Consider the following 143,869-nt stretch of genomic DNA (forward strand, 5'->3'; position numbering starts at 1 on the left):
CAGGTTCAACACCCCACCACCATAAGCCAGAGCTGAGCAGTGCTCTGGTAAAAAACAAAAACAAAAACAAAAACAAACAGTGGTGGTATATCTGTGCTATGGAATACTACTCAGTGGCAAAGGAACAAAATACTGAAATGTAATACCATGGAAAAATCTTAAAAGCGTATGTGAGGTTTCTCTCTCTGTGTGTGTGTGTGTGTGTCTCTTTCTCTACATCTCTCTAAAAATAAATAAATAAATAAATAAATAATTTTTTTTTTAAAAAGCATATGTGAGCAAACTAAGATAGACATATAAAAAATATGTTGGGGGGGGAGTCGGGCGGTAGGGCAGCGGGTTAAGCACCTGTGGCGCAAAGCTCAAGGACCGTCATAAGGATCCTGGTTCGAGCCCCGGGCTCCCCACCTTTAGGGGAGTCGATTCACAGGTGGTGAAGCAGGTCTGCAGGTGTCTGTCTTTCTCTCCCCCTCTCTGTCTTCCCCTTCTCTCTCCATTTCTCTCTGTCCTATCCAACAACGACGACAACAATAAAACAACAAGGGCAACAAAAGGGAATAAATAAATAAATATTTTTTAAAATCTATTCATAAGAAAAGAAGAAATATGTGGGGGCTGGGAAGTGGCATACCTGGTTGAGTATACATGTATTATAGTGCACAAGGATGTGTATTCAGACTCCCTGACCTCACCTGCAGTGTGTGGGGAGGGGGGCTTTATGAGCAGTCAAACAGTGCTACAGGTATATTTACTTCTTTGTCTCTCTACTTCTCCTTACCTGTCAATTTTCCTCTGTCTCTATCCAAAATAAATAAGTAAAAATAATCATAAAAAAATGTTCTTTTGTTCTTTTTCTCCCTTGTAGGCTATGAGAGCCTGAGGGCTTTTAAACTATAAGTAGGCTTTTTAGCTTAATCACTGACTCCTGACCAAGAGATAAAGCAGGGTGGGACAGAGATAATCCAGTGGTTATGCAAAGAGACTTTCACAGCCCCACCTCTTGGCCACATAGCTGTAGAACTTCTCCTGAGTTTCCTCTATCCCTTGGTGTCAGTACATCGCCCCGCCAGATATTCGTCGGGATGTGGCATCATCTAAGTTCATTTCCCACGTCTACGCTCGACCGGACCTGCCAATATACGCGGATATCTTCACCCACCCTGTCCAACGCTTGACGACTTGTCACCCGATCTGGTCCCCTATGCCTACACTGAACTTCTCTGTTCCAGACTCTTGGAAACAGAGTTGGCAGTCAGCTGAGGTAAAGAACAAACACCTCATCACAGACCCCTGCAAGCATCAACCCGGCTTTGACCTAGCACGTTATGATTGGGCCCTCCTCAATGGCTATCGAACAGGCCATGGCCGGCGCACCGCTATGTTCCATCGCTGGGGAGCCAGAGACAACCCGAACTGCCCCTGCAGCTACAGACAGACTATGACCCACATAGTCAACGACTGCCACCTCTCCAGATTCAAAGGTCTCAAAACTTTACATCAGGCTCAACCTGACGCTGTTGACTGGCTACGGAAGAAGGGCAAACGCTAGAAGAAGAAGTACAGGGCCTCTCTGCCTCCGGTGCTCCAGGTTCTGAGGGCAGTAGCAATGGAGACTCACAGTTGCACTTGGTGAGTCTTAGGGGAGTCCTCTCCTCCCTTCCCCTGTCTTTTTGTTGGTGAAACAGACTGGAGGTGGTGTCTCAACTGGTAAACTTAAGACTGTTACCAGCCACCCAGTTTCTCCCCAGGCTCCTCTCTGTCCACGAGCCACACATGTTTGCACTCACCGGTGATTTGGTGGGTTCCTGAAGTCATTCTAGTCCTGTCTTGCTGCGGTCACAGGTGGTTTCCTTTGGTAATCCTAGTTGACCCGGGAGAGGAGAGGAGAGAAACACAGTAGCTGTTGCTCCGTAGGCCTGTCTCAAACTTTTTGAAGCACAGACTGAATCTTTTTAATAAATAGGCTGAGTCTTTGATATGTTGACTCTCTTAAAAGCTTAGACCAGGAGAACAAAAGCAACCGGTGGCACAGATATATACAAATAATGTCAAAAGACATAAATTATGGTGATGTTGGGTATTATACAGCAAATCCTAACAAAGGGATATTTCAAAGTTAACTCAATTGCCAAATAATGTGATTATAGCAATAACTATATATTGTCTCCTTAAACCCTAAGACAGCAGGAACCTCCTACTTCCTCTATAGAGCCTCTATTTCCCCAGTCCTGGAACCTCTGGGGTGGGGTTCACTTTTCTGCATGCTTCTCTCAATTCATACCAAATGATATTGCATCTGCCGATCCCAACCTAATCAACGCAACAAGTACCACCTCAGCATGCTTCACTTCAGACTGTGTCCAGAGATGTCAGGCATGGAATGTCAACTCTTCAGCCTCATTACTTGGGTGAAACCTTTCCTTTCATAGTATTCTCTAATTCAATTCCAGGAGGTTCACTTCCTAACAAAGTGTTGGTATGCATGAGACCCTTTCTGTTTCATTTGGTTTAAATCCCCCCTGCTTAACACTATTCTATTTACATAACCACTTCATTCTATTTACTGTTAACAAGTTCCACCCTCCCTCCAGGGCATTTGTGGTTCAGTGATAGGATTCTCGCCTAATCTGCCCCCTCCTTGTCACACTCTGATTTTTACCAGTCACTTTTCTCTCCACCCTCTCTATGTCACATCCTGTTTCCACCCTACTTGGCAAGTATATATAAAGACAGCATTGTGAGTTTTAATATACTTTAGTTTAGCTTAGCTCGGCTTAGATTGTGCTGCGCCCTGCATGAATAAAGAGATACTGCCTACAGCTCAACTATGAGTCCCTGGTCGTCTGTTACCCGCCCGTGCCCGTGAAGCCAGCCCGGCGAAAACAACATAACCCATCGAAAACGACAACAAAGTCCCAAAACCTAGATATAGACCAGGTCCCATGAGATAGGGCATATGTTCACATGTATCCATAAATTAGGGCAGAATATAAACCTGAAAGCAAAAATACACAATAGTCTATAGTGAGTCAGCATAAAGTTCATGATGAAATAGTGTCTACTTAGACTTAGATACCCTCCTCACCTACTTCCTACTACAATTCTCTCAGTCACTCCAAAGCTAACCTTAACAAAGCAAGGACTGCAAAAGCTGAATAACCTTATCAAAGCAAGAGACTGGCATACTTTAATGATGACATTTTTTTTTAATTTTCCCTTTTTGTTAACCTTGTTGTTTTATTGTTGTTGTAGTTATTGATGCAAAGAACTATCATTGTTAGATAGGACAGAGAGAAATGGAGAGAGGAGGGGAAGACAGAAAGGGGGAGAGAAAGATAGACACCTGTAGACCTGCTTCACCACTTGTGAAGGGACTCCCCTGCAGGTGGGGAGCCAGGGTCTCAAATCGGGATCCTTACACTGGCTATTGCGCTTCGTGCCATGTGCGCTTAACCTGCTGTGCTACCGCCTAACTCCCACAATGACTCTTTAGTCACTATCAGGCCACCCCATCAGCTGGGTCCCTAATCAGGGAGTCCTGAGATTCCCAAACAGACATGATGGGCCTAGACCTCAATAAATCCCTCTCTCCATTGTTACCAGTCATTTCTATCAGGAACAACACAATAGATCCCTTTGTGGGCCCCCATAGGACCTTGCCCTCAACTTGGATCAACAATGGTAGAGAATGTTCCATTGTCTGAAGGGAGGATGGACAACATACTCTATGCTACACCTGAGGAAGATGGGCCAAAATTGAGGCAGCTTGGAATGTTCCTACTCATGACCACAGAATGTGAGGTCAGATCTACAGGGATGCAGAGGTCACATAGGCTCCTAAGCTGAATATGGGCCTCAGATCACATCAAATCAATGGGGTTTACAGTCAACAATATTTATACCCCTTTCCCATATTTGGGAGCTACTCTCTTCCCTGATCCAGCTTTCTGGTCCTTTTTCCAGCCATGACATCATCTCCCCAGACAATAACTTGGATCCACCTGCACATCAGATTTCAGGCTCAGGGGAAAAAAAAGAAAAAAGAAAAAAAAAAACTAGTATAGCCACAGGCCCTTTGGAATATAACTAAAATATGCCTACTAGCTATCTACAAAATGGAGGACCACCCTCCAACTCTTCATCTGCACTATTCCAGCCTTTAGGTCCATGATTATTCAACAATTTGTATGGCTTTGTATATTCATTCTCTCTTCAACCACCAGTTTCCAGATGCTAGCATGATGCTGTCCAGACTTCCCTGGACAGACAACTCCACTAATGTGTCCTGGAGCTCTGCTTTCCCAGAGCCCTTCCCCACTAGGGAAAGAGAGAGACAGGCTGGGAGTATGGATCGACTTGTCAACACCCATGTTCAGTGGGAAAGCAATTACAGAAGCATCCCACAATGACCTTGGGTCCATACTCCCAGAGGGTTAAAGAATAAGAAAGCTATCGGGGAGGGGATGGGATACAGAGTCCTGGTGGTGGGAATTATGTGGAGTTGTACTCTTATCCTATGGCTTAGTCAACGTTTCCTTTTTATAAATAAAAAAATTTAGAAATGAAAGAGAAGAGTAGCCCCTTGATGCACTCTTCATCTAAGGCCAGATAGAAGTTGGGGTATATAGGGTTAGTTGGTTGCTCACCTTGTTGCAAAGTTCAATCTCCCAGTTCCCACCTGCAGGGAGAAGCTTCACAAGTGGTGAAACAGCACCACATGTGTCTCTCTTTCTCCCTCTCTACCTCCCCCTTCCCTCTCAATTTCTCTCTGTCTTGATCCAATAAACAAATAAGAATAAAATAAAATTTAAAAGAGGGTTGGAAAAAGAGCACAATGGTTATGCAAAAGACTTTCATGCCTGAGGCTCCAAGGTCCCAGGTCCATTCCCAGAACCACCATATGCTAGAGCTGAGCTGTGCTCTGGTGTCTCTCTGCATCTCTCTCATCAAAAAAAAAAAAATTATTGCACCAAAGTAAAGGACTCTGGGGTGAGTGGGTGGGGCTCAGGTCCTGGAACATGATGGCAAAGGACCTAATAGAGGTTGCATTGTTATGTGGAAAACTGGGAAATATATGTATGTACAAACTATTGCATTTACTTTTGACTATAAAACATTAATCCCCTAATAAAGAAAATTAAAAAAAAAATTTGGTGGCAGAGGAGGATGTAGTGGGGGTTGAATTATTATGTGGAAAACCGGGAAATGTCAAAAATGTACAAACTATTTTATTTTACTGTCAACTGTAAATCATTAATCCCCCAATAAAGTAATTTTTTGCCTCTAGGGTTATTGCTGGGGCTCAGTGCCTGCACCATGAATCCACTACTCCTGGAGGCCACCTTTTCCCCCTTTTGTTGCCCTTGTTGTTGTAGCCTTGTTGTGGTTATTTCCCCTTTTGTTGCCCTTGTTGTTGTAGCCTTATTGTTATTGTTGATGTCATTCATTATTGGATAGGACAGAAAGAAATGGAGAGAGAAGAGGGAGAGAGAAAGACAGACACCTGCAAACCTGCCTCACCACCTGCAGGTGGGGAGCCAGGGGCTTGAACCGGAATTCTTATGCCAGTCCTTGCGCTCTGCACCATGTGTGCTTAACCAGCTATGCTGCTACCCAACCCCTAAAGTAATTTTAAAAAGAAAAGTTGGGGTATAGATGTCCCAGCTCCCTCAACTCTCATTTGCTTAGCTCTGAAGGAGGTATTGTGTACTGTCTGAAGAGTTCACTTCCTCAGCAGGATTGAACTTCAGGGGCCCACATTGTGACTTACTTTCTTAACTGTACCATCTTCCCTTTGCTGTCTCATTCACCCACTTTCCTAGCAGTGTTTTCTATATGCCCTATACAAACTATTTTCTTTCTTCTTAAAAAATATTTATCTTAATTTTATTTGATAGAACAGAGAGAGAGATTGAGAGGAGAGAGGGAAAGAGAGCGAGAGATACCTGTAGCACTGCTTCACCACTCATGAAACTTCCCCACACACGTGAGGACCAAGGGCTTGGACATGGTAATGTGTGTCTCAATACGGTGCCCCACAATCTATCTCCACCTTAATCTATGTCTAGGGTTTTTTCTTTGGGGGGGTGGGAATTCAAATTAAAACCAGTGGGTGCCACCAAAGGTTGATGAAGACATGGATAGTTGGTGGGAAACGAATGGAAGTGACATCCTGCAAGCTTCTTGGCAAAGCAAGTCTATAAAATCCTCACACAGGGGACATGATGGGAGAGAGTAATGTGGTATCTTCTGTGGCACTGTTTTTGGTAGTATGGAGTTGTATGCCTAGTGCTCATAACTATGGGAAAATAAACTGCAAAGGAGATAGACAGTGACTACGCAATGGCTGTATTCAGCAATGTGACTGAATATTAATATAGTGTGGACCAACAAAATGTACAAAACTGAAGTGCCATTCAAGTCAACTAAACACCTAATAAAAACACCACTTTTCAGTACACGCATATATTTAAGCACATATACCAAACATATAAGAGTAGGTTTATCATCTTTCCCATGTATGATTCTGTCCCTTCTTCAGGGCAATTAGTCATGTCTGGAGATAAGGAGGGTTGTTACAGCTGGGGAAGGAGTTGTAACAGACAATCTGGTGGGTAAAATCCAGGGAGGCAGCTAAAAATCCTGTCCTAACATGCACAGCACAATTCCCCACAACAAAGATCTACTGACCCAAAAGCCAGAACCCAGCACTGTGTTACTAAATCAATGAATCAACGGCCAGGGTGGTGGCACACCTGGTTAAGTGCAGTATTACCATGCACAGGGACCCAGGTTCAAGCCCCCCGGTCCCCACCTGCAGAGGGGTCACTTCACAAGTGGTGAAGCAGGTCTGCAGGTGTCTATCTTTCTCTCTCTCAGTTTCTCCCTGTCCTATCCAATAAGAAAAAAGAAAGAAAAAAAAAAGCCGCAGAAGCAGTGGATTTGTAGTGCAGATACCAAGCCCCAGGGATAACTCTGGAGGCAAAAAAAAAAAAAAAAAAAAAAACAGGGTTAAGTGCACGTGGCGCAAAGCACAAGAACCCGTGTAAGGATCCCGGTTCTAGCCCCCGCCTCCCCAACTGTAGGGGAGTCGCTTCACAGGTGGTAAAGCTGGTCTGCAGGTGTCTTTCTTTCCCCCTCTCTGTCTTCCCCTCCTCTCTCCATTTCTCTCTGTCCTATCTAACAGCAACAATAATGAAAAACAACAAGGGCAACAAAAGGGAAAAATAAGTAAATAAATCATATATATAAAGAATCAGGGGGTTGGGTGGTAGCGCAGCGGGTTAAGCGCATATGGTACAAAGCACAAGGACGGGCGAAAGGGAGCCCCTGGCTCCCCACCTGCAGGGAGTCGCTTCACAAGTGGTAAAGCAGATCTGCAGGTGTCTTTTTCTCCCCTTTCTATCTTTCCTTCCTCTCTGGATTTCTCTCTGTCCTATCCAACAACAACGACAGCAATAACAACAACAATAGTAACAACAACTTGATAAACAACAAGGGCAACAAAAAGGGAAAAAATGTCCTCCAGGAGCAGTGGATTAGTAGTGCAGGCACCGAGTCCCAGCGATAACCCTGGAGGCAAAAAAAAAAAAAAAAAAGAGAGAGAGAGAGAGAGAGAGAATCAAAGAGATGGTGGACCTGAACTGACTGGTAGCTATAGAGTACTTGTACATTTTGGAGGTTGTATTCAGCAAACTTCAGTGTGCTAGCCCCCTCTCAGCTGGCCCTGGGTATATCTAAGTAGTCGCCTGGAGCACCCAGCAGAGAATTTTCCTTGCTCTCAATCTATTAAATTTCTAAACTGTCCGGAGGTCGACCAGGAATAAGCCTGGGTAGTGCCTGCGGGTAAACGAAGCATTTTGCGTAGGGGTTGGACAGTGGGGGGCCTGTGCCCTGGAAACCTCTGACCATAGAAGGGACTGGAAGGACTGGGCCAGCGGGCTGAAGGAAAGGTCCGTGCTTGAAGGAGGGGATTGGCAAGATTAGGGGTGGTGGGACAGTGGTTAGAATCCTCCTGTGTAAAGAAAAAAAAAAAAAAAAAGAATCCTCCTGTGTGCGGTTGGGACCCACTGATAGGTGGAATTAGAACCCTTGTGGGAGAGGGTTAGGGTTGGGAATCTTTGGACAGACTAGAATTCTGAAGGGCGAATTAAAGTTTCTCAGGAGCCGGTTGAGTTCACCCAGGACTGATGGGTTCTTGGGAGAGCGAGTTAGAATCCTGGGGGAGGGGGCGGCAATTATAATCTTGGGGGGCTCTTTAGGGCATTGCGAAGCGAGATTAAACTACATTAGGGGAGCAGACTGGAGGCTAAAAGGAGTCAAAATCCTTTGGGGGCAGGTTAAACTTCTTAGGGGCAGGATCTTTTTTATTGTAGAGTGGGAGGGGAGCAGGGCTTGAAGCCTCCGGAGGATATATAGTTTTAAAACTTGAGTTTGGGGAAGTGACCGGGAAGGGAGATGAAGATCCCAGAGGTGGGACTAGAATCTGCGGGGCGGGGCTAGACACCTCGAGGCGGGGTTAGTGTCTCCTGTCTCGGTTGTAGTGCTTGGTCAGCCTCTGGGCAACCCCGGGTCCTCGATTTGGCACTTGGGGTAGAAGTAGAGGCGAGGGGGAGGGACCCGAGTGAGTCGCTAAGAGCTGAGCCTGGGAGGCCCCTCGGAGCGCTGCCCCAGCCTCTTCTCAAGAGTCACTCAGTCTTCCTTGGGGCACCGGCGCCCCAGAACCCTGGGGGCTGCAGAGCTGGGAGGGCGCTCGAGTTGCGAGGATCCGGGCTGCCCGCGAGAGGAGGAGCGGGCACCCAGGTGAGTGCGGCAGGTCCGGGACGCGGGATACTGGCTGGGAGCCCGGCCGGGGGTCTGCAGCGCGCGGGGAGCGCGGGGTAGTGAGTGGGACTGGCAGCGGCACAGCCTGGCGGGAAGTGGGGGCAACTGTTGGTGGTGAGGTGTGGGGAGGAGGCTCACCCGCCAGGTGGGCTGGAGGATTGACCCGGAGGGAGGGTGCTCAGATGAGGGGCGGAAAGGCCTCTGGGAGGGGAAGCTCAGGCTTAAGTTGGTGAACTTAATATGCTGGAGCAGCTGCTTCTCTGAGATATCTAGGTTCCCTTTCCTTCTGTAAAAGGAATGGGGGGGGGGTTGTTGAGAAGAATGGGACGGGACTTCCCAGAGCTCAGCAAGGAAGTCCTTTACGATTGATGGTGCAGGTGGGCGCCGGGTCATGGAAGGTTGGCGGCCGCTAGGGGCGTGACAATACCAGCTGCACCCAGGCGGGACTGCAGCTGGGGCTGCTGACTACGCGCCTCCTCACCCCCTCCCACCCCCTGATTCAGAACCTCAGCAGCTCTAGGGCAAACCCCCAAACCTCCAGAACAGACAGCAGGATGTCTGAAGCCCTTCACTTTCCTCCTTGTGATGGCTTGGGGAAAGTCACTCTTCATCTCTGAATTCCAACTTCCTCATCTGTCAGATGGAGCTATTTCTTCCCAGCCTGTAGTGAGCTAGAGTATGTGAGAGCGGCTGTGGGTGAGACACGATTTAGTGTAGTAGTTAAGGAAGGGACTTTCTGGGGGTGTTGAACCTTGGGCAGGGAATTTGGCTTTTCTTTGCCTTGGTTTCCCTAACTGTACAATGGGAGTAGTAGTAATAATTGCCTGATGGGTTTGTTTTGCAAATTAGATTGAGTTACTGAAGGGAAGCAGTTAGAATGTACATACCTAATATCTATTAACTGCTGTCATAGGTGGTATGGTCTAGCCTTAGTGGTTCTCAAACTTTAGTGATACACCAGAATAACCTGGAAGGTTTGTTAAAACACCTTTCTGGGCTGTAACCCTAGAGTTTCTGATTTAGTAGGTCTGACATGGGACCCCAAGAATTTGCATTCTCATCTGATGATGTGACTGGCAGAGGCACTTCACTTTGAGAACCACTATTGTAAACTATTGGTCAGTACAGAGAAAGGCCTCAATAACTACCAGTTCCCCTTTCCTATTTTCTCTTACTGGTTTTTTTTTTTTTGGGGGGGGAGGGAGAATACAGAAAAGTGAACAGGATAATATACTAACTCTCCCAGGAACTCGTCACTCATAATTAACAAATGTTAATATTTTATTATGTGTATGTCCTATTTTAAAATACATAAGAAGGAACAAGGAGATAGCACAATAGTTGTGCAAGATTTCCATGCTCAAGGCTCCAGTGTCCCAGGTTCAATCTCCAGCTCCACCAAAAGCCAAAGCAAGCAGTGCTCCAGTTTAAAATATACACATATCTATAACATATACAGTTATAAACAAGATTACTAAAATGGGGGAAATTGAAGCCTTCTCCAGTCTGTGACTTTATGACTGTATCACACACACACACACACACACACATTTTTGTGTTTTAAATATTACATAGATGCTAGCTGTGAGATTATTCTCTGATTTTCTTTTGTTCCCTCTTCTTATCATTAAGTTGTCAGGGTCTGACCAGGATGAGAGAAAGAGATCTATGCCATTCTTTCTAACTGAAGTCAGACTACATGTCTTATTTCTTTCTTTCCTTCTTTTTTTCTTTATGGGGGGGGGGGATTAATGGCTTACAGTCAACAGTAAAATGCAGTAGTTTGTACATGTGTAACATTTCTCAGTTTTCCAAATTAACAACAGTTCAACCCCATCTAGGTCCTCCTCTGCCATCATGTTCCAGGACCTGAACCCTCCTCCCCACCCCAGAGTCTTTTACTTGGTGCAATACACCAAACCCAGTCCAAGTTCTGCTTTGTGTTTTCTTATTTTTTAACTTCTGTTTTCTTATTATTAGTGATTTAATAATGATTGACAAGACTGTGGGATTGGAAGGGCACAATTCATACAATTCCTACCACCAGAGCACCATATCCTATCCCCTCCATTGGAAGCTTCCCTAGTCTTTATCCCTGTGGGAGTATGAACCAAAGATTTTTATGGGGTACAGAAGGTGGGAGGGCTAATTTCTATAATTGCTTCTCTGCTGGACATGGGTGTTGACAGGTTGATCCATAGTCCTAACCTGTCTGTACCTTTCCCTAGTGAAGTAGGGTTCTGGGGAGGTGGGGGTCCAGGACATACTGGTGAGGTCATCTGCCCAGGGAAGTCAGGTTGGCATCATGGTAGTATTGTTCTACTCCTGTCTATTAGTGAGATCATCTCATATTCGTCCTTCTCTTTCTGACTTATCTCACTTAACATGATTCCTTCAAGCTCCATCCAAGATGAGTTGAAAAAAGCGACTATATTTAATAGCTGAGTAGTATTCCATTATGTATATATATCACAACATTCTCAGATGTCTTATTTCTCATTCCTCTGTTGATGAGCATTCAGATTGTTGTACACAAAAGGCAATGACGCTGGGACTTGCTAGAAGTATGACCATGAATAGGTGTTTCTTGGGGGAAAAATGCCAAGAGACTGGGTAGTGAGAGGACACTTCTGTTCTTCTCATTTTGTGTAAAGAGAGGGTTGAGTGCTGGAAGGGTCACCCAAGGAGTCTGGTTCAGACAACTGAGAGGGATTTGAATTTTTTAAAGTATTTATTTATTTGTTATTGGATAGAGACAGAGATAAATTGAGAGAGAAGGGGGAGATAGAGAGGAAGAGAGACACCTGCAGACCTGCTTCACCGCCTGTGAAGGGACTACCCTGCAGGTGGGGAACCAGGGCTCAAACCGGGATCCTTAAGCCGGTCCTTGCTTTGTGCCATGTGCCCTTAACCCGCTGCGCTACCGCCCAACTTCCGAGGGATTTGATTTTGCTGACCTTTGTATCTATTGATGCATGGCTCCTGTCACAAGTCTCATTTTTTTAGAAATTTTTATTTACCCTTTTGTTGCCCTTGTTGTTTTTCATTGTTGGTGTAGTTATTGTTGTTGTTTTGTATTGTTGTCTTCACCGGGCTGGCTTCAGGGGCAGGTAACAGACGACCCGGGACTCATGGCTGGATTGTACACAGTATCTCTTTATTCATGCAGGACGCAGCGCAATCTATACCAAGCTAAGCTAAACTACAAACTACAAACAATCTTGTCCTTATAAATATACTAGCCCAGTAGGGTGGGAACAGGATGCGACGCAGAGAGGGTGGAGAGAAAAGTGACTGGTGAAAATCAGGGTGTGACAAGGAGAGGGGGCGGAGCAGGCAAGAAATCTACCACTGAACCACCAATGCCCTGGAGGGAGGGTGGTGCTTATTAACAGCGGTTATGTAAATAGAATACAGTGTTATGTAAATAGAATGCAGGGGGGATTAAACCAAATGAAACAGAAGGGGTTTTTAAAAGCAGAATTAGAAGCATACCAACATTGGATAGGACAGAGAGAAATGGAGAGAGGAAGGGAAGACAGAGATGGGGAGAGATAGACACCTGCAGACGTGCCTCACCGCCTGTGAAGCGACTCCCCTGCAGGTGGGGAGCCAGGGGCTCAGATAGGGATCCTTGAGTCAGTCCTTGCACTTTGCGCCACATGCGCTTAACCTGCTGTGCTACCACCCGACTCCCCCAAGTCTCATCTTCTTTGCAGCAAGATGGCAAAGATCTTCACCCACATTGCTTACTTTACTGTGCCTGGTACTTAGTAGATACTCACACAAGGGAAACATGAATCTTTTTTTAATTTAGATAAAAACTACGTTGATATTTTAGGCTTCTTTTCTGAGTTTTTTTTTTTTATGATTAGTATAGCACTTTATATACAAGTTTGATCCTACTTATTCACATTGAATTACATTGTGGCCATTTTCCCATGTCATCACAATTTCCTTGAGTTTTTAATAGTCATGTAATGTTCTATTGTTTAGATGCACTATAATTTAGTGTTTAACCATTCTAGCAAAGAACATTATGTAGTTTGCAATTTTTATTTATTTTAAAGATTTAAAAAATATTTATTTATTCCCTTTTGTTTCCCTTGTTGTCTTATTGTTGTAGTTATTATTGTTGTTGTTATTGATGTCGTCATTTTTGGATAGGACAGAGAGAAATGGGTAGAGGAGGGGAAGACAGAGAGGGGGAGAGAAAGATAAGACACCTGCAGACCTGCTTCACCGCTTGTGAAGTGACTCACCTGCAGGTGGGGAGCCGGGGTCTAGAACCAGGATCCTTGAGCCAGTCCTTGCACTTTGCGCCACCTGTGCTTAACCCGATGTGCTACCACCCGGCTCCCTCATTTATTTATTTATTTTTACCACAGTACTGCTCAGCTCTGGCTTATGGTGATGCTTGAGGATTGAATTTGGGATTTTGGTGCTTCAGGCATGAAAATCTTTTTCCATAACCATAATGCTGTCTTCCCAGCCCTAGTTTGCAATTTTTAAAGGTATTTTTGAAGTGAAATTCACCTAATGTTAACAAATTACACATTTTAAAATGAACAGTCTTGTGACATTTACTGTGTTGTACAGCCATCATATATCCCTGTAGTTCTAAAACATTTTCACTAGCCCTAAAGTAAACCACAACCATTAAGCAGTTATCTACAGAATACTTTCCTCCCAGTCATTGGAAGATGTCAATTTTCTATCTGTAGGTTTAATTTATTCTGACTGCTTAGTACACTATGTGACCTTTTGTATCTGGCTTCCTTCACTTTGCAATTCTCTTTCTTTCTCCTCTAGGGCTATCGATTTATTCCCATTTTGTTGTCCCTGTTGTTACCCTTGTTGTTATTATTGCCACTGCTGTTGTTGTTGGATAGGACAGAGAGAAATCGAGAGAGGAGGGGAAGACAGAGATGGGGAGAGAAAGACAGACACCTGCAGACCTGCTTCACCACCTGTGAAGTGACCCCCATACAGGTAGGGGGCCAGGGGTTTGAACTGGAATTCTTTTTTATTTTTTCCCTTTTGCTGCCCTTGTTGTTTTTTATTGTTGTTGTAGTGATTATTGTTGTTGTTATTGATGTTGTTATTGTTAGAAAGGACAGAGAGAAAGAGAGATAGGAGGGGAAGACAGAGAGGGGGAGAGAAAGATAGACACCTGCAGACCTGCTTCACCGCCTGTGAAGTGACTCCTCTATAGGTGGGGAGCCAGGGGCTCGAACCGGAATCCTTACGCCAATCCTTGTGCTTTGCACCACCTGCGCTTAACCCACTACCTGCGCTACCGCCGGACTCCCTGAACTGATTCTTAAGCCGGTTCTTGTGCTTCACGCCATGTGTGCTTAACCTGATGCGCTACCTCCAGGCCCTATGCACAATTTTTAAAAAAAATATTTATTCCCTTTTGTTGCCCTTGTTTTATTGTTGTAGTTATTATTGTCGTCGTCGTTGTTGGATAGGACAGAGAGAAATGGAGAGAGGAGGGAAGACAGAGAGAGGGAGAGAATGATAGATACCTCCAGACCTGCTTAATTGCCTGTGAAGCGACTCCCCTGCAGGTGGGGAGCTGGGGGCTCAAACCGGGATCCCTACGCCGGTCCTTGAGCTTTGCACCACCTGCGCTTAACCTGCTGTGCTACCGCTCCACTCCCTTTTGTCACAGTTTTTAAGGTCCACCTGTGATATAGCATATAGCAGAACTTCATTATTTTTATGACTGCATGATACTTTTATTGTGTATACAGATATACCACATTTTTTATCCATTTACAGATGAAAATCTGGGTTATTTCCACCTTTTGACTATTGTGACTAGTGCTACTATGAACATACATGTGTGCTCATTTGTTTGAACACCTGTTTCCAGTTACCTTGGGTACATGCCTAGAAGTGGAATTGCTGTGTCATGTGGTAATTCCATGTGGAATTTCCTGAGCAATTGCCACAATGCTTTCCACCATTTTGCATACCAATAAGTCATGTATGAGGGTTCCAATTTTTTCACTTCCTCACAATAACTTGCCGTTTTCTTCTTAAAATTATAGCCATACTAGAGGGTATGAGAAGTGTGACTTTTTTTTTTTTTGAGAGAGAGAGAGACAGTTAAGAGACCGGATTAAGCACACATAGTACGAAAAGCAAGGACCCACAAGGATCCTAGTTCGAGCCCCCAGCTCCCCATCTGCAGAGGTGTTACTTCACAAGTGGTGAAGCAGGTCTGCAGGTGTCTATCTTTCTGTTTTCCCCTCCTCTCTCAAATGTTCTGTCTTATCCAAAAAATTGAAAAAAATGGCCATAGGAGCAGTGGATTCATAGTGCAGGTACCAAGCCCCAGTAATAACCCTGGAGGCAAAAAAGAGGGGGGGGGGAGAAAGAAAGGGAGAGAGAGAGAGAGAGAAAGAAACAACAGCACAAATGCTTCCTTCACTGCAGTGGGGGCCAGGCTCAAACCTGAGATGTCTCATGGCAAAGCAGTACACTAACCGAGTGAGTTGTTTTCCAATCTTGAAGCATGATTTTTTTTTTCTTTTTATCAATTTAGAAGCATGAGTTTTTAAAAATATTTATTTATTTATTCCCTTTTGTTGCCCTTGTTTTATTGTTGTAGTTATTATAGTTGTTATTGATGTTATTGTTGTTGGATAGGACAGAGAGAAATGGAGAGAGGAGGGGAAGACAGAGAGGAGAAGAGAAAGACAGACAGCTGCAGACCTGCTTCACCGCCTGTGAAGTGACTCCCCTGGAGGAGGGGAGGTAGGGACTCGAACTAGGATCCTTATGCCGGCCCTTGCACTTTGTGCCAGGTGCGCTTAACCCGCTGCGCTACTGCTCGACTCCCGAAGCATGAGTTTTAATCTCACCCCAACCAGACTGTTTCCTGGAGGTGAGGATAAGAATGTCTGCATTTAGGGGAATGCCCAGTGCTTGTATTTTAAACTCTTCTGGAAAGTAATTTCCATGAAGGCACAGATATATCTTTCTTCTAAACCATTGTGTTTCTGACACCCAACATAAGAGTAAGATCTCAGACATTGAATGTATGAATGATAAACAATTCCTTTCCCCTTACCTTGCTTGAGATATTTCATCTCATAGGTATATATCTAAGTTGGCCTCACTTCGTGTTTTTTTTCCCAATTAGTGTCTGTTTTTGTTTTGTTTTGATTTTAATATTATATATATATATATATATATATATATATATATATATATATAAAATCAGGCTTAAAGAACATAACTCCCCCCCTACCAAAACACACACATAGCAAGTTAGTGGTTCAGTCTCTCTTAGCATGCATCTTTATTTATTATTATTTTTATTTGCCACCATGGCTATAACTGAGGCTTGGTGCTGCACAATGAATCCACTGTTCCCAGTGGCCAATTTACCTCTTTTTTTTTTTTTTTGACAAGACAGAGAGAAACAGAGAGGGGAGGGAGGTAGAGAGGGAGAAGATAGACAACTGCAGACCTGCTTCACCACTGGTGAAGTGTCTCCCTGTAGGTGGGGAGAAGGAGCTTGAACCTGGGTCCTTGCACATAGTGCTATGTGTGCATAACTGGGTGTGCCATTGCCCAGCCCCCGCCTGCATCTTTCTTAATAAACCCTCACAACACTTTGCTCCCCCCCCTCATTTCTTCAGTTCCTCCCTGTCCCCACAAGTTCCCATAATGACACTGAAGTCCGTTGACCCAGGATACTTAAGGGCAGTCAAGAGACTAGGCAAGCCCCTCTCACCACTGCTAGAAGAATGAAGAACAATAGAGTAACTTGAGTGCTGACACTATCAGACAAATTGTGATATATTGGGCAAATCCTTCACCTTCTGAGTCTCATCAGCCCCATCTGAAAAACAGGATTAAGCAGGATATTACTTCACAGTTCACACAGTACAATTCCAGTAATGTTAATGCACACAAAAGAATACTACATACTTTCTTTTTAAAAGATATTTTCCGTTTACTTATATTTATTTATTTATTTTTAGACTTTATTTATTTATTAATGAGAAAGATAGGAGAGAGAAAGAACCAGATATCACTCTGACACATGTGCTGCCAGGAATCAAACTCGGGACCTCATGCTTGAGAGTCCAAAGCTTTATCACTGTGCCACCTTCCGGACCACTATTTATTATTTATTTATTTATTTAACCAGAGCACTGCTCAGCTCTTGCTTATGGTGGTGCAAGGGATTGAACCTGGGACTTTGGAACCTCAGGCATGAGAATCTGTTTGCATAACCATTATGCTATCTACCCCTGCCATACTATATATTGCCTCCCGGCCTGATTTTGAGCCATAGAAGACAAGAAGCATGTGCATTCAGAGTCTTTAAACCTTTCAGGGTCTGGGTGGTAGTGCACCAGGTTAAGCGCACATAGTACGAAGTGCAAGGACTGATGCAAGGATACCAGTTTGAGCCTCTGGCACCCCACCTGCAGGGAGGTTGCTTCACAAGCATTGAAGCAGGTCTGCAGGTGTCTCTCTTTCTTTCCCCCTCTTTATCTTCCCCTCCTCTCTCAATTTCTCTCTGTCCTATTAAAAAAAAAAAAAGAAAGGCCTCTAGGAGCACTAGATTTGTAGTGCTGGTGCCAATTCCCAGTGATAACCTTAGAGGGAAAAAAAAGCCTTTCACATTCCCATCACACAGGACCTCAGGTTAAGCCTGAGAAGCAAGTGCCTTCTCCACTATAGGGAATAAATTAGAGCTAGGGAAATGACTTACCCAAAGTCATGTGGCCATTCATCAGTGGTGGACCCAGACTGTGAAGCCAAATATTCTGACCCCAAGTTTGGCTCACATCCTCCTGCACTGGTAGGTCTTAAACTTCAGCATGTATAAGAATTTCCTGAAAGGCAGGGGAAATAACATAATGGTTGTGCAAAATGACTTCCATGCTTGAGGCATCAAAGATCCCATGTTCAATCCCTAGCACCACCAGAAGCCAAAGCTAAGCAGTACTCTGGTGGAAACACATACACACACAGTGGTCTGGGAGGTGGTGCAGTGGATAAAACATTGGACCCTCAAGCATGAGGTCCAGAGTTCAATCCCCAGCAGCACATGTCCCAGAATAATTCTCTAGTTCTCTTTCTCTCCTATCTCTCTCACTAATAAATAAATAAATAAATAAAATTAAAAAGAAAAACATACATAACCTCCTGAAGAATTATTATATGTGCAGAGTTGTATAGTCCAGGTTCCCCAGCCTGAGATTCTGGTTCATAGTGTGTCCTATACAGGAATCAGTGAGGCAGTCTGGCAGGTGGGTAGTGGTAGATCTGGACTTCAATGCCCTTGGCATTGCATATTCCAGAGTGACTTTCCGGTTCTCTCTATAAATAAATCTTAAAAAAAAAAAAAAAAGAGGAGGAGACGGAGGAGGAGAAGAAAAAGAGAGAAGACTATCGTTGACAATAGAACAGGAGCCTGGGGAGGCTAGAGAAAATGTACTTTGAATCCAGGAACAGATTATTATCAATGTCCAGAAAGAATTGAGGGACACAGACAACAGTAAGTGGCAGTGCAGTCTTATTGCAAGGGGGAGGTAAAAGTAAACACTCAGAGGGGAGTGCAGATGGATTCTAGAGTTTCAAGCTGTCAGATTATATGGGATCTGTCTGGGGTAGGTTTGGTATTCTTGGGAAAGGTAGGCTATTGTTCATCATAGGACTGGGATACGTAGGTTTCTTAGAAGCTGTGAAGTTTTCCTGGAATTCAGGGGCCTTTTTTTAACTGACCATAATTGTCTATTTCAGAAATTTTATAGTGTCAGGTACAAGGCAGGTCCCTGGCTAAGTGGAATAGAGACTTTATTGTAATGCTGGTATAATGAAGCTGGGGTCATGTAGTGAACATTTCAGACACCATCTTGATTCCAGTTGGTTTCTTCCAGTTCTTGTTTACCACTTGGACCATAAGGAAGTGGTCAATGTCTTATTTGAAGAGTTCCTCTGGTTTTGCATTTGATTTGGCTGTGAAAATGGATGTCCCCTTCTCATTAGTATAGTCTTCGTTAGAGTCAAGTGTCACCTAGTGACATTTCAGTCAACAATGGACCACAATATGCAGTGGTTGTTCTTATAGGCTATACCAAACTGGGATATATATATATAGTCTATATGCAACATGTATGCTATATAGCCTAGGTGTGTAGCAGGCTATACCATCCAGTCTTGTGTAACTACACACTCTGATTTCCACATAATGACAAAATAACTTAAGAATGCATTTCTCAGAATGCATCCCTGTTGTTAGGTAACACCTGACTACCTGGGTACAAGTAGTAGAAAATTAACTTAAACTGACTGGAGGCAAAATTGAGAATTTCTTTACCCATGAACTGGAAACATCCTAGGGTTGGAAGAAGGTAGTCATAGCTAGCCTCAGATGTTCAATAATGTCTTCAGGAATCACTTTATCTCCATTTCTTGGCTCTGCTGAGCTCTGTGATAGCTTCTCTCTAAGACAGTCCCTCCCTTCCTGATATCACGATGGCTCCTAAGACCTCCAGGTTCCTACATCAACAACCCTATGGAGAGAGAGCTTTTTCTCTCTTAAAATTTTTTTATTATCTTTATTTATTGGATAGAGACAGCCAGAAATTAAGAGGGAAAGGGGTGATAGAGTGGGAGAGAGACACCTGCAACACTGCAACAGTCATGAAGCTTTTTCCTACAGGTGGAGACTGAGGTATCTAACCTGGGTCTTTGTACATTGTAACATGTACACTCAACCAGGTGCACCACAATGTGCCTTTTCTCTAATTTTTTCAGGTTATATATATTTCTTTTTTTAATATATATTTATTCTTTTTTGTTGCCTTTGATGTTCTATTGTTGTAGTTATTGTTGTTGTTGTTGTTACTGATGTCATCATTGTTGTATAGGACAGTAGAAATGGAGAGAGGAAGGGAAGACAGAGAGGGGGAGAGAAAGACAGACACTTGCAGACCTGCTTCACTGCTTGTGAAGCAACTCCCCTGCAGGTGGGGAGCCGGGGTCTTGAACCAGGATCCTTAGGCAGGTCCTTGCGCTTTGCACCAAGTGCGCTTAACCCGCTGTGCTACTGCCCAACTCCCAGGTTATATATTTTTTAATCCTGGCTATTAGGATGCTTAAAGGTAAATCTAATGATGTCAGCCAGGAAACACACACACACACACACACACACAGTTAACACAAACACAATTGGTTGTTCAGGGAAATGGAATTCCCTGATTGGCCAGACCTGTATTAAGTTTTCAGACACTGAAGGAAAGAACTGTTGTAGCCCCCATAAAACCTGATAGACTGAGTGGGAGAGCCTGACCACATTTTCTCAGAGGTGACAAGCCTTTCAGACAGCCTTCTCTAAGAACCCTGTGGTCATCTCAAATATGTAAACTGCAATGAAAATGGCACTTCATTGGTGCATGGAGAGAATTTCCTCACCTCACACAGTATACTATTTCCTCACCTTCACAGGACACTCTTACCAAAATCCATGAGATATAATTTTCCACCATGCATAACCACACAATATGCTTTTTTTTATGTCCTGGAAATGTTAAACATATCTATCTCAAATCACAGAAAGGTTGGTGTCTGTATTGAATGCATGGAAGGACATTATAAGGCAGTGACTGATTGCAGTAATTTTTCAAATTAATGAGCTGGCGCACCAGGAGCTTGAGTCAATTCTTTACTTACAAAAGGCAAATGAAGCAGAAGCTGCTTAAAGCCTTGAGTTGGTACGTTACTCCCCATTCTCACCAAAAATATCTTTGTAAACAAAAACAATCTTAAAAAAAAAAACCTGTAAGACTAGGAATTTTGGATTTCTTCTCTTAAACCACAATATTTGTGCTTACTTTAATAAGATACGTATAATTGAACTCTAACTGCTTTAGAAGCAAATGGCAATTGTGCAAAGATGAAGGAAATCACTCCATTATGTGGCTGCTCACAGCGTCCCTTCTGAGTAATCATGGGGGGGGGGGGCAATTTGGGAAAAAAATGAAATATCTCTGTAGCTTTTACAATCCAGATTTGACCCTGATCAGGTAAGTAGGTATTCTTTGTTTTTGAATGTATCTAATCCATGAGCAACTAGGTTGTCACTGTATCTCTAGAATGTCCCATGTCTGAATTTGTTCACTTTTTACTGTCTCATAGTAGCCACCCAGGAGTCAGGCCACCATCAGCTCATGTCTGCACAACTCCAAAGCATGGGGTTCCTTCCCTACATCCCACTGGGTGTATATTTATATAAAATACAATTTTTTGTGAGCTGGTTTCACTGCTCCTAGGCTGCTTTTTCTTTTTCCAGATGGAGAGAGATACAGAGGAAGAGAGAGATAGCACAGCACAGGAGCTGTCCCTGGTACATGGTACTCCCACGTAGTGCCAGGGCTCAAACTTGTACCTTGCACATGGCAAGACACACGCCCAACCCAGGGCTCCTATGTAGGATTATTTAATTGAAATGTGTTCATTGAATCCTGTCATTCCCTCACCTAAGGTTTCCCATGAGCTTCCCCCAACCTTAGAAAAATCAGATCCAGAATCCTCACTAGCTGTACAAAATGTGGCAGCCTCATCACATCCTATTCGTACTGCTGCCTGAAATGGACAATCACATAATTGCCTTGCAGTGCCTCACTCTCTTTAAACACATTCCAATCTCAGGACCTTTGCACTTGCCCTCCCCTCTGTCTGGAACACTGTTCCCTCAGAGTGTGACATGACTGGCTTCTTTGTGTCATTCTGGCTTTAGGTCAATATCACTTCCTCAGAGAGGTTTCCCCAAGAGCTCTATCTAAAGGGGCTCCCCACTTGCTTCTGTATATCACATCCTCATTCACTGACCTCACAGTTTTCACTCATATTTGTTAAAGATTATTTATCAGGAGGGTCGGGCGGTAGCGCAGCGGGTTAAGCGCACATGGCACAAAGTGCAAGGATCGGCATAACGATCCTGGTTTGGGCCCCCGGCTCCCCACCTGCAGGGGAGTCGCTTCACAGGCGGTGAAGCAGGTCTGCAGGTGTCTATCTTTCTCTCCCCCTCTCTGTCTTCCCTTCCTCTCTCCATTTCTCTCTGTCCTATCCAACAACAATGACAACAATAACAACAACAATAATAACTACAACAATAAAACAACAAGGGCAACAAAAGGGAATAAAATATTTTTTAAAAAAGATTATTTATCAGCATGAGAGACAGAGAAGGAGGGGCGAGGAGAGAAGAGAGAGAACACCAGAGCATCTCTCTGGCATGTGATTCCAGGTATTGAATTTGGTTACCTTATGCTTTTTAGCCCAAAGCTCTATGCCACCCTCCAAACTGCTCTTTTTTTAAGATTATTTATTTATTTATTAATGATAAAGAGGAGGAGAGAGAAAGAACCAGACATCACTCTGGTACATATGCTGCCAGGGGTTGAACTTGAGACCTCATGCTTGAAAGTCCAGTGCTTTTTCCACTGCACGACCTCCCAGATCACAACCAAACTGCTTGTCACTAGATTTGTCTTATTTTTTAAAACTTTTATTTATTTATTTATTTATTTATTTACCCTTTTGTTACCCTTGTTGGTTTTTTGTTGTTGTAGTTATTATTGTTGTTGTTATTGATGTCATTGTTGTTGGATAGGGTAGAGAGAAATGGAGAGAGGAGGGGAAGAAAGAGAGGGGGAGAGAAAGATAGACACCTGCAACCTGCTTCACCACCTGTGAAACGACTCCCCTGCAGATGGGCAGTTGGGGGCTCGAACCAGGATCCTTACCGGTCCTTGCACTTCATGCCAACTGTGCTTAACCCGCTGCGCTACAGCCCGACTCCCATCTTATTTTTTTAATATTTATATATTCCCTTTTGTTGCCCTTGTTGTTTTTTTATTGTAGCTATTATTGGTGTTGTCGTTGCTGGATAGGACAGAGAAAAATGAAGATAGGAGGGAAGACAGAGAGGGAGAGAGAAAGATAGACACCTGCAGACCTACTTCACTGCCTGTGAAGTGACTCCACTGCAGGTGTGGAGTCGGGGGCTCGAACCGGGGGCTCGAACCGGGATCCTTATACTGGTCCTTGCACTTTGTGCCACATGCGCTTAACCCGCTGAGCTATCGCTCCACTCCCTGTTTTTTTTTTTTTTTTTTTTTTTTTTTTGCCTACATCTTCCATTGATCTCCAGTGTCATTCTATAATGGAGAAATTTTTTAAAAATATTTATTTATTTTCCCTTTTGTTGCCCTTGCTGGATTTTTTATTGTTGTTGTTGTTATTGTTGTTATTGATGTCGTCATTGTTAGGACAGAGAGAAATGGAAAGAGGAGGATAAGACAGAGAGGGGAAGAGAAAGATAGACACTTGCAGACCTGCTTCACCACCTGTGAAATGACTCTCCTGCAGGTGGGGAGCTGCGGGCTAGAACTAGGATCCTTATGCTGGTCCTTGTGCTTTGTGCCATGTGCACTTAGCCCGCTGCACTATGTCCGACTCCCATAATTTTTTTTTAAGACTTGCTTAATTATTGAGAAACAAAGGGAAGGAGAGAGAATCTGGCATATGAAATGCCATGGACAGAACTCAGTACCTTATTTTAGAAGGTCCAGCACTTTATTCACTGCACCATTTCATGGGCAGCAAAGACTTTATTTTCTTACTGTTTAGGAAAGTGCTCAAGGGGCCAGGTGGTGGCAGACCTGGTTGAGCTCACTTTTTACAGTATGCAAAGACCTGGGTTTGACTCCCCCCTACAGGTGAAAAGCTTTGCAAGTGGTGAAACAGTGTTGCAGGCGTCTCTCTTTTTCTCCTTCTCTAGCACCTCCTTCCCTCTTGATTTCTGCCTGTCTCTATCCAATAAATAAAGATAATAAAAAAAATTTAAACTGCTCAATAAATGTTTGCTGAGTAAGTGAATGACCAAATAAATCCATGAGAAAAAGAAGAGAAGGACAAAATAGAAAGGAGAAAAAAGGAGAAAGAGGCTGCTATAAGACAATTATAAAGTGATACAAGGAATATGGTGCCTTGACTATAATATAAACAGTTTGAGCCACATTTTGTGTTCTCATCTTTGTCATTTACTATGAATAACAATGTACTATAAATAATAGTATGGTTTTTACTTTAGTGTTTGCTCTGAGACTGACATTGTGCTGAGTATTCCTGGTTTACATCTTTCCAGCACCCTGAGAGTAGCTTTTAGCCCCATTTTGCTGATGAGGAGGTGAACCTGGGGGTGGTGGGGGAGGTGATGAGAGGGGTTCTCAGGTTGGGGGGGCCAAGTTGTTATCTCAGGCTTTCTGACACAGAGCCTAGACATCTACTGCCTACACTGGTCTGTAGCTCTCCCTGTTGAATTCTGATGATTGTGATTCATTGGAGGTGGTGAGGGTCAACTGAACTCCTTATGGAGAGGGTGGGTGAATGGGGCTGGCAGGGAAGGCGATGAGAGCCAGCCAGGGGGGCAGGAGATCTGGCCCCTGTCTTGTGGCCTCTACTGTGTGGGGTTCCAAGCAGGTTTACCTCCCCAATCTCTGCTGCAGGATGGGATGCATCAAGTCCAAGTTCCTCCGGAATGAAGACAAAATCTCAAAAACAGATTCCAGCACTAACCCGAGCAGCCCCCTTTATGTGCCGGATCCCACATCCTCAGGCAAGCGGGTGAGTGGGAGAGGAAGAAGAATTGGGGGTTGTGGGGCTAGAAGCTGCCCTAAATTGCCCTAATCTTTTATTTGCCCAAGGATGAGGGTATGTTTAGGTGAAACAGAGCTGCCCAGCCACAGGCAGAGCCCTAACTCTCCAGGATACATCTGCCCATGCACCTATGGCAGTGACCAGGGTTTCCAGCCAAGAACCCTGTACTGTACCCTGAGTCACTTCCCCAGCTGCAGACTGGAATTGTTGATCCCTCTCCATCCTGCTTGCCCTGCTCCAGGCATGATGCCTAGAACAGGGCTTATTCTGGAAATAGGAGAACAGTGGCAATATCACCTGCCTCCCTCTGACTCTTGACCTTTATTAATACAGCCTGAGATTACAAAAGCTTCTCACACTCATGACATCCTGAGGTGACGTGTAAATCCTAAAACACTCCCAGGTCTGCCCCTCCTTTCTGTGGCTAGGTCTCCATGTTCTCAGGTTCTGCGAGACCTTCTAGCTTGTCACCAGTGGGAGGCAGAGGTTTTCTCCCATGAATTTCTGTTTGTCCACCTTGAGCATCAAATTGAAGGGAGGACATTACCAGCCATTCATTGTTCCCCTCCTAGAGGACATTAGTCTGCAGCAAATAAGTAAGGACTCTAAGGTCAAATTAGTTTGAAAAACATTGCATGAAGCAGACTCATTCCCTGTAAGACTTTTCAGTCCTTATGAGTCTCTGTAATAGGCCTTGTGATTCTCCCCCCAAAAATACATACTTTATTTTTTTTAATTTTTTTATTGACACCAAGCTTATTGTTGGGACTCAGTGTTGGCACTACAAATCCACAGTAGCCATTATTTTCCTTTTTTTTTTCTTACCCTCTTTCTTTTTTCTTTTCTTTCTCCCTTTCTTTCTCTGTCTTTTTATTTTACTTGATAGGACAGACAGAAATCAAGAAGGGAGGAGGAGATAGAAGAGAGAGAGGGAGAGAGAAAGATAGACACCTGCAGGATGGGGGAGACAGCATAGTGGTTATGGAAACAGACTCTTATGTCTGAGGCTCCAGTGTTCCAGGTCAATCCTTTGCATGCACCACCATCAGCCAGAGCTGAAAAGTGCTCTGGTTGAAAAAAAAAAAAAAAAATAGACACCTGCAGACCTGCTTCGCCTGCATCTCCCCTGCAGGTGGAGAGTGAGTGCTCAACCAAGTGCACCACTATCTGGCCCCCTAAAAGATGTATGTCTATTTCCCAAACCTGTTTCTATTTTATTATTTTTTATTTATTATTGGATAGGGACAGAGAGAAATTGAAAGGGGAGGGGAGACAGAAAGGGAGAGAGACAGAGAGATACCTACAGACCTGCTTCACTGCTTGTGGGGAGCTGGGGTTTTGAACTGGGATCTTTGTGCGAATCCTTGCACTTCATACTATGTGCACTTAGCCCAGTGCGCCACCACCCAGCCCCTATTTCACACTTTCTTTCTCTCTGCCTCTCTACCTCTAAATAATAATAGAATGAATTAAAATATTTATCCTTCTAAAGAAATAGCCTTACTCAATAGTGTACTTTTTTTTTTTTAATATTTTATTTATTTTATTTTTGAGAGAGATACAGACAGAGAGAGACACAGAGAGAAATACCAGAGCACTGCTCAGCTCTGGTTTATGGTGGTATGGGGGATTGAACCTGGGACTTTGGAGCCTCAGGCATGAGAGTCTGTTTGCATAACCATTATGCTATTTCCCCCACCCAATAGTGTACTTTTGAGCTCTGGTATTGGAGGTGAGCGTCTTTTCCTTCTTGTCAGAGCTGCTTGGAGTGTCAGAGTGTAAGTACTGATTCCCTTTTGGATTTTGTTTGTCATATGAAAGAGAGGGAGACAACCATGCTGCACCATCCATGGAGAGCCATTTTTCTTGTGTTCCTGTGGTACCAGGGATCAAACCCAGGGCTTCATGTATATAAGGCACATGGTTTGCTACTGAGCCACTCCCTTGACCCTCCCCTTTATTGTAATCTTTTTGTTTATTTTTTTATGCTTGGGGGTGGGTTTTGTGCTAGAGCACAGCTCTGCTATTTATGATGGTGCATTTGTTTTTCCTTTTTCTTGTTTTTATGTGGTGCTGGGAACTGAACCAAAGGCCTCATGCATGCAAGGCATGTACCCTCTTCCATTGAGTCACTCCCTACAACCCCTTTGGCAGTTTCACATACATAATGGAGCCTTTTGTCATGGACATGTTGGTAGACTCAGAGCTTTTTCAGACATATCTTAGAAAATCCTAATCTGGGCCAATCCCCTCACTGTATGATGAGGGGAAGGTACAAGTCACTGTCCCTGTGTATATCCAAGACTGAGGGTAGAGCCCATAGCTCTAGACCTGGATCCTGTGCTGTCTATGTCCTACATGGGCTTTGGGCCTATCCTCAGCTCTCTCTAGGCCTTATTCTATGACAGGATGAAACACCGGCATGAAATGCTTTTGGATTTTTTTTTCCCCAACCAGAGTACTTCTCAGCTCTGGCACATGGTACTGCTGGAGGTTAAGCCCGGTCCTCTCACATGCAAGTCCTGTGCAATACTGCTGTGATAACTCCCCAACTCCGCACTAGAATATTCTTTCTTTTTTTGCCTCCAGGGTTATCACTAGGGCTTGGTGTCAGCACTACGAATACACTGCTCCTGGAGGCTACTTTTCGCATTTTGTTACCCTTGTTCTGGTTGTTATTTGTTGTTAGTTGTTGTTGTTGAATAGGACAGAGAGGAATCAAGAGGGGAGAGGAAGACAGAGAGGAGGAGAGAAAGACAGATACCTATAGACCTACTTTACTTGCAAACAACCCCCCTGCAGGTGGAGAGCTTGGAGCTTGAACTGGGATCTTTACGCCAGTCCTTGCATTTTGCGCCATGTGCACTTAACTGCTGTGATACCACTCAACCCCCTAGAATATTCTTTCAACACAGACCTTCTATAACTTCCACACATGGTTAGTTTCACCCTTTTCTTCCCTTTCTTTTTCATAGGGGCCTAACAGTAGCAATGGAAATCCACCAGGGTCCATAGAGGGTAAGTACCTGGCAAAAGTGTGCAGTGGAATCTATGGTGGCAGAAAATTAGATTAGATTCTTACAGCTTGGGGTAAAAATCATGCTTCCAAGTCTGAGGTCCTAAGTTCGATTCTTGGAACCACATACACCAGAGAGTTTCCCTGGTACCCCTCCCTCCCTCCCTTCCTATTTCATGAAATAAAATACTTTTTTATTTTTTAAGATTGTATTTGTTTATCAATGAGAGAGAGAGAGAGAGAGAGAAAGAGAACACACCAAAGCATCACTCTGGCATATGTCCTGCTAGGGACAGAACTTGAAACTTCATGTTTGAGAGTTGAATGATTTATCCACTGCACTACCTCCTGGACCGCAACAAAATAGTTTTTTTAAATTCCCTAAATTGCACTCATGTATTTTATATAGGTTATTGTATTTATTTCTTTTTTTTTCAGTTGTTAATGCTTTATTAGATTTTTTTAATGAACAAGAAAACCAGATTTGGGGGTGATCCATTTGTCACACCATAAAGAATCATCCATGTTGAAGTTATAAAACTTTAAAATTGTTCTTTTTTGGTTAGTGATTTAATAATGATTGCCAAGATTGGACAACAGGAGGGATACAATTCCATACAATTTTCATGACATTGATATGCCATCCCTTTAATTGGAAGCTCCTCTATTCTTTAGCCCCCTGGGAGTATGGATCAAAGATCTTTATAGGGTGAAGAAGGTGGAAGCTTCTATAATTACTTCTTTGCTGGACATGGGTGTGGACAGGTTGAGCCATACCCCCAGCCTGTTTCTATCTTACTCTAGTGGGTCAGGGCTCTAAAAGGTGAGGTTCCAGGACACACTGGTGAGGTTGTCTGCCCAGGAAAGTCAGGTTGGCCTCATGGTAGCATCTGCAACTTGGTGGATCAATAAGAATTCAAACAAACAGGTACCATGTGGGAGTCCAGTGGTAGCGCAGCAGGTTAAGCGCATGTGGTACAAAGCAGAAGGACCAGCATAAGGATCCCAGTTTGAGCCCCTGACTCCCCACCTGCAGGGGAGTCGCTTCACAAGTGCTGAAGCTGGTATTCCTAGTTGACCCCGGGTTATTGTATTTCTTTTATTTATTTTTTTAATATTTATTCATTTTCCCTTTTTGTTGCCCTTGTTGTTTTATTGTTGTAGTTATTATTATCGTTATTATTGATATTGTCGTTGTTGGATAGGACGGAGAGAAATGGAGAGAGGAGGGGGAGACAGGGAGGGGAAGAGAAAGATAAACACCTGCAGACCTGCTTCTACTCCTCTGCAGGTGGGGAGCCGGGGGTTTGAACCAGGATCCTTATGCCGCTCCTTGTGCTTTGTGCCTCCTGCGCTTAATCCGCTGCGCTACCACCCTAACTCCCAGGTTATTGTATTTCTATTAACATTCTTTAGTAGCACAAACAAAACAATACTAGCTCTAAAATCATACCCAGCATGGCACGGTGCTTACTTATACCACAAGACAGACACATCAGGGGATCCTAGGCTGAGTGCCCGGCGCCAGGATGGGAAATACCCAGGGCTGTGGGAAGATGTAGATAAAGCCCCTACATCCAGGCCTCTCTCTTCACCCAGGCCCTGAGGACATTGTTATTGCCTTGTATGATTATGAGGCCATTCACCATGAAGACCTCAGTTTCCAGAAGGGGGACCAGATGGCTGTGCTGGAGGAGTAAGTCCCTATCCCAACCCCAACCCCCACCCCCAAGATTTATCTAGCCCTCCAGTGCTCAATTAAACTCTTGTTTACTGCTTCAGTAAAGAAATTGATACCTTATGCTTCGGTATAAATGGCTGATAAGAATTTGATCCTAATAGGGGAGGGAAGATGAGCCGATAATTGGGATGGGAGCCAAGGCAAAGGTGCATGTACATGCTAACAGTGCACATCCAGACAAGGAGGCATAGCGAACAGTCTTTTCTTGGGAAACTACCTCAGGCTCCTGTGATTAAGCTACAGGCTTACTGACAGACCCTCCAGAGGTGACTTTGCATCCCAGGGTCTTTGCAGTTCTGAATGTGTGATCCCCAGTCTTCACCATCATACCTGTAGTATCCTGCATGTGCTGGGGCCTAGGAATGAAGGTGGTGGGGCTAGAGAGCTAGTTCACTGGGTAGGGTGCTAGCACCACATGTGCTAGGTACCAGAAGAAGTTCTAGTGCTATGGTTTCTCTCCTTTTCTGTCTCTCTGAAAGAATTTAAAAAAAAGGAAGTGACTATGCTTGGTCAGACTTGAGCCCATTCCCTTTGTCTTTTGGCCCTGACAGAACCACACAGAGCCCCACTGTGGGGATAGTTAAATGAGGTCAAAGCTATGAGTTCAGGGAGAAAAAATGAGGCCAAAGATCTACAGCTGTGAGTGCAGGGACAGAACTTGATTCCAGAACCTCTGAAGCTCAGCAGAGGTCGACATGACGTCTACCCTATTAATGGGGTGATTCAGGGAGCTGGGCCAAGCATGACTCTCACCCTCACTCTACCACCTTTCTGGGTTGGGGGTATGTGAGACCAAGGCTAGGAGACATGAGAGGACCAGGGTGAGTCCTATATCCTGATTCCTTTGCTCCCTTTGTCCCTCAGGTCTGGGGAGTGGTGGAAGGCTCGATCCCTGATCAACCGGAAAGAGGGCTACATCCCCAGCAACTACGTCGCCCGCGTTAATTCTCTAGAGACAGAAGAGTAAGTATTCCACTTTCCTACCTTCTAAAAGAAAAGATGAGCAAAGCATGAGCAAATCCAATCTTGTTCTACCTCAGGACCTTTGTACTCACTGTCTTCTCAGCCAGACATGCTCTTCCTAAGGCTCTTGTCTTGACTCGCAATGGGTCCCCTTTGAGGCTCTTTTACTCAGGGAATTTGATATGTTCCCATGTGCCTTTTTTTGGTTGGTTGGTTTTTTGTTTTACATATTGTCTTTCTCCCCACTTAGAATGGGAGCACACAAAGGGAGGGACCTTGTGTGTCCATTGCTGTGTTCTTCATTTTATCTTATTTTATTTTATTCTCCAACCATTTTTAAAATTTGTGATTAATAGTGGGTTACAGGATTGTAAGATTACAAGTATAGTTCCACACTACAACCACCACCAAAGTTTTGTGTCTCCACCCTCTTAAAAACAGTTTGCTTCTAATTTGTTTTTTTCATTGTTGTGTCTTGACACAAGCTGGCCTACAGGAGGTGCTCAATGAATATTTGTTGAATCAAGTATATGGTGATACCAACCAGTGTCTTCTGAACCCACACCTGCTAATCACCCTTCATTTGATTCATTGGACAAACATGTATCTTCACCTCACTAATCCCTGTATCAAACAGGGGCTGCATGAACAAACATGGCCATGCCCCAGCTCCTCAAGGACCTTCCTGTAATTCACTATTGGCTGCAGCCTCTTCTTTGTGTCTAGTCTGACTCTGAAATATATAGTTATACTTCATCTATCCATCCATCTATTCAAACACCAGCACATGCTTGCCAAGCACCCACCATCCCCCACACATTCCTGGAATAGAGGTGTTAACAATGTGGTGACCAGTAGAAAGATGACTACACTGTAGGTGGTAATAGGGATGGCAAAATAGCTCAGTTAGATAGTGTACTTCATTGCCATGTGCAAAAATCCAGGTTCCAACCTGGCCCCCACTGTGCTGTGGTCTCTCTTTCTTCTCTCTGCCTCTTTGTCTCTGTCTGTCTCTATATGAAAATATTAGCCCAGAGTGTGAACTCCCAGGTGATGACAAAAAAAAATTAATTAAATGTAGGTGGTAACAGATCCACTTCAGAACTAGCCAGTCAGAGCTGAGAATGTAGTTCAGCAGTAGAGTACAGCTGAGACCCTGGGTTCAATCCATGGCATCATATGAAAGGTGGGATAGACAGAAGATTGCTCCGTATATTAGAGTACGGGATCTATATGCCTGAGATCCCAGAGGTTGCAGGTTCAATCCCTGGCACCACTGCAAACCAAACGTAAACATGGTTCTATTGCTCATAAAAATAAATGTCTTAAAAAAAAAAATTCTTCCCAGAAACCTGGGGTCCACACACTACTTCCACCCCTTCCCACCAGGTGGTTCTTCAAGGGCATCAGTCGGAAGGATGCAGAGCGCCAACTCCTTGCCCCTGGCAACATTCTGGGCTCCTTCATGATCCGTGACAGTGAGACCACCAAAGGTAACACTAGACCTCCCATGATGACTGGCCATCACCTTTGTCAAATTTAAGATGACAGAGGCCGTATCTCTTTAAACTTATTATTGTTTATATTTTTTAACTTTACTTATTTAATTTCATAGGACAGAGAGAAATTGATGAGGACACCTGCAGCACTGCTTCACCCCTTGTGAAGCTTTCCCCCTACAGACGGGGAGACCATATTATAAGATCTACACCTTATGGGGCTATTCATTCATTACAACTAATAATTGATTAGCATTTACTTGATTAATAATTAACTATGTAGTTCTAGCCAGGAAGATTACTCAGTAGTAGAGTACAGAGCTTGCATGCTTGAGATCCCAGACTTGATTCTCAGCACAACATATGCTAGAGTTGAGTGGTTTCTATTATCTCTCTTTCTTTTACTTATTTATTTATTTATTTATTTATTTATTTATTTATTCTCTTTCTCATGAAAAAAAATAAATAATGGTAAAGAAAACTAAGAAGGGGGAGCCAGGTGGTGGCGCAGCAGGTTAAGCACACATGGTGTGAAGCGCAAGGACCAACGTAGCAATCCCCTGGCTCCCCACCTGCAGGGGGTTCGTTTCACAGGTGGTGAAGCAGGTCTGCAGGTGTCTATCTTTCTCTCCCCTTCTCTGTCTTCCCCTCCTCTCTCCATTTCTCTCTGTCCTACTCAACAACAACGACAGCAATAACAACAACAACAATAATAACAACAACAACAATAAATAACAAAGTCAACAAAAGGGGGAAAAATTAAGTTTCTAAGAAACCTAAGAAGGGGCTGGGGAGACAGCATAATGGTTATGCAAAAGACTTTAATACCTGAGGCTCCAAGCTCCCAGGTTCAGTTCCAAGCACCAACATAAGCCAGAGCTGAGCTGTGCTCTGGTCTTTCTGTATCTTTCTCATTAAATTATAAAAAATAAAATATTTTTTAAATTGAGGCTTGAAAATTAGAAAAATGAGCAGTGGAAAGGCTACAAATTGGGATCGGGTTGTGGCATACCGGGTTAAGCACACATAGTACAAAGAACAAGGACCCATGCAAGGATCCTAGTTCAAGTCCCTGGCTCCCCACCTGCAGGGGGGATCACTTCACAAGTTGTGAAGCAGGTCTGCAGGTGTCTACCTTTCTGTCTCCATCTCTATCTCCCCCTCCCTTCTCAATTTCTATCTATCCTACCCAATAAAAAATGGGGAAAAATGGCCACAGGATAAGTGGATCTGTAGTGCTGGCACCGAGCCCCAGTGATAATCCTGGAGGCAAAAAAAGAAATAAAAAAAGAAAGAAAAGAAAGAAAGAAAGAAAGAAAGAAAGAAAGAAAGAAAGAAAGGAAAGAAAGGCTACAAATTTACCCAGGGGCCAGGCAGTGGTGCATGCAGTAGAGTATATTCGTTACCATTTCAAAGACCTGGGTTCAAGTTCCCAGTCCCCACCTGCAGGGAAGTCACTTCACAAGTGGTGAGGCAGGTCTGCAGGTGTTTGTCTTTCTCTCTCCCTCTCTGTCTTCCCCTCCTCTCTCCATTTCTCTCTGTCCTATCCAACAACGAACGACATCAACAACAACAATAATAACCACAACAAGGCTACAACAACTAGGGCACCAAAAGGGTGAAAAAATAGCCTCTGGGAGCAGTGGATTTGTGGCGCAGGCACTGAGGCCCAGCAATAGCCCTGGAGGCAAAAAATAAATTAATAAAAATAAAAATAAAAAGAATCTGGGTCAAGCCCCCAACTCCCCACCTGTAGGGGGGTCGCTCCGCAGACAGTGAAAAATGGCTGCTGGTGTCTATCTTTCCTCCTGTCTTCTTTTTTTTTTTTTTTTTTGCCTCCAGGGTTATCACTGGGGCTTGGTGCCTTGACTATGAATCCACTGCTCCTGGAGGCTATTTTTCACATTTTGTTGCCTTTGTTGTTGCCCTTGTTGTAGTTGTTATTATTCTCATAACTGCTGTTGTTGGATAGGACAGAGAGAAATCGAGAGAGGAGGGGAAGACAGAGAGGAGAGAAAGATAGAAACCTGCAGACCTGCTTTACCACTTGTGAAATGACCCCCTCAGGTGGGGAGCTGGGGGCTTGAACCAGGATCCTTACTGGCCCTTACGCTTTGTGCCATATGTGTTAACCCGCTGCGCTACCGCCCAGCCCCTCCTCTCTGTCTTCTTGTCCTCTCTCGATTTCTCTCTGTCCTATCCAACAACAACAACAATGGCAACAATAACAATAAAAACAACAACAAGGGCAACAATGGGGAAAATGGCCTCCAGAAGCAGTGTATTCATAGTGCAGGCACCAAGCTCCAGCACAAACCCTGGATAGGCAATATATACTTTCCTTGCCACTTTCAATTTCTAGAGACCATCAGCATTCCTTGGCTTGTGAGCCTTTCTCATACATCTACAACCGCCTGTATCCATCTTCACATATTCTACCACCAGTGGCCAAGATGGTGCCACTGGGAACCTTCAGTCATACTACTATGCTGGCGCAAAGTGGCAGGCAGGCTCGTACGGTTCCATTCCTTAGTGACTTCTCTCTGGTCAATTTAGGGAGCTACTCTTTGTCTGTGCGAGACTATGACCCCCAGCACAAGGACGCAGTGAAGCATTATAAGATCCGAACCCTGGACAGCGGAGGTTTCTACATCTCCCCACGGAGCACCTTCAGCACCCTGCAGGAGCTGGTGGCCCACTACAAGAGTGAGTTCTGCCCAGGGTTACATCCCAGTCAGGTTCGGCGTGAATCCCAGGTGCACTGTCACTTCTGAGCGTGCTGGACTCTCCCTGACCCTCCCCAAACATTAGGAGCTCTGGGTTCTCCTGATGTCCCAGGCCTATAAAATCACAGGATGGAAGTGACATCCCAGAATGCTCAACTCTCTTGCAAATGTCCCTGATGGTGGCAGCCCCATGGGACATTGGCCGGATCAGTGAACCAAACAGGAAAGACTTGAAGGGAAAGCCTTTAGCCATCTGGTATCCGGCTGCCCCAAACTGACCAGGGATTCTGTTTCAGAGGGAAGTGATGGGCTCTGCCAGAAGCTGACGATGCCCTGCTTATCCTCCAAGCCCCAGAAGCCATGGGAAAAAGATGCCTGGGAGATCCCACGGGAATCCCTCAAGCTGGAGAAGAAACTTGGAGCTGGGCAGTTTGGGGAAGTCTGGATGGGTAAGGACCAGAAGGAAGGGAGGAGGAGAGGTGGGGAAAGAAAGGTTGGTGCTTTTAAGAACAGCCCAAGACAAAGTAGGACTCCCCAGGGCATAAAGACAATACAGGAGCAATTTCTCTGACAGCAAGTCAAATTGTTCTACCATACAAACAAAAGTTCTGGAAGAGGAGTCCTCACCCTTTATGGAGCTGGGATACTCTACCAGTTGGAGATTGAAATAGCCAGAGGCTTCTTAGAAGGATGAATATTAAGGGCAGGGGAAATGCAGCTTGGCAATTTAGGTGAATTCATTGTTGACAGCTGATAAAGGAGCCATTCCAGGCTCCAGCTGTATATGCAGCAACGTACTAGGGCATTGTGGTACAGTACCCAAAAGCATATTCCATCTCTGTTATCCTGCCCCCTAACAGCCTGAGAAGAGTGTTATGTGTGGGTCTGTATGGAGGGGAGTGTATAAATCTTCCTGAACCCTTCTAGGTCCATATGGATGGAAAATAATTTAACTGACACAGAACAGATTTAATGAGAGGAGCAAATTTTAGTTATGTGCACACACAACCCTATGGAACCATGGAGCCTATAATCTGGTTATTCCAGTGAAGTTGTATCATCTTTAGAAAGAGAATTATTAGTGGCCTGGGAGGTAGCACAGTGAATAAACTATTAGCTTCTCAAGCATGTGGTCCTCAGTTTGATCCTTGGCATTGCATGTCCCAGTGTAGTACTCTGCTTCTTTATCACTCTCTCTCTCTCCACTTCCCTTACTTAAAAATAAATCTTAAAACTTATTATTTTTTTTAGAAAATAAAGAGAATACTAAAAAACAAAGAGCTTTGCAAATCTGTAAAAGAAATTTTATATGTTTACCTGCACATGCATCAAAAATTGACCTAGCAAGCCTGAGTGTGGGTGAAAAGTCCATCTCTGGTGTCCAGGACCACCAGTGAAAAGGCTTATTTCCTGGGTTCCTTTTTTTTTGTGTGTGTATGTGTGTGTTTTTAAGTAGATAGATAATTGAGCAAAATATCATTTTTTAATCTGCTGTTCTCTAATTGCCATCAATTCAAAATAATCAGCATGCTACTTTGGCATATCCTGGATGTTTGAATCCAACAATAGCAATGCCCACTTTGCAGAGTTGTGGCAGAGACAGTGCCTGGCTCAGTGCCCAGTGCACTCCATTGTGTTCATACTCTTTCCAAATAGAAGTGAAGAGAGATGACAGGGAAACAAAATTGGTCACAGAAGATAAGCTTTAAACCTGTGTATTTCAACTACATTTATCAAGAGCTTGCTATTTACCATCCACTGAGTAAAAGACTGGCAGAGGAAGTATGGAGAGGAAGGTAAGACAGAGCTGGATGATGAGGTTGGAAAACAAAAGACTTATCTGACTCTGACTACAGGAAGACCACAAATGTGGTTTGGAGCTTCCTGGCAGCCAAGGCATATGGAGATACAAACAATTATAAGTTCTACAAGATTGGCATGATGAAACTGCAGTGAGGTGGAATAAAGGAATAGCATGTACAAAGTTACTGTGACAGGAGGGAGAACTTGGTGCTTGAAGGACCAAGCGACATCTGGCTGATTATTGCACAAATGGCAAGGGAGAGTTCAGTGGATGGTGAGGTTGGCAAGGAAGGCAAGACCAGATCACATAGGGTCATATAAACCATGACAAGACTGGTATTTGAGAGCTGTGCTAAGATTAAGGCATTTTAAGCAAAATGGCATGTTGATATAAACCAAGTGGCATTTGAGATTTTTCTTTATAATCTCTACACTATCACTTTCAGACAAGATCAGATATGTTCAGTGTGGTACGGTCTGCAACAACCTTCAAAAACAGTGTTGATTATTTCCACTGTGCAAATGAGGAAACTACAGCACAGAGGTTTTCAGTGACTTGCCCAAGGACACACAACTAGAATATGGTGACATCTGTCTGAAGCCAATGTCTGCATTTCCCCTTCTCTCTTCAAGGGCAGAGATGGGTCTTTCTGAAGAGGCAGGTCTTCTGCTGGGATTCTTAGGGTTGTGAAAGGAGACGAGTGGGTTCTGACCACTTTACTGTTCCCTGTCCCTCTCCAGCCACTTACAACAAGCACACCAAGGTGGCTGTGAAGACCATGAAGCCAGGGAGCATGTCAGTGGAGGCCTTCCTGGCAGAGGCCAACCTAATGAAAACCCTGCAGCACGACAAGCTGGTGAAGCTGCACGCGGTGGTCACACAGGAGCCCATCTACATCATCACTGAGTTTATGGCCAAAGGTACAGCTTGCTGGGGGGTGGGGCTCATGCTGTTAGTCAAAGGTGACACCAATGTGGTTCTTGTCCCTGGTCAAGCCAGGAGCTTTTCTAATAATCCTCACTGAGTTCATCTGTAACTGCCAGCCCTTCTGATTAATGGGGTAAAATCATATTACGGGGATGTTAGAGGAAGGGGAGCACCTGGGGAGAGTTAGAAGAGGAAAGTGGGGCTAGAATTCCTTTGGGTGATGAGAGAAGAGACTATGGATTTGCTTAACAGATGCCAGGGACCTGTTAATCCTCAGAGGCCAGGGACCATCACCACTCCACCCCACAACTTTCTTTCCTGTTGGGGAACAGTGCTCTGAGGAAAGAGAGTATGAGCAAAACATTCTGTCCAGACAGCCCCCACCCTGCCTCACCAAAATTCAGGGTGTTTTGCTGTAGTTCTTGTTGGTTGGTGTAGTTTTTGTTTGGCTACCATTTCCCAGGCATGCTTAATCCATGCCTTTTTTTTTGAAAGACAGAAATACCTCATACCCCTCATGTTTATTTAATGTGATTTGAAATCTCAAACTTTTTGCATTTTCTACAGGAAGTCTTATAAAACCATGAGCCAATCCCAGTTAGCCACTCTCAGAAAGCTGTCTCAAAGCACCAGTCTAGGAACCCTCAATATCACTTTGTGGGGGAGGAGTAAAGGGGCAACTCAAATTCTATTTTTCAAGCACCAAGAGTAGTGGCAAGCTAAGAGCTTTACTGAACTCTATTACTACAAGAAAAGTTGACCCTACACTTATGTAAGGTAAGCCATGTTGCTTCCCCATCCCCCCACAGGAAGCCTGCTGGACTTCCTGAAAAGTGATGAAGGCAGCAAGCAGCCCCTGCCCAAACTCATTGACTTCTCAGCTCAGGTGAGAGGGTAATGGGGAGGTTGGGAAGCAGGACAGGATCCAAGTATTTATTCAGCAGGTATTTGTTCACCACATCACTGTACAAACGACAGCAAACATTTATTGAGTTCTCGGTATAAACATACACTTTATTTTTTTTTTGCAGGGTTTAAGTCTCATGCATGCACTACTTTATGGCTCTTGGGCTGACATTTTCATTCAGAGAGAGGGAAAAACACAGCAGTACCAGGTTTCCCCTGGTGCCATGGGACTCCCACGTCATACTTAGTTTCAAATGTAAGACATGTACATTGCAAGACAGGTACTCTACCCAGTGTACTGTCTTTCTGACCCCCAAAATACACTCTTTTCATGTGCTTTATGGACTCATTTAATGTTCACACCAAACTTCTAGAGTGGGAGTTTTGTTATTCTTATGTAACAAACCACTGCACAGCATAATAAGTTGAATCAACAATTTATTGTTTCTCATGATACTGTAAACTGATTAAGGTTGACATTTTCCCCCCAGAGCACTGCTTAGCTCTGGTTTATGGTGGTGCGGGGACTGAACCTGGGATTTTGGAGCCTCAGGCAAGAGTGTCTTTTTGTATAACCATTATGCTGTCTTCCCTGCTAAAGCATTGACTTTTTCTCTGTTAGTGCCAAGGACTAAACCTAGGGCCTCCCAATATACAAAGCATGCACTCTGCCACTGGGCTTTGTCCCTGACCCTAGCTAGCTGGGTGTGCCTTCAGCCCATTCATGGTGAATCTTAGGTCACTCATGTGGATGCACTATGCTAAGAACTTGTCTAGGACTAGAATGTTCCAGTGGTGGTTCAACCTCTGGGGTTTCTCTCCATGTGACAGCTCATCACTCAGTAGCCTAACTAGATGTGCTGAGACACTGACACATGTGTCAGTGGAGAGAACACATGCCTTACCATGCATGAGGCATGAGGCACTGGGCTCCATCCCTGGTACCACATAGGAGCATCATGGACAGCACCAAAGGGAACTCCGTGTATAGTGGGGTGGTGCTTTGGTGTCTCTTCCTCTCCTTCCACTCTTTCTCTTCTAGATATAGAAAATGAAGAGATTGGACCAGGAAAAACTGCTTGCCAGTACTGCAAATCCACAAGATACTAGGTTCATTCCTCCACTTTGCTTGAAAAAAAAAAAAAAGTACAACCAGAGCTACTTCCATGACTGGAGGAGATAGCATAATAGTTATGCAAAAGACTCTCATACTTGAGGCTTTAGGTCCCATGTTCAATCCCCAGTACCACCATAAGAAAGAGTTGAGCAGTGTGCTGGTAAAAATAAATAAAAATAAAATAACATTATAGATAGATAGATAAGTGCTCATTCCAATAGCACTGTGACACAATTACAAGAGGAGTGTTCCATAGCGCCAGGCCCTATTGTGCAAGTATTTGTAAAGTGTCTGTACCATGCTTGTTAATGTCCCACTGGTATAGGCAAGTCAGGCAACTCAGCCTGGAGTCACAGTGGGGGAGACTACGCAAGTGCATGCATCCCAGGAGGTAGGTTGGGGGCTGTAGGTAAACAATTGGCAGGCCATCCATTTTATAGAATACGAATCTGAGGCATTGAGAAGATGAGAAAAGGAGAGTTGGGTGGTGGTGTGCCTGGTTAAGCACACACGCTACCATACACAAGGACCCGGGTTCGAGGAACCCCTACTCCCCAACTGCAGAGGGGAAAAGCTTCACAAGTGGTAAAGCAAGTACTACTGGAGTCTCTGTCTCTCTCTCCCTCTCTATCTCCCCCTCCCCTTTCAGTATCTCTCTGTCCTATCAAATAAAGGAAAAAAGAGAAAAAAAAAGTGAACAGGAAGAAGATGAAGAAAGGAAGCCCTGTAAAGTTAAGAAGTTTTCTGCAACTGTGTTTCTATTGGAGGATATAGCAGTGAGCATTGCTGTCATCCAAGAGTTTAGCTCAGACAGGACGACGGATCTTAAACAGCTGAATTTCTTATGGAGCCATGACCCACATGGTCTTAGCTCAGCCTCAATCACAACACCTCCTAATTCCCACTTTCATTCTCATCTTCCCTCCCCTCTTTATAGCAATTCTGACTCCCATTCCGAGTGTTTTTTTTTTTTAACTTTAATCTTCTTCCATTCTCTCTATGAGAAATTGATGGTGGTTGTGGTGGTGGTGGTGGTGGTGAGGGTGTTGGGGGTAAGGTGCCTTGGGAATACAAGACTGGATCATTGAACCTAGTTCAAATCAGAAAAGATTTCCCAACAATAACAGCCTCTAGGCTGAGCCCTGAAGGATGAGTAGAAATTGGGCAAATATGGAAAGGAGAGGACTCCAGGGAGATAGCTCAGCAGTTGAACACAAAATGTGCATTCTTCAGGCCCTAGGTTTGAACTGAGTAGTACTCTGATCTCACTCTCATAAAAATACATAAATTTTGGGGGCTGGGCAGTAGCACTGGGATAAGCACACATGGTGCAAAGCTAAAGAACTGGTATAAGGATCCCGGTTCGAGCCCCTAGTTCCCCACCTACAGGGGGATTGCTTCACAAGCAGTGAAGCAGGTCTGCAGGTGTCTATCTTTCTCTCCCCCTCTCTGTCTTCCTCTCCTCTCTCCATTTCTCTCTGTCCTATCCAACAACAGCTATAATAACAATAACAACAACAAGGGCAACAAAATGGGGAAAATGGCCTACAGGAGCAGGGGATTCGTAGTGCAGGCACCAAGTCCCAGTGTAGGCAATGAGCAATAACCCTAGAGGCAAAAAAAAGGGGGGGCAAGTGGTGATGCACCTGGCTGAACACACGTTATAATGGGCAAGAACCCTGATTTGAACCCCTAGTGCCCACCTGCAGGGGGGAAAATTTTGCAAGTGGTGAAGCATGTCTGCAGATCTCTCTCTCCCTCTCCCTCCCCCTCTCCTTCTCTCTCTCTGTCTCCCTCTCCTTATCTCCCTCTCCCCTCTTGAATTCTGGCTGTCTCTACCCAATAAATAAATGAAGATAATATTTTATTTTAAAAAAAAGATAAAAATAGGGAAGGGTGTTTAAAGCCAAAGAAATAATTTGTGCCAAAGTCCCAGGAGAAAAACAAGAGTTGGGTCTGGAGGATGTGGTTTGCTGCTGTTATTAAGGGAGATTATTAAGGGAGGCCTGGCCCCAGGCCTGGGGCTGTACTTTCTGGATGTGCCAAAGGCAGAGCTCATTTGAGTATATGCAAATCTTGCAGGGTAGTGACTGTGGTATAATGAAAGGCTTTACATTTCTGGTCCTGAAATGCCTAAGGCATAGGGAAATCAATGGCTCCAGCGCCTGGGGAAACAACAGTCTGGCCTGTTGCTAAATTATAAGCAATAGAATAGTAGTCATCTTCCTGGACCCAGAGTCACAAACTGGAGCAATAGCCATTCTCTTCATCATACTGAGGGGAAAACAGAAACCATGGGAGAGGAGAACTCAGACCCTATGAATCCAGTAGTAGAGGGAGGCTTACAACCCAGGGACAGGAACAGCCAGGTAAGTTGGTGTGTTGGGAAGCTGTTCCAGCCCTGCCAACTGTGGCTCCAAAACACTCCCAATAACACTGGACCACATCTGTGGTTTTCATATTTGAAAATTTTTTTTTTTTTTAATCCAGGGAATGGAACCAGAGCCTTGGTCATAAATAAAGAATACCACTGAGCAGTTGCCCTGGCCCAGTTTTTTATTTTTTTATTTGTATGTATTTAGAGAAGGAGGGAGCAGGAAGAAACAAAAAGACACTCAAGTAAAACTACATCATCCATGGAGTTGCCTTTGTTGTTGCCCATGGTGCTTCCACGTGGTGCCAGAGAGCAAACCCAGGGTCTTAACCTTGGTAAGGAATGTGTTCTACCCACTAAAGTATTTCACAGCCCCTTAAGTTGGAGAAAATTGTGTTAGTCAAAGAGAGAGAAATGTATTAGCCATAACCCTCTCAGTCAAATTAATCTTTTTTTTTCAAAGAAAGACTTTTTTTTAACTTTATTTATTTTCCCTTTTGTTGCCCTTGTTTTTTTACTGTTGTCGTAGTTATTATTGTAGTTACTGATGTTGTCGCTGTTGGATAGGACAGAGAGTAATGGAGAGAGGAGGGAAAGACAGAGGGGGGGGGGAGAAAGATAAGACACCTGCTGATCTGCTTCACCCCCTGTGAAGCGACCCCACCTGCAGGTGGGGAAGGGGGGGGGACTCGAACCAGGATCCTTACTCCAGTCCTTGAGCTTTGCACCACCTGCGCTTAACCCGCTGTGCTACCGCCCGACTCCCAAATTAATCTTTTATAATAGTTGAATATTCTAAAATAGGTCAAAACAGCTGTTCTAACTGAAGGGAGGACCATATGGCCTTTCTTTTACATCCCCATCCCTGCCCCAAGACTACATTGGATTCAGTTTGAAGAACCTTGAACTAGAATATCCCTATAGACCCTTGCAGCTCTGAATCTATCATTCCCTGATAATCCGAAGTGAATCCCAGTTCCAAGGTCTGATATAATGACAAACCACCTCATGAACACCTAATCTTAGACCAACCCTGAACTCATTAAATCTATACATTATTCCTTCAGTTGAAAAACCTCAGAAAAGCAACAGTCTCTAAGCATGTGTGCTTCAGAGTCACTTATAGTTTTGGTTTTAACCCTAGCTCTGCCTATGTTGCTTTGAGCAAATTTCTTAACCTCTCTGAGTACCACTTTCCTCTGCAGAATATTTATACGCACCCTTGAAGTGAATACTTACTATGCGGCTGAAACTGTTAAAAGTTTTTGATGCAGGCTTAGAGAATTAATCTTCACATAACCCCTTGGGAGCAAGCTATTATTTTTCCCCTCTCCTCTTACTCTCCTCCTCTCTCTCCCCACATCCCTTCCCAATCCAGCTCACTGCTTAATACTGACTTAAGGTGGTGCCAGGGACTAAACCTGGGACCTCAGAGCCTCAGGCATGAGAGTGTTTTACCTAACCATTAAGCTATCATCCTAGCCTCTGGAGGCAGGTTCTGTTTTCTACATTTTACAGGCAGAAACATGAGACATAGAGGAATGAAATAACTTGTCATCAAAGAACTGTGGATCTCTAACTGAGCCAGTCTAACTCCACAGAGTCACTTAGCCTTTATCCTCTGTCTCCTTAGTGAGGTGAGTCCCATTGCACCATGAATCTAAATTGATAATAGCTTATATGCAAATCAATAACATGTGAGTGTCTGCCACTCTGTGCTAAATACAAGGCCAGAAACTCAAGTAGAGTAATGAGCAGGGTTATCAGAGTTCCAATTCTGATCTCCACGTGGACCAGTTCTTTTTTTCTTTTTTTTTTTTTCCCTCCCCTGGACCAGTAATTTCTCTAGGATTCTAACCGTGAAACAGGGATGGTAATTGTTGCACCTCCCTTGAAGCACAGACTAAATACTATTTAAATTTAAATACCATCTCATAGCAAACACATAAACTACAATGTCTGCTATTAATGTAGTAACCACTTCTTCTAGCATTTGCCCTTCTTCCGTAGCCAGTCAACAGCGTCAGGTTGAGCCTGATGTAAAGTTTCGAGACCTCCTTTGAATCTGGAGAGGTGGCAGTCGTTGACTATGTGGGTCATAGTCTGTCTGTAGCCACAGGGGCAGTTCGGGTCGTCTCTGGCTCCCCAGCGATGGAACATAGCGGCGCACCGGCCATGGCCTGTTCGATAGCGATTGAGGAGTAACCACTGTTAACTAAGAACTCATTTCCCATACTTCCCGGGCCTAGACCCTTTGTCTCACCCCAGAGATGGCTGGACACCACAAACAAAATCATTAACACGCCAGCTTTGGTTGGAGAGTCTGGAGCCTGCTCAGATCTCAATTCCAACAACATGAGTATCTCCTGCTGGCCATTTCCTGCAAGTGCTCTACCTCCTTCATTCACACTTTTCAAGTCTGCTGGTGCCTTAGTTGTGGTCTGCCTAGCCAGACCCCCATCTCCTCAAATAATCTCACCAGATTGCACCCACTTGCAATCCTCTATAACACTAGAGGTAGAGGTAACGAGAGGCAGTATGGATTAGAAATCCATGTGGTTTGAATCTAACATTCAGAATTTCTCAGGCAGTGTGGTCTGGAATAAGTAGCCCTCCTCCCTGAAACAGACTGTAGGAGTGAAGAGATAGTTCACTCAGTATAGAGTGCATGCCCTTCTATGCATGAAGCCCCAGCACCACACAGGAACGTTGTAAATGGTATCACCAAAGCTCTATTGATAGTGGGACAGTATTATAATGTCTCTCCTGTCTCCCTCTCCCTCTGAAAAGTAAAAGAATAGAAAATTGAGCCAGGGAGATTGTATGCATACCACCCTGGATTCATTCCATTGAACATGCTACTATGCATGAGGACCCATGTTCAAGTCCCTGGTCCCCACTTGCAAGGAGGAAGCCTCATGAGCTGTGGAGCAAGGCTATAGGTGTCTCTCCTCTCTCTCTCTCTCTCTCTCTCTCTCTCCTTCTCTCTGTGTCTTTCACTTTCTATTAAAAAAAATGGCCACTGGGAACAATGGAGTTGTGTAAGCACTAAGCCCATCAATAACCCCAGTGGCAAAAAATGATAATATAAAATATAAACATACAGGGCCAGGCAGTGGCATACCTGGTTAAGTACACACATTACAGTGCGCAAGGTCCCAAGCTCCTGGCCCCTACCTTCAGGGGGAAAGCTTCAGAAGTGGTGAAGCAGGGCTGCAGGTATCTGTCTTTTCCCCTTTCTCTCTCCCTCCTCTCAATTTTCTCTGTCTCTAACCAATAATAACTAAATATAAAATATTAAAATATAAAATAAGACCTAGAGGCTGTGCACTGGTTCTGAATTCAGTCCTCAGCACTGCATATGCCAGAATGATGCTCTAGTTCTCTCTCCCCATTTTTCCTTCTCATTAATAAGTAAATCTTAAAGAATTAAATAGTAAACAAGTAAGTTAATAAATAAAAGGGATAGTGACACTTGCTGTAAGAATCTCCAAGATCAGCTTGTAAACAATAATCTCTGTTTTCTGGGTGTTTAAAGTTTCATTTTAAGGGGCCAGGTGGTGGTGCACCTAGTTGAGCGCACATGTTACAGTGTGTGAAGTCCCAAGTTTGAGCCCCTGGTCCCCACCTGCAGGGGAAAGTTTCATAAGTGGTGAAGCAGGGCTGCAGGTGTCTCTCTGTCTCTCTTCCTCTCTATCTCCCCCTTCCCTCTAGATTTCTGACAGTCTCTATTTAATAAATAAGTAAAGATAACAAAAAATTAAGAATAAATATTTCAAAAAATAAAATTAAGTTTTATCTTATTCTGGTTTCCCTTCAAAACATATAAATCTTTTGCCTTTTCAAAGGTTAATCTTAAAGCTCTCTTGAATAAACCCTTATAAGTTTAAAAAAATAATGTCTGTGGAAACCCACATCTTCCCATCAGAAGTTGCCAGGGCTCCACTGTGAATAAAAATCCTACACACATTTTATCATTCACTTAGAATTCATGGTGACTATATATATATATATATATCTCCAGACCACATCACATTCCACATTCCTGCTTAAAGCCTTCTAGTATTAAAATAGTGTAAAATAGGGGGTTGAGCGATAGCACAGCAGGTTATGCACACGTGGCACAAAGCGCAAGGACTGGCTTAAGGATCCCGGTTCGAGCCCCTGGCTCCCCACCTGCAGGGAAGTCGGTGAAGTAGCTCTGCAGGTGTCTATCTTTCTCTTCCCCTCTCTGTCGTCCCCATCTCTCTCCATTTCTTTCTGTCCTATCCAACAATGATTACATCAACAACAATAACAACTATAACAACAAGAAAACAGGGCAACAAAAGGGGGGGAAGCAAATTAAAAAAATGTTTAAATATAAAAATAAAATAGTGTAAAATCATCCTTCTCTGCCCACTGCCACAGAGAAATCAGAACTCTACTCTCCAGCTACTTTTCTCCTTTTGTCTGAAGGAGAAAAGTCTCTGTAGTACTGCACAATGTGGGAATGGGGGTGGGGGTTACCTCCCTCAAAGTATTCTGCTCCCTTCCCCCTGTGGCTGCTTTTATTTTAGGGGTGTGGTGGGCAGAAGTTGGAACCCTGAGACCCTCCTCTTACCAATTAAGACTACTTTTCTCCTCCCCCCTTTTCTACCAGAGAAATGTAACTTCTCCCTCCTTGTGAGGAGGAGCAGAGGGTAAAGGGATGGCTTCCTGAAGCTGTCCTGTGCTGAATGGCTCAGCTAGCAGTGTCACTCTCTTCCTATTATGCTCAGAGTGCAACTTCCTCAACTAGCCTGCAAGTTTCTTCATGATCAGCCACCTCCCTTCCCTGACCAGCCAGCTCCCCACACTCCCACTGTACTAACTTCAGCCACCCTGGTCTCTGTGCTGTCCCAGGACACCCAAGTTCATTCCTGTTCCAAAGCCTTTATGCCTGGTGTTCTCTTCTGCCAGGAATCTTCTTATTTAACACATGTATTATCATCACTGTGAGCTCTGCTAAAATTTGACCTCCTCAAAGCACTTGATCCAAGAAAGTCCTGTCACAGAAAGTCTTGCTTTATCCTTTCCCTATGGTACTTACTATCGAAGGTAAGGACTTTGTTTGACTAAATACTTGTTCAAATAACTGGTTTGGAGCTCAGAAGATACTCATTAGATACTTGTTGAATGATCATATTAATTTTCCCTACCCAGGCTTATGGATGAAGAAAGTACAAGAGATATAACAGAGTTTGACATGAACCAAGATAGTTTTTCCAAAGAGGGTTAGGAATGGAAGTTCTCCATGGTAGCCTGGTGTGCATGTGTGTAGGTCTAGAGAAACAGTACCATTGCTTTTTCTTCAAAATATGTTCTAGAAGTCTTGGAACTTTAAGGACCAAAACTGACTCAGGACCTGAGGATTCCCCCACCCCCACCCAAATACACATACTTGGATGGGTAGACTGAGTATTGGCAACCTGAGTCTATGGCCCTCCTAGCCAAAAAGGAGGAGGCTGGAGGATCTGATAGTGGTACACCCAGTACAATGAACACTTTACCATGTGCAAGAACTTGGGTTTAAGCCCTTGATCCCCATCTATAATGGGGGGGGGGGTTAATGAGCAGTGAAGCAGTGCTACAGGTGCCTCTTTTTTTTTTTTTCTCTCTCTACCCCTTCTCTTAAATTTCTCTCTGTCTCTGTAAAAAGAAAGAATGGGAGTAGGACAGAAGGAAGGAAGGAAGGAAGGACTTCCAGGAACAGTAGATCAGTTGTATAGGCACCAAGCACCAGCAAAAACCCTGGTAGAAACAAACAAACAAACAAAAAACATAACTTTAGAACGGGGGTAGATAGCATAATGGCTATGCAAACAGACTGTCATAATGCCTGAGGCTCCGAAGTCACAGGTTCAATCCCCCACACCACAATAAGCCAGAGCTGATCAGTGCTCTGGTTAAAAAACAACAACAAAAACATAAGTTTAAAAATGGGGGATCTTGTGTATGTGGCCACCCCCAGCCTGTATCATACTTCGACATTCCACTTCAGCATTTGGGTGGTACCCACCTTAGGCTGGGACTGATCTGAGGTTGAGGATGTGTCTGTTTTGGTTGGAGATTGCAGAAGGCATGGCCTTCATCGAGCGAAGGAACTATATCCACCGAGACCTCCGAGCTGCCAACATCTTGGTCTCTGCGTCCCTGGTATGCAAGATTGCTGACTTTGGCCTGGCACGGGTCATAGAAGACAATGAGTACACAGCTCGTGAAGGTAGGGAGTGTTGCCTAGTGGCCCCTGGTCCCTATTTGGATGAGTTGTGACTGTTGGAGTTGATAGCTGTGACAGTGATTGGTAAAATGCAAAGGTCAGGGGCTGGGCAGTGGCACACTAGGTTAAATACACATATTACTACGAGCAAGGATCAGGGTTTGAGCCCCTACTCCCCACCTATAGGGAGGACACTACGTAGGTGGTGAAACAGGTCTTCCGGTGTCTTATCTTTCTCTCTCCCTCTTTATCTCCCCCTCCTCTCAATTTCTCTGTCTTATCCAATAAAATAAAAAGAAAGGCCATAGATTCATAGAACCAGCACCAAGCCCCAGTAATAACTCTGATGGCAGCAGCAGTAGTAGTAGTAGTAACAAAATAAAATACAAAGGCCTATTTTAACACTAGCCATCTACTATTGAGCTTAATCTACTATTGAGGGAAGATATCACAATGGTTATACAAAAAGACTTTCATGACTGAGGCACCAAATGTCTGAGATTCAATCCCCTGTACCACCCTAAAACAGTTTAGCAGTACTCTATTAAAAATAAAAAAGAATGGGAGTCGGGCGGTAGCATAGCAGGTTAAGTGCATGTGGCACCAAGCACAAGGACAGGCATGTGGATCCCAGTTCAAGCCCCTGGCTCCCCACCTGCAGGGGAGTCGCTTCACAGGTGGTGAAGAAGATCTGCAGGTGTCCTTCTCTCCCCCTCTGTCTTCCCCTCCTCTCTCCATTTCTCTCTGTCCTATGTAACAATGATGACCTCAGTAACAACAATAATAACTACAATAACAATAAAAAACAACAAGGACAACAAAAGGAAAAATAAACAAAATTAAAAAAAAAAAAAAAGAATAACCTTGATGGAGTCCTTCTGGATACCATCCTGGCCTGCAGAGTCTCAGCCAATGACTGATCAGTTTTAGGTTGTAGGCAAGTACAAGTTAAAATTAAGTTTAAGGGCAGGGGGCAGGTAGTGCCGCATCTGATTAAGCACACACAGTATAGTGCACAAGGACCCAGGTACAAAACCTTGGTCCCCACCTGCAAGGGGAAAGCTTCACAAGTGGTGAAGCAGTACTGCAGGTGTCTCTCTGTCTCTCTCCCTCTCCTCTCTCAATTTCTCTCTATCCCTACCCAATAATTAAAAAAAAAAAAAGTTGTGGGGCCGGGTGGTGGCGCACTTGGTTGAATGCACATATTACAATGCACAAGGACCCAGGTTCGAGTCCCTGGTTCCCTGCAGGGGGAAAGCTTTGCAAGTGGTGAAGCAGGTCTGCAGGTGTCTCTCTATCACCCACTTCCCTCTCGATTTCTGGCTGTCTCTATCCAATAAATAAATAAAGATAATAAAAAAAAAAAGAAAAAAGTTTAAGGGCTAGGAAATGTTGTTTTCGCCAGGCTGGCTTCACGGGCGGGTAACAGACGACCAGGGACTCATGGCTGGGTTGTACGCAGTATCTCTTTATTCATGCAGGACACAGCACAATCTAAGCCGAGCTAAGCTAAACTAAAAGGTACTGTAAAACTCACAATGCTGTCTTTATATATACTTGCGAAGTAGGGTGGAAACAGGATGTGACATAGAGAAGGTGGAGAGAAAAGTGACTGGTGAAAATCAGGGTGTGATAAAGAAGGGATCAGGGTGTGACAAGGAGGGGGGGTGGAGCAAAAACATATCATGAAACAGTGGGGATTGAACCAATGCCCTGGAGGGAGGTGCTTGTTAACAGCGGTTATACAAATAGAATGAAGTGGTTATGTAAATAGAATAGTGTTAAGCAGGGGGGATTTAAACCAAATGAAACAGAAGGGGTCTCATGCATACCAACAAGGAAACAGCATAATGGCTATTCAAAAGACTTTCATACCTAAGGTTCTGATATCCCAGGTTCAATCCCAGCACCACCATCAGCCAGAACTGAGCAGTGCTCTGGTCTCCCTATCTTTATCTCATTAAAAAGAAAAAGAAAATATTTCAAAAAATAAAATAATTATGTAAAACCTCTCATTCCTGAGGCTCTAAGGTCCTAGGTTCAATTTCCAGCAACACCATAAGCTAGAGCTGACAAGTACTCTAGTCTCTCTCATTAAATAAATAAAATATTTAAAAATAATTAAATTAAAAATAAAATTACATTTAAGGCCAACTGGGGGGGGGGGGCAGGCAGTGGTGTACTTGGTTAAGTGCACATATTGCCATATGCAAGGACCTCAGTTCGAGCCCCTGCTCCCCACCTGCAGGAGAAGCAGGTCCGCAGGTGTCTATTTTTCTCTCTCCATCTCTACCTCTCCCTTCCTCCTAATTTCTCTTGTCTTATTCAATAAACTGGGGGCGGGGGGGAGGAAGGAAAGTAAGGAGAAAATGCTGTCAGGAATGATGGATTCATAGTACCAGCACTGAGCCCCAGTAATAACCTTGGTGGCAAAAAGAGGGAAAAAAATTAATTAAAATGGCTCACATGGATAGTATGCTGCTTTGCCATATGTATGGCCCAGGTCTGAGCCCAGTCCCTGTCACACTGAAGGAAATTTATATCTATATCTATCATCTATTTATCTATTGAATTGTCAGAAAAAGTTATATTTTTCTATGCAAAAGTACATCATGATTTTTCTGACAATGCAATATCTATTTACCTACCTACCTATCAATCATCTGTTATGTCAGAGTGTTATGATGAAATTAAAGAAGTTTAGTTAAGGGTAACCACTAAAAGAACTACAGTAGAATGTATAATTTCTGTAACGGGAGAAAACAAGCAGAAAATAAATTCTTTCAATTCTCAAGAACAAATTCATAGAGAAAAATAGCAATTTTTCTTATTTATTTATTTATTTATTTATTTATTCCCTTTTGTTGCCCTTGTTGTCTTATTGTTGTAGTTATTATTGATGTCGTTGTTGGATAGGACAGAGAGAAATGGAGAGAGGAGGGGAAGAGAAAGATAGACACCTGCAGACCTGCTTCACCACTTGTGAAGGGACTCTCTTGCAGGTGGGGAGCCGGAGGCTCAAACCAGGTTCCTTCTGCTGGTCCTTCTGCTTTGTGCCACATGCGCATAACCCACTGTGCTACTGCCTAACTCCCCATAGAGCAGTTTTTAAAACTTGAGTGTGTTCTTGGCCATAAAGCAGGTCTCACCGAATTCATGTATTGTATGCAATAGGGATAGGGATCATCTGGTCTGGGGGTCCTCTAGTGCCTGTGAAATCATTTGATCTTCACCCTGTTAAGGCAGCTAGTTTTTTTGTTTTGTTTTGTTTATAGCAACATTAAACACTAATTTTTGAGTTAATAATTTTGGATTACCCACAAATGATATATATATTTCCAAACGGCTCGTGGCAGAAGAAAGTTCTCCATCCTTACTATACACCATGTACCCTGTAGACTATGCTCACCAGTCACAAAGGAATTGAGAAATATCACTAAACCAAAGTTTAACTGAACTCACCCTGGCCTGGATGGAAGGGGGCAAGGAGAAAATCTGCCTTCCCTTCATGGGGGGGGTGGGGTGGGCAGTGAGAATTTTTCTGCTCTAGCTGTGACCTGAGTTTAAGGCCCCCTCATTTCCTCCTGACCCATAGGTTCTGTGACCTATAAGGACTCGAACTTTGAGGCATCTTAGCTCACTGGGATATTAGGTATTGACGAGGTAGATTGAGAGCAGGAACCCCCACTGCACCCCAGGACCCACTTTAGCCATGATGTCCTCAGGATGACTGTTCATTACTTCCACAAAGGCTAGGCTGAGGAAACTCAGGGCCTATATGGGATAGATGTTAGCAACTGGGCCCTCATCTTATTTGCTTACCCTAGCAGAGACCCAACCCACCTGGCTCCCCAGGCTCTCCCTGACTCCTTGCTGTGTAACCCTGCAGGAGCCAAGTTCCCCATCAAGTGGACAGCTCCTGAAGCCATAAACTTTGGATCCTTCACCATCAAGTCAGACATCTGGTCCTTTGGTATCTTGCTGATGGAGATTGTCACCTATGGCCGGATCCCTTACCCAGGTAGGAAAGTGGGCATCTGACTGTTTCCAGAGCCCAGCCTAGTCACCTTGTCAGTGTGTCCATTCAGATCTTCAACCCCCCAACCTCTCCTCTTTTGCCCCCTTTTGTCTCCTCAGCTAAGAGCTCCACAACTCACTCAGTTTCATTAGCTAAAAATCTAGACGTTCTCCTGGCCCTTCCTCTTCCCTTGGGCGCTTACCAAATTCATGCAGACACAGTCAATATCCTCTTCCAGGATAATGGTGGAGGCTGTGAATCAGAAGTGGGAGGACTTGGGATGTGTCTTGGAGTTAAGTGGCCAGAACCTTGTGTCTGCACACTCTCACTCACAGTATCCTAAACTGTTGCATTCACAGTGTTCATCATAATTGACAATTACATACTTGGTAAATATTTTTCCCATTAGTTTCTGAGTGTAACAAGTCTAGAATCATGTCTCTTCCTCACTGCTGTGTCTGCACATTCTGTGTCTGTACTTGGCACATAGTGAGCACTTAGAGACTGCTGAATAGACAAATCTGTCTCTTTTTGCACCTATGGGAAGGACCTCACATAGGGTAGACTGCATTGGTGTACAAAAACACACTTAACATGTAGAGTGTATGTAAACCATTAAATAAGGTCCTTCTCATTTGGGATGTCTCTTGGGATAGTGGTAACACAAACACTGAGGAGAAGGACAAAGCAAATATAAAGAGCACCTGACAGTTTACATTTGGATCCTACCCCCATCAACAATTACACTTTGAGAAATCCATTTCTCCAGCCACATTATCTTCACCTGTGAAGATTATGTAGGTAAGCTTATCAACTGGTGCTATGAAAGGACGTGATTTGCTGATGTGGAAGGTGATAAAGGAGATCACTAATGAGTCTTCTGGTCTTAACTGAGCAACTAAATGAGGAGTGGCCTAGGGGTAGAGATTCAAGAATTATATTTTAGCCCTCTTACATTTGAGGCAATTTGTAAACATCCAAGTGGAGATGTTCATGCAAGCAGTGTGTTATAGAACTTTATAAACATTAAGAAATAATGGACTAGAAGCAACAAAAGAGCAGACTATAAGTGGCTGAAAGAGGCAGGTTATTTAATCTCACAGTAAGGAATCTGGCAGTGCTGACTGGTAGTTCTGTAGCTTAATATCTCTTAGAACGCTGCATTAGTTTCCCTGTGACTATTTTTCACATGTGATCATGTAGCTTGCTGCTCCACTGTCTCACTGTCTGCAGAAAGGAAGACAGCTGTGTCCCCAAAACTCTCTTTTCTCATCAGGGAGGAAAACTTTTTGAGAACACTCCTAGCAGCCTCCCTCAGCTCCCACTGATTCAGAACAGGGAGTCATGTCCACAGGGGAGACTGAGGGAGACTTGGCCTTCCCAGTGGGAGGGACTCAGTTTCCACTGGGAGATGGGGAGGCAGCAGTACCCCACACTTGGTTCCTGTCTTGAGTCTTTCTACCTTTTAATTCTATGGCTCCTTCTCAGGAATGTCAAACCCCGAGGTGATCCGGTCACTGGAGCGTGGATACCGGATGCCTCGTCCAGAGCACTGCCCCGAGGAGCTCTATGACATCATGATGCGATGCTGGAAGAACCGCCCTGAGGAGCGGCCCACCTTTGAATATATCCAGAGTGTGCTGGATGACTTCTACACTGCCACTGAGAGCCAGTACCAACAGCAGCCATAATGGACAGGAGTAGACTGGGGCAGACCCTGGCTTCAAGAAAGAGCTTATACAATGATAGCTCCAGCACCATCTGTCCAGGACCCTTCACTCCTCCCACTCCCAGGCACCTTCATGATTCCAGCCTCATTTTTTCATCTGTTAAATGGATGGACAATCTCTTTTTGACTCTAGCAACTCACAACCTGCCATTCTCAGGAGACCCCAAGTTGATATTTCTATTGCTTGGGACAGTTGAATTCCAATTATATCAGGGCCAGGCAGTGGTGCACCTGGTTAAGTGCACATATTATATAGCACACAAGGACCCAGGTTCAAGCCCCTGGTCCCCACCTGCAGGAGGAAAGCTTCACAAGTGGTGAAGCAAGGCTGCAAGTGTCTCTCTCTCTCTCCCACTCTGTCTCCCTCTTCCTTCTCAATTTCTCTGTCCAATAATAAATAAATAATATTAAAAATTACATCTATGGTTTTTGAATAGAAAACTTTAAAGATAATGAAATATATATTTAAATTAAAAAGTATGAATACTAAAGATTTTACTGATACTTTGACTTCTTATTCTGCTAGCTCCTAAATATCAGTGTGTCTTTTTGCTGGACAAGTAAGAAAGGGAGAAGGATTCTCCCCTGCTAGAGACCAGTGGTTTGAAGAGAAATGGGGTCCCAAGCTCAAAACTTTCTTTTTCTTCCTCTAGGGTTATCGCTAGGGGTCAGTGCCTGCACTACGAATCCACTACTTCTGGAGGCCATTTTGTTGCCCTTGTTATTGTTGTTCCTGTTGGACAGGACAGAGAGAAATTGAGAGAGGAGGAGAAGACAGAGCTGGGGAGAGAAAGATTAGACACCTGCAGGCCTGCTTCACAACTTGTGAAGTGACTCCCCTGCAGGTGGGGAGCTGGGGTTTCTAACTGGGATCCCTATGCCAGTCCATATGTGCTTAACCCATTGCACTACCACCCAGCTACCATTCAAAACTTTCTAACTGCCCTAATATCGTTGTATTAGCTTTCTGCTGTGACTGCAACAAACTAGCACAAACTTAGTGGCTTGAAACAACATTTTTTTTTTATTGCCACTAGGGTTATTGCTGGGGCTCGGTGTCAGCACTACGAATCCACTGCTCTCAGCAGCCACTTTTTTTTTTCCCTTCCTATTTTATTTGATGGGACATAGAGAAATTCAAAGGAGAGGGAAGATAGAGAGGGAGAAAGAAAGATAGACACCTGCAGACCTGCTTCACAGCTCATGAAGCATCTCCCCTACAGGTGGGGAGCATGGGTTCAAACACAGCTGGTTGCACATAATACTGTGTGCACTTAACTGGGTGTGCCATTACCCAGCCCCCCCACACAATATTTTTAAAATAATAATATTTATTTTAATGAGAGAGATACAGAGAGAATGATACAGACACACACACACACACACACACAGATCAAAGCACTGCTCAGCTCTGGCTTATTGTGAGTCTGGGGATTGAACAAAAAAACCTCAGAACCGGGAGTCAGGCGGTTGCGCAGCGGGTTAAGTGCACGTGGTGGGAAGAAAGGACTGGAGTAATGATCCCGGTTCGAGCCCCCAGCTCCCCACCTGCAGGGGAGTCACTTCACAGGTGGTGAAGCAGGTCTGCAGGTGTCTGTCTTTCTCTCCCCCTCTCTGTATTCCTCTCCTCTCTCCATTTCTCTCTGCCCTATATAACAACAACATCAATAATAACAACAACAATAACTACAACAACAATAAAAAGGCAACAAGGGCAACAACAGGGAAAATAAAAAAAAAAACACAAAAAACCTCAGAACCTTAAGCATGAAAGCCTTTTGTACAACTATTATGCTATTACCCCAGCCCACAACACAAATTTATTAGCTTAACAATTCCAGTGGTGGGAGGTCCAAATGTTCTCTCTGGAGACTAAGGGAGAATTATTGCCATGCCTTTTCCAGTTTATAGAGGCTGCTCTACATGATATTCTTTTCTTTTTAATTTTTATTTATAATTGGATAGAGACAGAGAAATTGAGAGGAGGGGGAGACACAGAGAGACAGACACAGAGACACCTGTAGCCCTGCTCCACCACTCATGAAGCTTTCCCCCTGTAGGTGGGGGCTAGGGGATTGAATCCAGGTCCTGTGGACTATAATTTATGTGTTTACCCAGGTGCACCATTGCTTGGCCCCTCTGCATGATATTCTTAACCATGGGTACATCTACTTATACATCTGTAAAAACGCATACAATGTACAACCCAAGGGTGAACCCTAGCTGAGGGGTGTAATCTCAGCCTACTAAAGCACAGAAATTCACATACCCAAAGTACTAGAGATCATGGGTTCAATCTCTAGCACCTTCCTTCTTCTAAAGAATAGAATGAATATATATATATATATTGCCAGGTGGTGGTGCACCTGGTTAAGTGCATCTGCAGGTGGGGACCAGGGGCTCAAACACAGATCCTTGTGTGATGTAGCATGTGTTTTCAACCAGGTGTGCCACCAGCTGGCCCCCAGAAAGAGAATTTTTTTTTAAAGATTTTGTTTATTTATTAATGAGAAAGATAGGAGGAGAGAGAAAGAACCAGCCATCACTCTGGTACATGTGCTGCCAAGGATTGAACTCAGGACCTCATGCTTGAGAGTCCAATGCTTTATCCACTGCGCCACCTCCCGGACCACCAGAAAGAGAATTTTTTTTTTTTTTGCTTTCTTCCCCTCCCTCTCTTTCTTCCTCTGGTAAGCCAATAATGCGTATATTATTTCTTTTGAAGTCATCCCATAGGTCTCTGTTGTTGTTTTCGGTATCTCTTAATCACTTTTTGAGATCTCTTACTTCTCTTTTAGTTGTCTAATTTGTCCCTGATCTTGCTAACTCTGTCTTCCGCCGCATTTATTCTATTCTCTCTCCCCTGTACTGTTTTCTATAGTTCATTTATTTTGTTACCCTGTTCTGATACTGTTTTAGCTTGTTCAGCTAGCTGTGTTCTTAGCTCAGCTATTTCAGCTTTCAGCTCTCTAATAACCTTGAGATAATTAGTGTTTTCTTCCAGAATCTCATTTGTTCTTTCTTCATTTCTGATGACAATTCTGAGAAAGGCAATTTTTATCAGGGGCTTGTGACTACACAGATTGATGGCCACATTCCCACTCCCTCTTGCAGCAAATCACAGACATGTGATTAAGTTCTAGTCAATGGTCTATATGGTGTAACACCTCCCAGAACCCTTTCTTAAAAGAGGACTGATATGAGCTCTTTGCCATATTTCTTGTTCTTCCTTTCCCTTGTTCTTCCCCTTTCTTTCTTTCTTTCTCTTTCTTTTTTTTAACCAGAGCTCTGTTAAGCACTAGCTTGTGGTGGTAATGTGGGTTGGACTGGGACTTCAGAGTCTCAGCCATGAAAGTCTTTTGCATAAGCACTATAATATGTCCTCCACCTTTTAATTTTTATTTAAAAACAAAAAAATAACCACTTGTGAGGATGTGGAGAAGATAGAACCATTGTATATTGTTAGTGGAAATACAAAATGGTATACAGTTACTGTAGAAAAAAGTACAGTTCCTCAAAATTTTGGGCTTGGGAGATGGCAAAGCAGGCAGAATGTACATCCTGCAGTCATGGGGTGCCAGGTACAAAGCCTGGTAACCCATGACAGAGTAGTATTCTGGTCTCTCACTCACTAAAAAAAAAAAAAAAAAAATTAAGGGCTGGCAATGTCTAACAGCTAACTTGGATAGTATGCTGCTGTGCTGTGTGCACAGCCCAAGTTCAAGCCCAGCCCCCACCATACTGAAGGAAGCTTTGATGCTGTGATCTTTTTCATTGTTTTTGCCTCTCTGTGTCTCCATCACTATGAAAAAAAAAACATAGAATACTATATGATTCAGGGCTAGCAAAGTAGGTTATTTAGTGTGCTGTTTTGCCATATTTACAGCCCAGGTTTGAGCCAGAACTTCATAGCATTGAAGGAAGTTTCAGTGCAGTAATTTCTTTCTCTCTGCCTCTCTATCTCAAAAAAAAAAAAAAAAAAAAATATATATATATATATATATATATATATATATATATGATTCAGTAGTTCTCTTTCTGGGTATATGACCAAAAGAACTGAAAACAGATATTTATGCATCTATGTTTATAGTTTCACTATTGACAAAGACAAAAAGGTGGAGACCACTCAGATGCCTTAAAAATAAATAAAATTTGGGCCAACAAGACAGCAAAGCAGCTGTGCACCAGAATTTCTTGCCTAAAGTCCTAGAGGCTGAGAGTTCAATCTCTAGTATCACTATATTTCAAAGTTGAGCAGTGCTCTGATGTGTCTCTGTCTCTCTAATTAAGAATATCTCCCCAGGGAGTCAGGTGGTTGCGCAGCGGGTTAAGTGCACATGGTGTGAAGCAAGGACTGTAGTAATGATCCGGGTTCAAGTCCCCGGCTCCCCACCTGCAGGGGAGTCACTTCACAAGTGGTAAAGCAGGTCTGCAGGTGTCTATCTTTCTCTCCCCCTCTCTGTCTTCCCCTCCTTTCTCCATTTCTCTCTGTCCTATCCAACAACAAAGATATCAATAACAACAACAATAATAACCACAACAAGGGCAACAAAAGGGAATAAATAAAAAAATTAAAAATAGAGAATATCTCCCCAGACAATGATTTGGGTCCACCTGCATATCAGATGTCAGGCTCAGGCAAAAACTAGAAAGTCATGGGCCCCTTGGAATATACCTAAAGTAGACCTACTAGCTATTTCCAAAGTGGAGACCCCAAATCTTCATCTGCAATATTCTTGGCTTTAGGTTCATGATTAGTCAACAATTGTTTGGCTTTATATGTTAACTCTTTGTTTTAGCCACCAGGTTCTAGATGCTACCATGATGCCAAATGGACTTCCCTGGGCAGATAACCCCACCAATGTGCCCTAAGTCCTGCTTCCCCAGAGCTCTGCCCCACTAGAGAAAGAGACAGGCTGGGAGTATGGATCGACCTGTCAACACCCATGTTCAGTGAGGAAGCAATTACAGAAGCCAGACCTCCCACCTTCTGTACCCTATAATAACCCTGGGTCCATACTCCTAGAGGACTACAGAATAGGAAAGCTATTGGGGAGGGGAGAGGATATGGAGTTCTGGTGGTGGGAATTGTATGTAATTGTACCCCTCTTATCCTATGGTCTTATCAGTGTTTCCATTTTATAAATTAATAATAATAATAATAATAATAATACAATAGGGGGCTGGACAGTAGTGCAGCAGATTAAGCTTACATGGTGTGAAGCGCAAGGAATGGCTTAAAAATCCCAGTTATGAGTCGGGCTGTAGCGCAGCGGGTTAAGCGCAGGTGGCGCTAAGCTCAAGGACCGGCGTCAGGATCCCGGTTCGAGCCCCCGGCTCCCCACCTGCAGGCGGTGAAGCAGGTCTGCAGGTGACTGTCTTTCTCTCCCCCTCTCTGTCTTCCCCTCCTCTCTCCATTTCTCTCTGTCCTATCCAACAACAACAACATCAATAATAACTACAACAATAAAACAACAAGGGCAACAAAAGGGAATTAAAAAAAAAAAACTTAAAAAAAAATTTATTAAAAAAAAAAAAAAAAAAAAAAAACATCAGGATGCCGGCCAGACTTCCCTGGATTGAAGACACCACCAATGTGTCCTGGAGCTCAAACAAAAAAAAAAAAAAAAAAAAAAAATCCCAGTTATTGCCCCCAGCTCCCCACCCACGGGGAGGCTGCTTTATAAGCAGTGAGGCATGTATGCAAGTGTCTATCTTTCTCTCCCCCTCTGTCTTTCCCTCCTCTCTCAATTTCTCTCTGTTTTATCCAGAAACAACAATAGCAGTAACAACAGTAACAATAACAAGGGCAACAAAAATGGGGAAAAATGGCCTCCAGGAGCAGTGGATTTGTAGTGTAGGCACCAAGACCCAGAGATAACCCTGGAGGCAAAAATAATAATAATAATACAGTAGGGCTAGGGAGAAAGTATAATGATTATGCAAAAAGACTTCCATGCCCAAGGCTCTTTGATCTCAGGTTCAATCCCCAGCACCATCTTAAGGCAGACAGAGCTGAGCACCGCTCTGGTTAAAAAGGAAAATAATAATAGTAATAATAAAATTTAAAAAATTAAAGAGATGAAATTCTGGTATATACAGCAATAAGGATAAAATTTGAAAACAAATATACTAATAAAAACACAAAAGAACAAATATTGCATCATTTCACTTAGACGAGTTATGTAGAATAAAAAAAATTCACAGAAGCAGAACATAGAACAGTAGTTACCAGTTACCAAGACCTGGGGAAAGGTATAATGGGAGTTAGTTGTTTTATGGCACAGTTTCAGTCTGGGATGATGAACAGGTTCTAGATGATGATCATTATACAATGTTGTAGACATAATTGATGCCACTGAATTGTACACTCATATGGCAAGACAGTTCACCTAGACAATGCCCCTATTCTGTCATGCATACGTACCCAAGTTCAAATCCAGATCAAAACACTGAGGTAAAACTTCAGTATGGTGGGTAATGTCCCTCTTCCTCTCTCTCTATCTATCTGAAAAATTCAGAATGCAGCAGTGAAGTTCAGATGACAACAAATAATACAATATTAGCAACAACCAACTATGTGGCCCAGGTGGTGATGTAGTAGATAAAATGCTGGACTTTCAAATATGAGGTCCTGAGTTCAATACCTGACATGACCAAGTTAGAGTGAAAGTCTGGTTCTTTCTCTCTCTCCTCTCATAAACTAATAAATCTTTAACAAATGATCAAAATGGTAGTTTTTATATATTTTCCACAGTAAAGACTGTTTTTAGGAGCTGTTTTTGGTGGTGCACCTGGTTGAGTGCCCATCTTACAGTGTGCAAGGACCCAGGTTCCAGCCCCCAGGCCCCACCTGCAGGGTGAAAGCTTTGTAAGTGGTGAAGCAGTATTACAGGTGTCTCTCTTCCTCTCTATCTCCCCCTTCCCTCTCAATTTCTGGCTGTCTTTATCCAATAAGCAAATCAAGACAATACAAAAAAATTTTTTTAAATTGTTTTTAAAGTCCTCATTCAAAGATGTCTCCTCCAAATACAAAACAGATGTTTCCGCCCAGGAACTACTCTTTTTTAAAAAATTATTTAATTTATTTATTTATGAGAAAGATAGGAGAGAAAGAGCCAGACATCTTTCTGGTACATGTACTACCTGGGATAGAACTCAGGACCTCATGCTTTATCCACAGGGCCACCTCCTGGACCACCTCCCAGCATCTATTCTGCTGTTCATTCATTCACTCATTCATTAATGAATGTATTCATGGGCCAGTAAAACAGCTCAGGTGAATAGTATGTTGCTTTGCCACATGTGCCAACGACCCAGATTCAAGCCCAGTCCTCATGTGCCATGGTTTCTTCTTCTTTTTTTTTTATCTTTTTATTTTCTTTATTATTGGATAGAGACAGAGAAATTGAGAGGGGAGGGGAAGGGAGAGAGGGAGAGAAACAGAGAGACACTACAGCTATGCTTCACCACTTGTGAAGCTTTCCCCCTGCAGGTGGGGACCAGGGGCTTGAACCTGGGTCCTTGTGCACTGTAATGTGTGCGTTTAACCAGGTGCGCCACCACCTGGCCCCCATGCCATGGTTTCTTTCCTACTCTATCTGGAAAAAAGAAAACAATACAACAACAGCAAAAAACAGCCCAAAGCGATGAAATCCTAGAAACAAAACAAAACAAACAAACAAACAAAAAAAACCAAAAAACCAACTTGGTGTATTCGTATTTACCATAAACACAAAGAAGTGTACATAGCAAGTTGCTATGTATTAAATATATACTATGTTAACACTATCATTGAAACCTCATATGTCTATGATGAAAATATTACAATAATCCCCTTTTTTACAGATAAGAATGAAGTCGAGCAAAAGTCAGGATTTTACCCTAATAATGATTCTGTTTAGTCGGGCGGATGTAAGACATCCAATAAGATAATTAAATGTATATCTAAATACTATCCTTGCCATAGAGCTGCTGCTGATACTGACCCCACCCCTATAAATCAAGGCCTCCGGTAACCCTGGCAACGGGTCTTCTTGCCAATAGTAAAAATGGCTCCCAGAGACAAGCACGTTTACACACACCTCAATTACCCAAAATGCAGTAGGAGAGGGCAGGGAGGAGCCGCTTCTGCCAGGAGCTAGCATGGCTCCCACTGACATACAGTCTTTTCTTTTCACCTAATTAGCGACCAGACTGTGCAAACCAAACTACAGACTAACAGCTAAATCTCTTTTGCTACTCCGCCTACCGAGATTACAGAAGCGATTGGAGCTGGGCAGCACCTCGCTGAGTTAAAACTCGGTAACCGCGGAAGCAACACTTCCGCTGACGTAATTACGGCGACACGTGGATCCAAGATGGCGGCCGCGATGGTGAGTGAAGGAGACTCCGGGAGCCGGAGCAGGAGCGGGGTCCTCCGGGGGATCCCAGGACTTTCTGGCGTCTCATGCCTGGCCCGAGCCACCTCTGGAAACCCTAGTTCATCCCTGAGGGGTGTCCATGACTGGGCTCGTTTCCCCGAATCTCTCCCTCCTGGGTCTTGGCCCCGTACTCAGGCTTGTCAAGGCCCGGAGTTTTGAGGGAAGCATTGAGTCGGAGGAAAGGATTTCGGCTACTCCCTCCGCCTGTTCCATTCCTGCTTTGGTACCCGCATTCTGTTACCTCAAATTTCCAGTTTCACTTCCCAACCCCGAGCCTTCCGAAGAGCGCCCCCCTCCATTATTCCCATCCTCGCTCCTCCTCCCACCTCCCCACCTCTCCACCTCCCCAACCTCGAACTAGTCAGCGGTTGCGATCTCACCTTTAACCTACCTCCAAGTTAAAGCCCTTGTCACAGATCCTTTTCTCGTTTCCACCCTCAACAATTCGCACCGCACATGGTTATGGATTGCTACTACCCTGAAGCATTCCCTCACCTCTCCCTCCCAGCTTTCACTCTCTGATCCTTCCTAATATTTCTTGCGTCTTATCTCAACCTTCTGCCCCTCTCTTAGGGAACTTTTGCCCCATTGGTTCTTAAATGTTGCTATGCGGAAGACGTGGTGGGAGTAGGTGGGAAGGCGGTGTGTAGAGGCATGTTAAAAAATAGTTTTCTGAACAGTTAATAAAAATTAGTTCCACTCCCAAAGATTCTAGTCCATAAGGCTAGGTGTTGCCAATCACCTGCACTTTTTAATAGCAATTCCAGGACCCATAGCTCAGGCCTGACTGGATTGTATCTCTCAAAGTGCCCCTTCCCTGGCCTTGAATTAGAGTTTTGAGGAAGGCACTGGATGGGAGAGGGGAAGTGGGAGACACCTCAGTTACCAGCGTCTGTCCCTGCTTTGACGCTTGCCTCCTGTTACCCCCACAATCCTGTGATAATAATGGCAGTGGTCTGTTGAACTCTGTTTTGAAAAAGACTATATTCTTGTCCACAGAGGCTGCTTCCCTTTCGTGTTGCCCTATGGGATTACACAGCTGGTTAGGGATAAAAGTTTATTAGGAGATAAAGTGGATGAAACCTGTATGTGGATAGAGGTTTAGGTACAAGCTGTGCCCAGAGTAAGTCAGAACTTGCTGGTTTCTGGTACAGAATCCTAGAAATAAATTTATGAAGTACCAACCTATCTCCAGAAGCTCAGCTTACATTCTGCTTGTTAGGAAACCAAATTGATTTGCAAAGTACTCTGTTACTAAGGGTGGTTTTTGTTTGTTTGTTTGTTTTGTTTTCTACTGAATAAAAACAAAATCTAGGAAAAAAAAACTAAATTGAAGCCACTTAGTCCTATGTCTTCCTATATATTGTGTCCTCAGCAGGTAATTTTATCCTGGTAGTGACTGCAAAGGAAGGCAGACTAAGAAGAGGAAAATTATTTTTTAAATTTTTTGGTGTTGGTTTTCTCCATGCCAGAGTCAACTATTGGCCTATAATGAGTTTCACTCTCATTCACCGCCTACTAACTTATTACTTTTGTTTAGTGGATGATTTCTTATTTAGAACCCTGGAGGGTAGGTAAAAGATGTCATAGTCTTGACTATTTATTTGGTATTAGACTTTGGTCTGAACCATGAGTGAGGAAGATGACAAAAGTGATTTGTCATAGTCCATTTTAAATCTCTGTACCACATTCAGAACAATAATGGCTTGAATTTGACAGGAACAGTCACCCCCTATTGCCACTGGGAGAAAGTTCAATAAAATGGCTCTTACTTAGCATTACATTGAGAAATCCTTGTCCTGTTCGGTGTTTTTAAGTTAGCAACACATATTTCTGGTACGTGTTTACTTAGTCAGCAAATATTTGAATATCTGCTCTGTGCCAAGACCTAGTTGTAAATTAAGAAGGTGAAAGTCTTTATCTTGTGGAGCTTTTCTAGTTTGAGTAGGTAGTGAACACATAAATACACAAGCAAGAATGTTGCACAGTGATGAATCCTATGAAAGAATCAAGGTGAAGAACAGTGAAAGGGTAATGCAAATACTTTGAATTATTGATCAGAGATTGTAATATGAATTGAGACCTGACTGCCGAGAAAGTACCAGCAATGCAAGAAAGTTCTAGGCAAAGGAGATAGCCAGGGAAAGGATCAGGGTGGAAATGAGCTTGGTATGTCCCATAGACATGCAGAAGACTAGAGGGATACATGCTAAGAGATGGGGGTAGGAGAGAATGAAATAAAATAAAATTTCAGGGGACTAGGTGGTGGCACCCCTGGTTGAGTGCATGTGATACCATGTACAGTGACCCAGGTTTAAGCCCCTACCCCCCACCTGCATGGGGGAAACTTCACAAGTGGTAAAGCAGTGCTGCAGGTGTCTCTCTCCCTATTTCCCCTTCTCAATTTCTCTGTCCTGTCAAATAGGGAAAAAAGAAAGAAAGAAATTACCACCAAGGAGTGGTGGATGCATAGTGCCAGCACCAAGTCCATTGGTAACCCTGATGGCTATAAAAATAAATAAGTAAATAAAATTTAAGGGCCTGCTTTGCCATATATTCAACCCAGGTTCAGACTAGGCCCCTGCCACAGTGGGGGAAAATCTTCAGTGCTGCAGTGTCTTTGTGTCTGTTTTTCTAACTGAAATGTTAGGCCGAAGTGATGAAGCCTTGGAGATGACAAAAAAAAAAAAAAAAGGAAAAGAAAAAAAGATAAAAATTTCAGAGGCAGGAGCAGCTATGTCTAATTGCAGTGTATAGTCTGTAGCTTATAGACTGCATTTTCAAGTAGAATTTCTGTTGGGATGCCTTCCCTTCCTACTCCCTCTAAAATTACATTAGAGGTAATGCAGTAGAGGAGTATAATGTATGCTCCATGTTTGATTGAGTAGTGAGAAGGCAGGGAGCAGGTTCATTACAGGCAAGTGGGATCACAGGTAAGATAGACTGATCTGTGTCAAGCACTTTTATTATAGGGAAGTCAAAATAGTCTCCATACCCTCTTACACAAAGGTTGCTTCACACACTGGGGATAGATGAATGTGGATCTGCTTTGGGGTGTATGGGTTTCTGAGGCAAGTCAAACAACCAAAGAGGAACTAAATGAACTCAGTGGCCGTGGGAACAGGCTGAGTTTTTTATTTATTCTTTTGTTTTGAAAGTTAGGGTTGTGGGTGCAACTTTCAAATGGTATTTATGGGCTCTTCCCTCCTTGGTTTTCTTTATTGAATGTCTCTTCTTCCCTAAGGGCTGGGCTGCCTCCTCAGGTTTGTATTACTACAGTATGTTTTTCTGAACCTGCAGGGGAGGACTTCTATCACCAAAGGAGTAGATACTGGTATAAACCAAACATCTTCCTGGTTTTCCTGCTTAACTATAAAATTACAGGATATGAAGTTGATCCAGATGATTCTGAGGGGAGAGACAGACTCAGATCTTTTCATGGAAATATTGAGCATGTAGGGTGGGGGTAGATAGCATGATGGTTATGCAAAGAAAGTACATGCCTGAGGCTCCAAAGTCCCAGGTTTAGTCCCCCATGCCACCATAAACCAAAGCTGAGCAATGCTCTGGTTAAAAAAAAAAAAAAAAGATATATATTGAGCATGTAGAATATGCTCTTGAGAATATTATTTGGGTGAAATTTGAGAAATGTTAACTGAATGTATTTGTAGGCTCTCAAAAAGTATAGACATCTTCATCTGGAGATTAGAAACTGCATATATCATTCTTTCATATATATAATTATTCATACTCTGGGTTTTGCTTTCTTTTGCCTTTTTTAGTTACTACAAATGAAAGAAGAAACAGACTAGAACACCACTCCAGCTCATGTAGTGCTAGGGATCAAGCCAAGAACTTCAGGCTATGCCCAGTGCTCTACCATTTGAGCCATCTCCCCAGCCAATTTCAGAACATTTTTATCGCTGCAAAAAGAAGTCCGTTGGGAGTCGGGGTAGTACAGTGGGTTGAGCGCACGTGTTGCAAAGCGCAAATACCTGAGTAAGGATCCCATCCTGGTTCGAGCCCTTGGCTCCCCACCTGCAGGGGCATCGCTTCACAAGCAGTGAAGTAGGTCTGCAGGTGTCTATTTTTCTCTGCCCCTGTCTTCCCCTTCTCTCTCCATTTCTCTCTGTCCTATCCAACAACAGCATCAATAACAACAGCAATAACAATTACAACAATAAAACAACAAGGGTAACAAAAGGAAATAAATTAATTAAAAATAATAAAAAGAAATCCGTTAGCAGGGCCAGGAAGTAGCTCAGCCAGTAAAGTACTAGTCTTGCTGTATGTGAGGCCCTGGATTCAATCCTTGGCACCAGATGGGAGCAGCACAAACAGCACCAGGGAACTTCAGGGATGATGGACCTGTGCTGTGGTATCTCTTCTCTCTCTGTTTCTCCTTTCTGAGAAAGAGATTGTGAAAAATTGTATGAGGAGACTGTTTGGCAGTATCACTCATGCTTGAGGCCCTAGGTTTATTCCCTAGGTCCCCCCAAGAAAAAAGAAAGAAAAAGGGGACAGAAGCCCATTAGCAGTTCCTCCTCGCTTCACGCCTTCAGCTGCTGGCAATCACTAATTTACTTTCTGTCTGAATTTTGCCTATTCTAGACATTTCATATGAATTGTCAGAAAAATCACGACATACTTTATTCTGCAAAAACTGCATCATTACGTTACCGATAGCCAATATAAATGGAGTTGAGTCATTACAACATGTGGTGCTTTATATCAGGGATTTTAGTTACTTTTAAAATATTTATTTTAATGAGATATATAGACACACACACAGAGAAAGAGAGACCAGAGCACTGCTCAGCTCTAGCTTAAGGTGGTACAGGGGATTGAACCTGGGACCTCAGCCTCAGGCATGAAAGTCCTTTGCCTAGCCGTTATATCTCCCCACCCCATTAAATTTTTTTTTTTTTAGATAGCATACTTTTTTCAAAGTTCATCCAAATTTGTAGCATGTATCAGTACTTCATAGCTTCTTTAAACAATATCCAATTCTGCTGATTTACTACATTTTGTTAATCCTTTAATCATTTATCAACACTGGAGGACCAGGCGGTGGCACAGTCGGTTAAGTGTACATATCACCATGCTCGAGGACCAGGGTTTGAGCCCCCAGCTCCCCACCTGCAGTGGCGAAGCAGTGAAACAGATCTGCAGATGTCTATCCTTCTTACTCTCCATCTTCCCATCCCCTCTCAATTTCTTTCGCCCTGTCAAAAAAAAAAACAAAAAACAGTAGAGGAAAAAAAACGCTACCAGGAGCAATGGATTTGTAGTGCTGAGCCTCATTGATAACTGGTGGGGAAAAAATTAGACACTGGAATTATTCCTACGTTTTGGCTGTTGTGTATAGTGTTTTGTTTAATTTAAATGAGATATGAAAGAGAGGGGGTAGAGAGAGGGAGAGAGAATGTATGACCAGAGCATCACTCAGCTTTGGTTTATATAGGGTACTAGGATTGAACCTGAGAGAGACTTCAGAGCCTCAGGCATACATACATACTCCTTTGTATAACTATTATGCTGTCTCCCCAGCCCTGTGTAGTTGGTTTTTGTTGTTGCTTTTAATTTATTTTGGACAGAGACAGAAATTGACAGGGGAGAGAGAGATAGATAGACCTGGGGGGCCTGGTGGTAGCGCACATAGTACAAAGCACAAGGACCTATGTAATGATCACAGTTCAAGGCCCCAGCTCCCTACCTGCAGGGGGGTCATTTTGCAAGTGGTAAAACAGGTCTGCAGGTGTCTCTTTCTCTGTCTTCCACTCCTCTCTCAATTTCTCTCTGTCTTATCCAACAGAAACAGCAGCAACAACAACAATGGAAAACATGTCTTCCAGGAGCAGTGGATTCATAGTGCAAGGCACTGAGCCCCAGCGGTAACACTGGAGGCAAAAAAAAAAAAAAAAAGATAGACTCACCTGCAACTCTGTTCACCACTGTAGAAATTTCCCCTCTGCGGGTAGGGACTGGAGGCTTGAACCTGGGTCTTTATGCACTGTTGTAGTGGGTTTTTTTGTTTGTTTGTTTTGTTTTTGTTGTTTCTTTAATGAATGTATGTTTTCAGTTTTCTTTAGTTATACCTAGGAGTGGAATTGCTAACTCATATAATATTGTTCGGAGCTGACATGGGTTTGACATAGTCCAGAAGCAGGAAAATGAACTGAATGATCTCAAATCCCTTTGAACAGATGGAGTCAGTGTTAACCAGCCCCAATCAGAAGATACAAGGAGGGCCAGAGATAAAGCCAGTTGTGTAGAGTGCCTGCCCTGCCATGTATGCAGCCCAGTTTCAAGCCTCCACACCACAAGAGACGAGCCATAGCATCAAAGGAAGCTCTGGTGCTGTGGTTTCTCTGAGAAGAAACTAGGGATCAGTGAAATCATGCATGTGAGGCCTTGGGTACATACATGCACATGTGCACATGCCCACAGACTTTTTAGTGGTGGAGTCTTCAGTGAAATAGGATGACAGCTACCTGTCACATGTGTGGGAAGTTGTTTCTTTGAGCTTCACATGAGGTGGACATGAGCCCCTTAAAGAAGGGCCAGGCATTGGCTCACCCAGTTGAGTGCACATGTTACTGAGAACAAGGATCCAGATTCAGGTCCCCAGTCCCCATCTGCAGGGAGAAGCTTCATGAGAGGTAAAGCAGAGCTGTAGGTGTCTCTCTCCTCTCCATGTCCCCTCCCCCTCTAAATGACTTGCTATCCTCTCAAAAAATAATTTTTAAAAGTTTTATTTATTTTCCCTTTTGTTGCCCTTGTCTTTTTATTGTTGTTGTAGTTATTATTGTTGTTATTGATGTCTTCCTTGTTAGATAAGACAGAGAGAAATGGAGAGAGGAGGGGAAGACAGAGGGGGAGAGAAAGATAGACACCTGCAGACCTGCTTCACCACCTGTGAAGGGACTCTCCTGCAGGTGGGGAGCCAGGGACTCAAACCGAGATCCTTACTCTGGTCCTTGCGCTTTGTGCCATATGCACTTAACTCGCTACGCTACCACCCCGACTCCCAAAAATAAGTAATTTTTTAAAAGGAGGAATCAACATTGGGCTTTAGTCCCAACACTGCCACTGATCCACATGTGACCTTGAGCAAATTACCGCCTTTTATTGGCTGGGGGAACAGGGATTATTACTGGAGCTCAGTGCCTACACAACTTCAAAATTCTTGGGATCCTTTTTTTTTTTTAAATTGAAATTAAGAGACTGAGAGAATGTAGGACACCTGTAGCACTGTTCTACCACTCATGGGAGTTTCTTTCCTGCAGGTGGGGACCAGGAGCTTGATCCCAGGTCCTTGAGCCATGGCAGCATGAGCCACCACCTGACCTCTGGCCTAGTTTTGTTGTTGTACATATTCATATTTGAAATCAAAGTTTAAAGTTTGATTTCTAAATTCAAAATTGAATATTATGTGGTTGAAAAATTTGAATTTAAGATGATTTTTGCTAATCCTATAAAATCAAATTTTTTTTTTCTCTCTCTCTGATCATAGTCCCTGTGGTCTTTCCAAGATGCTGTCTGTTGGCTTTTCCCTCTGGTCTTTTGAGTTGTCCCACTTGACATTCTGCAGAGCACGTGATGCTGTGTCCTTGGAGTTGAGGTGACCCCCCTTTGGTGAGGAGTCTTAAAGGAGTGCTCTTTTTTTTTTCTTTTTTCTTTTCTCTCTCTCTCTTTAAAGGAGTGCTCTTAATGCCTTCAGGAAGTAGAGAGGAGGCAGGGACAGCATTAAATTTCCTCTTGGTTTCTCTTTTACAACTTGGGCAAAAAGTCCCCCTTTGATCCTGGCATTAAAGAAGCAGGTCACAGAATGTTGTAGCAGATTAAGTTTTGATCTTTGGACACTGGCAGGAAGGTGGGAAGGACCCAGGATGGACAGGGCCATCTGGCTACAAACAGTTGGAGCCATCTACCATCCCCAAAGCTTTGATCCATGAACCATTTGCTAACATTGGTCTTTTACTAATGGGGCAGTGTGAAGGACACCCAGGTTTTTTCAGTTCTCTTTTCATTGTTTACTTCAGTGTCTTCCTCACATGATTTCTCACCTATGGCTAAGCATTAAATATACAGACTTCCCAAAGATTTGAAATCCTGATATTTTGTGTCTAGAAAAGATATTAAATGCTTCCAGCATTTTCTTTAGGAGAAAAAAAAAATCAGATCACAAATTGGAACTAAGCTTTTTTTTTTTCTTTCATTTTTTTATTAGTGATTTAGTAAATACTAGCAAGATTATAAGATAATGGGTACAGTTCCTTACAGTTCCCACCACCAGAGTTCTGTGTCCCATCCTGCCATTGGAAGCTTATTTAATTCATGATCCCTCTGGGAGTATAGACCAAAGATCTTCATGGGGTGCAGAAGGTGGAAGATCTGGCTTCTGTAATTGCTTCTCTGCTGGACGTAGGCATTGGCAGGTCAATCCATAACCCCAGTCTGTTTCTATATTTCCCTAGTGGGGTAGGGCTCTGGGGATGTGGGGTTCCAAGACACATTGGTGAGGTTATCTGCCCAGGGAAGTCAAGATGGCATCATGGTAGTGTCTGCAACTTGGTAGCTGAAAGGCGTTGAGCAAGACCATTTTGTTAATGTTATTTATTTATTCCCTTTTGTTGCCCTTATTTTTTTTTATTGTTGTTGTTATTGATGTCATTGTTGTTGGATAAGACAGAGAGAAATGGAGAGGAGGAAGACAGAGAGGGAGACAGAAAGATAGACACCTGCAGACCTGCTTCACCGCTTGTGAAGCGACTCCCCTGCAGGTGGTCTTGAACCACTATCCTTACGCTGGTCCTTGTGCTTTGTGCCACCTGCGCTTAACCGCAGTGTTACCACCCGACTCTCAAGACAAATTGTTTTAATAATCAGGAACCCAAGGGTAAGAATAGAGCAGGTGAAACTGGTTGTCTTTGTGTGGGAAGAAGCTCGAGATATATGGAACTAAATTTATTTATTTATTTGCCTTCAGTGTTATTTCTGGGGCTTGGTGCCTGCACTATGAATCTGCTGCTCCTGGAGGCCATTTTCCCCATTTTTGTTGCCTTTGTTGTTGCACTTGTTGTGGTTGTTATAGTTGTCATAGCTGTTGTTGGATAGGACAGAGAAATTGAGAGAGGAGGGGGAGAGAAAGATAGACACCTGCAGACCTGCTTTACTGCTTGTGAAGTGACCCCCTGCAGGTGGGGAGCTGGGGGCTCGAATCAGGATCCTTACACCGGCCCTTGCACTTTGCCATGTGCACTTAACCCGCTGCGCTACTGTCCAGTTCCAGGAACTAAATTTTTAACTTTGTTTAGAAGGGAGTGTGGGTACAGTCATTTAACATCTTTGGACCTCCATTTCTGCTTTAACTTCAATACAATATGAGTTCAGCTTAGTCTTAAAAACAGTTTGTTTGCTTTTGATTTTTTTGTTTTCCATTTATTTATTTACATTTTCTTGCAAGTTCATGTATATCAGTTCTCAAGATTCCACATGAGTAAAACTATTTTGTCCCAAAGGACACAATATCAACTTTTTAATTGCAGAGTAGTATTTCATGGAATATATATCCTATAACTTCAATGTCAATGGGCATCTAAGCTGCTTCCACTCTTTGGCCGTTGAGAATAAAGCAGCTATGAACAGTGTCCCTTCAAATTAGTGTTTGAGTGTCCTTTGGATAAACACCTAAAAGTGGTATTGCTGAATCATAAGGTAATTCCATTTTTATTTGCCTAAGAACTCTCCATACATTATTCCAAAGGGTCTGCACTAGTTTGCATTCCCACCAGCAGTGTAGCAGAATCCCTTTTTATCCACAACCTCACTCACTAACACCTGTCATTTTCTGTATTGTTGATATAGGCCATTCTCACAGGTGTGAAATGGACTGTCGGTGTGTTTTTAATTTGCATTTTCTATGGATAAGTGAAGTGGAGCATTTCTTCATATGTCTGTGGGCCATGTGTATCTCTTTAGAAAACTATTTAGTTCTTTGGCCCACTTTTTGAGGGGGTTATTTTTACATCTTTTGCAGATCTGTACCAGTTCGTGTAGGTGCTTGATATCAGTAGCTTGTTAGATGTTCAATGTGCAGATATCTTCTGTTTCCTGGGTTGCCTGGTTATCCTTGTGTACTTTGCTTTTATCTCTTTTTAAAATATATTTTATTTATTATTGGATAAAGACAGAGAAATTGAGAGGGAAGTGCGAAATAGACACCTGCAGCACTATTTCATAACTCATGAAACTTCACCCCGCAGGTGGAGGTAGTTTGCTTTCAATGTGTAGAAGCTTTTTAGTTTGATGTAGGCCTGTTTATTCACTCTTATTTTCATTTCCCATGCCCATATACATCTTTAACATGAAGATTCTGCAAAGTTTCACCAGTGTTTTTCTTCTATAAATTTTAGTTTCTGGTCTAATATCCAGATCTTTGATCCATTTTGATATGATTATGGTGTGTGGTGTTAGGTAATGAGTATTGATTTTTGTTTCCCTTTCCTTCCTTAAGGACTATGTCAGATAGTAATGGAGATAGTGGATATCCTTATCTGGCTCCCAATTTTAGGGGGAAGCTTTCAGCTTTTCCCTATTGAGAATGATGTTAGCTCTGTGGGTTTGTTGTATGTGGTTTTTATTATGTTGAGAAATTATCCATATATTCCAAATTTCTGGAGTATCTTTATCATAAATGGATGGCTCTAGTCAAATGTCTTTTCAGGATCAGTTGATACGGCCACATGGTTTTTACCTTTCTCATTGATATGGTGGATTATATTGATTGGCTTGCTGAAGTTGAACTAGCCCTCTTTCTCAGGGATGAATCCCACTTGTTCTTAGTGAATTATTCTCTTGATAAGTTGTTGCATTTGATTTGTCAAGATTTTGCTTAGCACAAAAAAGACCCCCTGGGGGCTGGGCGGTAGGGCAGTGGGTTAAGCACACATGGTGCAAAGCACACAGACCAGCATAAGGATCTTGGTTCAAGCCCCTGGCTCCCCACCTGCGGGGGGGGGGGGGGAATCACTTCAGAAGTGGTGAAGCAGGTCTGCAGGTGTCTATCTTTCTCTCCCCCTCTCTGTCTTCCCCTTCTCTCTTGATTTCTCTCTATCCTATCCAACAGCAATAGTAGCAATAACAACAATAACAATAAGGACAACAACAAGGGTAACAAAAATGGGAAAAATTGGGAATCGGGTGGTAGTGCAGTGGGTTAAGTGCATGTGGCGCAAAGCAAGGACAGCGTAGGGATCCCAGTTCGAGCCCCTGGCTCCCCACCCTGCAAGGGAGTCACTTCACAAATGTGCAGCAGGTCTGCAGGTGTTTGCCTTTCTCTCCCCCTCTCTGTCTTCCCCTCCTCTCTCCATTTCTCTCTGTCCTATCCAACAACAACATCAGTAATAACTACAACAATAAAAAACATCAAGAGCAACAAAAGGAAATAAACATTTTTAAAAAATGGGTAAAATTGCCTCCAGGAGCAGTGGATTCGTAGTGCAAACACTGAGCCCCAGCAATAACCCTGGAGGCAAAAAAAAAGACTAACTTTTTCACTCTTAAGATTTGAAATCTTCCAGAAGTGAGCCATCTAAGCTTTTTGCTTGGGCTAACAATTTTTTTATGCATACTTGGGGGTGAAGGAAGGTCAGTACATTTCTTAGGTTTTATTTCTGTACTTTTGGGCCCCAAGATTTGGGTCTGGTTGTCAGTTGCTTAGTAAAGGTTTACCTGGACTTCCAGAGGAAGTGGATTTTTTCCCCCTACTCCCAAAGAATAGTTATGAGCCTTTATAGATCTTTGCTTAACAACTACCCCATGTCTGTAAGCTCTAAATAAAGGAGCAAAGTCTCTCCTTTACTGGTTTGCCTGGTTATCCTTGTATCATCTGTTTTCTTTCTTTTTAAAATTGATTTTCTTTTTAAAATTGATTCTAGGTATATGTGTGTGTGTTTGTGTGTGGGGAACAATTACTAAGTAGTGTTAAAGTGGTGACTGCATCTTATGGAAAGAAAAGGAAAAATCTATGACCAGGAAGTGACTCATTGGTGGAGAGTCTGCCTTGTTTGCATGGTGTATTGAATTTGAAAGTCATAACCACATGAGAGCAAGTAAGACAAAAAGAATAGAACTTAGTGAATGATAAAGCAATGCTTTGTGCTTTCTCTCCCTTCCCTTCTCTGTTTCTATCTCTGTCTCACTCTGTCATAAAAAATTTGAACCAAGGAGGTGGTTCTGCAGTGGATTACATGTGTGAGACCTGGTTTTGTTCTCTGAAACAAAACACACTAAAAGGAAAAAAAGAAAAAAGAAAAAAAAAACCTAGCTTATACCAAGGAAGGTGCCGCTTTTGCAGGAAATGCATAGAATAAGAATCAGTAAGACTTTTCAGTCTGACCAAACTTTATCACTAAATGATGCTAATGAGAAAGGAGACTTAAAGGCAGTGGATTCCAAAAAAGGAAAGGTTTATTTAAGGTTAACTTCTGGCCACAGAGAAACGTGAGTGAGTGGTTGAAATAATTTTCAGTTCTCAGGGGAAACTTCCTATTTTCACACCTTTCAAATTGGATGAAGCAAACTTAGAGGATTAGAGGTACTTGCTATTCCTAGCAGTCCTTCATTGCACTGTTGTTTTAGGAGTTTCTTCTGCAAGACTAGCCCCTGAGGATAAAATAAATAGGGAGGGCAACACCTTTATTCTTTTGAGCTATATTGATCTTGATTCTCTCAAACTGTATAGCTTTCCAGGTCACCCATATCTTTGCCAGTGATGGGGTGTTAGATTACAGCCCAAAAGGCTTCTAGATTGCCATCAACCTTGTTTCTTGGCATGCTACCTTTGCAGTCCCGTGACTTGGAAACTAAGTAAAGCAAAATAACATTGATGGACTGGTTGGTGTCTGTTAGGGCTTCTATTCCATGGTTCTGACCATATAAATGATCTATGGCACTTAAATGACTTTTCAGACTGAACCTCAACTTTAGCATTAAAGGTATGAAGGAATTTCCCAAGAGGTGGTTACTTGGTGACTCTCCTAATTTTTTTTATAGAAATTAACTGTAAATCAAACATTCTTAACCAGGATGTCAGGGATGCAGAGGAAATGAAGTTAAAGAATAAAAAAACTAGAGTGGGGGTGGGTGGGGTGGGGTGGGGCAAGAAGTGGCATACCAGTAGAGCAAAATAGTATCTAGTACAGATATCTCAGCTAGTGCCTCTGAACTTTTGGACACTATAAATAGGAGCCCAGTGGTGGTGCACCAGGTTAATTGCTCATGGTATGAAGCACAAGGACCCGCAAAAGCATCCTGGTTCTAGCCCCCGGCTCCCCACCTGCAGGGGGGTCGCTTCACAAGTGGTGAAGCAAGTCTACAGGTGTCTTTCTCTCCCCCTCTCTGTCACCTCCTCTCTCTATTTCTCTCTGTCCTACCCAAAAATGAAAAAAATGGCTGCTAGGAGCAGTGGATATGTAGTGCAGGCACCAAGCCCCAGCCCCAGCAATAACCCTAGAGCCAAAAACAAACAAAACAAAACAAAACAAAACAAAAAAGGAAAGAAGGAAATGAATGAATAAATGAAAAGAAAGTCTGGGTGTGTCATCACCCAAGACTTCTTGTTTCTTTTTAGAGTTGTTTTTCATATATATTGCTCCTTCTAAGATAAACTGATCTTTGGTTTGTTGGTAGTATGTTTTGGAGATTGTGTGTTTCTGCATCATTTCTCAAAAATTTAGGACTAATTTTTTTTTTCTTAACTTTTAAATGGCAGGTTTTTGTTTTTTATTCTTTGATTTTGCCACTAATAGAGTACTTGTCTTCCTTATGTTTTAGTTGTCAGAAAGTCTGGTACAAAGAGGAAATATAGGAAATAAGGAAGACTGTTTATTTCTCTCAAGGAGCACTCATAAGGACTGACAAATGAGGCCAAGCAAAGAAACGGGGCAGAATTTTCCTATGACCGCTCATATGGAGGAAATCTTCTGATAGAGAGGAAATTAGATGCAACAGGCCACAGTTGGTAGACTTTTCATCGCTACTCAGAAATAAGAAAAATCTATCTGTTGAGGCAAACCCATACTACTAAAGGATCCCTTTTGTGCACACGTAGAATGTCTCTAGAGGGATGATCAAGGAATCGGTGATAGCAGTTGTCTGTGGGGAGACGAAGTGAAAACAATATTTACTTTCCTTTTGTATTATTTGAGCTACTGGTTTTGCTTTTTCAAGACCCTTAAAGCTAGTTGCTTTCTAAAAGCACGGTTATATGAATTACTAACATTAGAGGAAATTAGGTTAAAAGTGTCTATAAGTCTAAGTATATTTTTTAAGGTTTTTAAGAGAAAGGAACAGACTCTTAGTCACCCATGAGTCAATTTTATTCCCTCCTGCTTTGTCATTTCTTAAGTTTGTGCTTTCACTCCCAATTCTGTTGATCTGATTATCAATATAATACAACTAGCTGTCTTAGCTAGTTTTACTGTTTTTGTTGGGGGTCAAGCTTTTATTTCATTCTTTATAGTGAATATCAGCTGGTTTGTTAAGGCATTTATAAACAAAATAAATCGGAGAAACCTCTTCATGAGTATATTGCTTTTAATAATGTAATCAACTATATATCTGCAAAAACTATATCAAGTTCAGAACCTTAAGTTTTTAAATCATTTTTTTTTCTTGTGGCAAAAAGCTGGTCAGTTTGTGGAGGCCAGGTGAGCAGGAGACAAGGGGCCAATATCTAATAGAATATAATGAGTGTTTATAACCCTGCAGTAAAAGGGTTAGAGAAAGGGGAGTCGGGCAGTAGCACAACCAGTTAAGTGCACGTGGCTCGAAGCACAAGGATTGGCATAAGGATCCTGGTTCGAGCCCATGGCTCCCCACCTGCAGGGGGCTTGCTTCACAAGCAGTGAAGGAGGTCTGCAGGTATCTTTCTCTCCCCTTCTCTGTCTCCCCTCCTCTTTTGATTTCTCTCTCTGCCCCATCCAACAACAACAACAACAAAGGCAATAACAACTACAAAGGGCAACAAAATGGGAAAAATGGCCTCCAGGAGCAGTGGATTTGTAGTGCAGCCACCAAGCCCCAGAAATAACCCTGGAAGTGCAAAAAAAAAAAAAAAAAAAAAGGTTAGAGAGAAAGAGAGAAGACAGGTGCAAAAGGTGCTGATCTAGATATGCAAATAACAGAAGTTTCTTTTTCAGACATTGAAAATCAGAAAGCTCTTGTATTATTTATTATTATCATTATTATTTGCTTTTTGAGAGGTGAAGTATTATAAATAAAGGAGATAGATACTTTAATGGGACACATTCCTTGAAAGCAGTAATTGATCTTTTTGCCCCCAATTCCCAGGTGACTATCCTACATGCAAGTTGTTACTGAGTGCCTGCTCTGTGCCAGGTTCTGGAGGAGTAAGAAGTTATAGGCAGAAAGGCAGGGAAGACAGCATAATGGGTGTGCAAAAGATTTTCATGCCTGAGACTCTGAGGTGCCAGGTTCAGACCCCTGAACCACCACAAATTAGAGTTGAGTAGTACTCTGATCTATACTTTTTCTAACTTCCTTTCTCTCTCTTTCCTTCCTTCTTTCATTCCCTCATTCTTTCTCTTGTTTTTTATTGCCACCTGAGTTTTCACTGGCACTCTGTGCCAGAACTATGAATTCACTGTTCCCAACATTTTTTTCTTTTCTTTTTCACCTCTTTCATCTTTCCTTCTCCTTTCCTTTTTTCTTTGCCTCCAGGGTTGTTGTTGCTGGGGCTCAGTGCTTGCACCATGAACCCACTGCTCCTGGAGGCTTTTTTCTCCCCCTTTCGTTGCCCTTGTTGTGGTTATTATTATTGTTGTTATTGATGTCATTGTTGGATAGGACATAGAGAAATGGAGAGAGATGGGGAAGACAGGGGGAGAGAAAGATAGACACCTGCAGACCTGCTTCACCACTTCTGAAGTGATCCCCCCTCCCAGATGAGGAGCCAGGGGCTCAAACCGGGATCCTTACGCTGGTCCTTGCACTTTGCACCACACGCGCTTAACCTGCTGCATCACCGCCCGACCCCCCTTCCTTTTTTTATTTGATAGGACAAAGAGAAATTGAGAGGAGAGGAAGAGTGAAAGATAGACAACTGCAGACCTGCTTTACCATTTGTGAAGTGTACCCCCTGTAGGTGGAGAGCAAGGGTTTGAACCTGCATCCTTGTGCATGGTAGTTGATTTCTCTGTCTTTCCATTTATATCTAATTAAAATAAATCATATACATATGTAATACATATATATATATATAGTTATATGCAGATTTTCAACTGTGTGGAGTTAATACCCTTAATGTCAGGCTTTTCAAGGGTCTGTTGTACTTCACATTCTTTTGTGACTCATTTCTTTAAGTACTAAAGTGGTGCCTTACTTGTAGTATAATGGAGCATTTGAGAGGCAATGCTTCACAAAGACCCCAGGCTTCCCAGGCTTCCCCCAGGCTTTAAGTAGATATGAATCAGCCCAGGAGGTATTGCAGTATTGGATGCTCAAGCATGAGTTTCCAAGCTCCATTTCTCGCATTTCGTGTACCAGAGTGATGTTCTGACTCTCTCATTAATAAATAATTTTTTTTCTAAAAAATATGAAGTGATCATGAGGGTGGAACGATGATCTACTCCAGAGGGGTATTTACTGCTTCATTCTCACAACAGCCTTTCTTCTAAGCAGGACTGGTTGCCATGGTCGCTGATGTTTCTCTCTCTGATGTATGAAGCAAGCACCTTCTATGTCCCTGGGGTTGCACCAATCAACTTCCACCAAAACGACCCTGTAGAAATCAAGGTATGTGCATTCCTAGTCTATGCCTTTGCTGTGCATAGTGGCTGGAGGAGCATGGTGGGCTTGTCGTAATCTTTCTTTTGGTTTTTGAAAATAAAGACCAGTTCATTTACCCTGAGAAAAAGAGTGCACTGCATGCTCTGCAGGTTGAAGGATGAGTACCATTAGGATTTCTGCAGTCACCTTCTGATAAGTTTACTATATTATTAATATTTTGTAGATAAGGAAATTGAGGCTCAATTGTCCAAGGTCACATGGTGAGGATGATATGTGGTTGGTTTAGAGCCCCATCTCTTAACTACTGCAATCCCCTTCCCCCCAGGGCTTCTGGCAAAATCCCTTTCCAGATCATAGCTTATAGGAGAGGGGATGGGGGCTTCCAGGCATATCAGGCTATGGAAGAGAGCAAATACCTTGACAGAAAGAGGGGGTTTAGGAAATACAAAGGTTCTGAGTTGGTTTAGTTTGGTTTGGTTTGGTTTTTAGAGAGAAAGAGAGACTCAGACCATATCACCAAAGTGTTCTTCACTGCAGTGGAGGCCAGGCTTGAACCTGGGTCACACATAGGCCAAAGCAACACACTGCCCAAGTGAGCTATTTTACTAGCCCTTGGTCTCTTTATAATGTGACTTCTTTTGTCATTCTCCAGAAATGGGGTCAGCATGTTGGAGACTCTCGGTATTGAATTTGGTCATGGTTTTAAACAAAATCTGTAAGCTATTCTTAATTATTATTTTTTTTTTTATTTTGGATGGAGTGGAATTGAGAGAGGAGAGAGGGAGAGAGAGAGACCTGCATCTCTGCTTCACAGTACGTGCAGCTTCCTCCTGCAGGTGGGGGTCAGGAGCTAAAACTTGGGTCCTTGCACATGTAATGTGTGCACTCAACCAGGGGTGCCCTGCCCAGACCCTTATAAAGTAATATGAATGAACTGTGTGATGATTAAAAATTATAAACACAACAAGGGCAACAAAAGGGAATAAATAAATATTTTAAAAAAAAAAGAATTATAAGCAGTATAACATTTGTACCTACTGCCATTTATTAAAAAAATAAAATAAAATAAATGTATTTATTAAAATACATTACTGGGGAAGCAATTACAGAAGCCAGACCCTCCACCTTCTATACCCCATAATGATTCTGGGTCCATACTCCCATAATGATTCTGGGTCCATACTTCCAGAGGGATAAAGAATAGGAGAGAGCTTTCGGGGGTGGGGATAGGGATTTCTGGTAGTGGGAATTATGTGGAACTATACTCCTCTTATCCTATGGTCTTCTCAATATCTCTGTTTTATATATATGATACATTAGTAAGGTGCTGGGTGGTGGCACACCAAGTAGAGCATGCACATTACCATGTGTGAGGACCCAGGTTCAAGACACCCGTTCCTACCTGCAGAGGGGAAGATTCACAAGCAGTGAAAACTGTGCTGCAGGTGTCCCCTCCACCCCCTTCTCCCTACCTCACTTTGACTCACCATCTTTTAAAAAGGCAAGAAATCATTACTGAGAATGGCAGAGTCACCTAGACACAGTAATAGCCCCAGTGGTCATTCATTCATTGATTGACTGAAAAAGATACATCACTGAGTATACTAAAGATATGTGGGTATCAGGAGGATTGTTGAAATAATCATCTTAGTTTCTAGATTAAAGAATAAATGCCTCTCTTCTCCCATTAGGCTGTGAAACTCACCAGCTCTCGAACCCAGCTACCATATGAATACTATTCACTGCCCTTTTGTCAGCCCAGAGAAATAACATACAAGGCAGAGAATCTGGGTAAGTTCTTGTCTCACACTACTGTCAGTCTGTCCCAAAAGAGAACCCATAATGATAATGGAAGTTTTTCCATAATAATAATAGAAGTTAACACTTGAGTAATATAGCACATTCTGTGTGCTGACCACTATTCTTTTTCTTAAAATACTTTTTAAAAAAAATTTTATATTTATTTATTTTCCCTTTTGTTGCCCTTGTTTTTCATTGTTGTAGTTATTATTGTTGTTGTCATTGTTGGATAGGGCAGAGAGGAGGGGAAGGCAGAGAGGGGAAGAGAAAGACAGACACCTGCAGACCTGCTTCACCACCTGTCAAGCGACTTCCCTTGCAGGTGGGGAGCTGGGGCCTTGAACCGGGATCCTTATGCTGGTCCTTGTGCTTTGTGCCATGCACTGCTTAGCCCGCTGCGCTACCGCCCAACTCCCTCTGACCACTATTCTTAAGTAGTTTGTGTGCACATAGTTTATATAATCCTCATAATAGCCCAGGGAGGTAATTGCTGGTTTTATCCCCATTTTATATTGACTTGCTTGTATTTATTTGTACTGTAAGTGGCTAAGCTGGGCTTGTGATCTTCATATGTTGATATGCTTCTAAAAACCCCTTCTGTTTCATTAGTTTAATCCCCCCTGCTTAACACTATTCTATTTACATAACCACTTCATTCTATTTACATAACCGCTGTTAACAAGCACCACCCTCCCTCCAGGGCATTGGTGGTTCAGTGGTAGAATTCTTGCCTGCTCCGCCCCCTCTCCTTGTCACACCCTGATTTTCACCAGTCACTTTTCTCTCCACCCTCTCTGCGTCGCATCCTGTTCCCACCCTACTGGGCTAGTATATTTATAAGGACAAGATTGTTTGTAGTTTGTAGTTTAGCTTAGCTTGGTATAGATTGCGCTGCATCCTGCATGAATAAAGAGATACTGCCTACAGCTCAACCATGAGTCCCTGGTCGTCTGTTACCCGCCCGTGAAGCCAGCCTGTCGAAAACAACATTCATAGTCAGAGTTCATAGTTGGAGACCTTGCCTACTGCTCAGATCAGCTATTAATTTTTATTATTTGTTTTTTATCAGTATTATTTTCTTTCTTACCAGAGCACTGCTCAACTCTGGGTTTTGGTGGCATAAGGGGTTGATCCTGGGACTTTGGAACTTGAGGCATGAAAGTATTTTTGCATAACAATTATGTTATCTCCCACGCTGATTTTTTTTTTAAGATAACCCCCACCCTGTTCTGCTTTGACTTTTAACTAAAAGAGTAAGTGACTAATCCTACCCCTAGAAGAAGCAGAGTACATGCTAAGAACTCTGGTCAACATAGTTCTTACTAAGCTGTGCAAGACATTTCTCAAATAATATCTGAAACACAAGTGTTCTTAAATAGTAGCTATTTTATTCTAATTCAGTTCTTCATTTGGTAGAATTTTAGGCTTATAGGGAAGAATATAGTTGGAAGTATCTCTTCAGGATGTCTCCATGCCATGTTAAACTTGGAAATAAAAATGGGGAACCAGGTGGTGGCATACCTGGTTGAGCACACTTATTACAATGCACAAGGACCTGGGTTCAAGCCTTGGGTCCTTAGCTACAATGGGAAAGCTTTGTGAGTGGTGAAGCAGTGTCGCAGGTATTTCTCTCTCTCTTTCTCTCTATCACCCCCTTCCTTCTTGATTGCTTTATTATTATTATTATTTATTTTACCTTTTGTTGCCCTTGTTTTTTTATTGTTTTTGTATGTATTGTTGTTATTTTAAGATTTTATTTATTTATTAATGAGAAAGATAGGAGAAAGAGAAAGAACCAGCCATCACTCTGGTACATGTGCTGCCGGGGATTGAACTCAGGACCTCATGCTTGAGAGTCTAGTGCCTTAGCCACTGCGCCACCTCCGGACCACTAGTGTTGTTGTTATTGATGTCATCGTTGTTAGATAGGACAGAGAGAAATGGAGAGAGGAGGGGAAGACAGAGGGGTAGAGAAAGATAGACACCTGCAAACCTGCTTCACCACCTGTGAAGCGACTCCCTTGCAGGTGGGGAGCCAGGGGTTTGAACCGTGATCTTTAGGCCAGTCATTGCGCTTCACACCACATGAGCTTAACCCGCTGCGCTACCACCCAGCTCCCCCTTCTTGATTTCTGTCTATTCAATAAATATAGATGAAAAGACTTTTTAAAAGATTTTAAAAAGCCAAAAACATGGAAAGTGGAGCCTGATAGTGGTGTACCTAGTTAAGTGCACACATTACCATGCACAAGGGCCCAGGTTCAAGCCTCAAGTTCCCATCTACAGGAGGAAAGCTTCCCATGTGGTGAAATAGTGCTGCAGGTGCGTCTCTCTCCCTTTCCTTTTCTACCTCTCCATTTCTCTGTGTGTGTGTGTGTGTGTGTGTGTGTGTGTGTGTGTGTGTGTCTATCCAATGAAATAAAAACGGGGGCAGGTGATGTACCTGGTTGAGCACACGTAGCTATGCACAAGGACCCAGATTCAAATAGCAAAGTAGTACTGCAGGTTCCTCTCTCTCTCTATTTATCTATCTGTCTATCCCATCTTCCCTCTGATTTTCTCCCTGTCAAATGAAAATAAATAGAAAATTTTAAAAAGAACCCTCTCCCCCCAAAAAAATTAAAGGAGGGAGAGGGAGACAGAGGCAATTGTGGTGTGGGAAGTCATACAGTGGCTAGAATATTGAACTTCCAGTATGAGCTCATTCCCCAGCATCTCATAATACTCTTGTTCTCTCTTGTTAATAAACAAATCTTTAACAATAAAATAAAATAAAAAGTATGAAAAGATGCTATCCTGGGCCTCAAGAAATTTAAGAAAGCTCCCTCTTTTCTTATATCAGGGATGGGAAACTTTTTTTCTGTAGAGGGCTATTTAGATATTTATAACATCGTTCAAAGGCCATACAAAATTATCCACTTAAAAATTAACACATGGCATTACTATGAAAAAAAACTCTGGTTGCCTTTGCAGGGCCAGATAATTCCCACCCCTGCCTTATAGCTTAGGGAAAAGAGAGAAAATAAGTAACTTAAGTTCTTAAGCAGGCTTAAAAATGGCTGCCTTTATTAGAGCTACCTATGGCTCAGATATATATATATATATACATATATATATTTTAATATTTATTTACTTACTCCCTTTTGTTGCCCTTCTTGTTTTATTGTTGTAGTTATTATTGATGCCATTATTGTTGAATAGGACAGAGAGAAATGGAGAAAGGAGGGGAAGACAGAGAGGAGGAGAGAAAGATAGACACCTGCTTCACCTCTTGTGAAGTGACTCTCCTACAGGTGGGGAGTTGAGGGCTCGAACCAGGATCCTTACTTTGGTCTTTGCGCCACGTGTGCTTAACCCGCTGCGCCACCACCCTACTCCCCCTGGCTTAGATATTTTTAAGAGTCCATAGAGATGAGACAAGTGTATTTTCGTGTGTGTGTGTGTGTGTGTGTGTGTCTCCGTCTCCCTGTTCTAGACCAGCTAGTGGCAGGCCTTGGAGACAGTTTAACCTAAAGAGGGCAACACCACCTGTTCCTAAGTCTGGTCTTGCCTTGTACTGTTGAACAGAACCTGGTCTGACTTCCACTGAATGGAGGTTCTTTCTCCTGTCTATGTTTACCTTTCTTCTCTCGCTACACCACACCATTCTCAGCACTTTCCCTCTGTCTGGTAAGCCTGAATTTCTGAGTCCTCCAGGTCTCCTGGTACAAGGTCTCTTACAGCAACTTCTCCCATCCCCTGTTATTTGGTGCGGATTCCTTGGCAACTCAGTGGGATACAGGATAACCTCAACCTCTCTGAACTTCTGCTGCATCATCCATGAGGCTGAGGAACATCCTTGCTTAATAAAAATGGAGACCTCTGTATACTTTTGTGCTGTATTATATCTCATGCTGTGCAATGCCTCCCTTCATGACTTAGGTGATCTTTAAGCAGAAGGATTATGTCCTACATTCCTTTCTTTTTCTCTGCCCTGTTTGACCCAGTGCCTGACACATTACATTACCATTAGAATCTGCAAATGTTAGTTTCCTTCCTGAGTAGAGCAAAAATAATCTTTGATTGAAATGTCTATTGGATAAATGTCTGTTGTAAACCTCGTAATCTGTGTTATTATCATTGTTAATAAGGCTTTTCCTATTAAAAGGCTATTGTTCTAAGTATTCCTATGCTTTTTTTCTTTTTTTTAAATATTTATTTTATTTATTTCCTTTTGTTGCCCTTGTTGTTTTATTGTTGTAGTTATTATTGTTGTTGTCATTGTTGGATAGGACAGAGAGAAATGGAGAGAGGAGGGGAAGACAGAGAGGAGGAGAGAAAGATAGACACCTGCAGATCTGCTTCACCGCCTGTGAAGCGACTCCCCTGCAGGTGGGGAGCCGGGGGCTCGAACCGGGGTCCTTATGCCAGTCCTTGTGCTTTGCGCCACCTGCGTTTAACCCGCTGCACTACAGCCCGACTCCCTCTTTTTTTTTTTTTCTTAAGATGTATTTAAAAAAAATTTTTTTTAATTATCTTTATTTCTTTTTTGGATAGAGACAGTCAGAAATTGAGAGGAAGGGGGAGACAGAGAGGGAAAGAGACAGAAAGACACCTGCAGCCCTGCTTCACCACTCGCAAGGCTTTCCCCCTGCAGGTGGGGACCGGGGGCTCGATCCTGGGTCCTTGCGCATTGCAATATGTGTGCTCAACCAGGTGCTCCACACCAGGTGCACCTAAGATGTATTTTATTTCTTAATAAGCGGGGGGGGGGGGGGGAGGGAAGAGCGAGTGCGTAAGAGCGAGAGAGAACAGACACAACAGAGCATCTCCCTGGTATATTTGATGTTGGGGATCAAATTTATGGCCTCATGTTAGCAAGTCTGGCAATCTACCAATGAACCGTCTCCCAGACCAAAGCACTACTGAGTTTTAACTTAGTTAATTCTCACAGCAACCCTCTGAAGCAGTGACTGTTACTATCCCCTCATCATAAACAAAGGAAGTAAGCATATAGAAATGAGTCACTTACCACTTGCCTTAGGTCACTCTAGGTAGTAGAACTCTAATAACTCTGGCTCTAAAGTGTGTACTGACCCTGTGTGCCATACTCTGCACACTATCTTAACTGATTCTTGCCATAGGTCTGAAAACCAAATGTGATTGCCCCCACATTGTAAAGAGCAGCAACTTGAAAGGTTTGAAAGATTTTTTTTTTTTTTTTTTAAGATTCATGAGGCTACTAAGTAAAGAAATTGAGATACTAACCCAGGTATTTTAGCTCATGCTTTTAAATTCCAAAGCTAGATTCCATCTGTTGTCCAAGTTGTCATGTCCAGAAAGGCTTATTTGAGTTGTCTAAAGACTGTCCATTACTGTCACACTGATGAAGATTCTTTTTCTAATGTGTGTTGGGGGTTTCATTGGCAGATGTACTCAAGCATAACATACTTTTGGAGGGTTAATTCACTCATAGCTTGTTGCTCTTTTAGTGTGACAGACTATGTGCTTCCAATTGAAAAAAAAAAAAAAAAGGAATGCTTCCGGGTTAGAAATGAGCTGTTCCAGGCCCAATGTGTCTTTTCTTGATTTACATTTAATGTATAAATATCAGGAAGTGATACCTGCCTTTCTTAGTCTGCAGACCTGTTCCTCTCTTTGTATTTTTTCCTCTCCTTAAGTCAACTCCTTAAAAGTAATAGGAACCCAGGGGCAAGCACTACATGATCCCATTATAGCACCATGGACAAGTCACCCTGGCTGTCTCATTGTTGTCTGTAAAATGGTAGATGACCCCAACTATTTTCAGCGTCTTATTGGTGTCCTTTTCTCCTAATGGCTAGTTCACCTTTGGTTGTGCAATCCTGTCTATTACTAGGCTTCTGGAATAGGGAAAAGAGAGAAAGAGGTCTTTATCCACAAACCTTAACACCTACCTCTCTTCTAGATGACCTCATCCATACTTTCCAGGACTGCAGTTACACAAAACTGAGTGGTGCCCCCAATAGTAGGGTTGTTTCTGGCCCTGCCACTTGTCATCTATATATCAGCAGCTCACAGCTTCCATCTATAGCCCTGATCTCCCCTCTGAGCTGGGTATTTGAACTAACTGCCCTCTTGACATTTCCAAACTGAGGGTGGAGGAGTCTTGTCTGTATAAATTCATTATTTTTCCTGTTTCCCCTCATGCATTTGGTTGTAAAAATTTCAGAGTAGGGGGCCAGGTGATGGTGCAGTGGGTTAAGCACACATAGTACAAAGCACAGGGAACTGCACAAGGATCCTGGTTTGAGCCCCCAGTTCCCCACCTGCAGAGGGGTCACCTCAGAAGCAGTGAAGCGGTCTGCAGGTGTCTCCCTTCCTCCCTTCCTTCCTTCCTTCCTTCCTTCCTTCCTTCCTTCCTTTCTTCCTTCCTTCCTCCTCCTCCCTTCTCAAATTTCTTTTTGTCCTATACAATAAAAAATGGAAAAAATGGCAACCAGGAACAGTGGAATTGTAGTGCTATTGCTCATTCATCCCTTGTATCAGTCACTTCCAGATCCCCTAGATGTCACCACCTCTGGAGCTACTGACTGTGTACTTGTGTCCCCCTTCACCATACCCTTTAATCCAGCTGCCATTGTTTTTTACTTGTACGACTGACTGCCATTGTCCCCAGCCCATTTTGCATCTTCTTTGTTTTCTTCAGAAAACAGCCAGAGAAGGAGTTGGGTGGTAGCGCAGCAGGTTAAGCGCTCGAGGCGCAAAGTGCAAGGACCAGCCTAAGGGTCCTGGTTTGAGTCCCTGGCTCCCCACCTGCAGGGGAGTTGCTTCACAAGTGGTGAAGCAGGTCTGTAGGTGTCTCTCATTCTCTCCCCCTCTGTCTTTCCCTCCTCTCTCCATTTCTCTTTGTCCTATCCAATAATGACATCAATAACCAAGAATAATAACTACAACAATAAAACAACAAGGGTAGCAAAAGGGCATAAATAAATTAAAAAAAAAAAAAAAAACAGCCAGAGAAGGGGAATCGGGCGGTAGCGCAGCACATTAAGCGCACGTGGCACAAAGTACAAGGACCGCTCCCCACCTGCAGGGAAATCACTTCATAGGCAGTGAAGCCCGTCTGCAGGTGTCTATCTTTCTCTCCCCCTCTCTGTCTTCCTCTCCTCTTTCCATTTCTTTCTGTCCTATCCAACAGCAGTAACATCAGTAACAACAATAACAATAATAACTACAACAACAGTAAGAAACAACAAGGGCCACAAAAGGGAAAATAAATAAACAGCCAGAGTAATCATCTGTAACTCAGCTGTCTTTCTTTGCCCATGTTAGAAACTCTTCATTGGTATTTTGTTGCTCTCTGGATAAAGATCAAACTTCCGGTGTAGTCCACATGCCCCTCCAGCCCACCTCTCAAGTCACTGTCCCCCTTGTTCTTTGCCTTGCAGATGGGCAAGCATTGATCTTTATGTAATTGCCACCAAGGTTGTCACTGGGGCTCAGTGCCTACACTACAAATCTGTTGCTCCCAGTGGCCATTTCTCCTCCCCCATTTTTATTTGATAGGCTATAAAGAAATTAAGAAAGGAGAGGGAGATAGAGTGAAGGAGAAAAAGATACCTGCAGACCTGCTTCACTGCTCCTGAAGCTTCACCCCTGCAGGTGAGGAGTGGGGACAAACCTTGTTTGTTTGCTTGTTTGTTTTTAATTGATTTAGTTAGGATCAACAAATCTGTAGATTAAGAGGGGTACAATTCCACACAGTTCCCACCACCAGAGTTCTGCATCCCATCCCCTCCATCGGAAACTTTCCTATTCTTTATCCCTCTGGGAATATGGACCAGGATCATTAAGTGGTGTTGAAGGTGGGAAATCTGGCCTCTGTAATTGCTTCTCTGTTGGACATGGGGATAAACTTTGATCTTCACCACATTTCCTACCCCCAGAGGCCTTGCATATACTGTTTCTTCTGTCTAGAATACTCTTCCCCTTTCTCTTTACCTACTTAATACCATTCTTCCATTAGAGCTCACTTCAAGAAACTCCTAGATCTATTCCCCCATACCTAGCACGTCCCTCTTGTTACACAATATACCTTTTTTTCTTTTTATTGCCACCAGGATTATTACTGGTGCTCAGTGCTGGTAATATGAATCTCACTCCCTGTAGCCATTTTGCCTTTTTTTTTTTGTTCTAATTTTTTTTTTTTTTAATTATTAGATAGGACAGAGAGAAATTGAGAGAGGATGGGGAGATAGAGGGAGAGAAAGAAAGACACCTGCAGACCTGCTTTACCATTCACAAAGTAGACTCTCTGCAGGTGGGGAGCAATGGTTTAAACCTGGGTCCTTGCTTCTGGTATTATGTGCGCTTAACTGAATGTACCACCACCACCCCACCCCACCCCACCCCCAGTATATCCTTAATATCCTGATTACTTAGTCAGTCTTCTCACTAGGCTATGCAATCCACTAGTAGGTCTGTCCAGCATTTAACTTACAGACCTAGCAGATACCCAGCACCCAGTTTAGGAGTAAACAAATGATAAGTCGAAATCACCACGTCACATGTGTTCACACTGGTAGGCAAGTGTTAGACCAAATCCTGCTATAGGCATTAATCTTGCCTGTTAACCTTGGTCAGTCTCCTTTAGCTTGCCCCAGTTTCATATCATCTCTGTAGAATTATTATAACAGTTTAGAAGGAAAGTGTCGTTGGGTCTAATCAATGATCTGTAACTTCTCAGTGCCATCTAACATGTCTGGTAGCAGATTACTCTGATGCATTACACACAAAAAAGATGTTTTGGCTAAATATCTCAGCCACCGGATTTTATCCCACAATCCTTCTTGCCTGAACCAGAATCTAAAGACAAAGCTGACTTGGCCCCCACTTGTGGGAGAGCTTCATGAATGACGAAGCAGTGCTGTAGCTGCCTCTCTGTCTCCCCCCCTTCCCTCTTGGTACCTTTCTGTCTCTATCCACTAAATAAATAAATAAGTAAGTTACTTAAAAGCCGGCGGGAGGATATTGTCTGCCTATAAAGATCTCATAGTCAGGCAAGGGAGGCTAATGCAGTGTTAAATCATATCATTGACATATATGAAAATGCAGAGATGGTGCTGATGTTAGAAATAGTATTTGTACCTGCCTATTCTGTACTTCATACTTAAAATTTTTTTTTAATTTATTTAAAAAAAGAGACATTAACAAAACCATAGGACAAGAGGGGTATAACTCTACACAATTCCCATCACCGCATCCCCTCCCCATCCCCTGATAGCTTTCCCATTCTTTATCCTTCTAGGAGTATAGACCCAAGGTCATTGTGGGTTGCAGAAGGTGGAAGGTCTGGCTTCTGTAATTGCTTCCCCGCTGAACATGGGCATTGACTGGTCGATCCATACTTCCAGCCTGCCTCTCTTTCCCTAGTAGGGTGGGTCTCTGGGGAATCGGAACTCCAGGACACATTGGTGGGGTCATCTGTCCAGGGAAGTCTGGTTGGCATCATGCTGGCATCTGGAACCTGGTGGCTGAAAAGAGAGTTAACATATAAAGCCAAACAAATTATTGAACCATCATGGACCTAACGGCTGGAGTAGTGCAGGTGAAATGTTGGAGGGTACTCACTGCAGACTATTGTGTACTTTTGCTTTCAGGTATGTATTTTGCCCTAGTTTATGGATATGTGTAAACATATGCTCTATCTCATGGGACCTGGTCTATATCTAGGTTTTGGGACTTTGTTAGGAAGTGAACTTCCTGGAATGAAATTAGAGAATACTATGAAAGGAAAGGTCTCACCTGAGTAATGAAGCTGAAGGGTTGTCATTCCACGCCTGAAGTCTCCGGACACAGTCTGAAGTGAAGCATGCTGAGGTGGTACTTGTTGCATTGATTAGGTTGGGATCGGCGGATGCAATATCATTTGGTATGAATTGAGAGAAGCATGCAGGAAAGTGTGCCCCACCCTAAGGTTCCAGTCCTGGGGGAAATACAGGTTCTCTAGTGGAAATGTGGGGTTCCTGCTGTTGTAGGGTTCAAGAAGATAATAGATAGTTATTGTTATCATCACATTATTTGGTAATTGGGTTAACTTTGAAAAGTCCCTTTGTTAGGATTTGCTGTATAATACCCAACACTACCATAATTTATGTCCTTTGACATTATTAGAATTTATTCATTTTCCCTTTTGTTGCCCTTATTGTTTTTTATTGTTGTTGTAATTATTGTTGTTATTGATGTTGTCATTGTTAGATAGGACAGAGAGAAATGGAGAGAGGAGGAGAAGACAGAGGGGGAGAGAAAGATAGACACCTACAGACCTGCTTTACCGCCTTTGAAGTGACTCCCCTGCAGGTGGGGAGCCGGGGGCTTGAACCGGGATCCTTAATGCCAGTCCTTGCACTTTGCACCATGTGTGCTTAACCTGCTGCACTACCGCCCAACTCCCAACTTGTCTAAGCTTTTAAGAGAGTCAACATATCAAAGACTCATTCTGTTTATTTAAAAGTCTCTGCAACTGGGAGTATGGACCGACCAGTCAACGCCCATGTTCAGCGAGGAAGCAATTACAGAAGCCAGACCTTCTTTTTTTTTTTTTTTTTTTTTTTGTATTGTTTTTTTTTTTTTTTTTAATTTTTTATTTAAGAAAGGATTAGTGAACAAAGGCATAAGATAGGAGGGGTACAACTCCACACAATTCCCACCACCCAATCCCCATAACCCACCCTCTCCCATGATAGCCTTCCCATTCTCTAGCCCTACCTTCTGCAACCCTCAATGACCCTGGGTCCATGCTCCCAGAGGGATAGAGAATGGGAAAGCTATCGGGGGAGGGGGTGGGATATGGAGATTGGGCGGTGGGAATTGTGTGGAGTTGTACCCCTCCTACCCTATGGTTTTGTTAATTAATCCTTTCTTTAATAAAAAAAAATAAAAATAAATAAAAATAAAAGTCTCTGCAATCGCAGGGCTGAAGCTCTGAGCTCTATGTATCTCTCTTACGGCAGGAGAGGTGCTGAGAGGGGACCGGATTGTGAACACCCCTTTCCAGGTTCTCATGAACAGTGAAAAGAAGTGCGAAGTTCTCTGCACTAAGACCAATAAGCCAGTGACCCTGTCCGTGGAACAGAGCCGACTTGTGGCAGAACGGATCACAGAGGACTACTATGTCCACCTGTAAGTTGTCCTGTGCTCCCCACTGACTTTGAGTTCACACAGGGGAGGGCAGTGATGGGAAAGGCAGTCCAGAGGGACTGAGCTGGGCCTTGGGTTTCCAGCATTGCCGACAACCTGCCAGTGGCCACCCGACTGGAGCTCTACTCCAACCATGATGGAGATGACAAGAAGAAGGAAAAGGATGTGCAGTTTGAACATGGCTACCGACTTGGCTTCACAGATGTCAACAAGGTAGCATGCTTTGGTGTGTTCAAGGGGCTGGGGGAGCCATGCCTCAAAGTCACAAGCACTTAGAACCTTAAAAAGAGGAGACCTTTAAAAGAGGGGAACGTTTTGCTCTAGGCCTATAACGTAGGAAAGATGGGAATCAGGAGAGGCACATTTTCCCAGTATTCCTGGGCCTATTCTATAAGTCTGGTCTGGCAGATGCTACAGAAGAATTGTGAGGCACAGTTCCTAAAAAGTCAGAACCCTTATTTATGACATTAAAGCAAAAAGAAGGAAAGAAGGGAGATAGGGATGAAGTGCATCAGTATGTAGGAAAGGGAGCTAAGTAGTGGTCAGCAGCTAGCAGTATTCCTGTACTTTGAATACTGGCTTCACCACTTAGCAGTTCTTAAATGACCTTGAGCTTACCTATTTTACTTAGCCTTTTTTCCTTTTTTTTTTCACCAATAAAAAGTGTGTCACAGCATACCTGTTCTTTGGGGTTCTACAGAGTAAATCAGATAATCTGTGTAAGCACTTAATACCACAACCTCTGATAATGGTAATAACAGTGGTAATGACATAACGTGGTACTCTTTATAATTTTCTGAAATGAGCATATTATTTACAAAGTAAAAAAAGTAAACATTTATGAGACTCAGTCTCTTCCTTCAAAAGGCTGATTTTCTGATTGGTAAGTGACCTAAATAATAAGATACTCAATCTTTTTTCCTTAATACTTTTTTTTTTTAACCAGAGTACTGATCAGCTCTGGCTTATGTTGGTGTGGGGGATTGAACCTGAGACTTTGGAGCCTCAAGCATGAGAGTCTGTTTGCATAACCATTATGCTATCTACCCTGCCTGATCCTCAATCTTTTTGCCTCCCCCCCCCCCATCGTCATCCTGCTCCACCCCTAACCCTGATTTTAAGTCCCAATCGCCTTTTGCTGACCATGCCAGTACTATGGTGGTCAGTCTCAGAGGAGATAGCAGTAAATTCAGAAGGAGCCCATTGTACATTCAGATTATCCTGGAGGGAGGTGGGTCTTTAAACATAGGTAAGCTTGAGCTGAGCACAGTCATCATTCTGGTTGGAATGAATGTCATGAACAATCCCTAAAATGTAGGAACTGTTTATGGGCAATGTGTACTGAGAGAGACCGGGTAAACTAATGTATCCAAAAAGGTTATGATAGCCGTGAATATTAGGGCTAGAACCTAGAAGGCCTTTAAGTACCAGGCTAATGGATCTAGGTTCTTCCTTTCTTCCTTCCTTTCCTTTTTTTTTTTTTCCCCACTAAGGTTATTGCTAGGGCTCAATGCCTGCACAATAAATTCACTATTCTTGGCAGCACCCCCCCTTTTTTTTTCTCTCTCTCTTTTTGATGAGACAGAGAAAATGAGATGGGAGGGCGAGATGGGGAGATTCACCGCTCATGAAACTTCACCCCTGCAGGTGTTTTAACCCAGGTCTTTGTTCATGATGGTGTGTATGTTCAACTAGGTACACCACTACCTGCCCTCCCCCCCCACCCCCACACACTTTTGTTTTCCCTGAAGATTTTGTGGGGTTATTTGTTATGAGAGAGGTGTCAGAGCTCTACTTTTTTCTGGTATAAAATGGTTCCAGGAATTGAAGTTGTGGTTTCTGGAACCTTAGGCATGCAAGTTCTGTGCTGTAGTAGACTGAACTAGCTCCTCCTCTTTTTTTTTTTTTTTTTTTTTTAATATTTTAAGACATCACTTGGGGCCAGGTAGTAGCGCACCTGGTTGAGTGCACATGTTACAATGTGCAAGGACTTAGGTTCAAGTCCCCAGTCCCCATCTGCAGGGGGAAAGCTTCACGAGTGGTGAAGCAGTGTTGCAGGTGTCTGTCTTTCACCCTCTCTTAACTCCCTATTCCTTCTTGATTTCTGACTGTCTATCCAATAAATAAATACAGATAATTAAAAAAATTTTTTAAAAGACATGTCTTTATTGTGAGTAAAAGGAGAGAGAACAAAGCAGTGCTCTGGTACCTGTGGTGTCAGAGATCTAGCCCAAGGCTTTATGCATGCAAGTTCTGTGCTCTACCCACTATGCCACCACCCTGACCACAGTCATCATTTTTATGAGAGAGGCAGCAGAATACCACTCAACTCTGCATATGGCACTTCCTAGAACCTGGGGTCTCAGGCATACAAGTCTTAATTCTCTAATACTGAGCTTTCTCCCTAGCACATGGCATCTGGGCTTTTATCTAGTAAGCCCCTGAGAGTCCTGCAGAGCTTCTATGTAAGGGACTGTTTGGAGGAGGCTAGGACAAGTGGGCTTGGTAGACCAGTGGAGAGTCTTAATGCCTGGGGTGATATTCCTGAGGGATCTGGTTGTTCCTTATCTACTAGCTATTTTGTTCTTTCTCCTATTTTAGATCTACTTGCATAATCACCTCTCATTCATCCTTTACTACCACCGGGAGGACCTAGAAGAGGACCAGGAACACACATACCGAGTCGTCCGCTTCGAGGTGATTCCCCAGAGCATCAGGCTGGAGGGTGAGTGGGGAGGTTAAGGCCAGAGGGGCCGGGCTGGATGGGCCTGGGCTTCCACAGCAGTGTCTTCTCACTTGATTCCTAATATTGTTGATAGATGCCAGTGTGGCATATGGACATGGCCAGGTAGGCTCCCTCATTCCATTTAGAGAAGGTGGGAGTGAGAGGATAACCGACATATGCTGAGTCCCAAGCTTTGCACTATATGGCAGTTTCTGAAGCTTTGTGGTGATTATAGATGAGCATCCATTAACAATGAGATTGGTGACATGGTTGAGACCAAATAGCAACCTGTGGCTTCATAAGAACAACCGGCTCACATTGGTTTGACAGGCAAGGGCAGAGATACAGACAGCGATTGGGGGTTGGGTCTCCATTTCTCTCCTCTTTCTCTGATTGGTAGCATAGACTAAAATTGACCCAGGGTCACTTCATGAGAATTTGGGAGCCCACTCCAGTCTTTCTTTCTGGGAGTATCATGAGCATAGTTTGTTTGTTAGGTGATTGGTTTAACATCTGCCCCCCCTCTATATCTTTGAGGTTAAGAGATTTGTGTCTCCTTTTCTCACTGTCTGATCCCCAGCACTGTACTTGGCACATGTGAGTGCTTATTAAGTATTGGATGAATGGACAGCAAGGTGAACAAATGAGTGAAGCATTTGAGTGATTAATTGCTAGGACTTTGGGTTCTAAGGGAATAAATAAATGTGATAGACTGTGTCAATGTTGTTTTGCATGTTAAATGGAATTCACTAAATGAGTAAATGAATATTTGAATTAACTAAAGGAGAATCACTGGCTAAGTGAGGGACAAAGCCTCTGCCCCACACCACACATTTCTCTAGAGCCACTGAGACCTTTTGGAAGGCTAGTGCTCTGGGAATAGTTTTAAAACTATTGTTGCCCAGCTGTTCTCCCAAACTATACTCAGACACTGGTTCTTAGTAGTTTGCCACCTCCTCAGGCAGATTCTGAAGGCACGCCCCTAAGAATAGCCCTTGGGTGGTGGCACTAGCCCCCACAAAGACTGAGTCTTTGTCTCTCACAGACCTCAAAACAGAAGAGAAGAGTTCTTGCACCTTGCCTGAGGGCACCAACTCCTCACCCCAGGAAATTGACCCCACCAAGGAGAACCAGCTGTACTTCACCTACTCTGTACACTGGGAGGTGAGAAGGGACTGGAGCCCACGGCAGGGTAGTGGGTTTCTGGTCTGGGTAGAAGTTGTCTAGCAGACGCCTGACTCTTAAGTGTTTTCCCCTACCCCTACCCCCACCCCCATCAGGAAAGTGACATCAAATGGGCATCTCGCTGGGACACTTACCTGACCATGAGTGATGTGCAGATCCATTGGTTTTCTATCATTAACTCTGTTGTAGTGGTCTTCTTCCTGTCAGGTAAGAGATCTTTTGAGTTGGAAGGCAGAGAGGATGGGGTAGGGGAATGAGGGGACTGGGGTATCACATATTTTATGAAAGCCATTAGGGTATACTTAGAGTCAAATAAATGTGGACCAGAAACACATCAGGCCTCTGTGCTGATCTGATCAGGTACACAAAAGTGAGCAAAGTCTTCTCAGCTCTTGAGAACTCCTAGGGGAAGCCAGGTCCATCTCTTCAGGCACACATTCATTGATTGATTCAACAAGGCTTTTGCTTATTCTGTGCAGGCACAGGACTACACGCTGGGGACTTGCTGTTGAGCACATCCAGCCCAGCCTCTCCCTTCACAGAGTCTATATTATAATAATGGGATAGAGATGAAGGGGGGCTTTGGAATACAAATAGGATCCCCCCTCCCAAAATTGTTCATAGTGAAAGGCAGTTACTTTGAGTGAGTCTTATAGCATGAATAGGGAGTTAAGACAGAATAGAACATTCTAGATATAGGAAGTAGCCCGGGTAAAGGCATAGAAATGAAAGAGATGAAGCTGTGAACTAGTGCAGCAAATAAGCAGGAAGTAAGACTGGAAAAGAAAGTAGGACTAAGCAGTGGAGTGCTGTCCTCCTTGGAACAGACAGCAATGCCCTTATGCCCCCATCCCAGCAACTTTCCATCCCTGTTCACCTGGAAGTAACCCTCTGGCATCTCTTCCAGTAGGTGAGGTGGAACAGCTATGGCCAAGAGAGGACCTAACGTGATTCTTTGAAGAATGCATGCTGGCTGTCAAAACACCAAGCCTAGGAGGACATGCAGCACGAAAGACTTGGTTGGCAGTGTTGACTTCTCCTGTCTGTCCTGTCTGTTTCAGGTATCCTGAGCATGATTATCATCCGGACACTCCGGAAGGACATCGCCAACTATAACAAGGAGGATGACATTGTACGAGGTCTTGGTTGGGGGGGAGAGAGGGACTTAAAGAGGGAGTCGGACTATGGGCCTACCAGATGAGAAGGTGTGTGTGTGTGTGTGTGTGTGTGTGTACACGTGTGTGTGTGTGTGTACACGTGTGTGTGTGTACACGTGTGTGTGGCTATTCATGGAGTAAGCCTGTAAAATATTGGAAAGGAGGGGAAAACTTCTAAATGATCAAAACAGTTGAGATAACTTTACTGATTTCTAAACATAAAAGCAATGAAAGAAGGGGCCTAGGAGGTAGCTCAGCAGGTAAAGCCTATGTCTTACCACACCAGCAACCACATGACAGCACCAGGAGGACATATCTGGTGAACTCCATGGATGATGTTTTTCCTCCCTGCTTCTTTCATGCTCCCCCCACCCCATTATTGTTATTTTGTTTATGGAACAGAGAGCCCCCACAGGTGGGGTCAAGGGGCTTCAACCCAGGTCCTCACTCATATTAATATATTTGTTCACTCAAGCGTACCACTTCCCAGCCCCACTTTCTCTCTCTAAAAAAAAATTAAATTAAAATTAGGCCAGGAGGTGGCTTGGCATATTGCACCATGCATGATGCTCTGGTTCATTCCTTGGCACCACACTAAAAAAAGGTTGTAGGGGGGAGCAGGGTGGACATAGAAATAAAACTTGAGGGGCCCTGGTGGTAGCACAGCAGGTTAAGCATACATGGTGCAAAGTGCAAAGACTGGTGTAAGGATCCCGGTTCGAACCCATGGCTCCTGCCTGCGGGGGACTTACTTCACAAGTGGTGAAGCAGGTCTGCAGGTGTCTGTCTTTCTCTCCCCCCCTCTGTCCTCTCCTCCTCTCTCAATTTATCTCTGTCCTATCCAACAACGACAGCAATAGCAACAGCAGCAACAAGGGCAACATGAAATGGGAAAAATGGCCTTCAGGAGCAGTGGATTCGTAGTGCAGGCACCAAGCCCCAGCGATAACCTGGGAGGCAAAAAAAAAATTAATAATAATAATAATAAATAGGAATCAGGTGGTGGTATACCTGTTTGACAGTGCTACAGGTATCTCCGTTTCCCCCTTTTCTCTCAATTTCTCTCTGTCTCTATCCAATAAATAAATAAAATATTAAAATATTTTAAAAACTCTTTTGCAGCCCAAGAGGTAGTGCAGTGATAGATCTTTGTACTTAAAAATGTGATGTCCTGAGGTCTACCCCTTGCACTACATATGCTAGAGTATTGCTCTGGTTTTTTTCTTTCATTAATAAAAAATATAGAAATTGTTTTGCTGGTGAGATAACCCAATTGATACAGGACTTGCATGCCTGGGATTCCCCATATGATCCCCAGTGCTAATTGTACTTTTTTTGGGGGGGGCTGAGGGGGTAAAGGAATAAAGGTAGTAAACCAGTGGTATTATTAAGTGATAGGAATGTAAATCATTATTTTTCTTTTTTCCAGATAGAGTGTGAAAGACAGGAAAAGAGAAGGAAAAATACCACATCATAACAGCTCCTTTTATTTTGGATAGAGACAGAAAAATTGAGTGGGAAGGGAGAGAGGTGAGAGAGAGACCTGCAGCACTGGTTCACCATTCGTGATATTTCTCCCCTGAAGGTGGGGACCCGGGGCTTAAAATGGGATCTTTGCACACTGTAATGTTGTCCACACAATCAGGTGCTCCACCACCCAACCCCTTGACTTTTTTTTTAAGTTTTATGCAATAAACATTTATTGCTTTTTGTTTATTGAAATATGCGATATATATCAATATACATATTTTTCTGTTTTATAACACAAGCAAATGAACATAAACACCTTTTTTGCATACATGTGTGATTCTGCTGAGTTGAGCTGCCTCTTTGACTTAATTTTATTTATTTTTGAGAGAGGGTAAGATACCAAATCACCACTTTACCATCCTTGGCCTTCTCTTCCCTGTGTTGTCCCCCTTCCTTATGGAGCCAAGGATAGAACCAAAACCTCCCTCTTAGTTAAGGCAAAACTTTACCCAGTGAGCCACTTCTGAGCCCCTGCTTTTATAATCAGTAAAGAAAAAAAAAATGTTTCTAAAGTTTGTCATCCAGAAACCATCACAACATTTAGTGTGTTGATGTCTACATTAGGTTTGTGAGATTTTACATTTATGCACCTGTAAGCCTCACTTTTAATATTTTTTCCCCTTGTGACAGTTCTCTAGGAAGTACTCTCTTCCTTTTTTATTTTTATTATTATTATCTTTATTGGATAGAGACAGCCAGAAATTGAGAGGGAAGGGGGAGATAGAGGGAGACAGTGAGACACCTGCAGCCCTGCTTCACTACTTGTGAAGCTTTCCCCCTACAAGTGGGAACTGCAGGGCTTGAACCCAGGTCCATACATACTGTAATGTGTGCACTTAACCAGGTGCACCACCACCTGGCCCCGGAAGTACATTCTTATGTCACTTGCAATCCTGTGTCAGAGCAGAATTGGTAGGCACCCTCGGGGACTATCAGCTCTAGGTAGGAAGATGCGTCTTTGGGGGTGAATCCTGCAGCAGGAGATGCAACCTCCAGAGCCCCAGAAGTAATCTAACTGTCTGCCCTCTGCTGCAGGAAGATACCATGGAAGAGTCTGGGTGGAAGCTGGTGCATGGTGATGTCTTCAGGCCCCCCCAGTACCCCATGATCCTCAGCTCACTGCTGGGCTCAGGCATTCAGCTCTTCTGTATGATCCTGATAGTCATCTGTGAGTGGGCCCTTGGGACAGGGTTTGGGGACCTTGTTACCTGAGGCACATAGACCTGAATCTGTGTTCATGGGAAGGGCCTGGAATAATAAAGGGTGGGTATTCAGCATCCCTGGACCACACCGAGTCATCCTTCACAACAGAACAACTGGCTCCTTACAGCCCCATGTGTGGTAATAGTGATTCTCCTTGAAGTTTTCTTTTTCTTTCCTTTCTTTTTTTTTTTTTTTAACCACCAGGGTTATCACCACCGGGGCTCAATGCCAGGACTATGAATGCTGCTTCTGGAGGCATTTTTCCTTTTTTTTTTTTTTTTAATTGGATAGGATTGAGAGAGATGGGGAAATAGAGGAGAGAGAAAAAGACATCAGCAGACCTGCTTCGCTAATTGTGAAGCAACACCCCTCCGCACATACCCCTGCAGGTGGGGAGCCAGGGGCTCTCAAACCAGGATCCTTGTGCTTTGTACTATGTACGTTTAACCCGGTGCTTCACCACCTGACCCCCTTTACTTGAAGTTTTCTGGCAGTCCTTCAGGGAAGTCACACAACAGCAATGTGAGGTTGGACTCCTTTTGCAGCTAGGCATTAGCATTAAGTGACTTGCTATAGTTAGTGCCAAGGTTACAATAGGAATCAGGCCTTTTTTCCTCAAAAGCAAAACAAACAAAAAGTAGTACATAGTAGTTTGAGGCAGTTCTGAATTCAAATATATATATCAAAATAATTGCTATAATAGTTTTAGTCTGTTCATCACCTCACTTAATTTCAGTCATTTTTTATGATGAGACTTTTTTTTTCCTGGTCATCATTGAGTAAAGTTAGCTTTACTACTGTGAGTCAACTTTTTATAGACAGAAAGAGAGGAGTGCTATGGGGGCCAGCCTCAGAGCAGGCACACTATCCACCCGAATTATCTTGCTCCCCAGATGAGAACTTTCAAGATCTAATTTTTTTTTGCAGTCAGGGAAATAGTTCAACTGGTATAACATTGGACGTGTATGCCTAAGGTTCCTGGTTGATAGCCAACATGGCATAAACTGGGTCTTCCACCTTCCTCCACATCTTACGTGAAACTCTTATAAGTAATAAATCTCTTGACAACTAATCTGCCTAAATTTGTATCTAATTCTCATGCCTGGGATTTTTATGACCTGGGAGAAATCACCTCTGTGAACCTCTGAGAAGGGGAGAAATTAACCTCTACTTTGCAGAGTTGACAAGGCAGCTTCAGTGAGCCTGTCATTCATAGTGCTCTCAGTCCAGGGCCTGAATAACTGCAAGTACTTTATGTACTGGAAGTTAAATTCAGGATATAGCCAACATGTAACTGGCAGCTGCTTTACCACCCCCACCCCAGCCCCAGCTGAGAGATCTACTCTTCTCTTGTAGGGAGAATGAGTATCCTGTTAAGAGCAAAAAGGACATCCAGTCTCCCGCCATCTGCCCAGGACTGTCAATCAGACCTGGTGGGGGTTGGGCAGGCTAGGACCTGACAGTAAGCCATGCTTATTCCTCCTCCCCTTCCTCCTTCCACAGTTGTGGCCATGCTTGGAATGCTGTCACCCTCCAGCCGGGGGGCTCTCATGACCACAGCCTGCTTCCTCTTCATGTTCATGGGGTAGGTGTGTCTAGTGGGCTCCCAGGGGCTGGCACAAGCTACCTGTGCTCCAGCTAACAGGTCCCCTTGGTGTGACTCCCTGTCATTTCTCCACAGGGTATTTGGTGGATTTTCTGCTGGCCGTCTATACCGCACTCTCAAAGGCCATCGATGGAAGAAAGGAGCATTCTGTGTAAGTGTCTTAAACTTCTTCCTGGTGTTGGTAGGGAGTTGTGAAACTTCTTGGGCTCCTCAGCAGGAACATGGGCATGCCTGGGGGGGCAAAAGAAGATGAGGCTAGGGGCCAAAGGCAAAGCAGCAATAAATTGAAACAAGAAAAGCACACACCCAAGGTTGGATCCTAGGCTTTTTTTTAATCTATATATTTATTTATTAGCTAATGAGAGAAAGAATCAAAGCATCACTCTGGCTTATGTGACACTGAGGATTGAACTTGGAACTTCACACTTAAGAGTCCATTGTTCTATCTGCTACATCACCTCCTGGGTCACTAGACTCTTATTGTTTCTTTTCTTTCTTTTTTAAAATATTTATTTATTTCCCCTTTTGTTGCCCTTGTTTTATTGTTGTAGTTATTGTTGTTGTGACTGATGTGATTGTTGGATAGGACAGAGAGAAATGGATAGAGGGGGGTAAGGCCAAGAGGGGGAGAGATAGACACCTGCAGACCTTCTTCACCACCTGTGAAGTGGCTCCCCTGCAGGTGAGGAGCTGGGGGCTCGAACTGGAATCCTTCTGCTGGTTATTGTGCTACAGCCCAACTGCCTTGTTTCTTTTTTATTGTTGATGTTTTGGGTTTTAAAGAACCATTTAGGGAGCTGGGTGGTAGTGCAGCGGGTTAAGCACACATGGCGCAAAGCACAAGAGCCCCCAGCTCCCCACCTGCAGAGGGGTCATTTCAGAAGTGGTGAAGCAGGTCTGCAGGTGTCTTTCTCTTCCCCTCTCTGTCTTCCCCTCCTCTCAATTTCTCTCTGTCCTATCCAACAACAATAACAGCAATAACAATAACGATAACCATAACGAGGGCAACAAAATGGGAAAAAATAGCCTCCAGGAGCAGTGGATTTGTAGTGCTATCATGGAGCCCAGTGATAACGCTGGAGGCAAAAAAGAAAAGAATCATTTAAGGGGGCCATGCGGTGGTGGCTCTCATAGTACAAAGTGTAAGGACCCGCACAAGGATCCCAGTTCGAGTCCCTGGCTCCCCCACATGCAGAGGGGTCGCTTCACAAGCGGTGAAGCAGGTCTGCAGTGGATTCATAGTACAGGAACGGAGCCCCAGCAGTGACCCTGGAAGCAAAAAAAAAAAAAAAAAATCATTTGACATGAAGTAAAGAGAGAATATTGTCTGTTGATGTAGCTCATTGGAACCATATAGTATATTTCCTTAAGGCCACAAACTGCTGCAAATGACTGCTTGGAGAATACCCTGCCAACAGAGTAGTGCAAGAATTGCATGGAACCCCTTGATATAGCTGTAGCGTTCAGGAAGCCCAGAGCTGGAGGTGTTGATAAATGCATTCATAAGGGCCCAGGGACATAAGGGATATGAAAAACAATTACTGAGTGTGCCTCTAAACCAGGGTGAGAATGGCAGCAGAGGACTATGCCAAATTGCAGAGCACTGTGGTCAGTGATATTTCTATATGCCTGATCAGCCAGTGGTGAAGGAAGTCCCACTGTAGGTCTGGGACTTTCGTTCCATGTTCCTGATCTTCAACCAAGAGATTCTTGCCAGGTAGAATATATTGTAGGGGGTCAGCAGCTCAGACTCTGGACTCACTAAGTCTTGTGTTTAACATCACAGAACCTCTTTAAAATGATGATAATAGTGTTGGGAGTGGTGTGGAACTAGACCTGTTATCTTACAATATTTTAAAATCACTAGTTAAAAAATTAAAGACCATAAAGTACCAATAATAATAATAATAATAATAATAATAAATCTGATAAGTGTTTAAAAAACAAAAAAGGGTCATGACACTTCTTTCCATCTAGGCTTGTCATGAGGATTTGGTATGCTTATATGTGTAGAACCAAAGCTTCACCACCACTCTTAAGAAATTTGGATAGGAGCCTAGATATACATATTGTATTAAAAATTTTTTTTTGTTCATCCAATTGTTAGTCAACAAATACTGCCAGCTATTGTGTTCTAAGTGCTGCAGTACATCATTAGACAAGGCAGACACATTTCTCCTCAAGAAATTACACTATACAGTACTAGTGATTTACATCGGGTATCAGTATAAATACAGACAGGGCTGAGGGCAAGAAAAAGATAATTCAGTTATCAGAGATGACAGAGAACAAGAGACCTACATTTTCGGGGGGTCAAGGGATGCTTCCTAGGAGAAGTGATCCTTCATCAGAGTCCTGAACAACAAGGTGGGATTGAGAAAACCTGTAGTTTGAAAGCAGCCCACCGCTCTGAAACTGGGACAGTTGGGAGCTCCCCCCAGATGACAGCTTCCCAACTTGATCTTTCTTGCTTCTAGACGGCAACTCTGTATCCTGGTGTGGTTTTTGGCATCTGCTTCATTTTGAATTGCTTCATCTGGGGAAAGCACTCATCAGGAGCGGTAAGTGCCTTGCCTCCACCCTATAGCCCCTCCCCAGCAAGGAAGGGTCAGCATTGCTCAGCCCCACTCCCACAGGTCACTTCCTGCTGTCCCCTTCCCTTTTCTGAGTCCCCAAAGTTCTGTTCCCAGCCTTGAGGACTAAGGGCTAGCTGGGGGTTCCCCAGCCCTGCCCATCCATCTGTCCTGGCTTTGGCCTTCCTGTGGGCTCTCAGACAGCTGGTCAAAGCTTACTTCTCTATAGGGAGGTTTCCAGCTGGTCCGGGGGCCAGCTGGGGAATTCCCCTTTGATTTGAGTATGAGAATGCAGCTGGTATGAAGTGTTAGGTCAGTATCACTAAACAAGACTCTTCTAGAGTCCCTGCCCCTCAGCACCCACTACTGTAGATAGAAATGGACAGTTTGGGTTGGTTGACCTGTCATCAGAGCCTGAGTCCTGCCAACCCCAGTCCATCTATGGAAAGATGGGATCAGGTAGTAGGAGAGGGGGGCAGGCATTTTGCCATTTTTAGCCTTAAAGGGTAGAACTGCCACCCCTCCAGCTGCAGGTGCCTGTTAAGGTCCTGGGGGTGGAGGGTTGGAGTGGGCAGCAAGGCTTAAATCTTGACTGGGTGAAGACTGTTTTCTGTCTGGCTATCAGGAAAGACAGAATTGGGCTCTTCCCTCTCCTCCCCTCCCCCACTTCCTCTTTTCATACCTGCATGCTGCTCTCTTTCAGCACCATCCTCCCAAGTACCAACTGCTCATAGACACTCATTGTGAAATTTTGGAAAGTACAGAGAACTTAGTGTAGATTAATCTAGGGACGAGGCTTAGTGCAATGGTTAATCGCTTATAGTGCAAAGTGCAAGGACTGGCGTAAGGATCCAGGTTCGAGCCCCTGGCTCCCCACCTTCAGGGTTGGTCGCCTCACAAGTGGTGAAGCAGGTCTGCAGGTATCTTATCTTTCTCTCCCCCCTCTGTCTTCCCCTCTTCTCTCGATTTCTCTATCTGACAATAGCAGTGACAACAATAACAATAATAATAACAACAAGGACAACAGAAATGAGTAAAAATGACCTCCAGGAGCAGTGGATTCGTAGTGCAGGCACTGAGCCCCAGTGATAACCCTAGAGGCAAAAAAAAAAAAAAAAAAGAGAGAGAGAGAACTTTATAGGCTTTTGCAGCTTTCTTTTAAATAATTTTTAAATGGAATTAATGAGATTAAAAAAATAATAGCAAACATTTATACGATACTTTGGAGTAAGTGCCATTCTGTTTTTTGGTTTTTTTTTTTTCTTCTTTCTTTTTTTCTTTTTTTACCCTCCAGGGTTATTGCTGAGGCTCAGTGCCTGCACTACGAATCCACTGTTCCTGGAGGCTATTTTTCCCCTTTGTTGCCCTTGTTGTTTATTATCATCATCATTATTATTATTTTTGTTGCTGTCATTGTTGGATAGGACAGAGAGAAATGGAGAGAGGAGAGAAAGACGGGGAGAGAAAGACACCTGCAGACCTGCGTCACTGCCTGTGAAGCGACCCCCTGGGGGGCTGGGGGCTCGAACCAGGATCCCTGCGCCAATCCTTGCACTTTGCACCATGTGCGCTTAACCCACTGCACTACCGCCTGACCCCCTTAAGTGCCATTCTTAACTTTACATTCATTATTTCTTTCATTTTGCATGATTCTTGCTTTGGGTTTTTTGTTCGTTTGTTTTGTTTTTATTGGATAGAGAAATTGAGAGGGAAAAGGGAGATAGAAGGAGAGAAGGGACCAGGCGGTGGCATATCTGATTGAGCGCACACTGCAGTGCACAAAGACCCGGATTCAGTCCCCCGATTCCCACCTGCACGGGGAAAACTTCACAAGTGGTAAAGCAGGGCTGGAGGTGTCTTTCTGTCTCTCTCCCTCTCTGTCTCCCCCTCTTCTCTCAATTTCTTTCTGTCCCTATCTAATAATAAAGAAAGACTAAAAAAGAGAGGAAGGGAGATAAAAAGACATCTGCAGACTTACTTCACTGCTAGTGAAACTTTCCCCCTGCAGGTGTGGGCTGATGGCTTGAACCTGTGTCCTTGAGCATTATAGCATATGTTCTCCTGGGTGTGCCACTGTCTAGCCTCTTGTATGGTTCTTGTGAAAGCATATTACTTTAGCAAAGAGGAGGAAGAAGAAAATGAAAAATCACTTCTAATCCCTCAAATCCTAGTAAGCAAGTACTTGGCATCGGGCCTTCTATGTCTATGTGCATACAAATATTAGAATGATTTTATTAGGGGGATGGGTAGTGGTACACCTGGTTGAGTGTATATATTAACCATGCACAAGGACCTAGGTTCAAGCCCCCAGCCCCCGCCTGCAGGGGGAAAGCTTCACAAATGGTGAAGCAGTGCTGCAGGTGTCTCTCTCTCTCTTTATCCCCCCCTCCCTCTCAGTTTCTATCAGATAAATAAATTTTAAAAACTGATTTTATTAAAATGGAGCCCTATATATACAGTTTTATAACCTGCATCTTTTACTTAGTAGAACGTTGTGGTCTTTTGTTTTTGGCAAAATTGAGGGCACATTATTTGTGCAGTTGTGTTTTTTCCCTTCACTTAGCATACTATACATAATTTCCCATTGTTGTAGCTCTTCACCCCTCCTTCAAGATTTCAGTGCCCTTTTCCTTATTCCTTCCCTCACTTTCTCCCCGACAAGTTCCCCAGAAATGCTATAGTTCCTTCATTTCACAGTCCAAATGCACCTCTGGTACCCTTTGTTTTTCCCCCATACTGAAGTCAGCCCCAAGTGGTTCTGTCCAGGAACCATGCAGGAGGTGACTGTTCTTCCCTACCCTGGTGCCCTTGCTGTGCCCTTCCTTCCTGGGCCCCATTATTGGCATCGGGTCCTCATGGGTCTTTATGGCATTGTGCCCACAGGTGCCCTTCCCCACCATGGTGGCCCTGCTATGCATGTGGTTCGGGATCTCCTTGCCCCTCATCTACTTGGGCTATTACTTCGGCTTCCGCAAGCAGCCATATGACAACCCTGTGCGCACCAACCAGATTCCCCGCCAGATCCCTGAACAGCGGTGGTATATGAACCGATTTGTGGGGTAAGTATCTGGCGAGGCAAGGCCAAGGGGCTTCTGGAGAAGTTGGACACTGGCTGAAGAGGGAATATGCTTCTGTGTGTGGCTGATGGAATGGGGTGGAAAGGTACAGTGAGGCAAGTTAAAACCCTTTTTGAACTTCAGTTTCTCAGTGTATAAACTGTGAAGAGTGATGACTAACCCCTGACTATCTCTCAGGAGACACAGTGGTACCAAAGCATGCTAAAGGAATTAGAGCCACTACTTTTGTATGAGCCCAAATATTTGTGCCAGCTAGGAAGGGAACCTAGGACTCCACTGGTTGGGTGTTAGCAGTGTTAATCTCCCATTTTACTGCAGCATTCTCATGGCTGGGATCCTGCCCTTCGGTGCCATGTTCATCGAGCTGTTCTTCATCTTCAGTGTGAGTACTGCCATTTGCACCGGTGCCCTGCCTTTATCCAGGCCAGCCTGTTCTCTACTCCATCACTTAGGTGCTCTGTCTCTTCATCTTCTCATGTGCCATTTAGCCTCTCTAAAGAGAGACCCCCTCACCTACCCTACCTTGCCTAGGAAAAAGAGTTAGAGGATAGATTGACTGCCTTCCCAGGGAAACCCCTCTATTCTGATTGTATGAAACTAAGGCCTAGGTAGTTGCTCACTGGATAAAGCATAGAACTCTCAAGCTGGTTGTATGACCCTTGGTCAATTACTGATCTCTTTTTGACTTCCTCAGACATAAAAAGCCACTCTTTCACAGACTCACATATATAAAAGTGCATGAAGCATGTAGCATGTAGCACCTGCTTGGCACAAGGCAATCTGCCCTTTAGTCTTGGTCTTTGGTACAATTTTGATTAAGGTGGGATCCATTCTTTTCCACAAGTTCAGTATGAGGCTCACCCACTGCAGAATCAGCCATTCGTCAGCTCCTCCCAAAGAGTAGTTCTTCTTAACCTCTGCTTGAGAGAGGATGGTCACATGCCACATTCACATACTCTCATGGTGTCAGGATGGTGTTTACACCATGGTGCAGATGTTACACCAGTCCTGACTGGAGGTGTGTGTTCCTGAGAATAGGCAAGGGAAAGGGGGCAGTTAGGTGGAGGCAGGCTTGCTCAAGAACTGCTATGGTATGTCCACAGGCAATCTGGGAGAATCAGTTCTATTACCTCTTTGGCTTCCTATTCCTCGTCTTCATCATTCTGGTGGTGTCCTGTTCCCAAATCAGCATCGTCATGGTATACTTCCAGCTGTGTGCAGAGGTGAGAGGAAAGGGGATAGAGGGCAGGGGTGGAGGGTGCTGAATCCAGCACTGAATGGGTCACTAAGGCTGACTGAATTTCCTATGCAGTAACCCCTCTGGACCTGAGCTCTTAGGCAAGCACATTTCTTTTCCTCCTGGAGCCTATTTATTCCATTATGCTGATCCCAGTCTGGGAGAAAAGCATAGTTGGTATGGGCTGGTCATCACTGCTCAACAAAAGTATAGAAGATTTATTAGTACCTCGTCTCCTCCAATAATGATTTCTTTAGGAGCAGAGCCAGGGGCCCAGGAGATAGTGCAGTGGATAAGGCATTGGACTCTGAAACATAAGGTCCTGAGTTCAGTCCCCAGCATTGCATTTACCAGAGTGGCAATCTTTTTCTATCCCATAAATGAAGGAAGGAAGGAGAGGCCAGAAAGGCTGATGCAGATTGGGTGAGCGACCCTCAGTCTGGGGCAAGTTCTTAGAAGTAGCCAAAGATTCTGAGAAAAATACCTGACACTACCACTAGTATCTCTGAATTTTTATTTTTTTAGTTGTGTGTGATTAATAGTTTCAAGATAATAAGATTACAGGGTATAGTTCTCTACCACACCCACCACCAGTTCTGTATCCCCACCCTCCCAACTCCCAAAGATAACTATGTAACTCTAGATCTTAACAGTTGCTTCTGTTCCTCTATATGAGACAAGAATTGCAATAAGACCAGTTCAAAGGACTAGGACTGCCACAATGACTAAATGAGGGTGTGTGAGTGTGTGTGTGTGTGTGTGTGTGTGTGTGTGTGTGTGTGTGTGTGTGTGTTTGGAATGATAAACCTAGCAGACAATTAGCTCAAGAAATATTAATTGTATTACTACTGTTCTATTGTTGAAGTAGTTTTTGCTTTTGTTTTATGATCAGGGTTTTACCATTCCAGAACTTTTTCACAGAGAGAGAGAGAGAGAGGAGGGAAGGAGGGAGGGAGGGACAGACAAACAGACAGACACTGACCAAGAGAGACTATCCACAAACTTCCTCCAGTGAAGTGGGACCTGGGTCACAAAGCAGCACACTATCCAAGTAAGCTATTTTGTCAACTTGTTGAGATTGTTTGTTTGGTTTTATTTTCATGAGAGAGATCAGAGCATTGCTTATCTCTGCCATACAAATTCTGAAATTGAATTTGGGACCTTGGGCATGCATTTTTTAATCTATGGTTTTGAGTTTTTAGAAATGCCCAGTTATGAGACTCTCATCACAGTGAAGATATAGAACATTCCCATCATACTAAATAGTGTTGTTTTTAACCTATTCACAGGACACTAAGGCAACTATGAAAGTTGGGGCAGAGGGTCTGCCTAGAGACAGCCATAATACTTCTGTTTCCTCCTCAGGATTACCGCTGGTGGTGGAGGAATTTCCTGGTATCCGGGGGATCTGCATTCTACGTCTTGGTCTATGCCATCTTTTATTTTGTCAACAAGGTACTGCCCTGTGTGAGGGATCCTCTCAGCCCTTTTAGAGCTATATATAATCTGTCTCTTTACTGACCACTGCTCTAGCACATTCAGTGACAGAAGACTTTACCGATATCCCCATTCTCTGAATTCATCAAGGTCCTCCTTGATTTGCATTGGAATCTACCCCCTCTAGCTTCCATCTTCAGACATGTCTTACTCCTGTAATTATGCAGAACAAATCATAATTTTTCTCCTCTTTAGACCAAATCAATCAGGATTTTAAAATTTTATTTATTTATTTATTCCCTTTTGTTGTCCTTGTTGTTTTATTGTTGTAGTTATTATTGTTGTTGTTATTGATGTCATTGTTGGATAGCACAGAGAGAAATGGAGAGAAGAGGGGGAAGAGAAAGATAGACACCTGCAGACCTGCTTCACTGCTTGTGAAGTGAACCCCTGCAGATGGGGATCCGGGGGCTCGAACTGGGATCCTTACTTGGGTCCTTGTGCTTTGCGCCAAGTGTGCTTAACCCGCTGCGCTACCATTTGACTCCCAGGTTTTTTTTTCTTTTTGGTTTTTGTTCCCACTGACTTAAGCAAAACAGAATGTATTAGTTGATACAACTAAGATTTAAGAAAATGTAGTCTTCTCTTCAAGCCTATTTAAATCCAGCGCCTCAAATGATGTATCCATGCCTCAGACTGATTCGTTTTCTTGGCTTCAATCTGTAGGCAGATTCCACAAAATAGAAAGATGGCTCATGACAACACTACAGACTTCTTTTTTCAGCCTCAAAGCTGAGAGCTAAAAGAATACCTTTCATCTATACTTTTATATCACCAATCCTTGAGAAGACTTTTTAAAAAAATTTTTATTAGTGATTTAGTACTATTAGCAAGATTGTAAGATGACAGTGGTACAATTCCATACAGTTCCCATCACCAGAGTTCTGTGTCCCATCCTCTCCATTAGAAGCTTCCTTATTCTTTATCCCTCTGGGGGTATGGACCAAAACTCTTTTTTTTTTTTAAATTTAATTTTTTATTATTTTATTTATTGGATAGAGGCAGTCAGAAACCAAGAGGAGAGGGGGAAGGAGAGAGACACGTGCAACACTGCTCTACCACTCACAGAGTTTTCTCCCTGCATGTAGAGACTGGGGTCTTGAACCCGGGTCCTTGCTCATGTGCACTGAACTACGTGCACTACCACCCAGCCCCCAGACCAAAATTTTTTATGAGGTGCAGAAAGTAGAAGGCCTGGCTTCTATAATTGCTTCTTTGCTGGACATGTTGATAAGTCGGTCCATAACCTCAGCCTGTGAGACTTATTGGCCCAGGTTGTATACCCATCCCTCACTGTCTCAGATCCAGTAGAATGGTCTATCAGGATGACTTGCTTAAGTTTTGTATTAGTATTGACAACTGCTAATGAGTACTAAGTAGGTCACTGGTCCCCTCAAACACCTTGAAGAAGGAAAATAGGAGACAGTGTTAGGCAAAGAAAATCCAACTATCATGGCTTCTTACACTGAACCCCTGGACTCATATTTTAGCCTTCTGTCTTTTCCTTCTTTTGCCCCAGACTATCTTCTTTATTCTAAAAACCTCTTCTTCTTTCAGAGCCTTGTCTACAAAATGACAACACTAGCCAGTCTGAACTCTAAGGGTCTTTCCAGCACTCCCTTTTTTTTTTTTTTAATATTTATTTATTTCCTTTTGTTGCTCTTGTTTTATTGTTACAGTTATTGTTGTCGTTGTTGTATAAGACAGAGAGAAATGGAGAGAGGAGGGGAAGACAGAGAGGGTGCTTGTCCCTTTCTTGGATTTAACAGTGCCTTATCTCCAGCAGCACTATTTATCACCCTTACTTATCTCCCAGCCATTATATATATATATATATATATATATATATATATATAGGGAGAGAGAGAGAGAGAGAGAGAGGAGAGTTGGGAGACTTGGAGGCAGGGAGAGGATTAAGCATAAACATACAGCCTTCATCCCACTTTGAGGATATTTGACCTGAGGAAGAGATTTTCAGTGGCTTATTTGTCTTCCCTGGTTTTTGTGACCATGTATCTATCTGCCCATGAATTCTGGAACAGTTCCCACGTGCATCCTGGTTTGTTGGACAGGTCTTAATACCAAGGTTACAGATTGGCTCAGCAAATTCATGCAGATATCCCTGACATCCCTATTCAGGCCTCACAGTTCTACAGAGGAGTCCAGAACTCTAAAATAAATTCAGAAACATTCTTAGGGAAGACTGTAAGCTGAAGCAGGTTGCACTAGCCATCAAAAAAGTATTGCTGTGTGGTTCTAGAGACTGCATTGTGGAGAAGTAGCACAGCTACACCTATCCCTGCCTGTGATATTCTGGAGTTGGCCCTTGAGGTCACCCCTACCTCCCAGGAGTTTCCAGACCTTTCCCCCCAGGAAGATTCCAACAAGAAATGGCCTTGAGTTAGGTCTAAGACTCTATTCCTGTAGCCTCAGGTTCAGATCCCAGCTTTTGCTTTTTAGCATTGTTAACCCCTGTGTTCCATGTGTAAAATGTGTTAATAGCCAACCATGGGAAATGGTGACCATGGCAATGGGAAACCCTGATAATGATTATTATTGACAGTCACTGTAAGCCCTGCCTGCCCTCCTTCCTCCTTTCCACTCGAAGCTATGAAATCAATGAGAAGATTGGGCGGGGGGGGGGGGCTTCCAGTCACCATGGCAGACTGCACTAAACATCTACCCCTCTCTTCTCTTCTCTCCTCACCTCATGCCCTAGCTGGATATCGTCGAGTTCATTCCCTCTCTCCTCTACTTTGGCTACACAGCCCTCATGGTCCTGTCCTTCTGGCTCCTTACGGGCACCATCGGCTTCTATGCAGCCTACATGTTTGTCCGCAAGATCTACGCTGCTGTGAAGATAGACTGATGGGAGTGGGCTATGGCCACGCCCACTCCATCCTTGGACAGGAAGCCACCCTCTGTGGGGAACTGCAGGCACACAAAATAAAAGAAACTCCTGCTCATTTGGGATATAACTCCTAGCACAGTGTTCCTGGATCTTGGGGCTGCGTGGGGGGAGGGAGAAGCTGTAGATAAATCTTGTATTTTTCTTCATCATCATCTTCCAGTCCTGTGGGGACTGAGGTTTTCATGGATTGCTTTTTTTTTTATTATTATTATTCAGTGCTAAGAAAGTCCTTTCAGCAGGAGTTCTCAGATCTGTTTAGTCAGGTTTATTTTGGGGTTGGATTTTTTTTTTTCATTCTTCAGTTTTTTTTTTTTTTTTTTTTTAATCAAATGGATCCAGAATGGATAAATCAACCAAGACATTGGGTTTGGTCACTAGCTCCACCTCAGTTCCTCAGGGCTGTTGGCCACCCCATGACTAACTGGAAGAGGAAATAATTGGCCTTCTGGGGATTTAGTGAGATTTCTGAGCCTCCTGCCACCCTTCCTCACCATTGACACCATGACAAAGCACAGTGCTAGCCTGGACGTGCATCTTCAGTGCCAACCAGCCTCTCCCTCCTCCTCTCCTGCCTCCTTCCAGGGCTGCCCAAGGCAGGGCTTCCAGCCAGACTTCCAGGTCACCTTTCACCACGAGCAAGTTCAAGTCCTGATGGCTACAAGGAAATCTCTGGGAATAACTGGGGGGGTCAAATGCAACAGAATAGCAGGAATCCCACTTGCTCAAAACAGCAGGAATTGACTTGACTGGAAGAAGAGACTTGCAATGAACTGTTTTTGTGCCAAGAAACCTTGGACCTGGGGCCAAGTATTTCCAGAGCCAGGCATCCATTTGTCTGTGTCTGGGATGAGGGGCCTCACCCCTCAGGATTGCTCTCCAACCCTTTGATCGGAGGTGCTGCTCTTGCTATGTGTACTTATGGTGGGCCCTCTCCTCCCCCACTTACAAGGCAAAACAAGGCCTTGTTAACTCAGATCCCCTCTTTTAGGTGGGTAGGAAGAAGCATTCTCTTCCTAACATCCTCCAGCCATGGTGCCCATTTACAGTTCTATTAGCCAGACCTATCCCCTCCACCACTTGCCTAAAAATTCTTGTCTCCTTTGAAGGATATCCAGAAGACTGCTTGTGAGAAGGGAAATGGAATGTAGCTTTTATCAGTCTTTCCCTGGCTTCCAAGAATAGGCACGGGGGCTAGTCCCTCCAAATTTGCCCTCTCCTCAACCCACTGCCAACCCCATGTACATCTCAGACATTTGCTGTTAAGTTGCAGGAGACCAAACCCAGTAGTAACAGCTATTCCCCCTTCTCCAGGTTCCCCCCAAGACAAAGCTCAGGATGCTTATTATGCTAGGGACACAGATACACACACACACACACACACACACACACACTAGCCCCATGGTAGCTCCACCAATCAAGGCAGTGAACTTATTTGCCTTGCCTCACAGTGACTTTACAGCACCAAGTGTGGTTCATCAAGAATCAGGTTGGAGATAAAAGAACCCAAGCAGAAAATGATTATGGAGTGTTTTGTTCATTCAAATCTTGGATTTTTTTTTTTCCCCAAAGATTCTCTTTTTGAGGGGAATAGGGAAATGGACTCCTCAAGAAGGGTTCAAACATCAATTTTTCTGACTTTTTAAATCATCATTATTATTTTTAATTAAAAAATGCCTGTATGCCTTTTTTTTCTGATCCAACTGTAAATAAATATGCCATTGTCCTATTGTCATATTTCTTGAATTTCTTGCAAGGTTAGGGGGTTTGAGGTGAGACAACTTCCCAAAATGGGTTAAACTGAGTGGTTTTCCTGTTAAGTTCAACCTTTCATGTCAGACTTTCTAGGTCTCAGGCTACTGTTCCCCTACATGGTATAAATCTATTACCTCTTCCATCTGCTTTACCATTCCAGGCTGAATCACATGCATTTGCCCTTCTGGTCTCACAAACTGGAAATGGGTCAAGTGAGTAGCAATGAGACTCTAGTTTTATGTTACCAGTTCTAAAATACTACTGCCAACTGTAAGATTCTTATTGCTGTGGTCCGTAAGTTCATTCCTTTCCTTCCCTGAGTAGTAGTCAGGTGTAGTAGTCAGCATGGCTATATCATGCTTTGTTTATCCATTTATCTCATGCTGGTCATTTGAGCTGTTTTCAGGATATTAAGAATTAAGTTACTATGAATAAGTGAAGCATCAAAATGGCTAGGTCATAAGAGAAGTGTGTGTTTAAACTAACAAGCTCTTTCCTGACGTGGTTGTATCACTTTATATCCCCATCAACAGCTTTTGAGAGTCCTGGTTTCTCTGTATCCTGACACATGGCATAACTAACAGACCCATAACATCTCTCATTATGCTTTTAGTTAACATTTTTCTATTGAACATCTTTTCTTGTTCTTTCTCATTTTCTTAGATTGTCAAGTCTAATCTTTTGCCTATTTTTAATTAGATTACTTGTTTTCCCCTTGTCTTGAATATATATATTATTCAGATCCTTTATCAAAGAGTTTGTGAAGATTTTCTCACAACTTTTGCCTTGTGTTCACATCTCTTGGTGCTGGGATCCAACCTGGGACCCCTGTCTTTCAGGCACGTCCCATATGTTACCGCTGTATAACTCCCTGAACCAGTCCTGTTTTTTCTATGAATCACTAGTGCTTCAGTGATATCCTGCAAATCCTGATATGCTGTGTTTTCATTGTCATTCAGTTCGAGATACTTTATAATTTCCATTTGATTACTTTGTGGATTCATGTATCATTTGGGGAGGGAGTCTTTTTTTTTTTTTTTTTTCAAGGATCTTTCTGTCATTGATGTTTGAAATTTTCATTTCATAAGAGAGGGTATCAGGTAAAGCACTGGAATTGCATACATGAGTTCCTGGGTTCAGTCCCTATTGTTGCACATGCCAGAATAATGTCCTCTGGTTCTCCTCCCCACCCCCCTACTAATAAACAGTTTAAGAGAGAAAGAGGAACTAGAAAACCATTCATTCAGTTGTATGTTGTGCCAGTGGTTGAATTAAGGGCCTCACATATAGCAGAGAATATGTTCTACCCACCTTCTTTGCCACTGTAGTTTATTTTCAATTTAATTCTGTAGTGGGCATAAACTTTATTGAAACTTGCTTTATAATCTAAAATATGGTCTGTCTTGGTAAATGTTCCACATACATTTGAAAAGAAAGAATGTTTGGTGCTGGGCTATGGTGCAACCAGTAGAACACACACATGACAACATGCAAAGATCCAGGTTCAAGCCCTCGGTCCTTACCTGCACAGGGCAAGCTTCAGAAGCAGTAAAGCAGTGCTGTAGGTTTCCCTCTGTTTTCCTTTTCTCTGTGTCTGAAAAAAAGAAGGGAAAAAATAAAAGAAGAACAATGGCAGATGAGAATAATAGATTTGTCATGAAGGCACCAAGTCCCAGTGACAAGACTGGTAGTAATTTAAAAAAAAGATTCTGTCCTGGGATGACGTGCTCTGTAAATGTCTATCAGGTCAAGTTGGTTGTCAGTGTTGTTCAAGTCTATTATGTCCTGCTGATTGCCTGACAGCTTTTTTGTTTGTTTGTTTGTTTTGTGTGTCTTTGTTTGTTCTTTGCTGCCCTGGGAGAGCTTTTTTTTTTTTTTTTTTTTTTTTTTTTTTCAGACAGACAGGAACAGAAGGATAGCACAGCATCAAGCTTTCTCCAATGCAGTAGGGGCTGCACTTGAACCTGTGTCATACACATGACAAAGCAGATGCACTCTCTAGGTGAGTTATCTTGCCGACTTGTTTCTTTATTTCAATGACTGAAAAAGGAGATGGGGCCAGGAGGTAGTGCACCTGGTTAAGCACACACATTACAGTGTGCTAGGACCCCAGTTCAAGCCCCTGGCTTCCACCTGCAAGGGGAAACTTCACAAGTGGTGAAGCAGGGCTGCTGGTGACTTTCTGTCTCTCTACTTCCTTCTCCCCTCTCAATTTTTCTCTTTCCAATAATAAATAAAAATATAATTTAGTGGTCTGGGAGGTGGTACAGTGATGAAGCTTTGGACTTTCAAGCATGAGGTCCTGAGTTCGATCCCCAGCAGCACATGTGCCAGAGTGATGTCTAGTTCTTTCTCTCTCCTCTTACCTTTCTCATTAATAAATAAATAAAATCTTTTAAAATATATATATATAATTTAAAAAATTTAAAAGATACTTAAAAGTCTTAACTATAATTGTAGTTTATGTACTTATCATGTGGTTCTGTTTTTACCGTATATTAGAAACATAAGTGGGGGCCGTGTGGTGATGCACCCGGTTGAGCTCACATGTTACAGTGCTCAAGGACCCAGGTTAGAACCCCCGGTCCCCACCTGCAAGGGCATAGCTTTGTGAGTGGTGAAGCAGAGCTGCAGGTATCTCTCTGTCTCTGCAAGTGTTCCTTCCTATCACCCCTTCACTCTCGCTTTTTTGGCTGTCTCTTTCCAACAAGTAAAGATTAAAAAGAAGAAGAAGAAGAAGAAACTGGTAAGTATATATTAACTCTGTTGGGTCAGTTAGATAAATTTGTCCTTGGTCATAATCTATTCTGAAGTTTGTTTTGTCTGATATTAACATAGTGGCTTTGACTATTTTGATTAATGTTAACATAGTACATATATTTTTTTAATTTTTTGTATTTTTATATTTGATATGTTCCTTTTAGGCAGAATCTGGTTAGGACCTGCTTTTTTTTTTTTTTTTTTTCCCTCCCAGAGGTGAGGAAGAGGCCACAAGAGCTTCCCTTGGTGCCATGGCACCTATGTGATACCAGGTTTTGAATCTGAGCCACACACATAGCAAGGCACATGCCCTACTTAGTGGACTACCAAATCTTATAATCTCTGCCTTTATTTAAAAAAAAAAAAAGGGAGTTGGGCTGTAGCGTAACTGTAGTGGGTTAAGCGCAGGTGGCACAAAGCACAAGGACCGGCCTAAGGATCCCGGTTCGAACCCTGGCTCCCCACCTGCAGGGGAGTCTCTTCACAAGCGGTGAAGCAGGTCTGCAGGTGTCTATCTTTCTCTCCCCCTCTTTGTCTTCCCCCATCTCTCTCCATTTCTTTCTGTCCTATCCAACAATGACGACAACAACAACTACAATAAAAAAAAAGGGGGGCAACAAAAGGGAATAAATAAATAAAAATTTTTAAAAAATTAGCAGTCTGGGAGGTGGTTCAATAGATAAGGTATTGGGATCTAAAGCATGAGATCCTTAGTTTGAGCCCTGATATCAGATGTGCCAAAGTAAGCTCTGGTTCTCCCTTAACTCCTCACTAATAAATTCTTTTTTTTTCTTTTTAAATTTCTTGTCAACTTAAGTTTATTTTATTTTTTTATTATCTTTATTGGATAGAGATAGCCAGAAATTGACAGGGAAGGGGGTGATAGAGAAGGGAGAGAGAGAGAGACACCTGCCACACTGCTTCACCACTCACAAAGCTTTCCCCATGCAGATGGGGACTGGGGGCTCAAACCCTGGTCCTTGCCCATTGTAACGTGCGCTTAATCAGGTGCACTACCACCCAGTCCCATAAATAAATTCTTTAAACAGAAATTTATTTTGACAGAAGTCAGAGGCACCACTCCAGCACATGTGATACTGGGGACCAAACTGGGAGCTTAAGTCATGCACATCCCACCCTCAAACTGTGTGAGCTATTTTCCTGACAGATTTCTGCTTTGTTGTCGTCCCTGGGGCTTCACTGTTCTGTGCCAGACTTTTCAGTGAGAGGGAGAGGCACCAAAGCTTCCCTAGTGCTGTGAGACCTGGAGTAATCTTGCCCTTTCCCACCTGGATTAGCACTGTGGCTTGGTGCCTGCATAATGACTCCCAGTGGCCATTCTTTTTCTGATAGGGACCAGGTGCGGGGGTAGGGGGTCATGAAGAAGAGAGCAAGGAGAACTGCAGCACAGCTTGAAAGATTGTGAAGCATCCTCCCTGCAAGTGGAGACCGGGTCCTCACATGTTAATATGTTTGCTCTAAGTGTGCCACCACTCAATTCCTGGTAATCTTTCCTTTTTATTGAGTGTTTTGGACCATTTGCATTTATTGTGATTATTGATTTGACAAATAATCTGTGATCTTATCATTTTTCCTATTTGACACATCAGTTTCTTTATTTTCCTCTTTTTATACCAGCCTTTACCTTTTGGATAAATCAGTTATACTTTGTGTACATGAGGCCCCGTTGGGGAGGAGGGGGAGATTAGCCAGTTAGCAACCAGGGATGTGGCTCAACATTACAGCATAGGATTTGGTATATGTGGGGTGCCAAATTTGATCCCTGGCCCTGCATATGCCAAGGCAGGTACTCTGGCTCCCCTCTCTTTCTCATTAATGCAGCATTTTTGTGGGTGATTATTACCATTATTATATAAATCAGGAGTTTGTGCAGCAGTAAAAAGGAGGACTTGCAAGCATGAGGTCCTAAATGCAATCCCCAGCACTGTGTATGCCAAACTGATGCTTTGATTCTATTTCCTGTTAATAAAATACTTTAATGAATTAACTAACCTCCTTTATTGGCTTATTAGTTACAACTTGGTTTAGTATTTTAACAGTTTAGGGTTTAGAGACAAACATGTCACAATCTGTTATCAAGTGATACATAGTTTTGGAGACTTACAGTATACATATACTTCCACTTCTCCCTTTCCAGCCTTTACTTGTGGCTTTTTTTTTTCTACTGGGGTGGGGGGGCCCTCCAAGGTTATTGCTGGAGCTTGATGCCTACATTACAAATGCATTGCTCCTGGTGGCCATTTTTTTTTAATTTTTTAAAATTATATTTATTTATTTTCCCTTTTTGTTGCCCTTGTTTTTATTGTTGCTGTTGTTATTAATGTTGTCGTTGTTGGATAGGACAGAGAGAAATGGAGAGAGGAGGGGAAGACAGAGAGGGGAAAAGAAAAATAGACACCTGCAGACCTGCTTCACCACCTGTGAATCGATTCCCCTGCAGGTGGGGAGCCGAAGGCTTGAACTGGAATCCTTACACCGGTTGTTGTGCTTTGCGCCACGTGCGCTTAACCGCTGCACTACGCCTGACTCCCTATTTTAAAAGAAAATTTTGGGGGGATAGTACAGAGAGAAATTGAAAGGAGGGGAAGATAAAGAAGGAGAGAGAAAGATAGACACCTGCAGACCTGCTTCACCACTTGTGAAGTGACCCCCAGGCAGGTAGGGAGCCGGGAGTTCAAACTGGGACCCTTGCGCAGGTCCTTGCACTTCACAATATGCACTTAACCTGGTGCACCACCACCTGGCCCCATAGCTGTTTTTTTTTTAACCTTTGTATATGTTATGTATCCTGTAGTATATTGGTTTTTTGTTTGTTTTTTGCCTCTAGTTACCTGGGCTTGGCACCGGCACCATGAATCCACCACACCAGACAGTTATTATTATTATTATTTTATCTTTTTCATTTGATAGGACAGAGAGAAGTTGAGAGGGGTGGGGAGGATGAAGAAAGATAGACACCTGCAGACCTTTATCACTGCTCATGAGGCACCCCTCTGCAGCAGGTGAGAAGCAGGGCTAAAGCCCTGGTGCTTGTGCCAGTTTGTGGGCATAATGCTGTGTGCACTTAAGCTGGTGCAGCTCCGCCTGGCTCCCTCCTGTTTCAACTATTGACCCTAAATAGTGTAAATAATGAGGGGGGATACTGTAGGTATAGTCTATATTCCTGTGTATAGATCCAGAGTTCCATCTGGCATCATTTCCATCTACCTGAAAGACATTCAGTGTCTACTTTTCCCAGCATTGTTTGTTGAAAACAGAGTTCTTTCCCCCTTAAATGATTTGGGCACATTTGCTGAAAATCATGTAAGAGTCTATGGCATCATTTTTCTTTTTTTTCTTTAACCAGAGCGCTACTCAGCTCTGGCTTACAGTGGTGTGGGATTTCGAAGCCTCAGGCATGAGAGTCTCTTTGCATAACCATTATGCTTTCTCCCCCCAACATTTTTAACATACAGTACAATTACAATTTTTAACGTCTTTGCTCATTTTAACATATGTTTCAGTTTTGGGGCTGGTTTGGATTTATTTTTTTTAAGATTTATTTATTTGCTAATGAGAGAGAGAGAGGAAGGGAGCCAGAATATCACTCTAGTTCTTGGGTGCCAGCATTTGAACTTGAGAACTCATACTTGAAGAGTTCAAGGATTAATTCACTGTACCACCTCCTGAACCCCAGTTTGGATACTTTCCTCACGACTCGTGTTGTCTGCCACTTATATGCCTGACAAACTTTTTAAAAAATTTTTTTATGTTTATTTATTGGATAGAGACAGCCAGAAATTTAGATGGACGGGATAGATAGAGAAGGAGAGAGAGAGACACCTGTATACCTGTAGCCCTGCTTCACCACTCACAGTGCTTTCCCCCTGCAGGTGGGGACAGGGGGATCAAAACCTGGGTCCTTGCGCATTGTAATATATGCGCTCAACCAGGTGTGCCACCATCTGGCCGCTCCTCACAGTCTTTAATAAGGTATCAGATATGAATTTTTTAGTTATTAACACCAGAACATTTCTCAGTTCTGGCTTACAGCAGTGCCAGGAATTGACTCTGGGAATGCAGAGCTTCAGGTGTGAGAATCTATTGCTGTCTACCTGGCCCAACGTGGTGAAGTTACCTTGTTAGGTGCTGGGTACATTCATAATCCTCTAAGTCTGCTTGAATTTTGTTTTGAACTGTTAAGTTACTTGGTAACAGTTTAATACTTTTGAGTCTTGCTTTTAAGTTTTCTTTTTTTTTTTTTTTTTTTTACCAGAGCACTACTCAGCTCTGGCTTATGATGGTGCAGGGGACTGAAATTGGGACTTTGGAGCAACAGGTATGAGAGAGTCTTGCATAACCATTAAGCTATCTACCCACACCCTAAGATTATTTTTTTTTTTTCTTTTTGTCTCCAGGGTTATCGCTGGGGCTCAGTGCCTGCACCACAAATCCACTGCTCCTGGAGGCCATCTTTTTCCTTTTGTTGCCTTTGTTGTTTTATCACTGTTGTGATAAAACAATAATAACCACTGTTGTGGTTATTATTGTTGTTGGTGGTGGTGTCGTTGTTGGATAGGACAGAGAGAAATGGAGAGAGGAGGGGAAGACAGAAGGGAAGAGAAAGACACCTGCAGACCTGCTTCACCACTTATGAAGTGATCCCCCTGCAGGTGGGGAGCCGGAGGCTCGAACCGGGATTTTTACCCAGGTCCTTGCACTTTGCACCCAATGCACTACCGCCTAACTCCCTAAGATTATTTTTCTACCAAGGCACTGCTCAACTCTGGTTTATGGTGATACTGGGAGTTGAACTAGGAACCTGACCTCAGTCATGAAATCTCTCCATATTATCATTTTGTTGACTTCAGCAGCCTTTGCTTATAAAAATTTTTAACTAAATCCAGAGTAGTGCTCATTCTAGAGATGATTAACAACCATATATTGAGGCAGTATTTCCCTGAATATTCTTTAAAATACTCGCTGCTACTTTCCCTTTTCCCTGGTGCTACGGGAGATAGGAACAGATTATCCCTCACATGGCTGAGTGTTCAGCACTGTTCCCTCTAGCCCCTTAATATTTATTTTTGAAGAAGTTTTGTTTGCTTTTACATCAGTTCAATAGGCGGTATAGTGGTTAGACTATAATCTTACCCCTATTATTCCATCTTGGATAAAAGCAGAAGTCTCCACTGCTGCCCTTTTTGCCTATAAGATTACGGTAGTCTTTGAAGGACTGTGAGTTAAGTATCAGTTACTCCCTCCATATTACCAAAGGCAACTCTAATTCCTATTATTAGTTACATATAGGAGATAGGATTTCACATGAGAAAGAGCTAGAGAAGGAAGCCAGTACATGTGATGCTCAGGGTCAAACCAAGAACCTCAAACATACAAGTCCAATGCTATACCAGAAGAGTTACCTCTCCAGTCACTCTCCTAGGTGTCTTAATTTGACACTTAATCTGACTGTGCTTAAGGTTGTTTCAGGTTCAGAAACCTTGCATTAGACCTGTGCTAGTCTAGAAGTCAGCAGCCTCTTACCGTGAGGGCCATCACCCTGAGGTGTAAAAGTATCACTTAGGGGTCCTGTAAAAAGAGCTGGATTATGACTGTGAGCTCTTGGGAATGATGGTCTTTGCTGTCCTACTGAGCATTGTGGAAAGATGAGCATTTTACCTGATTCTTGCTTCAAGCAAGTCAGAGCTTCTTGTTTCTCCTTGCCAATAGTTGATTCAAGAGTAGATGTGTAGAGACTGGAAGTATACCCCAGTGCTTTGCACATATAAATTCAGTCCCTGGGACTGGGAGGTGGTGCACCCAGTAAAGTGTACATGTTACAGTGCACAAAGATCTGGGTTCAAGCCCCCAAACCCTGCCTGCAGGAGGAAAGCTTCACAAGCAGTGAATCTGTGCTGCAAGTTTTCATCTCTTTCACTCTCTCTCTTTCTTTTCCTTCCCACTCACCCTTTTGTCTCTTTCCCTCCCAATTTCTCTATCCAAAAATTTAAAAATAAAATATTTCTTTAAGGGGAGTCGGGCGTAGCACACTGGGTTAAACGCACATGGCTCAAAGCACAAGGACAGGCATGAGGATCCTGGTTCAAGCTCCCGGCTTCCCACCTGCAGGAGATTTGCTTCTCAAGCAGTGAAGCAGGTCTGCAGGTATGTTTCTCTCCCCCTCTCTGTCTTCCCTTCCTCTATTTCTCTCTGTTCTATCCAACTACAATGATATTGATAACAACAATAATAACTACAGCAATAAAAAAACAAAAAAATATATTTCTTTAAATAATAAGTTCAACCCTGCATCTTTTTTTTTTTTTTTTTTAATCAAGGGAAAGTCACCACCACTTTAATGGCAGCTCAGAAAAGTCCATGAAGACATCATTGAGCTGTTTTATCAAAGTCCATCTCACTCCTGGATGTTTGGGTAAGGAAATAGATCTTGTTTAAGTAAATTAGAGGCAACAAAACATTGCTGTGAATAAGCTACACCTGAAGGGCTAAATGTCTATGTGGAGAGAGAAACACCTTGAAAGTAATTTTCCTCATGGAATTGCAGTTTTCCCTTTAGCTAAAGAAATAGGCTGAGCAATGTGAAAAGACATGGATATAACAAAGACAGTGGGAAATCAAGAGCATGTGAACCTACCAGCCTTCCAGCTGATTCCCGCTCCACCACAAGCCTAGACCATGAGATCTGAATCAGCTCTGATGGTGGGCATATGGAGTGGGAGCCTCAAAGATCACTGACCCAAGTCACAGTTTAGTTCTGCTGAGCAAGATTAAGCAAATACCAGGAACTTTGGTGAATTTCCTCTTGTCCTTGGAGGAAAATAGCAAAGTCCTCTTAGTGGTGTAATCAGGGCAATTACAGGCTACAAGTACAGGTTACAAGTTATTGCCATAGTTTCTGGGAAGGATTTTCAGATAGAGGAGAACAAAGTTCCTTCCTAGGCCAAAAGAGCAGGACAGATCCAAAGCTAGAGTCAGAAGCTAATGTTTGTTTTCTGCACCAAGTGGTAAGGCCCTTCTCACATTTACCTCCTCCTCTAGCCTTGATGCCTATGTAAGCCATGTGGGCATTTCTCTGAAGAAAGATCAGAAAGGAAATCACCTGGAAGACCCTCCTAAACCTAGAGAATGTGAAGCACTCTTTCATTATACAAAGAGTTTGAGCTCTAAACTGTGCCAGATACTATTCTAGGTAAAAACTGAGTTTTGTACTCACCAGTGAGTAAAACAAAGCCCCCAGGGACCAGGGGATAACTCATCCAGTAAACTGCATGCTTACCGTGCATGAGGGTCTGAGTTTGGTTCCCTGTACCACATGGAAACACGATGAACAGCACCTGGAAGGTGAAGCAGTGCATTGGTATCTCTCTATATATCTCCCACCCTCCCTCCCTCTCTCCTCTCCTCTTTTCTCTAGGAATATAGATTTTATTTACTTATTTTTAAAGGGAGATAGTGAAAGAGACCACAGCACCAAATCTTCCTTCAATAAAACCCAAATCAAAGAAAGAGGAGGGAGAACAGGATTGTTTTGTTTGTTGATAGAGGCAGGAACTGAGAGGGAAGAGGGACCTGAAGCACTGCTTCACCATTTGTGAAGCTTTCCCCATGCAGGTGGGGAGCAGGGGCTTGAACCCAGTTACCTGTACATGGTAATGTGCATTCTATCAAATGTGTCACTGCCCAGACCCTGAATGTATTTTATAAAAACAGTGGTCAGTTTTCTTGAAGAGTTAAAACTAGCATTTGCTGAGAGACCTTGAATGAAAGAACCAACCATTGAAATACGTAAGAAAGGCGGTCCTAGGCAAAAGAAAGAGTAAGGTATTGAGCCAGGTTTGAAGCTAGGAAACTGGTATACCTGAAAAGTGCCCTGCAGGCAGAGAATAGAAGATGGACTTGGAGAGGTGATGAGGGGTCAGATAGTGAAGGTGTTTCCCTTTCTTTCTTTCTTTCTTTCTTTCTTTCTTTTTGAGGGGGAGCATTACCAGAGATTAAAAACTAGGCCTTCATACATGTAAAGCATGTGTTCTATCACTAAGCTACATTTGCCAGCTTAGTAATAAGAGGCTTGTAGGCCTTGAAAATGTTGGCATCTCTTCTTGTGTAATGTTGGAATTGATGGTATGTTTGGAGCAAAGGAAGAACATAACCAATTCGTGTTTAGTGACTGCTACATCTGTGAATCCCTGGCACACAGGAGCAGTTGGTGCTTACTAAATGGTGGTTATCAATATTTTAGAAATCACTATGACTGGATTAAACCTGGAACACCAAAGTCTCAGACATTAATCCCCAATAAAGGAAAATATATATATTGGGGGGAGTCTCAGATATTAAAGTCTGTTTGCATAACCATTATGCCATCTCCCCCACACGTGCCCCCATGCTTCTAAGATATGTGGATGAATAACTGACTTAGGACATGAATAAATGAACAAGCAGGAGTAGCTTTTGAAAGTGAGATTCATATCTCAGAGGGCATCTGAAGTACAGTTTTTTTTTTAATATTCCCTTTTGTTTCCCTTGTTTTATTGTAGTTATTATTGTTACTGATGTCGTTATTGTTGGACAGGACAGAGAGAAATGGAGAGGGGAGGGGAAGCTTGTGAAGTAACTCCCCTGCAGGTGGGGAGCCAGGGGCTCGAACCGGGATCTTCACACTGATCCTTGCACTTTGCGCCACGTGTGCTTAACCCACTATGCTACCGCCTGCCTCCCTGAAGTACAGTTGTTAATGTCCCCTGCCCTGCCAAGGCATTCATAGTGTGAGGAAGTATGCCTCCAACCATGTAGCAGAAAGCTCATACATGATGCAGCTCAGTCCAAATTTCAGCCACAGAACCAAAGTGTAATGCCAAATGCCAAGCACAAGATAGGCAAACCATGTGGGATGTCAGCTTTTAGCTCACCAAGAAGCTTTGATGCTCATCCTGATCCCTCTGGAAGCATCAGGGACAGGTGTTTCACGTACAAAAGTAACCCTGAGAGTGCATCCTAGCCAGGCATTGGTGCCCAAAACTTAAGATTCTAGGCTGCACTTAGGAGGTAGCAAAGATTGTTGTAGGCTAGGGTGATTATGGAGGGCTTCCTGGAAGAACAGTCTAGACACATGAATACAATTCAAACTAAAGATTCTGGAGAACTGGTACTCCCTTCCTCTGATTTCTGCAGTCCTGTAAACTCTGTCTTCGCCACATCTGATACCCCTCCCTATTTCCATTGCATCAGCCTGGCTTCACATGAGAAGTCCCTAATTTCAGCACATGGTCTTAAGCTACTCCTCTAGCCTTTCTATTCCTAAGGAACTGCTAACTGTATCCTGAACACATTGTGCATTTTCTTTTATCTTTTATTTATTGGATAGAAACAGCCAGAAATTGAGAGGAAGGGGGAGATAGGAAGATACACACCTGCAGCTCTGCTTCACTGCTTGTGAAGCTTTCCTCCTGCAGGTGGGGACCAGGGTTCATGGTCCTTGCACACTGTAATGTGTGTGCTTAATCAGGTGCACCACCACCTGGCCCCCCCCCCTTTTTTTTTATCAGAGCACTGATGAGCTCTGGCTTATGGTGGTGCAGAGGATTGAACCTGGGACTTTGGAGCCTCAGGCATGAAAGTCTCTTTGCATAACCACTATGCTATCTACTCCCACCCACATTATGCACACCAGGGTTACCACTCAGATTCAGTGCCTGCACAACAAAGCCACTGCTCCTGTCATTTTTTTTTTCCCCCTTCAATAGGACAGAGAAATTTGGGGGAAGGGAGTTGCTATTGAGCAGGAGAAACAGACAAGATACCTGCAGTATGTGCTGGCCACTCATGAAGCTTCCCTTCTGCAGGTGGGGAATCAGGAGCTTGAACGTGAATTCTTGCACATGGTAACATGGATGCTTAACCAGATGCGCCCCTACCCAGCCCCCACATTGTGTATTCAGGGTTATCGCTGGGACTTGCAGTGCCTGCACTACAAATCCACTGCTCCCGGAGGCTATTTTTTCCCTTTTGTTGCCCTTGTTATTTATTGTTATTATTGGATAGGATAGGACAGAGAGAAATCTAAAGGCGGGGAAGACAGAGAAAGGGAGAGAAAGTCACCTGCAGACCTGCTTCTGCTTCATTGCTTGTGAAGCGACCTGCAGGTGGGGAATTGGCAACTTGAACTGGGATCCTTGAGCTGGTCCTTGCACTTAGAGCCATATGCACTTAACCCGCTGTGTGACCGCCCAGCCCCCTTTATCTTTTTTTAAATATGTATGGTGAGACTATATGTAGGAAGAAAGTTCCATAAACAGTTGTAAACACGTTGAGGCTGGAAAATGCTTAGTGTTTCAGGAGCAGCAGAGGGAGAATGTGGGAAGTGGAGGACTTATCAATGGGAGATATTGACAGCAGCCAGGAAGTATTGGGCTTTGTCATTCCCAATAAGAATTGTAACTTTTTCTGTCAGTGGAGGGTTTTGAATGTTATCAGTTCTTAATCAAATTGAAGCATATGATCTAAGAGGGGCTTCTATGGACCACCATGCCACACCCCACCTGGCTTTGTGGGACCTATGCCCCAACAGGTAGTACTACAGGGGGTTGGGTCCTTTTTAATAAGCTGGGTGTCCCTGCCTCTGGGAAACTGTGCTGTGAGAACCAGCTGAACAAGTTTTTGTTTTTTACCAGAGCACTACTCAGCTCTGATTTATAGCAGTGCAGGGACTGAACCTGGGACCTCCAGGCCTCAGACATGAAACTTTTTGCATAATTGTTATCTCCTCCCCACACCCTGATTATAATACTGCCCTGGTTTCTGTGTACCAGAGCTGGGGGTCCCTGGCCCAGATGCCATAAAATGCAAGCTGAGATGGGCATCATCCAACCTGAGGGTCTGCAGTCACATCCTCAGACTTGGCTTGCTGCAAAAGTAGGAAGCGGCTCCAAAATCAGAACTTGATGGCGTGCCTGAGCCCCCTACCCCCTCCAAATTCATCAGATATAGTTAGGCTTCATCTCAGGAGCTGATCATGGCTGACAGGTGTAGGTGGTTCAAGAAGGCAGTGACCCAGAAACTCAGATCACTAGTGGTGAAGCTTAGAAGCTTACACCAACTAGGTGTAAGCAGCACAAACACCCAAACCTGCACACACGTAGGCCCTGTATGCTTAAGACACTCATGGTTTCTGTTGGGTCCAAAACTGGACCATCATGTTATAGGGATCTGGTTCCCTCTCGCCCCTCAGTGTCCACCTCCAGTTTCTTCTCCCTCATCAGCTTCTTCCCAACCTTCTGCCTCTATTTTCATTATCTTCAAGAGAGACAGCAAGAAATTGAGAGGGAGAGGGGTAGAGAGAGGGAGACACCTACAGCTGTGCTTCACCACTCATGAAGCTTTCCTCCTGCAGGTGGGACCTGGGGCTTGAACCCTGGGTCTTTGTGCACTATAATGTATGTGCTCAACCAGTTGTGCCACCCTGCCCCCCAATTTTCTGCTTCTTCATCTTCTGTCAGATAGGGTGCCCTCCTGAGTCATCACTTCCTTGGGCTCCATCCACTCTAGGGATCCAGCGTACACCCACTGCCTGTGTGGTGCCTGGTGGTGGTCAACAGTGTTGTGGGCTACCAGAGAGGCACTCTAAGGGCAAGTGGGGGGGGGGGGAATGGTCACCCCAACCACTTGCCAACCAACCCCTTTCAGGCAGTCCTTGGATTGTGGGGTTCAGGACCCTGGAGGCTTTGTGGAGGGTCTGGGCACTGTTCTCTAGAAAGCCACTAAGGGTGCAAGGAACAACTCAGAAGGTATTTCTTCCAGGGACAGAACCTGGAACCTCTCACATGCAAGTCCTGTGTTCTACCACTTTGCTCAGCCCAAAATTTCACTCATTTAAACCAGTTTTTTGACCCTAGCACCCAAGACTAACAAGGACAGAAATGATATTACTTACCTCAGCGGCAGTCCAGCCAGAGCTTTCAAGGTATGCAAAGTTTATAGACGCTAATGTGAAAACTTCTGTTTACCCTACACTCCTCACCATCCTTTTGAAGCTAAAGAATGTCCCAAGATTTTAATTCTTCCCCAAGCTTTTTTTTTTTTTTTTTAAGATTTTATTTAATGACAAATAGGAGAAAAGAAAGAGAACAAGAGAACCAGACATCACTCTGGTGAATACATTGCTGGGGACCAAACTCAGGACCTCAAGCCTAAGAGCTCAATGCTTTCTCCATTATACTACCTCCCAGACTGTTCCAAGCTCTTTTCAGCCCTTTCCCAATCATACATGTTCACAACTTCCAAACACATCATTCAGAAGTTTTTAATAAACAACTTCATTATAAAAACTTTTTTGAAAATGTAATTCTGTAAAACATTGAAAAATCTACTTTAACAAAGATATGTTTCTAATGGCACTTATATTTTACAATTAAAAACCTTGTTTTATATAAAGCCAAAAATACTCCAAGAGGTTATTCACTGTGTTTACAAAGTGCTAGAAGATTTTTGTCTTGTCTTTTTATCTCTTTAAATAGTCTGGCATTACGAAAGAGTGGCTTCAAAGCCTTGACCACTGGGAAGAAGGGTAGGGTACAAGAAGTGGTGTTTCGGGAGTTCTAGTGCAAATACTCAGAGGTGGAGAAGTGCACATGGGAGAGAATTAGCCAAGGAAGTCAACTTAGTCTGAAGAAACTCGACTGGAATACTTCTTCCTAAGCCCTCCATAGAGGCACTGAAATCACATGATGAATCCTTCTCCCTCAGAACCAGAACATCCCTTTTTCTCACCACAGACCCTGCTCTCCAGTGGTGAAGGTCACACACAGCCAGTTCCTTCCACAGCAGGTTCAGAGCTTCAGGAGAGGCCAGGTTGGGGACTCAGAGGAATCAACTTTACTGGCCAACACCTGCCTAAGGCAAAGTTTTTATTACATAAATATCCTTGTTAAAAAGCAAAATATTGATCCTGTACAATATAAACTTAAAAAAAATCATGCTTAAAAACAGCTCCTAGATAAGAGGGGAGGTTAAGAGGGATGGGGAAAACAGCTACCAAAAAGAAGGGAGCGGGAGGGAACTAGGGCAACTAGGACATGTTTAGGGCAGTGGGAGAATTTCAACTTAGGACAATATCTACGAGCAAAAAAGAAAAGAAAAATCACACCTGCTTCCCGGATTTCCATTAAAATGCCATCTGTAAAAGTTTAGGGAAAAAACTCATTGTTGCTCCCCTCCCTGCCTCTCAACTCAGATGTACACAGATCCTTTGAGCTGACACAGCTGGGCTGGTTATCCTGATGCCCCCAGGACTGCACTCAACCCTAACCAGCTGCTGTGGAGTGTGGGAGGTACCTGGGAGGGATAGCTCATCACTGCCAGAGCTTTGAGGCACTGGGGAAAGGGAACATTACCCCCATTTTTCCTGGTCCCTGCTTGGTCTCTGGTACAAGCCATGGCACCTGTCCTGGGCAGATGCTCCTTAGGTTTTCATGGCCTCAACAATGGAACTCAAGAACAGGATAAAACTATTATTATCCTTTGAACAACCAGGCCAATGAAGGCTTAACATATTATTTATATATGTTAAGAAATGTTATGTTTATTTAACATATTATTTATAGATGTTAAGGAACAGCTGAGTGGCTATGATAAAAAATAAAAAAAAATAAGTGAAGGTGGATGTTCCTTTGCACTAGAAAAGTTCAGTGATAGGGAAATTGCTGCTAAGTGGTAAGAGCATTGGAGGAAAAGAAAAGGAGAGGCAAGCTGAAGGAAGAAAGGGGGTTGGGGGAGAGGCACAAAGCCAGTTAAGTTTTAAATATTTGCTTTGCCTGTCGTATGAGTTTCCCAGCGTCACTAACAGAGGAGAGAATTCAAGGAAGGTGAAAAAGCAGGCAGAGAGGAGATTCCTCTAACAGCCTGTGGCCAGAGGCTCATATGCCTCTGTAAAGGGACAAAGGTGGCAGGGAGTTGGATGCTGGGTCTAGTGAAGACCAGAGACAAGGAGAATGGCAGCAGTGAGTCCTGCATGGATCCTCACATCCCATTTCCTCTAATACGAGTCCCAATAACATGCACAGCATGCAGGAGGTGGCTGCGTACCAAGGTGGACGCTTTTTAAAACAAACCTTAATTAGTCCCTGGGACTCACTGAAACTAATTTTTAAAAGCAAATCACCTAGTCTGATTCTAACCTTCCCAGACATTTTTATATCTGGCCTTTTTTTTTTTTTTTAAGGTATCCCCTGCCTAAATCAAAATTTGCTTATTTGCTCCACAATGCTTCCAATCAAGGGTCAGGGAGCGACATTTTAAGGCTTTTGCCTCAAAAGTACTGGCCTGGGCTGAAGCAGAAGCCTGGGTCTTGGACCTGCTCAGTTCCTAATAATATACCAAAGTGATTTCTATACAGAAGAGGGAGAATGGGAGGAGGCTGAGGCAGTTCCTTGGTAGTCTGTCCTGAAACCCTAGTGGAGAAGCCAGCATGAGGCTAAGAGAAATGCCCAGAAACTGCTGGCTGCATCTGTAGGAGTTAACAGTAAAGAGGTAGAAGTGTGTTTCTGAATCAGAGTGGAGGTGTCTCAAGAGATCCCACAATGGTGGTTCCTGAGCTGCCTCCCTTCCACAAGTGAGAAAGAAAAGCCCATGCGAAACTGAGATGCAACAGGAATGAAGTTCAGCTGGGCAAGGGCTGTGCCATCTATAGCAGGGAGCCCCACAAGTCAGAACTGATCATTTATTGCAAGGGTACTCGAAGCAAACCGGTGGGAGTGGAGGGAAGAGAAGACAAAAGGAAGGTGTTCTTTAATGGAGAACAGAGAAACACAGTGGCCCTGAGCCCATGGGGACTACAAAGTGGAGAAGAGTGGAAGGGCATTGTGGGTAAGAAAGTTTGGTAAGGGAAGCAATAATGTACCCATAGATTAGGCCCAGTGCTAACTTTCTGAAAATTCATCTTCTAACAATTCCACAACTTCTTGGGAAAGGGGGCAGTTAGGAGACAAATAAGTTCATACCCTCTCCCTTAAATACCACACTAGCCTAGAACCTGAATCCCTCCTTCCAAGACTAATGATAACAACTCATGATGTTCAGGGTGGGGGGTCGGGATGGGGAAGCAATGGAAGTGGTATGTCATGTATTTCTTCCCCTCTGTGGTTCAAGCAGAGGATGAGGGGGGTCATGATGTATTTGGAGGAAAAAAAAAAAATTGCAGACCTGTGAGAAAACTGCTCCAATCTTCTTGCCTGTCTCCTGCAGATACTGCCGAGAAAGGCAGGAACAGACAGTCATGGAAGATGGCAGAGACTGAAGCAATCCAAAGTCAGTTTATTTCCCCACAGGGGAAAAAAAATGTGACCTCAAGTGAAGAGAAGTCAGTGAGACCCGACTCCGCCTTGTAAACAGGGTTCCAATTAACACCAGGTACCAAATGGTTCCAGCTGGTGCCAACTGGAATGGACTGGTGGGAATGGATTCACAGTGTGTAAACAATGTTCACTGCAATCACTCTAAGGCTAACAGCTTGGTAAGGGAGGTGAAATGGTGTGTCTGAGGTGACTGTGTAAACGGTACCGTTGCTGGACAACACTGACTAAAAATGGAGGTGTTGGTAGAGAAAGGGAGGGGAGTGGTGGGGAAGAAAAGTAGCCTTTTCTCCTGCCTGCTTGTTAGCAGCAGACAGGGAGTTAAGTGACCCTCTGCAGCCGGGTCTGACCAACTGACTGCTGTGGGCCTGCAGGTTGAGACCAGAAGGTGGGCTTCTTGGGCCTAGTTCTCTTGAAGTTATCCAACATGAAGTCCTCTGTATCTCCAAGAGGCCTCTCCCTTCTCCAAAGAGTAGATTCTGATGCTCTGGAGAGGGAGAAGGCTAAGTGTGGCTCCCGATTCATATATTTTAAAAAAAAGAAAGAAAGAAGATTAAAAGGAAGCAAAAATACCTGAAGTTCTACGGCATGAGATCTTTTCATGGGGTTGGGGTTCAAAGCTTCTCCAGAATTCAACCTAGAGCTGAACCTCCAAACCAAGTGCTCCATACAGATACTGGAATTTTTCTTTTTGAACCCGGCTCTCAAAAGCTCAGCTGCCTTCATGGGGGATGTGGATGGGGTAGGTACTGAGGCTCCCTGATAAGAGCCCAAGACTGAGCTAAAGGTCTCCTTGGGGGCTATTGGAATGCCTGATGGAAACGAGGCAGGGTGGTGGTACTCAAGCCAGAAGTGAAGACAGGTGGCAAAGAGTGCAGAGGCCCAAAGTTCAGTGGACCCCCGGGTCCTGGGGAATCTTGAGGCTGAGCTTGCAAAGAGGTGAGAAGGGGCTGTGCCTCAGCCTGAGAGTAACCCATGACCAGACCTCCTGTGGCTCCGGGTGGGTTACAGGGGGGCAGATTGAGTGGAAGAAAGCCCAATAAGTGGGAGAAGTCCACGTTAGCAGCGCAGAGGGCCTCAGAGAGGTTGGCGGGGCTCTTGGTGAGCAGTGCTTCGTCTAGGAGGGCCGCAGCTGCCGCCGGCTGAGGTGAGGCGGGCTGGGGTTCAGTGGATGAGAGAGACAGGCTTCCAGGAAGCTCTGCCAGAAAACTATCCACCTCCACTTTGGGCAATTTGTCGGGCAAGTATGAGGTAGATCCAAGCTGGTATTTTGGAGGAAGCTGAGCTGGGGAAGAGATAGGCGAGGATTCCAGAGGGTAGCTCATGCCCATGGGTAGCGTGTTGTGCACCAGGGAGTGTGGCATGCCTGCACTGGGCATGGTAGGGATGTGGGCACCATACATGCCCATGGGCAACATGCCAGGGAAAGCCTTGGTCCCCATCATGTCCCGAGAGGCCATACACAGCACAGGACTCAGCTCTTCCTTCACACTAACTGTGGAGCTACAGCTGAGCAGGCCTAACATGTCCACGGGCTCTGTCTTGATCTTGAGCAGCTCCTGTGAGTGGCTCTTCTTGACGTGACGGGTCAGGTGGTCCTTGCGGCCAAACCGCTGGGCACAGTACTGGCAGAGAAAGTCCTTCCGGCCTGTGTGCACCACCAGGTGCCGCCGCACATCCTTTCGAGTATAGAAGCGCCGGTCACAGTGGTCACAGGGGTGCTTCTTCTCCTTGACACCGCCTGCTACACGGCGTGAGTGCGCCTTCAGATGCTCCAGCAGGGCCTGGGTATTTTCAAAGGTCTGTAGGCACACCTTGCAGCTGAGGTCACCACTGCTGGCAGCATGCATGGCCAGGTGACGCCGATAACCCAACTTTGTATTATAATTCTTACCACACTCAGAACAGTGGAGAGCCTCTTTGTTGGGGTCGTGGGTCTGCAGGTGGTTCCTCAGATGATCCTTGCGGTGAAACATCTTATCACAGTACATACACTGGTGAGGTTTCTGAGCTGAGTGGGTGGCCATGTGCCTGGGGTAGGAATCCAGGACAGAGAAACAGAAAGACCAAAGATCACAAGGATTGGCCAGGTAACCAAAGTATCCACTAACAAGGAACTAGATACAAAAATCATAGTTGTTCAATAAAATGGAGTATCATGGGGAAACTGGGCGTTAGTGCACAAGGTTAAGCACACGTAGTATGAAGCGCAAGGACCCGTGAAGGATCCTAGTTTGAGCCCCCAGCTCCCCACCTGTCGCTTCACAAGCGGTGAAGCAGGTCTGCAGGTGTCTATCTTTCTCTCCCCCTCTCTGTCTTCCCCTCCTCTCTTAATTTCTCTCTGTCCTATCCAACAACAGCAACAAAAATGGTCTCCAGGATCAGTGAATTCATGGTGTAGGCACCAAGCGCCAGCAATAGCCCCGGAGACAAAAAAAAAGTTATCATGTTATCTACATTCTACAGATATTCTTGCCTATCTGAAATATAACATATGCACTTTTTTTTTTAGTGTGCTGCCAGAGATATTGTTGGAAAAAATCATGACACATTTTTTTGTACAGAATAACACGTCATGACTTTTCCGACAACCCAATAGAAACCAGAACCTCATGCATGCAAGTGATATATATATCACTGAGTCACCTCCTTGATCCCCATTTTATTATTATTATTTAAATATTTATTTGTTCCCTTTTGTTGCTCTTGTTGTTTTAATTGTTGTAGTTATTATTGATGACACTGTTGTTCTGATGTTGTTGTTGGATAGGACAGAGAGAAATGGAGAGAGGAGGGTAAGACAGAGAAGGAGACAGAAAGATAAGACACCTGCAGACCTGCTTCACCGCCTATGAAGGGAACCCCCTGCAGGTGGGGAGCTGGGGTCTCAAACTGGGATCCTTATGCTGGTCCTTGCGCTTTGCGCCACCTGCACTTAACCCGCTGCACTACCACCCGACTCCTCCCTTTATCCCCATTTATTGCTCTTTTTTTTTTTTCTTTTTTTCCTCCATGGTTTATTGCTGGGCTCAATGCCTGCACTACGAATCCACTGATCCTGGAGGGCATTTTTTTGCCCTTGTTATTATTATTGTTACTGTTGCCATTGTTGTTTTTGGATAGGACAGAAAAATCGAGAGAGGAGGTGAAGACAGAGGGGGAGAGAAAGATAAGACACCTGCTTTACCACTTGTGAAACAATCCCCCCCACACACAGATGGGAGATCCAGGGGCTCAAACCAGGATCCTTACGCCAGTCCCTGCGCCTGGTGCCATGTGAGCTTAACCCACTGCACTACCGCCTGGCCCCATTTACTGCTATTCTTTACAGTACTGCTTGTAGTAATTAAAAAAGAAAGAAGGAAAGAAAGGAATAATCCGGGAGTCGGGCAGTAGCACAGTGGGTTAAGCACATGTGGCACAAAGCGCAAGGACTGGCGTAAGGATCCCGGTTCAAGCCCCTGGCTCCCCACCTGCAGGGGAGTCGTTTCACAAGCCGTGAAGCAGCTCTGCAAGTGTCTTTCTCTCCCCTTCTCTGTCTTCCTCTCCTCTCTCCATTTCTCTCTGTCCTGTTCAACAATGACATCAATAACAACAATAAAAAAGGGCAACAAAAAGGAATAAATAATTTTTTTTTAAAAAAAAAGGAACCGGGGGTTGGGCTGTAGTGCGGCGGGTTAAGCGCAAGTGGCGCAAAGCACAAGGACCGGCATAAGGATCCCGGTTCGAACCCCGGCTCTCCACCTGCAGGGGAGTCGCTTCACAGGTGGTGAAGCAGGTCTGCAGATGTCTTATCTTTCCTCCTCTCTGTCTTCCCCTCCTCTCTCCATTTCTCTCTGTCCTATCCAACAACGACAACAATAACTACAACAATAAAACAAGGGCAACAAAAGGGAATAAATAAATAAAATAAATATTAAAAAAAAAAAAAGAACAATCCAAGTGTGTAGCAACAGAAAACTGGTTGAACTGTGTTAAGTTCATAGACCAAAGACCCAACTTTTCCAAAGATAAGGTGGCTCTCTACATGTGCCCTCAAGGAACAAGTTTTTAAATATGGTAAATGGGGGACCAGCAAGTGGCTTACCCAGTGAGCAAGGACCCAGATTTGAACCCTGGCCCCTCACTTGGTAGCACCTACAGGGGTAAAGTGATGGAGCAGTGCTACAGTATCTCTCATTCTCCCTTGTATGTCTATCTTTCCCTATTTCTGTCTCTTATCCTCTATCTAAAAAAAGAAAAACAATGGCCAGGAGCAGTGGACTGGTGCAGGCACTGAACCCCTCATGGAAACAAAACAGAACATAAAAGAAGCTAAACAGTTTTGGGGAGAGGAAATGAGCAGCTTATAGGTGGGTGTGATGGGAAATTGTATACATTGAATTATGTTAATGTACTTCCTTTTCAAAAAGCTGTATTTAAACAATTTTTTAATGAATAATAGTTAAGTATCTTGATCTGGAACAATTTCCAAGACAAGGGGTGGGGGCCTAAGTCAGGAAAGGAAGTTCCAGGGGCAGAAGATAGCTCACCTGATAAGGTTTATGCCTTGCATGCACATGGCCTGGGCTCTAACCCCAACACCACATGGGAGTACCACTGAAAAGCTCCAGTGCTATGGCATCTCTCCCCCCCCCCCCCCGCGCCTCTATTTCTTTGAAATAAAAGAATGAAAAATTTGGCTCAGAGATGAAATCACACAGGCACGAGGTCCAAGTGCAGTTTATAAAAAGTTCTATATAGTACTTAAGAAAAATTATTAATTTACTTTGGATAGAGAAATTGAGAGGGAATGGGAGATAGAGGAAGAGAGCCAGGGGCTGGGCAGTGGCACATCAAGTTAAGCGCATATAGTACAAAAAGTGCAAGGATCCGGGTTTGGACCCCTGGCTCCCCACCTGCGGGGGGGGGGGGTCACCTCACAAGCAGTGAAGCAGATCTGCAGGTGTCTTTCTCTCTCCCCCTCTATCTTTCCCTCCCCTTTCAATTTATCTGTCCTAGCCAAAAAGAAAAAAGAAAAAAATGGCCACAGGAGCAGTGGATTCATAGTGCAGGCACTGAGCCTCAGTGGTAACCCTGGAGGCAAAAAAAAAAAAAAAAGAGGGAGAGAGACACCTGCAGCACTGCTTCACCTCTTGTGAAGTTTCCCCCCTGCAGGTAGAGACCAGGGGCTTGAACCTGGGTCCTCATGTACTGTAATGTGCATGCTCAAGCAGCTGCACCACCACCTGACTCACTCCATATAGTGACTTTTTATAAGATTTATTTATTAATGAGAGAAAACTCAGGGCATCATTCTGGCATAGCCTTTGGGAATATAACTCTAGGAATCAAGCTCTGGACCTCATGCTTGAGAGTCTGACACTTTATCCACTGTGGCACCTTGCTCCCGACTCCACCCCAACCCATACCACTCACCACTTGTATAGTGTTTTTACTACAATTCCTTTTAAATATGAAAGGATTGGAATACATGCTTGAATGTCTCAGCAGGAACCCACAAGAAACCGACCCTACAATTTGCCTGTGTGGACAACAGTGGCTCAAAATGTAAGGACAGTTCATTTCTCATTGCATGCCCACTTGTGTAGTTTAAATATTTTGCCCTGTGAACTGGTAATATTTAAAATCTTTAAAATTTAAAAATTTAAAATTTGCCTCCAGGGTTACTGCTGGGGTTTGGTGCCTGCACCATGAATCCACGGTCCTGGAGGTCATTTTTCCCCATTTTTGTTGCCCTTATTGCTGTTGTTATTGTTGTTGGATAAGAAAGAGAAATCGAGGGGGGGAAGACCCCTGCAGACCTGTTTCACCACTTGTGAAGCAACCTCCCCTTCACCCCCCGCAAGGGGGGAGCTGGGGGCTCGAACTGGGATCCTTACACCAGTCCTTGCACTTTGCGCCAAGTGTGCTTAACCCGTTGCACTACCACTAGGCCCCCTTTAAAATGTTTTTAAGGCATGGAACCTAATTGCCTTTTGGTTCACTTGCTCTCATCTGATTAGAAAGCTGCCAGAGTTCAGGAATTACAACCCAGAGCTCCACTGTACATTCAGATTATTACTTTTTTTTTTTTTTTTTTTTTTGCCAAATCACTGATCAGCTTTGGGTTATGGTTGTGCAGGGGATTGAACCTGGGACTTCTGAGCCTCAGGCATGAGTCTCATTGCATAACCATTATGCTATCTACCCCTGCCCTACATTCAGAATTAACTTAGCAACACTTTAAGGGCCCACTATTTGCCAGGTCTTCTGTAAGCTGTATCATAAGTAGTGTATTCCAGAAGCGGGCAAAGCACAGGGCAGTCTCACCTGTTTAGTAAGTAGCAGAGGCTGATTTGAACACAGACATTGAGAACTGGTTCATTTAGGTATGCCTCACATGTCTCACTGCAAAAGAGGCAGTGATTCTTTCTTCCTTGGGGATATCAAACACACCCATATGCTCATTGCTCTAGTGCTCATGCCTGTGAGGGTTACCATTAGACTCCTATGACTCAGCTGACATGATAATAGAGAGGAGATGTTGAGTATCTGCCATTTCCCTCATTTTGCAGGTGAGGAAACTGAGATTCAGAGGCTTAGTAATCCACCTAAGATCACAAAGTGACTTATGGTAGAATCAGAGCTTCTACCTCCTAGCCTAAGATCCTTATGGCAGTCTTTCACTGACACCCAGAATGGCGCTAAGACAGTATAAGACATGTATGTATAAGTATAAGACAATCAAGTGGAGTTCAGCTAAGACACAGGAGCACAATGACAAAGTATTTCTACAGATCAAAGAGCTGTCACAAGGACAAACCTGGCCAGAGACTGTACTGTTACCTGCGTTAATTCCTTCCCATCAACTGTTTTCCAGACAAGGAACTGAGGGATTCTGAGGTCATCTTGTTCATATACAATAGTCTCTAGGCCCTATCCCACAAGGATACATTCCACAACCCCCAATGATAGCCTGAAAGCAAAGGCAATACCAAACCTATATACATTTTTTTCCACCTATAACATTAAATTTTAAAATTAAGCAAAGGTATTAATAATAGCATAATGGTTATGCAAAAAGACTTTCATGCCTGAGGATCTGAGGTTCCATGTTCAATCCCCTGCACCACCATAAGCCAGAGCTGACTAGTACTCTGGTAAAAATAAAACAAAGTAAAATAAAAGTTGCATGAATGCAGTCTCTCAAAGTATCATACTTAATATTTTTGGACTAAAGTTGACAAAAGGTAGTTGAAACTGGAAAACAAAAGTGTAAACAAGTGGGGGAACTACTGTATTTACTTATTTGCTTTCCATCTCCACTACTAAGCCAGTGAGCTCAAGGAAGATTGGCACCCCATCTGTCTGGCTCACTACTTTGTCCCTAGCACTAAGTGCCTGTGTCTGCTGCATTGCAAGAGCTTAGTTAAGTCATAGTTGGATAGCTGAGTGGGTGAATGACTGCACAACTGAAGACTGTGTCATCTGTAAAGAGTACATTTGATTCCTCTAATAGGAAGGCAAGAATAAAACGAAAACCACTGTGGCTGAGAGGTGGTACAGTGGCTAAAGGGTAAGACTTAAAAGCATGGTCCGAGTTTAATCCCCAGCATTTCATGTGCTAGAGTGATGCTCTGGTTCTCTCTCTATTAATAATAATTAAAAGTAAACCTAAAACTGCCTCTAGCCAGGGCCTCTTCCTTGAAAGCTGATCTGCCATATCTACTTTTATTGGAACTTTCACATTCTTTTTCACTTTATGCAGGGGCTCTTGGGCTTACCAGTTTTTGGAAAGCTACTGACCTAGAGGACATCAGAGACTCTACAGAGATACAAGTAACCATCTGAGTGATTCAGAAGGTGAAGCACTGAAGGCCCTAAGAAGCCGTGTGACCTTGGGTAAGTTATGTCTGTGCTCTGAGCCTCTATTTTAAAATTTACAGATGAGAACAGAGAATCTTATCTGTAAACTTCAAAGGCAGTTAGTTCTTTTCCTTTTCATTTTTTATTTAATCTTTATTTAGTTATAATGAGAGAGAGAGACTGACCAGAGCACCATTCAGCTCTGGCATAAGGTGCCTAGGCCTTCGGCATACAGAAACTATTGCTCTAACAAACTAAGCCATCTTCCCAATCCAGTTCTTAATTTCTGACAGAAGTGAGGGAAACTAGTACTGAAAAAACTGTCCAGTCTACTTTATTCATTTCCACCTGATATTGTACCCACCAAATTTTAGTGCCTGAATAAAAATATCACCATTATTTTTTAGCGAGTAACCTTATTAAGTGGGTGGGGTGTTCAAGGTATACCTCTACTTTTTCTGTCAAAGATCAAGAGGCAAACTCAGTAGCATCTTTGGCTTTGTTCTCTGGGAACCTTGGAGCAGGAAGAGGTATGGAAATTTCACCTACCTATACAGTTTGTACTTAGAGGCAAAAGCCTTGCCACAGTGCAGCTGAGGGCAGCTATATGGTCTCTGCTCTGGATGGGGGAGAGGTCTCAGCTTCTCCCCACTTGAGAATGGTGTCCCCGAGATTTCACATTGGCACTTCACTTGACTCTCCACCTCCCGGCCCCGAGGCCTGGGAACTAGTTTCCAGCCCACTTCCTCCTCCTGCTTTGCATCTTGAATCCAGGGAGGGACGCTGGTGAAAAATGTGGTCATGGCAAGGCTAATGGCGAAGGGCCATGCTATTCAGAAAGCCTCCCCATCAGCTCCACACAGGTTCTCTGCTCTGTCACAGCCTCCAACGCAGCTTTCAGAAAACAATCGCTTCACCTGAAACATCAGAACACCTGGTGTTAGAGAGCCCAATACACTGACAACATGGGCTCTGGAGGCAGAAACCCCCCATTTCAGTTTCAGCCCTTTCACTTAGAAGCAGGTGACTTTCAGTTTTCTCTGAACTGTTTTATCATTTATAAAACTGGCATGATACACTCCTAAATCATAAGGATATTTGAGGATTAAGTAAAGTAACCATTTAAGCATTCTGTGGAAGGGTGGGCACGTGATGTTTGGTGGCAACTCTAATTACTAGTACCACCTACGCTAATAAGAAACAAGATAATCTGAGGAAGTTAAGACCTTAAACTCCAAACTTTCTCTTTTGACTTCACTTTTATATCCTTTCCACTAAACCAAGAGATAGACAGCAGCTCCTCCTCTTTACCCTATCCTCCCCTCGCCCACTTTCCACAACTCTCCTCCTCATAGAGGTGCTAAGAAGCAATAAAATCCCCAAAAGGCAACAGAGGAAAAGGAAAGAAAACTCCCAAAGTTTAGGAAATGTATTTATTTAGGAAATTTACACCCTAGAAAGTCAGCCCCTATGCCAGATGTGTTTCTTAGTGGCACACCAACATCAAGAAATCCTGTCTGAGGAGGCAACAGCAGCCTCAACATTTACACTAAACCAGTCCTAATCCCATTCTGGCCTCCACCACCTCTCTGAGTCTAGTCATCTAAAGGCTGTTCTTTAGCAAAGGTTAACATCCCAAGGTACCGAGTGACCCCACCTACAGATCTTCATAGTATTACACGCACTTATTATTATTATGAATAATAATATTACATGCTTGTATTAAACATGTCTTTTCCAATAGACTGAGATACGAGTATACCTCTTTCAAGGGGCCAAGTGGTGGCACACCTGGTTAAGCGCACAAGGACCCAGGTTCAAGCCCCCAGTCCCCACCTGCAAGGGGAAAGTTTCACAAGTGGTGAAGCAGGGCTGCAGTTGTCTCTCTGTCTCTTTCCTTCTCTATCTCCCCCTCTCCTCTAAATTTCTATCTCTATCCAATAATAAAAAATGAAATAAAAAAAGAGTATACCTCTTTCATCTCCATAGTTTCACATCTAGAAAATAAATCTTGGCTTTTAGACGACTAACCTAGTCGCTGTATGCAAAATGATCTTAGGTTAGTTTATGTTCACAAAGTCGTGATTTAAATTATGTTTACAGCCCTTCTAAAGTGAAAAATGAAAAAATATTCATTTTATTTATTTTGAATAGAGACAGAATGGGAAGAGAGTCACGTGAAGCACTGCTTCACTGCTTGTGAAAATTCCTCACTGCAGCTGGGGCCAGGGAACCTGAGGAACCTGAGACCTTGCACACTATGATGTGTGTGCTCACCCATGTGCACCACCACCCAGCCTCAGAAACCCAAAATCTAGATATTTGGGGGACAGGCACATTGGTGAAAAGGTGGCACACTCCTTTCCTTACATCAACTTGAAAACAAGATTTAACCATATTGGCCCTTGAAATGGGGTGGGGGGGGGGTGGGACGGCGGTGCAGGCCCACATTCACACTCACAGCTCATCACAGATTACCAGTTGCGATGCAGTTTGCTACAAAAGGGGAATTCCCTTCAAAGAAGTCATGCCAAAGTTTGGTCAGGAGGCTTTTCCATGTGAAGAGAACAAGGGGGCATCTGGGGATTGTCCATGAGAATCTGGGGAGGGCTCCAGCCACACCAACTAACTGTAGGCCACAGAATGCTTGCTCAGCTCATTAGCACCTGCTGCTTACAGTGACTATTCATCCAACAGACTGGCCCTGAACGAGATGATGGGCTCAGCGGTTCATGCCCCAGAGAGCTTTGCTCATCATTAACACCAGCTACGTCCTGTTCAGGAACCATTCCTCGTGTTGAAGAAACAAGTGCAAATGTAATACGATAAACATTTCCCCATCATGAGTGGGGATTTGCCTAGAAAGATCTGCACAAAGGTGACTGCATTTTGCATGAGTCACATGCTAGGAAGGGGAGATAGCATAAAAACTAGTCTCACTTGAGCCTTCAAGTCATCATAGCATATTTACCTGCTTCACTATAAACCTCAAAGGCCTCTCTGCCTGCTGGCGTTCTTTGTTTAAGTCCCCTCCTTCTTCTTCACAAGGGTGGAATTACCTGTTTATAATACCAGCAATTACAATGCACCTTGGAATTGGGTAGAGAGCAAGTATGAGTTTGAATGTCTAGTTTGAAGGGAATTTCCTCTACCTTTAAAGTCAAATTCTGTTCCCTCTGATAGTTAAAATTAGGCACTTCAACCTCTGGAAAGTTGGGAATAATTGCCAGAGGGAAGCAAATTGAATCAATAGAGCTAATGTGAGAGGGAAGTGTAGCTCTGGAAATTCCGCACAAACTCAGAAAGAGAACAATATGTCCCCCACCTCCCACACATCCACCTCAGCTATTCTCCCGAACAAGCACAAACAAGACACAGCAGTTTAGTATGCTACTACCGAAAGAGTGAGTAATGGGCTTCTAGGAAAGAGGCTGGTGGTGGCTAAGAGAAGCTCACGAGGTTGTACTGATAGAAGCTGAGGAAGATAGCAGCCATGTGCTTGCCTTGATCTGCATTTAATGAGGCTATGGCTTTAAAAGGTAAACAGCCAACACCCTGACCCTACTCTTCAGCTTAAAAAAAAAGGCACAACACAGTCCTCACATACAATCCCCCAGTCACAGATAAGCTGCTGAATAACCAAATCTGTCAGTGTTACC

General features: G+C 43.5%; 3 protein-coding genes and 2 long non-coding RNA genes across 7 annotated transcripts in view; 2 read left to right on the forward strand and 3 right to left on the reverse strand.

Moving 5' to 3' along the window:
• The first annotated feature begins 8,541 nt into the window (after positions 1-8,541).
• HCK (HCK proto-oncogene, Src family tyrosine kinase) lies at positions 8,542-54,077 on the forward strand. Its single transcript, XM_016188125.2, has 13 exons — positions 8,542-8,802; positions 24,372-24,489; positions 27,498-27,540; positions 29,138-29,234; positions 30,144-30,242; positions 31,632-31,735; positions 34,298-34,447; positions 34,764-34,916; positions 37,012-37,191; positions 38,008-38,084; positions 47,686-47,839; positions 51,726-51,857; positions 53,343-54,077. Exons 2-13 carry the CDS (start codon positions 24,373-24,375, stop codon positions 53,543-53,545), a joined length of 1,509 nt encoding a protein of 502 aa, XP_016043611.1. The 5' UTR covers positions 8,542-8,802; position 24,372; the 3' UTR covers positions 53,546-54,077.
• Positions 16,610-47,719, reverse strand: LOC132537678 (uncharacterized). The gene is made up of 3 exons (XR_009549139.1): positions 47,636-47,719; positions 17,567-17,690; positions 16,610-16,684 (listed from the first exon to the last, which is right to left on the reverse strand). It is a non-coding gene; the product is annotated as an uncharacterized LOC132537678 (long non-coding RNA).
• On the reverse strand, positions 52,612-62,493 carry LOC132537680 (uncharacterized). The gene is made up of 3 exons (XR_009549141.1): positions 62,397-62,493; positions 60,014-60,094; positions 52,612-52,768 (listed from the first exon to the last, which is right to left on the reverse strand). It is a non-coding gene; the product is annotated as an uncharacterized LOC132537680 (long non-coding RNA).
• TM9SF4 (transmembrane 9 superfamily member 4) lies at positions 61,718-114,217 on the forward strand. Of its 2 annotated transcripts, XM_007523068.3 has the most exons (18): positions 61,719-61,961; positions 78,717-78,830; positions 80,516-80,615; positions 91,598-91,766; positions 91,868-91,997; positions 94,386-94,509; positions 95,555-95,673; positions 95,790-95,901; positions 96,756-96,826; positions 99,417-99,549; positions 101,088-101,169; positions 101,266-101,341; positions 103,668-103,751; positions 106,647-106,822; positions 107,159-107,222; positions 107,944-108,063; positions 109,443-109,532; positions 112,294-114,217. In XM_007523068.3, exons 1-18 carry the CDS (start codon positions 61,947-61,949, stop codon positions 112,441-112,443), a joined length of 1,929 nt encoding a protein of 642 aa, XP_007523130.1. In that variant the 5' UTR covers positions 61,719-61,946; the 3' UTR covers positions 112,444-114,217. The 2 variants fall into 2 exon arrangements, with proteins under 2 accessions (XP_060044449.1, XP_007523130.1); XM_060188466.1 differs by lacking the exon at positions 107,944-108,063 and having other exon boundaries at positions 61,718-61,961.
• Positions 114,218-133,050: 18,833 nt separating this feature from the next.
• The window catches only part of PLAGL2 (PLAG1 like zinc finger 2), a 13,958-nt gene continuing 3,139 nt past the window's right edge, over positions 133,051-143,869 (reverse strand). Inside the window, exons 2-3 of one of the 2 annotated variants that reach the window (XM_007523070.2) lie at positions 140,760-141,127; positions 133,051-134,393 (exon numbers count right to left, since the gene is read on the reverse strand). In XM_007523070.2, the coding sequence (XP_007523132.1) occupies positions 133,163-134,393; positions 140,760-141,013 (1,485 nt within the window). In that variant the 5' untranslated portion in view covers positions 141,014-141,127 and the 3' untranslated portion in view covers positions 133,051-133,162. The remainder of the gene's footprint in view (positions 134,394-140,759; positions 141,128-143,869) is intronic. The other variant, XM_060188571.1, reaches the window with a different exon arrangement.

The sequence above is a fragment of the Erinaceus europaeus genome, chromosome 1 (assembly GCF_950295315.1).
Source record: "Erinaceus europaeus chromosome 1, mEriEur2.1, whole genome shotgun sequence".
Classification (NCBI taxonomy): domain Eukaryota; kingdom Metazoa; phylum Chordata; class Mammalia; order Eulipotyphla; family Erinaceidae; genus Erinaceus; species Erinaceus europaeus.

Bases quoted from the DNA above. Each gene is read 5' to 3' on its own strand.
- HCK (XM_016188125.2), top strand. From the start codon at position 24,373: ATGGGATGCATCAAGTCCAAGTTCCTCCGGAATGAAGACAAAATCTCA. The intron at 27,541-29,137 runs GTAAGTACCTGG...CTCTTCACCCAG, and splicing joins TCCACCAGGGTCCATAGAGG to GCCCTGAGGACATTGTTATT. The intron at 38,085-47,685 runs GTGAGAGGGTAA...TTTTGGTTGGAG, and splicing joins TCATTGACTTCTCAGCTCAG to ATTGCAGAAGGCATGGCCTT.
- TM9SF4 (XM_007523068.3), top strand. The intron at 95,674-95,789 runs GTGAGAAGGGAC...CACCCCCATCAG, and splicing joins CCTACTCTGTACACTGGGAG to GAAAGTGACATCAAATGGGC. The intron at 106,823-107,158 runs GTAAGTATCTGG...ATTTTACTGCAG, and splicing joins TATATGAACCGATTTGTGGG to CATTCTCATGGCTGGGATCC.